Source organism: Lepisosteus oculatus, chromosome 18, assembly GCF_040954835.1.
Source record: "Lepisosteus oculatus isolate fLepOcu1 chromosome 18, fLepOcu1.hap2, whole genome shotgun sequence".
NCBI classification, from domain to species: domain Eukaryota; kingdom Metazoa; phylum Chordata; class Actinopteri; order Semionotiformes; family Lepisosteidae; genus Lepisosteus; species Lepisosteus oculatus.
This window is the reverse complement of record NC_090713.1, coordinates 16,296,404-16,440,582: the sequence shown is the minus strand read 5'-3', so window position 1 is coordinate 16,440,582 and position 144,179 is coordinate 16,296,404. Positions and strand designations below refer to the sequence as shown.

The window sequence follows — 144,179 nt, the reverse complement described above, 5'->3', positions numbered from 1 at the left end:
AAGGGGTTTTGGAGCGAGGGCAGTATTTCTTGCGTTGTACAGCTTTTCAGCTAAATATATTAAACACTTACGCCTGACATTAGAGGTGCTCGCCTGCGCTGTGACGTCACCGCATTTCCCTCTAAATAGCTACTAAATAGGCAGTGAAAACATTTGTCTGTCTTTTCGTGTGGGGAAGGGGGACTGTCTTTGATTGGAAGGTACGCCTATTCTACTCTGAGAATGCCCGTGGTCTTTTCACTGATAAACTTGTGTTAACAAAAACTACAGTATGCTTAAGAGTTGTCAAACTGGTTTTTATTTATTTTTCGGCACAGCCAGCCAGCTGTCAAGTGGTCATCACGCAGGCGGGCACCTCTAATGTCAGGTTTAAGCGTTAAATATATTTAGATCTTTGAATTAATATCGTTATTGATTTCTTTAGCATCACAACATTGTCCAATAATACTCTTCTTGTGTCTAATTTTTAATTAAGCAGGATTTGAGCTACAGACCATAAAAACCACGCTTTTTGACCATAAAAACCAAATGCATTTTAAAGACCACGACTTGTGAAAATGATCGAAGCCTCCACATAAAATGATCAGTGAGCTAATTCTCTTTTTTTAAAACCTCCGGTTTTTCATTGATGCGTAATTACACACTAACTGGAACCCGGGGGGACCGCTGTGTACACATGTTCACAACGCAAGAAATACTGCCCCCCCTACAAAAACCCTTTTTTTTTGCTTACAGTAGTACGTCTTGCATTAAGAAAGTTAGGTGTTAGCATAAACTTTTAGTAAGAGGCTCTGTTGAAATTTCTCTGTGAACTGAAGAGTTAAAGTGTAAAGTGTCTCCTCTTTTTAACGGAAAGAGACATGGTGCTTTAAACAAGAGAGTGTGGCGTTACTTTTTGTCAATGAAAAGTGTGTTTTTTTTTACTCCCTGGCGGAAACGGGCTTCTATAAGAATCAAGTAATAGGTTTATTCCATGCTGAAAAAAAGAAGAAAGAAAACACATTATACTATTGTTTGTACATGAATATAGTTATACCATTATTTCTTTAGATACGCGATTCCATATTATATTCCCTATTAATCAAATTCTAAAAGTATGCTTTTAAACGTACAGTGACATGGTCAGAAGGAGCAAGGAGCACGTAAAAACGTTTCCGAAATAACCACATGTAAGACTTTGATGCTTAAAATGTTTAGAGAGAAATGGAATACTGGTGTGTATTTTTTCTTTAAAATACCAAGACCAGCCATATACAGTACAGTTTACATACAGTCATATGTTTATGTTCCTAAATTAATATCTTTTATGAGCATGTGAAAGGCATGGTGAATTGGAGATTCTCAAGAATTACTTTGCATGATTGGAAACAAATACGTGATCGGATCAACGAAATGCTGTGGTGTTACTTTTTGTTAATGAAAAAATAAAGTCTTCATTTACAAAGACAGTCAATGAAAAAATAGTATTTTCGTTTACAAAGACGGTTACAAAGAATGTGGACCAGGGTAATACTTTGAGTTTACAGCTTGTCCAAGGTAATTCATTATTAATACTATTAGTAATATCTTCGGTAAAGACTTTGATGGCGACAGGTCAAACGCTGTACATGAGAGATTGAGCTTTATTAGCTCCACCTGGCGGAAATTCTGGATACTATTATTTTACTTGCGGTATTATGCGGGATTATATACGGTATTATACGGTAACCCGTGTTATACTGCGACAAGCGCACCGCGTAATAACGCGGTATCATCCCCTTGTTTTGAATGGCTGCATCTGTAGCTTCGGTTGTTATTGTTCACATGGTTGAATTAATAGAAAATGTAAATTAACAACACTGGAGTAAGATTTTATTGTTATTTGTAGATGTGTTTAGGAAAACAACATTCTCTTTATTCTCTTTTGAAGTAAATAAACAATTTAAACAAAAACAAGCAAGGTTATAACTATAACAGCACAAAATCAAAATGTGAAGCAATAAACAATCTCAATCAAAATTTGGCTAAGGAATCGATCACGTGACTGCATCCACTTTGTATGAGTCAGGAAACTGAACTTGAGTACAAAACAGCAGGTCAAGAGAGAGCGAGTCTGTATGAACCAGAATTCTGCCTCAGACTTTGTTTTTTACTTGGGATCCATCTGTTAATTTCACATGAATACCATATTTAATACAGTTGGACTCCACTGTTGATACAGTACCAGACATTAGTTCTGTTAAAATTACTATTATAATGTGTGATTCAATTATGTCAATTATGTTTGAGAAAACAAATCAACTTTATTATACCAAAAAAACACGGGGAGGCAGAGGTGCACATTTGTATTCCAATTGGGAGGGAAAAGCCAAAGAAAAGAACCCCCCCCCACCTGACAAACTAACAAAACTAACTGACTAAAAAAAAACAACTAGACAGGCTAGAACTTGAAAGGTGGTCGTGCCTAACAATGAGGCCGTATAAAAAAAAAGTGTTCCGCGTCCTACTCATATCTATACTAACTAACCAAACCAAAAGCAAAAAAGAAAAGCACAACACAATATGTTTTCCCCATCCCTAAAACACACCACTCAACCAACCTCATTCACCATCTCCGATCTCTCAGTATTCCCCCCTTTGCAGTCTCATTTTCCCCTTTTAAATGCTTCTGCCTCATTTGCTTAATACAATATCTTAATTGGCAGCACCCAAAGAAAAAGGACAAAATAATTAGGGAAAAAAATAACTCTCCAACTCAGGACCATAACAACCATTGATATAGATTCCAGGTTAGTTAGAAAACTAACCACGTTTCTCCATGATACTGTGACGTCACAGTGGTAGTGACCCCCACGAACAGGCGTGTCCACCACTCCAGACACACCCCTCACAGCCTGCTGGAGAACGTTTTCACATTTTTTGCAAGCCCTCTCCTTCAAGAGTTGTGATGTACTCGCCCCCTCATGGGGCACACACCCTCAGAGACCTCTGGGTCCTCAGCTCGTGGACTCTCAGGTCCCGAGTCTCCAGCTCACTCACTCCACTGTCCTCTGAGATCATAATGTAGGTCCCTCACTGAGCCAAGCCCTTCTGTCGCAGATTCCTGGACTCACTGAGCCTCACCTCTCACACGCCCTCCGGCTGGTCCCTTTCAGGGAGATGGCACCCTCTGCTCCTAGTCACCACAAGCAGCCTCCTACTCCTTCCCTGATCTGGAGCCTCCTGCTCCCACAGGCCAGTCAATGGTCCCCTCATGACCAGTCAGCGCTCAGACTTCCAGGTCCACCTCCAGCCTCTGACATCCACACTTGATGCCACCAGGCTGAGTCACACACACACACACACGTGTGTATTGCATACACCGTGGACACATAGCAGCTCTATTCATATTGAGTTTTATTCAATTTCTATTACATTTATTATCTATTATCATGTAACCTTATTTTCGTAACCTTAATTTTGTGATTCTTGTGATTTTTGTGAGCTTGCAGAAAAGACATTTCATTGCCAGCAACTACTGCTGCACGCTGTATTGTTGTGCATTTGATAAATAAACTTTGATTTGATTTGATTTTGATTTGATATCGTTCCTCCTGGTCCATGGTGCAAATACAGGCAGGACAGACAAGACACATAGTGCAAAGTGCAGATAGTGCAAATAACAGGGCAATACATAATACAATATAAACAATGTGTGTGGGGGGGGGTATATAGTAATATAGCAATAACTATTATAGCTTTTAATATTATTGAATAATAATTCTGGGTATGTGAACATTATCATTCCAGGCTCTGTATTCACAAATATTATGTCGATTTTTTAAATATTTTCCAATTTGTCTCGATGTTTGATCCAACCTAGTACACATATGGTAACAGTTCAGGTGGGTAGCTGCGTCAGCATGCGTAGGCTGCAAAGGAACAAGTAATAGGTTTATTCCATGCTGAAAAAAAGAAGAAAGAGATCACAACGTTTCGGCCGTGTAGCCTTCTTCAGGTGTCAACATATGGTATATATGGTACATATTTCTACATATGGTAACGTCTACAAGCATTTTCAACCAATCACGTACCGCGGTATCTTGCGTCATAGCCAATTACCTCCGGTACGTGTACGTGTACGTGTCTGTACGTGGCATGTTACATTGATTTGTAAGAATTGTCCTATCCGAGCCCAAAAGTATTACAATATGTATCTTTATAGCAGGTGGTGTACAGCTTTTTAGTATAGATTACACTTTTCTAAAATGTATTTAAAAAATAAAAACGATTACAATCTAATCTTTCCACGTTTGATCCCAAGATCCCAAGAAAAATACATCTAAACGGGGAGAAAGCTATGCTGAAAGTTTATTAAGATACTTAGAAGATAAAGATATCAATTTATGTTGCATTTGTCTGATTGTGAATAAAAAAACACAAATATTTAAACACGCGTTTGCGATTTAAATCAAAACGTGATTTCAATCAATATAAATGTTTATATTGTAACGCATTGGTGACTATTCATTGTTATTAAAATGACTTAAATTCGATCATGTTGTGATATTTAGAAATATAAAAGTCAATTAATTGTCCATAATATTGATATTCTATTTTTTCAAAGAAATGTCGCAGTACACGAATATAATCATATCGTTATTAATTTCTTTAGATACGCGATTCCATATTATATTAGCAGAAAAGCTTAAAACTACCACTTTTCTACACGCTATTTCACATGTTAGTTAAAGACTTCGATGCTTAAAATGTTTAGGGAGAAATGGAATACCGGTGTGTATTTTTTCTTTAAAGTACCGATTCCTGGAATCTGACTGGCTGACACCCTTCTGAAGTGGTTCCATAATATCTGGTATACGGAAAAGAAAGAGTTGATAAAAAAAGCCTGGATTCTCATGTATCTGATACAAGTATCTTTTAATACAGTGTTTGCTGTGCTCTTGAGGATCCTTGTGATATTTTGAGCTCTGGTTGAATGATAAGTGTCGCAGTTTAAATAATTTTCGTAGTTAGAAATTATGAAACGCTCTGTTAAAAGCAAGGGAGTTTTTATGTCCGTTGCAGTAAAAGAAAATGCCTGACAAAGTAGGGCTTAGGAACAAGTAATAGGTTTATTCCATGCTGAAAAAAAGAAGAAAGAGAACACAACGTTTCGGCCGTGGAGCCTTCTTCAGGTGTGAGAGAGACAGGGCAGTAGGCAAAGGTAAAGTAGCGGGAGAACAAAGGTTGGGAGGGAGGAGGAGTGAGAGGCGGGAGTAGGGGACAGAAAGAGAGGCCAATCAAGAGGTGTGAAGTCAGAATGGGTGCAAAGAGGTGTGAAATGAAACTTCCAATGAATGGAGAAAATTTAAAAGAACAGTAGTCTGTCGTTAAGAGAAGGGAGAATGTGTGATCCTAGCTGCAGAATAATTTTAGTTTCGGTGGTCTTTCTGATGTATGAGTTCGGAAAACCGTCTTTGAGAACACAGACGGAGAGATTAGAGTGGTCGTGGCCGTCAGAGGTGAAATGAGAAACAATGGACTTGGAGAGATCTTTAATCTTCACAGCCCTGACGTGTTCTCTGAAGCGGTCTCCGAGTCTCCTTCCTGTTTCTCCAATGTAGATGGCTGGGGATTTACTGCAAGAGATACAGTAAATAAGGTTGCTGGAGGTACAAGATGCTGTCTGGGTGATCCGGAATTGTCCTGAGGGGCCTTGAATGAGTGTGGTGGTGGCTGTGTACTTGCAGGTGATACAGCGAGTTCTGTTGCAAGGAAAAATGCCAGGTATGGATGGTTGTTTAGGGCGGTCAAGGGAGCTGTGAACAAGGAGGTTACGCAGATTAGGTGGTCGGCGATATGAGATGATAGGGCGATCAGAAAAGAGGGCCCCAATGGAGGGATCATCCTGTAGGATGGAAAAGTTGTGGTTAATGGTCCTGGGGATAGGAAGTGTGTTAGGGTGGTAAGGAAGCACCAAAGGAATGCGGTTGTTACGGCGGGAGTTCCTGATCGGGTTGATGGTCCGGGGGGTGTTTTTGGCTCGGGCAAGGGCCCTGTCAATCACACTGCTGGGGTATCCTCTGTTGATGAAAAATGAGTACATTTCGAGGGCTTGGTTCTCGAAGTCGATGTCGTCGCTGCATAATCGTCGTAACCTAAGGAACTGTGAAAAAGGAAGACAGTTTTTAGTGTGGTTGGGGTGAAATGAGCTGTACAGGAGGTAGCTGTGTGAATCCGTGGGTTTGTAATAAACTGAAGTGGACAGTCGGGGGTAGTTGATAGAGAAGTTGATGTCTAGAAATGGAAGAGTAGTGGAAGATATGTTAACCGTATATTTGAGGGACGGGTGGAAGTTGGTGAAATGGTGCAGGAAGAACTCAAGCTGATCGTTGGAGCATGTGGCGGCACCGACGCAGTCATCAATATATCATTTGTAGAGGTCAGGGACATAGCCAGTGTAGGAAGCGAAGAAGCATTCTTCTACCCAGCCGACAAAAATATTGGCATAGCTGGGTCCCATTCTGGTGCCCATGGCAACTCCACTGACCTGTTGGTAAAAAAGATTATTGAAAGAGAATGCTTTTAGTGTGAGGACCAATTCTGCAAGGCGTACCAGGGTGTGGGTGGGTGGATCAAGCACTGTGCGTTTGTCCAGCGTGTGCTTGAGGGCTGTAAGGCCGTCATTATGGGGAATGACGGTGTACAGAGATGTGATGTCCATGGTAAAAATGTAGCATTCGGTACCCTGAAATTGGAAATCATTAAAAAGTTGGAGCGCGTGGTTGGTGTCTTTGATGTATGAGGGAAGATCTTCAACCAGCGGTCTCATGAGGCTGTCGAGAAAGGCTGAGATGTAAGTAGTTGGACAGTTACATGCTGATACGATGGGGCGTCCAGGGGTGTCCGGTTTGTGGATTTTGGGGAGGAGGTAAAATTGAGATACCTGTGGATGTTCCATGATGAGCCGGTTTGCCTCATGGGGGAGCTCATTACTGCTGATAAGAAGAGAAATGGTGGATACCACTTCCTTTTGGTAGTCAGTGGTAGGGTCCTGTTGGAGAGGGAGGTAGGCAGAAGTGTCAGTTAGTTGTCTAGAGGCTTCAAAGATATATAGATCCTTACGCCACACCACAACAGCGCCTCCTTTGTCCGCTGGTTTGATGACGATATCATCCCTGTTGCGGAGAGACTGGAGCGCCTGATTTTCTCCTTGGGTGAGGTTAGACCTATGTTTACTGGGTATAGAGAGTGCCTTGGGAGCTTGATTAGTGCATTGGTTGATGAAATAATCAACTGGTGGAAAACGGCCAGAGGGGGGAGTCCAACAGCTCTGTTTGGGATTAATGTTGTTAATGACATCAATAACCGGGTTGTTATCAGCTGCCTGTGAAGAGGAATTGTCGGCAAAATGTGCTCTGAGACGAATCCTTTGGTAAAAGCGGTTAAGGTCGACAGTAGGGCTTAGACAGATTCCAAGTGCTTGTACAAATGTGCTAAAGAAATTATACTTTGAGTTTACAGCTTGTCCAAAGTCATTCATTATTAATACTATTAGTAATATCTTCGGTAAAAGCTTTGATGTATAAATATTTCTGATAAAGGTAGGTTGTGTACTTTTGTCCAACTGAGCAATCTTGCTTTCATAAAATATACCAACTTTTTATTGACTGATGATTAACATGCTGCAATACACAGTTTAAATTTAAAAGCTCAAATGCTGTACATGAGAGGTTAAGCTTTATTGGCTCCTCCTGGCGGTTTTACAAGGTGATGCCGGATACTTTCTGGCATGACGTCAAATGACGCGATTTACCCCGTGATACTGCGTGATACTGCGACACGCCCACCGGGATATACCGCTAAATACCCCACCCATTTTGAATGGCTGCATCTGTATGTCCTTGGAAAGATTGGACATGCTGACATAACACTGATGAAGGTGTACATACAGTATACACGTACACTACACTACGGACAGTATATGTACGTGGTGTAAGTGTATATGAAGAAGGACACGTCTTAATGTGCAAAGTTATTGGCAGGTGATGTTACAGGAATACCTGTAATTAAGAGGATTCAATCTAATAGACTCTAAGACTTATGGAGAACAGTAAACCCTAATGTTGAAGACTTGTCATGTGATTCTACATCATGTGGAAAGCTTTCTAGCAGTATGAGACACAACTGAGGCTCCAGCATCTGCTGCACACTAAAACATAAATTAATCTTAATCATAATTAATCAGGTTTTTTTTTACAACTTACAAGTCACCTCCAATATCTTCTAAAACAAACCGTGAGACCGAAACAGACGAAAGGTTTTCTTTCACCGTAGTACAGGATTTTTACTACAGATGCCGTTATCATAAATCGATAATAACAATGATCTCACACACCAAAATGCAACCTAAAAATCAAAAGCTGATGAAAACATATAAAATTAGACAATAATTAATAACAATTGATTACACTTATATCACTTTTCTGGACACTCCACTCAAAGCTCTTTACAGATAATGGGGATCCCCTTAACCACCACCAATATACAACCTCCATCTGGATGATGCACCAATACGCTCACAACACACTAGCTCTCAGTGAGGAGGAGAACAGGGTGATGAAGCCAATTCATAGATGGGGAGTATTAGGAGGCTATGATAGGTAAAGTCCAATGGGAAAATTGGCCAAGATGCCAGGGTAATAACCCTACTCTTTTCGAGAAACACCCTGGTATTTTAATGACCACAGACAGACCTTGGTTTTACATCTCATTCAAAGGATAGAGCCTGTTTAGAGTATAGTCTCCCCATCACTATACTGGGGCATTAGAATACATACACATTGTGGGGTAAGCGCACCCTACTGGCCCCACTAACACCACTTCCAACACAAACCTTAGTTTTTTCCAGGAGGTCTCTCATCCAGGTACTGGTCAGGCTCACACCCACTGAGCTTCAGTGAGGTGCCAGTTGTGATTTGCAGGGTTATATGGCTGCTGGCATATTCACTGGCATAATCACAGCCATAGATGTTATGTGCACTGAGAAACAGGCTACACGCCTGCTAAACCACTGGGTTAATGGAAACCAAAAGAGTACATTTGTTTGGCTCACCACTACAACCTAGTCTGAAAAAAGTCTGAAAAAAGCGGATCTAATTGGTTCAAATTGCTGTCATTCATTATTGACCATTTAGAGCCCTAGGAGACATCACTGCCTCTGTAACATGACTCAGGAAAGAAAAACAAAACCTCAGCAACCAGTTTGTTTACTTAGCAACGAGGGGTCATCATCTATTCTACCCCTGCTGATGAGCTGGCAGTGAAAAGCAATTAAAACTCCTCAAGCACTGCCCAGAGGATAAGTTCAAGTTCAAGTTCACGTTATTTGTCATCCCAGCCATATACAAGTATACAGTGGAAAGAAATATGGTGAAGAGTCTGCGTACAGGGAGGAGGTTGAAACCCTGGCAGCAACGTGCCAGGAGAACAACCTTTCTCTGAACATCAGTAAGACTAAGGCGATGATTGTGGACTATAGGAAACACCAGGGAGGAGATCACACACCAATCTATATCAATGGGACTGCAGTGGAGAGGGTAAGCAGTTTTAAGTTCCTGGGAGTTAACATTTCAGAGCACTTAACCTGGACCCGCCACACCAACACTGTGGTCAAAACAGCACGGCAGTGCCTATCCTTTCTCCGTAGGCTAAAGAGGTTTGGCATGCCGTCACATATCCAGACCAACTTCTACAGGTGGATTATTGAGAGCATTCTGACTGATTGCATCACTGCCTGGTATGGGAACTGCTCCGTCCGGGATAGCAAAGCACTGCAGAGGGTGGTGAAGTCAGCGCAGCTCATTACCGGCTGTGAGCTACCAAACATCCAGGAGATCTACTCAGCTAGATGTCTTAAGAAGGCCAGGTCCATTCTCAAGGACCACAGTCATCCCAGTCACAAACTGTTTTCTCTCCTACCGTCCAGTAAACGGTACCGAAGCATTCGGTCAAAGTCCAGCAGATTACGGAACAGCTTCTACCTCCAGGTAATAAGACTGCTAAACAGCCAACCTGCAGCTACTTTAGCAAATCACCCGTAATGGCTACATGGACACACAGTCTTCAGTTTTCACAGTTTTCATTGTATTCAGCAAACTGCACTTGGACATAATATATCGCATACACCATGGACACATAGCAGCTCTATTCATATTGAGTTTTATTCAATTTCTATTACATTATTATCTATTATCATGTAACATTTTTGTAACCTTAATTTTGTGATTTTTGTGATTCTTGTGAACTCGCAGAAAATACATTTCATTGCCAGCAACTACTGCTGCACGCTGTATTGTTGTGCATTTGATAAATAAACTTTGATTTGATTTGATTTTGATTTAATATCATTCCTCCTGGTCCACCGTGCAAATACAGGCAGGACAGACAAGACACTGACATAGACATTGTAGACAGGATACACATAGTGCAAAGTGCAAATAGTGCAAATTACAGGGCAGTACATCATACAATATACACTACACAACACACTGCGGGGGGGGGGGGTGATTATATAGTAATATAGCAATAACTATTATAGCTTTTAATATTATTGAATAATAATTCTGGGTATGTGAACATTATCATTCCAGGCCCTGTATTCACAAATATTATGTCGATTTTTGTATATTTTCCAATTTGTCTCGATGTTTTATCTAAGCTAGTACACATATGGTAACGTCTGCAAGTATTTTCAGCTGGCTGACAAGGCTACAACTTCAAAAACTGATTTTTTGAAAACCAGGAAAAAAAATGTTTTTTTTATTTTTTCCATCCTGCATATTTCTACCTGGTGAGAGGACACAGTAAGACATACAGTATAAGAAATCTAAGACTTCTACTGTATACCGTATAGTTCTACTGTATAATTACATTTTGTAATTGCAGAGTTATAATAAACTGTTTTAAAGGACATCATTCCAGGTGGAAAATGACTATTTGGCTGGAGGTCTTACTGTCATGACCGCCAGCCAGCAAAGACCAACTCTTAAGCGATCTAATCAGCATCAGCATCGGGTTATTATTAACAAGCTCCACCACACAAGTTAACCCACCTGCACACGCTCTACAGTGCGGCACGTCACGCTATTTATACCATCTTAACCTGCTTCCCGCTGCTCGGTATTGAGTCTACTCCTTGAGAGCTCTACCTGGCGTTTTTCTCGTACCTTGTTTATTCTGGATTCTGGACTCCCCTTCTGCCTTTTCGACTTTGGACCTTGCCTCTCGCCTCAGACTGTTTGCCACCTTTGTTCCCCCGGATTACGACTTACCTTATGCCTCTTGACCACGACCTTGCTTCTGGCTTCGGATTGTTTGCTCCAACGCTCTTCCTGGTTACTGAAACACCCTTTTCCTTTGGACCACGTACTCGCTTATCGTTTTGGATTGTTCGCCTGCCTTATCTACTACCCACGCCTGCTTCTGCACACGATCCTTGTATCTTGCCACCAGGGATTCCTAACACTTACTGGGCTAAACTAAATTGTATCTTTAAACACAAAAACCGAAATGAAAAAAACATAGATCCAGAAAAAGCAATTGACAGGGTATTACAGCCTTTTGTATTTTAAACTTGTAGGGAATTGGGTTTTCACAATGGTTTTATAGCTTGGCTACAAGCAATGTAAAAGCAACCAAATGCACAAGAACAGGCTGATGGTATTCTGTCAAACAGCTTTAAGTCATTCAGGGAAACAAAAGAAGGAGATGCTTGTCACCACTGATTTATGCTCTCGGAGAATAAGACAACTGTTAGGGATTCGGCCAATGAAACCGAAACCAAGTAATGAACCCACTTGCGGAAGCTGAAAAAATAACCCTGAAGGAGATCTATACTGCAAAACAAAACCAAGTCCAAAAGGGGAAGCCAGTAATCCTAAAGCAGGGAGAGAGTAGCCGAAGCCAAGCCGTAATCCAAAAGCTGTAGTTGAAGGAGAGAACCAAGAGTCCGAAAGCAAAAAGTAGCAGAGAGGAATAAGGAGTAGGGCAACAAAATAGCTCAAACTGAAAACCAATACTGAGTGAGGAGGTAGGGAAAAACTGTGCTTAAGTACAAGATGAGATGGAGGTGTGGTGGTGAATACGTGCTCTTATAGGTTGTCTAATTCAATGTGGGCTACGCCTTCTTCTGCCTCTTCCGTTGCCAGGAATCAGGGATCGTAACAACAACAGAAGGATACAGAGGGAGGTGATATAGCAGGAGAAACACACAATCAGGCTCTTTATATAGATGATATATTACATACAGCACATTCATCATCTTTTCCTGTTCTCACAGATGTAATCACAGACTATAGCAACGTTTCAGAATAGGGATTAATTCTGAAGTAATGTTATTGGGGAATCTATATCCCTGGAAGTCAAAAATAAATTTAATTTACAATAGGATTGGGATAAGATAAAATGTTGAGCAATTTAATTAATTCAAATGTAATTAAGAGGTGCTAGAAAATCAGCTCAAGCAAGACTTCAATAGATGGAAACTGCTGCCTCTCTCATTCTTGAGAAGGATGAACACAGCAAGAATGAAGGTACTTCCAGGATTTCTGTCTCGTTCCAGACCTTCCTTATGCCTCTCAATGACCATAACTAAAATGTCTATTTTATGTGGTTTAAAGTCAGGGTCCAATGCTATTGTGACCGTTGCAGTTCCACATGGGCTCATGCCCTCTGCTGCGCGTACCCAGGTCTCTGGCATAACACAACGGGCAACCAGCCGCATGAGCTAAAGGAGACCTCTCTCAGCCCAGGCGGCTGAGGTCCCTGCTACGCGTAGGGAGGGTGATGATGTCACCGTGTCCGAACTAGTTCCAATCCACTATTTTTATAAACCCCTCAAAATTACTATTTCTTTCTTGATTTTTTTTCACAATACAAATTCTTGTGATTACTATATTTAAATTGCAGAATTTATTTTCATAATGCTTTGCTTTGTTCTGCTGGAAGCAAGCAGGGCAGGCAGAAGAAAGTGAAACTAGAGACGTGATCAAAAAGGCAGGGGTTGAGCTGAGAAAAACTGATTAAAGCACCAGGGAGAGTCTGAAGAAGAGTCTTTAACATGCAGGCTTCAAAGCACAGGGATCAGTCCAAGACATGGTCAAACAGGCCAGGTCAAAGCACACAGAGAGAGGAGAAAACACTGGGGAAAGGTGAGAAGAAGAAAATGAAACTCTAAAATGAGAGATTAACAAAATTGGTCAATTGGCCATACAGTACCTAACTTATTTCCACAGCTACATCCTTTCAGAGGCACATAAAATATCAGAAAATATAGAAGGAATACAAGAGTAAGACGCAAGTGAGAAAAGGAGTTTGGCCTTTCCACAGCAATTGAAGAATCTAAAACCGCTCAAATCTGCATAAATCCACCAATTCACATTCATGGAGAGAATGTGAGTAAAAAATCAATATTCAATATTGGAAGAAACACCAATTACAAGCCAAATATGATAAATCTGGAAGCACATACTGTTGGAAGAATTGCAAGGAAAATCTGGCATATCGTAAACATTTTTTGGTATGAAAATAAATTGGGGAAAGATTCTGGTAGAAATATAAAAAATCCTCATTAGGAGTCCTTTTCCTTCAGGGACAAACACCAGATGAATGGCTTTCAGAGGCAGAAAGATACTTGTTTAGAACTGTCAGAACTGCAGCCATGAAATAAATCACTAGAAACTGGTTAAAGCTGGACAGAACGTGTGTTCAAATGAAGAAGGATTCTATGAATTAAATCTCATGAAGAATATTACCCACAGAATTATAAATCAACCACAACATATACATGTGTAAAAAAGATGGGCAAAATGGGAAAGACTGCATGTCGAGTCTCTCAATAATGAGATATTACTAAAGAGCAATAGTCACAAACAAGAACTTATATAAAATTGCCCCCCTTCTTTTTGTTCTGTACTTCATATATGTTTCTTTTCTAATGCATGTGAACAGGGAATATTGTGTGTCTCAGGATATCTAAATAAAACAAAAAAATACAAAGAAATCACCACTGTTCACTTACCACAGTGTTTTTAATTTACAGTTGGGATCCCTCAGAGCTGCAGACAACAGTTTCACTCCTGAGTCCCCCAGGTCATTGTCACTCAGATGCAGCTCTCTCAAATGGGTGTGTTGAGACTGAAGAACAGAGGCCAGATCTTCACAACATCTCTCTGTTAGTTCACATCTCACCATCCTGTAGACAAAAAGACAGGAGCACAGCTGAACATCTGCACAGCTAATCCACATCTTTCTTTCCAAGTCTTCACTACAACACTCAGCTCAGCAGTAATATACTATACGAATCCCACTAAAAAGAAAAAAGAAAACGATAATGAAACTAAACAAACAACATCCCTCCCAAAAATATACAATACTGCACACTTTTTACACATGACTCTCTACACAGACTCTCACATGTAACGATCTGTCAAAACACATCGACACCTTCAAACAAGAATCTCTTCAGTTTAACTGGAGGCACCATGGGTGACTGTTTTTTTTATTTAAAAAAATCAAAAATAAGAAACAACGACGTGTCCCTGCTAAACTTAGGAATTGCATGACTTTAAAAGCTATTAAAAATGGGTTTAGTTAAAAAACACTTTTTATGTGCACAAAAACGGGTGATTTTTCTTCCTCGTGATCAGCTTGAAAACTTACACTGTAAGTTACTTTTTAATTAAACGTTTAAAACATAATAAACACAAAGAAAAAAAACATTCTACTATCTTCTTGTGGTATGAAGCAGGTCAGTAGGTCTTTTTTTCCAATCAGAGTCTGAGAAAATATCTCCCCGTCCACTACGCTGCGTCAGAGAAGCGGTGGCACTGAGAGAGGGAGGAGGCGCGGAGCTCTGTAATACAGAATGAGCCGTCTGCAGCCTAGAGTGCTTAAGGCACAGATCGCGTCTGCCTTTATAATTTAGTTTTTAAAATTAAGCAACGTAAATCATTTCCTTTGACTTCTAAGTCCTTTATCATTAATTATCATTAAGGAGACCTACTTTCTCACCAATTATATTTATTTTTTAAACCATTGTTAAACAAAGCAGGAGCTTATTGTACTTCCTAATGACACTACATGTGGAAAGATGTAGTACCTGTCGGCCGTATGTGTTACAGTATGTTAAATCTGAGTATTGGAAAATAAGTAAAATACAAAATTAGTAAAGAAAAATGAGGGTAAAATATATTTTATAATATTTTGATAGCAACAATTAATAACAATCTTAACTGTTTACAACAAGTAAATGTATTAACTAAGGAATAGGGTGACACAGTGTTCAGTATGCTTTTTGTAAGTTTTTACAGCATACAATACAACAGTCGCACCTATTGTCTCAGTGGCTTTCAAAAGTAAATTTGAAATGCAAATCTGTGAACTAGAATGATACAGTAACTAAGCTATCCATCCATTTCTAATGGTGGCACAGTGGTTAGCATTGCTTTCCTGCAGTGCTGGGGCCCCAGATTCAATTCCTGGGGTACAGTGTGTGTGGAGTTTGCATGTTCTCTATGGTTTCATGTGGGTTTTCTACAGGTACCTACATACTGGTAGGGTTAATTGGCTTATGGGAATAATAATAATTGCTTACACTTATATAGTGCTTTTCTGGACACTCCACTCAAAGCACTTTACAGGTAATGGGGACTCCCCTCCACCACCACCAACGTGCAGCATCCACCTGCATGATGCGACGGCAGCCATAGTGCGCCAGAACGCTCACCACACATCAGCTCTCAGTGGGGAGGAGAGCAGAGTAATGTAGCCAATTCATAGAGGGGGATTATTAGGAGGCCATGATTGGTAAGGGCCAATTGGAAATTTGGCCAGGACACCGGGGTTACACCCCTACTCTTTTCGAGAAACGCCCTGGGATTTTTAATGACCACAGAGAGTCAGGACCTCGGTTTTACATCTCATCCGAAGGACGGCGCCTGTTTACAGTATAGTGTCCCCATCACTATACTGGGGCATTAGGACCCACATGGACCGCAGGGTGAGCGCCCCTACTGGCCCCACTAACACCACTTACAGCAGCAACCTTAGTTTTTCCCAGGAGGTCTCCCATCCAGGTACTGACCAGGCTTAGCTTTAGTGGGCTGCCAGTTGTGAGTTGCAGGGTGATATGGCTGCTGGCCATAATACTGGTGTGTGTTTGTGTCTGTTTTCTATGACTAGCATCATTATTTATTACCAAACTGTGAGATGTCTATTCATGAAATAGTAATTGATCCTTCTAGTCAGATAAGAGGAACTAGGGTTTTTACAGTGACCCCTCACCCACACCACCAATTCTTCAACAGAGTTCAGGAAATCAAATCTAAAATTCACAAGCTCAGGTCCTTCCAATAGGGAATTACTAAGGCTGTAAGAGGGGTGCAAAACACCAAAACGTCAGGTCAAACGAGTCGACGGGCTCTGCTGATGTGTATGTGGAGGGTAATCAGTAACCTACCGGGGTTATCGCCAGGTGGTTAACAGGAAGGACTGAAGTGGGACATGTATATAACTCACTTATCCAGCATCACAATATCACCACTTAAGCGCATTGTGAGAGGTGTTCATCCACTGAGTAACAGATCAGTGGATGCTGCTGTCTCCCTGGCTCTGCATACAGCCTTGGAACACCTGGACACTAAGAACTCGTATGTGAGAATGCTGTTTGTGGACTACAGTTCAGCATTCAATTCCATCATACCCAGTCAACTGGTGACAAAGCTCAGGGGATTAGGTCTGTGCAACTCTGTCTGCAACTGGCTGCTGGACTTTCTTATCGAGAGACCACAGGCGGTGCGGATAGGCAATAAAACATCAACACCACTCACCCTGAGCACTGGAACCCCACAAGGCTGCTGTCTGAGTCCAAGGTTGTACTCCCTATTTACTCACGACTGCACAGCAAGACACAGCAACAACCGCATCATTAAGTTTGCCGATGACACCACTATAATAGGACTGATCAGTGATGATGACGAGTTCACTTACTGTACAGGGATGAAGTTGTACAGCTGCTTAGGTGGTGTCATAGCAATAACCTGGACTTGAACATAAAGAAAACGAAAGAGCTAATAGTGGACTTTCGGAGACACAGGCCACACACTCACAGCCCACTCAGTATTGATGGAACGGAAGTGGAAACAGTCACCAGCTTTAGGTTTTTGGGAATTCACATCTCTAAAGATCTAACCTGGACTGCGAACACTGACTCTATCATGAAGAAGGCTCAGCAGCGCCTTTATTTCTTGAGGTGCCTCAAGCGATGGGGGATGCCAATACATGTGTTGGTGAACTTCTACCACTGCACTATCGAGAGCGTCCTCACCAACGGGATCACCGTGTGGTATGGCAACACCTCTTCGCGAGAAAGAAAGGCACTGCAGAGAATGGTCAATATGGCCCAGAAGATCATCGGCTGCGGTCTCACCGAGATTAAACAGCTCTATGAGGACCGCTGCCGTGGTAGAATTCTGGCCATCACAGAGGACAGTCACCACCCCGGGCATGAGCTCTTCACCCCACTGCCCTCAGGCAAGAGATATAAGAGCATACGGACACTTACCACTAGATTCTTCAATAGCTTCTATCCACAAGCAGTGAGACTGGCGAACACATTTAGCCATCCCCCTCGGACCACACCTACACCATCACCATCTACCTCATTGTAATTTATTTATTGTACGTCTCCAGTCATTGTTTACACGTCTGTATTGTTTACATTCAAACTGTCTGCATGTTTACTTGCACATTGTCTATTGTTTGTTTGTACATTGTCTTGATGCACTGTTTGCACTTTGTTTTGTTTTTTTTACACTTGTTTTACAATTGAGAGACTTTCTGTAAGTAAGAATTCCATTGTACCAGCACCGGTTACATATGGCAATAAAGTTCAAGTCAAGTCAAGTGTTGATTGGGTCTGTTAATTTAGCCTTCAACAAAAGTTACACTAAGATGCCATAAAGCTGACACTTGCTTTAGCAGCCCCAGTGACTTAATGCTACATAATAAAAGACAGGAACAACACCCACAAACAGAACAAAGCAGACCAATGTCTGCTGCATATCAAAAGACAGAGCAAGACAGAGTAGGACAAGAGACAAGAATTATTTACATATCAAAGAACAGGACAAGCACTCAGATTGTGAAACAAACTTTCTTCTGACTCTATATAAGAACTGAGAAACCCTTGCAGTTGCTCTTTTCTGAGGGGCAGACCCAGTGCGCGTTGTTGGACTTATTGAGTGCAATAAAACTGAATCTGCACAAGACTGTGTCCTGCTCCTCTTAAGGAAAATTTCCCACAACAGAGTCTCTCAGTAATAAGATATTAACAAAGAAGCGACAAACAAGAACTAGTATAAAATTGCGTAGCAGTTTTTTGTCTTTCTAGATGCCCCCCTTCTTTTTTGATCTGTACTTCCTATGTATTTCCTTTCTTATGCATGTGAAAAAGGGAATGTTGTGTGTCTCAGGATATCTAAATAAAACAATAAAAAACAAATAAATCACCAGTGTTCACTTACCCCAGTGTTGTTAATTTACAGTTGGGGTTCCTCAGAGCTGCAGACAGCAGTTTCACTCCTGAATCCCCCAGGTTATTGTCACTCAGATCGAGCTCTCTCAGACTGGAGTGTTGAGACTGAAGAGCAGAGGCCAGATCTTCACAACATCTCTCTGTTAGTCCACAATTCACCATCCTGTAGACAAAAAGACAGGAGCACAGCTCATCCACATATTTCTTTCCAAGTCTTCACTACAGCACCCAGCTCAGCAGTAATATACAACAACATGTCATTATCCATCTCAGAGTGTTCATGGATGAGGAGGATGAACATAATTGCTGCTTCAAAATTTGTGGTCCAGAAAGAAGAAGAAAGATGAGAAGAAACTGTCAGGAATGGAGACACTGAGAAATAGGGAGACAGACACACTGAGTTACAATGAAAAGGAAAACAGAATTGCTTCACATTTATTATTATATTTTATTATGATGTCATCTCCTTATAGTTATTTTTAAATAGTTATAGGGTTGTTGTTGTTTTTCTTCAAATGGTTTATTAATCCCAATGTAAACTACCAACACTGGAGTAAGTGAACTGGAGATGTTATTATTGTTGTTTGTAGATATGTTCAGAAAAACAACATTCACATTTGAAGAAAGAAAAACAAAAAGGGTTTTAAGCATAACAACACAAAATAAAAATAATAAACACTAATAATGTGAAGAAGTAAACAGCATACACACACACACAACCCCTATATACTATATGAATCCCACTAAAAAGAAAAAAGAAAATGATAATGAAACTAAACAAACCCCATCCCTCCTAAAATATACAACACTGCACACCTTTCACACATGAAAGACTCTACACATACAGTACAGAACTCTGACACGTAACATGGTCAAAACACACCAACACCTTCAAACAAGAATCTCTAGTTTAACTGGAGACACGATGGGCAACTGATTTTTTTTTATTAAAAAAAATAAAAAATAAGAAACAATGACGTGTCCCTGCTTAATTTAGGAATTTTCTGACTTTTAAAGCTAAAAAAAAATGGGTTTAGTTAAAAAAACACTTTTATGCGCTCATAAACGGTTATTTTTCTTCCTTGTGATCAGCTTGGAAACTGTAAACTGTAAGTTACTTTTTAATAAAATGTTTTAAACACTTGAATTCCATAAACACAAAGTAAAAAAAAACATATTCTACTATCTTCCTATGGTATGAAGCAGATCAGTGTTTTTTTTTTCCCCAATCAGAGGCTGGGAAACTATTTCCCAAGCCACTGCGCTGCGTCAGCGAAGCGGCGGCACTGAGAGAGGGAGGAGGCGCGGAGCTCTGTAATACAGAATGAGCCGTCTGCAGCCTGGAACGCTTATGGCACAGATCGCGTCTTCCTTTATAACTTAGTTTTAAAATTAAGCAACGTAAATCATTTCCTTTGACTTTTATGTCCTTTAATTATCATTAAAGATAGCTACTTTCTCACTAATTATATTTATTTTTTAAAGCATTGTTAAACAAAGCAGGAGCTTATTGTACTTCCTAATGACACTACATGTGGAAAGATTATAGATTTTAATCGCCTTTAGGTTTTTATCAATTTTTGCAACGTATCATCAAAACAAATACCACAAAACTATTCTTGATTGTATTTCTGAATATTATGTCTCACTTAGTTCAGCATTTGACACGTCATTGTTAGAATGTATGTTAAATCTGAGTATTGGAAAATAAGTAAAATACAAAATTAGTAAAGAAAAATTTGGGTAAAATATATTTTATAATATTTTGATAGCAACAATTAATAACAATCTTAACTGTTTACAACAATTAAATGTATTATCTAAGGAATAGGGTGACACAGTGTTCAGCATGCGTTTAGTAAGTTTTTACAACATACTGTACAATACAACAGTTGCACCTATTGTCTCAGTGGCTTTCAAAATTACTAGAAACTAGAAAGATACAGTAACTAAGCTATCCATCCATTTCTAATGGTGGCACAGTGGAAATCTGCAAATCTGCGAACTAGAAAAAAAACTAAGCTACCCATCCATTTCTAATGGTGGCACAGTGGTTAGCATTGCTATCCTGCAGTGCTGGGGCCCCAGGTTCAATTCCTGGGGTACAATATGTGTGGAGTTTGCATGTTCTCTCTGGGTTCATGTGGGTTTTCTCCAGGTACTCTACAGGTAATAAAATACTAGTAGGTTAATTGGCTTATGGGAATACTGGCCTTGGTGTGAGTGTGTTTGTCTGCCCTGTGATGTATTCTGGGTGTATTCTGCCTTGCGTCTGTTGCTTGCTGGGATAGGCTCCAGCTCCCCTGTACTGGATAAAGAGATTTGAAAATGGATGGAACTAAAGGAATTGTGTAACTATACACAGTGATTAAACCCACTATGAGATGGCAGGATCTCACTGAGGATAAAATGTTTTATTCTAACTTAACAAAAACAGCTTTTCCACTTCTCTGGCACATCAGTATCCATAACTAGTCTGTATTTAAACAAATTGCCTCTAAATATAAATATCTTCAAATGCTGGCTCTGGATCAGCATCAGCTACGTTTGCCCATTCCTAAAATGTACTGTACTGTATGTGCATCCAACACACAGTTGAATGCTAGCAATTTCACAAAATCTAAAATACAATCCTCATTTCAGTATCTATGTAAACATTCAACAGTGGATATTCAGTGAATCTGTAAACTTTATCATCTTCCTCTGCAGTCTGTAACATCCCCTGTCCATTTGTCAAAAGCATGCCTTTCCCTCTAAGGAAGTGTCCTTGTTATCACTGTATTCATCAACTTTCCCCAAATTATCTTTCTCCTACCTACATCTCTAGTCTTAACATGCTTCATGAGAACTTACTTTTAACCTGTGTCTGTTTATCTACTACATGGTACCAAACAATCTTTGTCTAATTTTACTGTACCTGCCCCTTTTTTGCAGCCTGCAGATAACTCTTTCAGTTATTCTAGATTAAACCTTTTCTACTACTTTGAGAAACTGAAAACCCCATTGTAATTTTCATCCCTGTCCCAACTCCTCTTCATTCTTCATTTCAACTATATTGTAACTACAGGAAGTTTCAGGTCCACATTCCAGCTTCTCTGTTGTTCATTTCTTTATTTTTCACTGTTCAAGGTTTCTCTTACTTTCTTAACTCTACCGCTAGTAGATCGTTTGTCTGTTTTCCTTTGCTTTTTTCAACCTTTCCATCCTTCTCCTTCAGTGTCTGCAACCTGGCATCTCTAACCATACCTTGAATATCCCTATACCTTGCATTCATTTTCAATATACCTGTATGTTGTTATTTTGCATATGTTGTTTTTTTTTGCAAAAGCTCTTCAGACATGCTGTTAGTAGCCTGCAAATAACTCCTATGCTTTGCACCCTGCAATAACTCAGCCTAACTTAAATCTTCAAAAACTGCTTGTATTAATTGGTTTAAATCACAAACATCATATTTAAATATTTAAAAAAAGGTGCATTGTGGAACATCACACTGATTCAGTTTCTTTTAAAGGGAACTAGAAAAACCAGAAGGGCTTCTTTTTCTAGAATTGATGACTGCACATTCCTGTTCACTGGGGTAATTAAATCCACACTGAGCAATCTCCAATATGTTCAGAATTTGACAGTCAGAATCCTGATCGGGTTGCATTACGCCTATCTTCAAGTCCTTGCACTGGGTTCCTATCAGGTTTTGAGTAAACTTCAAAATCCTCATCCTCATTCAGTACCTGTCTGGCTTATTATCTGTCTACTCCCCACCTTGCAACCTTCACTCGTCTGACTCTGGTCTTCTAGCTGTACTCAAGAACATCTACATTCTGTGGGTGACAGGGTGTTCTCTAGCTGCACCCCAGAGATCTGGATTTGTATCCCCAGTGATATCAGAGTCACCCACCCTGAGTGCATTGAAATCTAAACTCAAAACCTCTCTTTTTAGAAAGGCTGTTTTTTTTAGTGTCTGTATCTTCTTTATTTTCTAACTTCGGTAGCACTTCTAACTGCTTGTCTTTCTTATATGTATTTACTTTGTAATTTGTGGTCCTTATAACTGTTTTTACACCTGCTATATTGTTTTGAGATGCTTGGATATGTACCACATAAAATAAAGTTTATTATTATTGTTATAGAGAAACATGATCAGATTTTCCCTGGTTAAGAAAAAAAGATCTAAACTATACTGGTTTGTCACTCTTCTCACACCCTTTTTACTAAATGGCTTTGCATACTGATCTGAACAATCTAACTGTACATATTTTCTGTGCTTTCCCTATCCTGTTATATTTATAATTATAATCTTCTTCTTGAAATTAGTAATTTCTAAATACCTGTTTTCGCTGTTACCATCTTCCACCAACACAGTGACAAAATATACACTGAATTCATCCTGCTACCAACATTGAATAAAACATTTTAAGATTTCTATATTTATGTCTTTATTTAGTGGTTCCATTAGTGATAGGCGAAATTACTTTCTTGGAAAAATGTATTTTATGTGTTGCAAAAAAACCTGACTTGCTTTAACACAATACATTTACAAATCGTTTCCCCTCGCAATCTACCTGAATGCTCAACTATTTAAGAAGCCTTCCATGAAATCATGTTTGCTACAAATTCATATACTGTAATGCTTTCTGATAAAATTACTGCTTTTCATGTGTGTTAAATTTTCTGACTCTTTATCCCATCAAACCTTCATTCTCAACCTGCCAGAAATGCACCTGATTATTCAAGCCCCTCACTCTCTGCCAAATCTGCTTCAGGTTCAATGTACTTTGTAATACACAGCTTTCTGTGATTTTTTGGAAGCTCTTCTGCACTATGTCTGGTCATCTTTGTACAGATGGTTTTAGAGTGATAACAGGCAGACACAGAGTTGTAGTTGCACGAATTAGAGAAAGAGGTTGCTCTAGATATGAAGTGGATGCACTGCATCATCCACTGCAAGGTCTTGGCAGTCAAGAAAATGCCTAAAGGGATTTAAAATCTGTTAGACTCTGTTGTGAATTGTATGAAGACTCGACCAATGAATTCACATCTGCTTTGCTCGATTAAACAGGCTCACCCCTCTCACTGAAGTGGTAAGTGCTCAGTGCTATTTGTATTATATGTGTATGTGAGTGTGAGTGCACGTGCTCATGTTGGTCATTGATATTTTGTGTGGTTCCTATGAGAAGATGACTTGTAAGTGGTACATGGATGCTTAGGTTTGATCAGGGCTGGTACTTGGTCCAAAAAGTTTGAGAACCACTGACTTATTCTATATAAACACAAAGTAATTCCTCAAAGTAAAAAATGCTCTTTTTCTTGTTTGTTTTGGAGATCGATACTGATTTCTTGATTGATACTGATTTAAGATGTCAAAAAGCATTTATTTTCTATTTATATTTCCAGACAAATTGTGCATTTCCAACATAACCCTGTTTGTCGAGATTTTAACTTTATATTTAGGCTCAAATTTCAACAATAAATCTTACACTAATTACTAGCAATAAATAATTATGTTTTACTCCCCCTTACCACAAAGATATATTTGTATTGTAACTGGGATTCACTTTTTTTCTGTCTGTGTTTCTCCTTACTCTCTCTCACTCGCTGTGATTCGGACACGGGATGGCTAATGATGGCAACAAGTCAGGCAGCCAGAGAGAAGGTGGGTCATCTTCCTGCCTCCATAACTAAAAATCCAAATAGGAGTGGCGTAAGTGACTTACAGAGTCTTGTAACTGACAGTTTGAGGTACCATATCGTGTAAATTTCACTTTGTTGCTGATAGGTTAAGCTTTCCAAACTCAGGCCCAAAGTAATGTGACTGATTTTTTGCTCTGCTTTGTTGGTTAAACTCAAAGATCACAAGCACCACCATTTAGTTCGTAGTTCAGTTTGAATTTTAACTGTGCATACTGTCTTTGTAATTGGGTAGGGCTTTAAAGAGAGGAAGCACCAAAAACTTTTGGAGCCATCGTCTCCGCTTTAAAGGTACCCTCCTCATTTAAGAATTTTCACCTTGAAAGTTTGCCCAGCCGACTAGAAGAATTCTAGTGAGATCCTACTCTTCACCAACCCCTCAAACACTCTCCTCCTCTACAGTCTCTTAAACGACTAAAGAAGGTAGCAAAAAGAAGTGTAGCAAAAGCAAAGGAAAGAGCCTGGAAAGAATGGTATGAGAAACTTGAAACAAAAGAAGGAGAGGACCAAATCTACAAGATTGCTAAACATAGAGCGAGACAGAAAAAAGATATTATCCGGGTGGCGGTACTCAAGGATGGAGAAGGCAGAGTCTTGATTAAAGAAGAACAGATCAAGCAAAGATGGCTGGAGTACTTCAAAAATCTGTTAAATGTAGAAAATGAGAGGGAGAACCTAGTGGAGGCAGACGTAGTGTGTGGACCAATCCAAGAAATTTCAGTAAAGGAAGTGACAGAAGCTATCAAAGAGATGAAAGTGGGCAAAGCAACTGGACCATCAGGAATAGCAGCAGAACACTTTAAGAACCTCGATGAAGAGGGGATTCAGTGGCTGACTAAATTGCTAAATAATATTGCAAAGGAAGAGAGAATTCCAGAAGAATGGACAAAAAGCAGTATGGTTACCATCTACAAGGAGAGACCCAATGGAGTGTAAAAACTATAGAGGAATAAAACTTCTGGAACATGGATTGAAAATCCTGGAAAAAATTCTGGACAAGAGACTCAGGAAGATAATCAGGATCCACAACTCACAATTTGGATTCTCAGCGGGGAAAAGCACAACAGATGCCATTTTTGTGATGAGACAGTTACAGGAGAAGACACTAGAGAAAGGGAAAAATCTGTATGTGGCCTTTCTGGACTTGGAGAAGGCATATGACCGTGTGCCCAGAGAGGTGGTGTATTGGTGCTTGAGGAAGAAAGGAGTACCAGAAAGCATGGTGAAGTTAGTTCAAGCAACCTATAGAGATGCAACTACGAAGATGATAACACAACAGGGAGAGACAAAAGAGTTTGAAATCACAGTTGGAGTACACCAAGGATCAGCACTAAGTCCTTTCCTTTTCATAAACATTATTGACACACTGACAGAGGAGGTAAGAACAGAAGTGCCTTGGGAACATATCTTTGCTGATGATGTGGCACTGATGGCAGACTCAGAAGTAGAACTACAGGAGAAAGTGTTCAAATGGCAGAGGAGTCTGGAAAAGGGTGGACTGAAAATGAATGCAGAAAAATCTGAAATAATGGTAATGGAGAGAAGAGGAGATACTATGACCAATGTTGAGGAGACAAATGGAGGAAAACTGAAACAAGTTGATGACTTTAAATACCTTGGATCAAAGCTGGTAAAGGGAGGAGAAACACTGGATGCTGTAAAACAAAGAGTGAAAGCTGGATGGAACAAGTGGAGAGAAAAAACTGGAATAATCTGTGACAGGAAAATTCCCAGAAAGTTAAAGTGCAAAATGTACAAGACTGTGATTAGACCTGTACTACTATATGGAGCTGAATGCTTGGCAGTTGGAAAGAGGGAAGAGAACTTGATGAGAAGAACTGAAATGAGGATGTTGAGATGGATTCTGCAGATTTCAATGAAGGATAAGATCAGAAATGAAGAAATCCGTAGACGATGTAGGGTGGTGGATGTGGTTGAGAAGATGCGAGAGGCGAGGTTACGGTGGTATGGACATATCATGAGGAGGGACGTTGAGGAAGTAACAAAGAGGGTAATGGAATTTGAGGTGGAAGGTAACAGAGGAAGAGGCAGGCCTAGAAAGAGATGGATAGATTGGGTGAGAAAAGATATGGAGGTATGTGAAGTGATTGAGGAAGATGTGCTCGACAGAGACAAATGGAGAAGAGCAACCAAAGCAGCTGACCCCAGGACAGTCTGGGACTAAGGCTGTGAAAAAGAAGAAGAAGAAGAAGAAGACCAAGTCTCTTAAACCAAAAGAAAAAAAATCATTGGCGCACTTGTCTAAAGGAGAAATTATGAATTCCAAAAATCTAGTTATTTCACTAACTTTTTTTCAGATATTGAGTTCTGACTACAATAAATCAAGCAAGAATAATCTTTATCCTGTGCGCACTGTTCTCAGCTGTAAATCAATCAGGTTTACTCGCAGCCTCTGATGATCGAGAAACTTGCTGCCTCTTCACTGCGCTCTGCATATCCCGAGTTTTTTTGAGAATGAATGTGGATGGCTTGCATGATGTTCAACCTCTCCAGACGTTTTTCCAATCCCAATCCAGTCCGTTCTGTTTCTTTCTTTTCCCGATAATCTCTCCTCTTTTCCTCCAGTTCATTAAATGTAAACTCACCCCTATGAGCTCACTAGCCGATCTGTATACTCCGGATCTCTCCACAGTGCTGTCCTGATTCTCACTCTCCAGCGTTTTTTTCTCTCAGGACAGGTAGCCTCGGACCCCCTCCATTTCAATGAGCAGAGGACATGTTTATTTAACCCGGCTGAACTACAGTATAACTTGCATTTCATCTCAGTATATTTACATTAATATTATATTCACATACACTACTAAAACAACAACAAAAAAAAAGATTAACAGGGTGGGTTTTTGGGAGAGCGGAGTCCACCGGCTTACTGTCTGATATCTCTGAAGAAGACATCAATACGTGGGTGAAATATTAGTTTAAATATTTTAGAAATGACCGATAAAGCTCTGATGAGATAAGAACAAAAACTGAAGTTAGAGAGAGAAAAGTTATTAAGCTATTAATATTAAGCTTTTATTAAAGCTATTAAGCTTTCGGCACGGTTCTATGACGGACAATTTAGTCAACCGCGTAAACTTTTAATACGGGGCTCTCAATTAGAGACATCAGTGTTTCAGATGAGATAAAAAATGTTTTACGCACAGCATTTTACACACAGGGATGAAAGTTCAAAGGCTGTAATTGCTGGTGTCATAGACCCTCTAGTGGTGACCAGCGGTAGGGCATTCATTTTTATCCACTGTGTCACAGATAGAAATCTGTATAGGCTTTCCCAGACAAGCTCTATCCCCACACAAGTTTCCAGGGAGTGTCAGGGAGAGATGACAGCTGAGATTGGTGCACAGCCTGTACAGAGCTTTCCCCACAGCTGTGTACAGCTGTGTTCCTCTAAAGTATGAGACTATTTCAGGTCACAGCAGGCCAGAGGAAACAGGGAGCACATCAGGGGGATGACCCTTCATTAACAGCATCCCCTGAGATGTAGTCAGACAGAATCTGGCATGAATATCTGCCTGTACACCGCAGTGAATACAGTCCCAAATTAGCTCACATCCAGTCCACACAGTGCCAACAGCCCAGGTCCACCCCTGGGGGACACTGGCTCAGACCTGTCTGCTGGTGAAGAACAAGAAGTGATCCAGTTCTGTCTCCATTTTAGTATTGTGGCTGATGGGTTGTTAAGAGGGGAGACACAGTGGAGCAGTGATTAACATGGCTGTATCACAGTGCCAGGGCAGTGGTTCAATTCCAGACCTATGGAGCTGTCTACTTGGAGTCTGTACAGCATGTTCTCTCTGTGTTCACACAGGTTTCCACTGTCGACCCCTGATGGACTGACAACCAGTACAGGGTCCTGTGTTGGGCCCATTGCTTGCTAGGATAGGCTCTGCCTCACTCATGACCCTGAATTAGAAACTGTGGAGTCCAGGACAGACTGAGTGTCTCCTCCTCTCTCCACACACACAGACAGCTCCACTCCTCTAGCAGATTGAAGAGGAAAGGAGGCAGTGGGGACCAGTCAAACCCACAGGTGTCCAGTAGAAAGAGGACCAGGGAGAGTCTGAGGTCTCCTGCTTGTTTCAGCAGGACACAAGACTGGGCCATGAGCAGTTGATGACAACACTTAAAAGTCCTCTAGGGATTTTTTTACAGAGCCCTGACATCCTGCTCTCCCCCAGCCATGACCATGAAGTCATCAGTGTACTCTGAGTCCTGGATAGTAGGATCAGGGCAGCCCAGGATGGACAGCCCCTTGCTGACCCAGTGCAGCTGATATAAAAGAGGCTGAATGGCAAAGGAGTGGAGTATCTTCAAAAAGTAACAGAGTACATCAGGGTATTTTCACAACCAATCTCCAACAGTGATCGCTGGATTTCTTTATTTCTTATTTTTTGTTTTGTTGTCCTGGATATTTCCATCTGGTGAGAGGACACAGTAAGACATAAGAAATCTAAGGATTCTACTGTAAACTGTATACGTCTACTATATAATCACTTTTTTTTAATTCCAGACATAATATTAAATGTTTGAGAGGACATCATTCCAGGTGGAAATTTACTATTTGGCTGGAGGTCTTATCAGGCTACACTAAACTGTATCTTTAAAACACAAAAACTGAAAACTAAAATGAAAAATTCTGGGTCCACAAAAAGCATTTGACAAGATATTAAAGCCTTTTGTATTTAAAAGGCTTTATCCCTGGAAATAAAAATATAATTTACGATAGAATTAGGATCAGATAAAATGTTTATCAACTGCAATACCCAAAACCTAGAAAACATTAAAATGTAACTAAGGTGCTATAAAATCAGGTTAAGAAAGACTTCAATGGATGGAAACTGATGCCTCTGTCATTGTTGGGAAGGATGAAGACAGCAAGAATGAAGGTACTTCCATTAATTCTGTCTTGTTCCAGACCTTCCTTATGCCCCTCAATGACCATTACTAAAACATCTATTTTATGTGGTTAGTCAGGGTCCCATGGTATTTCTCTCAACCCCTCAAAATGACTATTCCTTTCTTTAGTTTTTTTCTGGATTTAAATTGCAGAATTTATTTATTTTCATTGTGCTTTGAGTTATATTAGGTGTAAAAAGCAAGTTAACTGTCCTACCAGAGCTAATAGAATACAAGGTCACTGCTACTGCACCTTGGCCTGTCACGGATGTCAGAAAGGACAAACAATGGAGAGGAAGGAGAGCAGAAAAAGACCCATATGCATAGCGACAGAACGGGGAAAAAGCCCGGACTCAGCAGTTCAGGAGTCGAATAGAAACCAAAGCCCTCAGGCAGCGGACGTGGGGCGACCTGGATGCTAGGCGCGTTTCAGGACATCCGAACGTCAAAGCTGAGAGAAGCAGAGTAAGAGACCCGGAAATATATAGCCCCAGGGAGAGAGATACACCGGAAGGAGCAAAGCACAGGAATCTAGGGACAGGACAGAGTGGGAGCGCCCTCTGGCTGCAGAGGGCGTGACAGGGCCCAGTCTATCGCACCTATTTTAAAGCACCGCTTCGAAATTCAGATCACGCAATCATTTTGCTTATCGCGGCTTATAAACAAAAATGAAAAAATATCAAATCAAAAGTTAAAACAGTGAAGGTCTGGTCTGCAGAAGCTATAGAAAGCCTGAGAAGGTGTTTTGAATGTAAAGATTGGAATGTATTTAACTCTGCTTGTGCCTCTTTGGATGAATACACTGATATTGTTACATCCTATGTAAGTTTCTGCGAAGAGGTATGCATTCCTACAAAAACTTTCAAGACATACTGTAACAAGAAACCGTGGTTCTAAAAAGAATTGCAAGACCTACAGTACGCCGTAAGAAGAACAAGGCTTTATTTAAGGGCGACAGACCTGAATATATCTATATGAACTGCGCTCTGCAGTGAGGAAAGCTAAGAGCAACTACAATAAAAAACTAGAGGAACAATTTTCTGACAATAACTCAAGAACAGTTTGGAGAAAAATTCAGGAAATGACCAACTACAAGGAATAAAACTCCGTCACCTTACTGGATGACGACCCCAGTTTTCTAGATAAAGTCAAACAGTTTTATGCTTGCTTTGAAAAACCTGATGTGAAGGCCTCCTCATTATCTTCATTTTCATCTACCCCTTTGCCTCCTCCTTTCTCCATCCCAACCAACAAAGTAAGAGCAATCTTATAAAACAAAATAAAAGGAAAGCCAGAGGCCCAGACAATTTATCAGCTGCAGCCCTTAGCTATTGTGCTGATCAACTGGCTCCTGTGTTTACCAACATTTATAATACTTCACTGCTTCAGCAGAGAGTTCCTCGCAGTTTTAAAATATCCACAATAATACCTGTTCCTATAATACCCCTTCAAAAATATCTCGCCTCAACGACTACAGACCAGTTGCTCTGACTTCAGTGGCTATGAAAGCCTTTGAGTGTCTCGTGCTTAAGCACCTCAAGCACTGTACATCTCCTCTGCTGGATCCTCACCAGTTTATCTACAGGGCCAACAGGTCTATACAAGCTGTTAGCCAGGCTCTCCGTTGTATACTTCAGCATTTGGAGAAGACAAATTCCTATGCCTATGCCCACATCCATTTTTGGGATTTCAGCTCAGCATTCGATACCATTAATCAAACAGTGGGTAAAATGGGTAGCATTTGAAAACCATTAACATCACTTTCAATAGACAATTATTTTTTAAAAAAATATTTATAAACAATAGGATTGAACCCTGGACAGGACGCCAGTCTATCAAAGGGCACACACTCACACGAGTGCCAGTTTTTCCAGAAGCCTATTAACCTGCCAGCACATTTGTGGACTGTGGGAGAAACCACACAAACATGGGGAGAATATACAAACTCCACACAGATAGCACCCCAGGTCTGGAATTGAACTCAGGGCCCCGGTGTGATATCTCCTGCAATGAGCCGAAGGAAGCAGTAACCTGGAGACTGAATCCAGGTGCAGGCTCTGCTGGACACAAGCAGGGCAGGCAGGAGAAAGTGAAACTAGAGACGCAATCGAAAAGGCAGGGGTTGAGCTGAGAGGAACTGATTAAAGCACCAGGCAGAGTCGTTTAACATGTAGGGTTCAGTGCACAGGGATCAGTGCAAGACGTGGTCAAACAGGCAAGGTTAAAGCACACAGAGAGAGGAGAAAACACTGGGGAAATTCAAAGCTGAGAAGAATTAAATGAGACTAAAATAAGAGGTTAACATATTGATAAAGTTTGCATACCTAACTCACTTCCTTTCAGATGTATATAGAATATTAGAAAGTACAGTAGGAATACAAGAGTTAAGAGTAAGATACAAATGAGAAATTTGGGTTGGCCCAGTCTTCAAAATCTTGAAGAAATATACAACAATCCTTATTTGGAGTCCTTTTTCTTCTGGGACAAACACCAGATGAGCTGCCTTCAGAGGCAGAAAGATACCTGTTTAGAACTGTCAGAACTGCAGCCATGAAATAAATCACTAGAAACTGGCCAAAACTGGACAGACCTTATGTTCAAATGAAGAAGGACTCTATGATTTAAATCTCATGGAGAATATTACCCACAGAATTTTAAACCAAAAACTACATATACAGCTGTGTGTAAAAAAGACGGGCAAAATAGGAAAGATTGCATATTGAATCTCTCAATAATGAGATATTAACAAATAACAATAGTCACAAAGAAGAACTTAAATAAAATTGCTTAGCAGTTTTTTGTCTTTGTATATGCCTGGCTTATTTTTTGTTTTGTAATTCCTAGGTGTGGATGCATGCGAAAAAGGCAATATTCTGTGTCTCAGCATACCTAAATAAAACAATAAAATAAAAAGAAATCACAAGTGTTCACTTACCCCAGTGTTGTTAATTTACAGTTGGGATTCCTCAGAGCTGCAGACAGCAGTTTCACTCCTGAATCCCCCAGGTTATTGTCACTCAGATCCAGCTCTCTCAGACTGGAGTGTTGAGACTGAAGAACAGAGGCCAGATCTCCACAACATCTCTCTGTTAGTTCACATCTCACCATCCTGTAGACAAAAAGACAGGAGCACAGCTGAACATCTGCACAGCTCATCCACATCTTTCTGTCCAAGTCTTCACTACAACACCCAGCTCAGCAGTAATATACAGCATAATGTAGTTATCCATCTCAGAGTGTCCATGGATGAGAATGATGATGACAACAGCTGCTTCACAATTTGGGTTCCAGAAGGAAGAAGAAAGATGAGAAGAAACTGTCAGGAAGGGAGACAGTGGGAAACAGGGAGACACATGGAGCTACAATGAAAAGGGAAACAGGAAGACTTTGACTTTTAAATATAATAAAAATTGCTGTACATGTATTATTACATCGTATAGTTATAACATTGGTTGTTGTTTTTTCTTCAAATGGTTTATTAATTAAATGTAAATTAGCAACACTAGAGTAAGTCAACTGGAGACTTTTTATTGTTATTTGTAGATATTGTGGTGTCGCCAGGGGAAAATAGGTGTAAAAGAGATCTAACTCACACCACACTGATCTTCTGTGTTCTTCGTCCATATGTCTCCCCAAATCCGTTCCGCAATCCGTTGCCAGTATCCTTAAACGATCCAAGTTCCCAAATCCGTATGTCCACACTACTCTGCGCCGTATCCAAGCCATAATCCGTAATCTTAGTCAAAACCTGTATCCAATAGTCCGTTATTCTTAAATTCGTTCAGGAACACTCCTAAATCTCTCCTTCTTTCTAAACGCTTTCACCTTATCGGCTTCCACACCGGCTAGCTGCTTCTGGGGCATTTATATTCCGTTTCCTGACGCAGCTCACCTGTGTCTCATTGTTTCGCCGCATAGATCTTTTCCAGCAGCAGGTCAGCTGGTTATCCTTGGTGGCCATCTTGCCTAGGTCTATATCTAGTATATCCAGCGTTTTGTTATGGAAATATCGTTTATAAATGACCCTTCTCCTGGTCCTCTTACATTCCCTCCCCCTGAGATCAGCCCCGTCCTCGGGCGATCTAGAAAAAAATAAACAGTGCATTCGGGAGAGGGCGTCTACATTCCCTTGTTTCCTTCCGGGTCTATATACCGTTTGGAATTGAAACCTTTGAAGACTAAGTCCCCATCGTGTAATTCAATCATTTTTATCCATATTTTGTAACATCCAGGTTAATGGTGAATGATCTGTGTACAATATAAACCGTCTTCCTAATAAATAATACCTCAAATAGTCCAGGGCCCATTAAATGGCTAGACATTCTTTCTCTATGGTAGAATAGTGTTTTTCAGCAGGATTTAACTTGCAACTAATATATAGAATAGGTAGCTCCTGTCCATCAATTTCTTCCGAGAGTATGGCTCCAATTCCAGTGTCAGAAGCATCAGTTTGTACCATGAAAGGTTTATTGAAATCCGGTCCCTGTAAGACGGGCTGAGAAGAGAGAGAGATGTTTTTAAGTCTTGAAAGGCCCTCTCTTCCAAGTCGGTCCATTTTATTTTTTCCGGAGAACTCGTCTTTGTTAAATCGTGCAAAGGTGCGGCAATGGAGGCAAACCCTGGAATGAAACGTTGATAATAACTCGCAAGTCCCAAAAATGTTCGGATTTGCTTCTTTGTAGCAGGTTTGGACCAGTTTTTAATTAACTGCACCTTCTTCTCTTGGGGCATGACCAATCCTCTCCCAATCGTATAACCAAGATAATTGGCTTCCCGAGCCCCCAGAAAACATTTATTTGGGTCCTGCTGCTCGCAAAGCTCCAGTCACTGCTTCCAGGTGTTGTAGATGTTGTTCCCATGTCATGCTATGGATCACAACGTCATCCAAGTAGGCAGCTGCAAAATCCCGATATAGTCTCAGTATTCTGTCCATTAGTCTTTGGAATGTTGCGGGAGCGCCATGCAAACCGAAGGGTAGGACCCTATACTGATATAGCCCCTTAGGGGTGGCAAAAGCAGTCTTCGCTTTGTCTTCCTCAGCCAGCGGCACTTGCCAATATCCCTTCGTAAGATCAAGGGTACTGATGTATCAGGCGTTGCGTAATCGGTCAATTAGTTCATCAATACGGGGCACGGGGTATGCATCAAACAGCGAGATCTCATTTAACCCTTTGAAATTGTTACAAAATCAAACAGTTCCATCCGGCTTGGGGATCAGAACTATCGTGCTCGCCCACTCGCTATGGGATTCTTCTATTATTCCCATTTCTAGCATCTTTTCCACCTCTTCTTTAATCAATTTCCTTTTAGCTCCAGGTACTCGATATGGGGGTAGTCTTACCTTCTTCCCTGGTTCCGTGGTAATCTTATATCATATAAGATGGGTTCGACCAGGTGTCTGGGAAAAAACATCTTTGTTTTGGGACAGTAATTCTTGTAGTTCCTGTTTCTGAGCCGGAGCCAGGTCTCCCATGGCTACAGCTCCCGTTTCTTCTTCCAACGGGTCAGGGGAGAAGTGGGTGAGCAGAACTTCAGTCCCATGCCATTTCTTCAATAAATTGATGTGGTAGATTTGATGCTGCTGTCTTCGGTCATGCTGCTTGACCTTATAGTTGACCGGTCCCATCTTTTCCACCACCTCATAAGGACCCTGCCAGGAGGCCAAGAATTTACATTCGGGGGTCGGAACTAATACCAGTACTTTATCACCTGGTTGAAATTCTCTCGCAATAGCTCCCCTATTATAAACTTGTTTCTGTTGGGCCTGTGCTTTTTCCAGGTTTTCTTTCACAATGGGAACAATAACGTTTATTCTTTCTCTCATTTGTTCCACATGTTCGATGATGGTCTGTAAAGGTGAGGGTTGGTGTTCCCAAGATTCCTTGACCACGTCTAATAGGCCCTGTGGTTTTTGAGAGTATAGCAATTCAAATGGAGAAAACCCGGTCAAGGCCTGTGGCACTTCTCGTACCGCGAACATGAGATCCCAATTTTTCCCATCCTTTTGCATAGTCTTCTTCAGCATGCTTTTCAGGGTCTTATTAAAATGTTCGACTAGCCCATCGGTTTGAGGGTGATAGACAGAGGTTCGAATCTGGTGTATTCCCAGTAGCTTACATAAGTCTCGCATGACTTTAGACATGAAAGGAGTTTCTTGATCAGTTAAGATCTCTTTAGGAATTCCGACCCGAGCAAACAGTTGTACTAACTCCCTAGCTATATTTTTGGCTGTGGCAGCTCTCAACGGAATGGCTTCGGGGTACCTTGTAGCATAGTCCACTATCACTAAAATATACTGGTGATCTTTGGTGGTTCGGATCAGGGGCCCCACCAAATCCATCCCAATCCGTTCAAAGGGGGTTTCAATAATTGAGAGGGGAATCAAAGGGTTTCTATAATAAGGTTGTGGAGCAGTTTTCTGACACTCTGGGCATTCTCGACAATACTTCTCAATGGCCTTATAGATCCCTGGTCAAAAGAACCTAGAGAGTAGTCTCTCTGACGTCTTCTTCACCCCCAGGTGTCCACCCAGGAGATGGCTATGGACCAAGTTAAGGAGCTTCATCTGGTAGGCCTGGGGAATCAGGAGTTGTTCCACTTCTTCCTGTCCCTTCTGCTGCACCTGATAGAGGAGATTATTTTTTATCATGAAATAGGGGTAACTCAATGTACTAGGATCAGTACACCACTTCCCATCGATTTTCCTAACATGTCCCCACGCATGCTTCAAATTTCCATCTTCTAATTGGGCCGTCCCAAACCTACCACGATGTTCGGGTGGCTCGAAGTCCGGAAAATCCAAATTTACGAATTCATCTCCAAATCCAGCTCCTCTTCTTGTGGGTCTGTCTCATCTGGAGCATCAGTAGGGGTGTCACCTCGGTCTTCTGGACAGGGAATTGGTCTTCACCTAGCTGTTTGCACAGTGTTCCAAATTTGGAGGAAGTGGGGACAGTCTCGTCCCAGTACCACAGGGTAAGGCAACTGCTCAACCACTCTGACAGTTGAACGGTAGCTCCCCTGTTCCGTAGAGATGCTAATTTCTACCGTCGGATAGACTTTGGTATCCCCTTGAATGGCAGTAATGGGTATCCCCTCTTTCCCCGGATCTCCAGTTCTCCAGGAAGTATTGTAGGGGTCACCAGGGTCACAGTACTGCCGGAGTCCAACAAGGCCTCGACAGGTTCTCTCCCTATCTCGATTTTCGTAAGATGGGGATCCTCGCAGGTTGGGACCCGTGCTGTAAGGTAGTTACACTTGGCTTCATCTCTGGGGTCTACCTGCATGGGTTCGGACAGGCCGGGGCAATGGCTGGCTAAGTGCCCTTCTTCCTGACAATTAAAACATCGTCGGGTTTCTTTCCATGGTCAGGGCCTGGAGTCTGATCTTTCCCGAAGGGGTTTCTTAAACTGTATAGGTCCTCGATAATCATTGTACTTAATCAGCCGATACTTTATTTCAGTTTCCAGACTCTTGGGGCTTCTTCTCTCCTCTTCTCGAAAGTCCCCCTTTTCCTCCCTAATCAAGGCCTCTGTGGCATGGTGTCTATCCACTAAGTCCACTGCCTGATCTAGTGTCTGGGGATCCCCATCACTCACTTTCCTTTTCAGATGAACAGGCAGACTCCTCACAAAGTGATCCAACACCACCCTTTCTACCACCTGTCCTGGGTTTAATTCTTCTGGCTGGAGCCATTTATTTGCCAGATGTACCAGGTCAAACATCTGAGACCTTGTAGGCTTGTCCATTTGGTATCTCCAATTGTGTAACCGGACAACTCGTATTGCCATGGTTACCCCTAGTCTTGCCAAAATCTCCTTTTTCAGAGTCTCATAATTCTCTGCATCTTCTTCTTTGAAATCATAATAGGCCTTTTGGGCTTCTCCAATTAAATAAGGCGCTGCTCTCCCGGCCCATTGCTCTTTGGGCCATGCATTTCGAGATGCAGTTCTTTCAAATGTGGTTAAATAAGCCTCCACATCATCAAGTTCTGTCATCTTTTGTAGCCCAATTTGTTCAGCCTGAACAGTGTCTCTCCCTGTTACTGGGGTCTGCTGGATTTCTTCCCCTAATCTGTGCAATTCTGCTCGTACTAATTTTTGCTCCTCTATAATTCGTTCGTTAGTTTTGCTTTGAATTTGATTTGCCTTCCGTTGCGCTTCTTGCTGTCCTTTTAATGCCTGTAATTGGGCGAGAGTGGCCTGGGACAATTGCTGTATTAATTGTTCCATGGTTTTTCTCCACACACGCAAAGCGAAACCCACACACACACAAAAAAACTTGCTTTCTCTCAAACCCGAGTGGGAGCTGCCCGCATCCTCCACCAATTGTGGTGTCGCCAGGGGAAAACAGGTGTAAAAGAGATCTAACTCACACCACACTGATTTCTCCCCAAATCCGTTCCGCAATCCGTTGCCAGTATCCTTAAACGATCCAAGTTCCCAAATCCGTATCTCCACACTACTCTGCGCTGTATCCAAGCCGTAATCCGTAGTCTTAGTCAAAACCTGTATCCAATAGTCCGTTATGCTTAAATTCCTTCCAGCACACTCTCAAATCTCTCCTTCCTCCGAAACGCTTTCACCTTATCGGCTTCCTCACCAGCTCACTGCTTCTGGGGCATTTATATTCCGTTTCCTGACACAGCTCACCTGTGTCTCATTGTTTCGCCGCATAGATCTTTTCCAGCAGCGGGTTAGCTGGTTATCCTTGGTGGCCATTTGCCTAGGTCTATATCTAGTATATCCAGCGTTTCGTTACGGAAATATCGGTTATAAATGACCCTTCCCCTGGTCCTCTTACAATATGTTGAGAAAAACAATTCCATTTGAAGAGAATAAACCATTTGAAGAAAAAAAAACAAGCAGATTTTTTATAACACATAAAATGATAAAAATAATGCATAATAATAATAATATCAAAAAATAACTAGCATACATACTACCCCTATATACTGTACTAAACCCCCTAAAAAGGAAAAGAAATACAAAATTATCATGAAACTAAACAAACCCCACCTCTCCCATAAATATACAACACGGCACACTTTTTCACATGAACGACTCTCTACACAGACTCTCACATGTAACATAGTCAAAACACACCGATACCTTCAAACAAGAATCTCTACAGTTTTACTAGAGGAATTCAAAAGAGATCCTGCTCTACATCAACCCCTCAAACACTCTCACCCTCTACAGACCCTCTACCTGAGACTGTGTTTATCCTGCTCTTGTAGAAGAGGAGTTGGGCCTGGCCCAGCAGAAAGTGCACTGGGTACAATTCTCTTCTTATTGACATAACTCACCCTGAACACAACAGCAGGGCTGCTGAAGGCCAGACTAAGGTTAGAGACATGGGAGTCAGACAGGAGCAGGTGAAAGTGTGCTTGTTTCTCAGCACAGAAGTGTAACCATAACCAGAGGTATAACATTAAATTCATACCGTATATAATACATGGGATGACCTAGGTTCTTAATGTGACCGATGTTGTGTCCCGCTTCAGTCAATTGCACAACAAAATTAAACTTTGAATTTGGCAGTGCCTCCACCGGAAACAGCCATCAATTTGTGACTATATTGGGCTTTTCAGAAATTTCAGTAATTCTACCAGTGATCACAAGATGACTTCACAAGGCTTGTGTGCCCAATGAACAAATATCCTCCTTACTTTCTGTAATTTAAAATTGAAAACACATACAGACCACGCTGCGTTGTGAAATTTCTCAAACACAACAACATATATAAATAACTGTAAGAGAAACTAAAAAAAAAAACAACGTTCATTATAAAGGAATGTACTGAGTCTCTTAAACCAAAAAAAACATTGGCATGCTGGTTAAGAGGCGATATGACACAGTATATTCCCAAAATGTAGTAATTTCACAAACTTTTTTTTAAAATGTGTTTTGTTAATAATAAAGTCAGTAAGAATATAGGTTTGTCCGCAATAAAATAGTAAAATAATCCTGACTAAAAAAAAAAATTAAACGGTCCGGTGATAATAATCTGTATCCTGTGTTCACTGTTCTCAGCTGTAAATCATCAGGTTCACTCGCAGCCTCCGGCAATCGAGAAACTTGCTGCCACTTCACTGCGCTCCGCAGATCCCGAGTGTTTTCTTTGAGAATGAATGTGGATGCCTTGCACATCATCTCCAGACGTTTTTCCAATCCCAATCCAGTCCTTTCTGTTCCTCTTTTCCCGATAATCTCTACTCTTTTCCTCCAACTCACCTCTCTGCACACACTAGCCGATCTGTATACTCCAGATCTCTCCACAGTGCTGTCCTGATACTCATTCTCCACCTTTTTTCTCTCAGGACATGTAGCCTCGGACCCCCTCCAGTTCAGTGAGTACAGTATATGTTTATTTAAACTGGTTGAATTACAATATATGGCGCAGTGCGGTGGCTCTGTGGTTAAGGATCTGTGCCTGTGGCTGGAAGGTTGCCAGTTTGTATCCCATGGCTGGCAGACAAATCCTACTGTTTAGCCCCTGAGCATTGCCCTTAACCCCAGCTGCTCCAGGGGTGCCCTATAAATGGCTGACCCTGCGCTCTAACCCCAATCTTTTCTCCCTAATAATAATAATTACTTAAATCTACATAGTGCTTTTCTGGACACTCCATTCAAAGCGCTTTACAGGTAATGTGGATCCCCTCCACCACCACCAATGTGCAGCCCCACCTGGATGATGCGACGGCAGCCATAGTGTGCCAGAACGCTTACCACATACCAGTTCTCAGTGGGGAGGAGAGCAGAGTAATGAAGCCAATTCATAGATGGGGTTTATTAGGAGGCCTTGATTGGTAAGGGTCAACAGGAAATTTGGCCAGGACACGGGGGTAACACCCCTACTCTTTTCGAGAAACACCCTGGGATTTTTAATGACCACAGAGAGTCAGGACCTCCGTTTTACATCTCATCCAAAGGACAGCACCTGTTTACTGTATAGTGTCCTTGTCACTATACTGGGGCATTAGGACACACATAGACTGCAGGGTGAGCGACCCCTGCTGGCCCCACTAACACCTCTTCCAGCAGCAACCTTAGTTTTTCCCAGGAGGTCTCTCATCCAGGTACTGACCAGGTTTACACCTTCTTAGCTTTAGTGGGCTGCCAGTTGTGAGACGATCAGAGTGATATGGCTGCTGGCACCCATGAGAGGGATTGTTGTATTCTCTGTCTCGCCGAGAGCTGGCTGACCCCCAATACACCTGACTCAGCCGTTCACCTTGACAGATTCTCCACCTATCACATGGATCGCTCTGGTTCGGCTGGTAGTGAATGTCTAATGATAACCAACTCTCGGCGTTCAGATGTGAACATTTTGAAGCGGTTTGCTCTCAGGAAGGCTGAAAGTATGGCTAAGGATACCAGTCATCCTGGTTTCTCACTTTTCTCCACCTTCCCTCTGGTACGTGTTATAGGAGCATAAAGGCAAGTATGTCCAGATTCAGAGACAGTTTCTTCCCACAAACTGTTAGATTACTGAACTCTACCCCTACCACTGGCTCACACCGATTTATTTTCTAAGATGTATGTTATTTAACTTGTTGTTGCTGCCGCTGTTCTGTGTTTGTTTTTGGTGTTAATGTGTTTGTAGTGGAGCATACATGTAATGGAAGTTAGAAGGCTGTAATTGCTGGTATTTTGGTAGCGCATTAATTTTTATCCGCTGTGTCACAGAGAAATCTGTACAGGTTTCCCAGGCAGGCTGTATCCCCACACAGGTTTCTAGTGAGTGTCAGGGAGAGATGACAGATGAGATCAATGCACAGCCTGTACAGAGCTTTCCCATCAGCTGTGGCTAGAGACCGTTCCTTTAAAGTACGAGACTATAGGAATGTTTGTATCTGTTTGACTTACATTTGGGAATCTTGATTACAGCATGTTTAAAGAGTAGCATTACTTCCTGTCGAACCCCAAACACTTAGTCTTCGCAAGAAATATAAGTGCTGTTGAACTTTGGAGCAAACACTCTCCACATGAGCAGCCCAGCACAGGTTATGTCTATGTGTACACCTAAGTACTCATATGAATCAATCTGAGTGATATGTTCATTGTGGATTACTACATCTGAGTGATCACCATCTGCTCTGGGATCAAAAACTATTTCTTTTGTTTTTTTAACATTCAGATTTAGGCTATTGTTGTCACACCATTGCACAAACCTATGGATTTCTGACCTACTGTATACAGATGAGCTGCTTCCTCTGTGCATTGAGCCAAGCACAGCTGTATCATCTGAGAATTTGAAGATGAAGTTGCTTTGACTACTCCTTGTACAATCATTTGTATAAAGTGTCACCGGAACTGGAGAGCTCATACAGACCTGAGGGGCACCTATGCTTATAGATCGTGACTCCGATAAAGTTTTGTTAACCCTGACATACTGTGTACGATTTGTTAAAAATTAATGGTACCATCTTATAATGTTATGGTTAACGGACATTTGCTTCAACTTGCTTATCAATAGATGGGGATGCGGCATATTAAATGCAGAGCTGAAGTACTCAAACAGCATCCGAGCATAGGAATTGGGGTCCCCTAGGTGTTTAAGAACCAAATGCATAATGCTGTTGATTCATCGGTGCCCCGCCGGTGTTTCTATGCAAACTGATATGGATCCAGTACAGTGTTCACTTCTGAGGACAACGTGGATACCATAATCCTCTCAAAGCATTTCATAACAACAGACGTCAGTGCTAACGGCCTGTAGTCATTATTATCTGAGGGACAGGGCTTTTTAGGTATTGGCACGATTATTGCTTTTTTCCACAGCGCTGGAACAGAGTGAGAGTCAGCAGACTTCTGAAAGACAGGGCACCATGCTGATGATAATTCCTCCACACAATTTGTTAAAAGACGGGTAGAGATGCCATCGGGGCCTGCTGCCTTTTTCGCACATATGTGCTTGAAACATTGTGTGGTCATTTGTGGAATTATTACAAGCCTACTATCACTACTTTCAGCTGTAATAGTATCTAATATCTAATATCACCTGCAACAGAGAAGTCCTGTGTCTCAAATCTCAGATAAGTCAGTTAGATCATTTGCTTTAGCCAGCTCATCCATTGTATGGAAGCTCTTCTTTGAAGAATTCATGTTTTTACTGTTTGCCACAGCCTCCTGGAGTTCACTGTTTCAAAGTCACTCTCCATTGTCTCCTTGTGTTCATTCTTTGCATTCCTGAGTTTTAGTTTAGGCTCCTTTTGCAGTAATTTCAGTTGCACTTGATCCTGGTTTATAAAAGTGAGTCTTCTGCAGTCGATGCAGTCTATCACATCCTTAGGTATATATGGTTTATTATTTGGGTTCACTGTTATGTTTTTCAAGAGGCACATCAGAGGGGTGACCCTACATTAACAGCATCCCCTGAGATGTAGCTCAGAGAGAAACTGACATGAATATCTGCCTGTACACCATGGGCAATACAGTCCCAATGTAGCTCACATCCAGTGCACACAGTGCCAGAAGCCCTGGTCCATGTCCATCAGGTGTTGTAACTGGGAGACACTGGCTAAGACAAGACCAGTCTGCTGGTGAAGAATAAGAAGTGGCCCTGTTCTATTTCCATTCTAGTATTGCAGCTGATGGGTTGTTTAAGAGGGGAGACACAGTGGAGCAGTGGTTAACATGGTTGTATCACAGTGTTGGGGCCCTGGTTCAATTCCAGACCTGGGGAGATATCTGTGTGAAGTTTGTATGTTCTCTCTGTGTTCTCACTTGTTTCCTCTGTTGAACCCCTGATGGACTGACAACCACTACAGGCTCCTGTGTTGGGCACATTGCTTGCTAGGATAGGATCTAGCTCACTCATGACCCTGAATTAGAAAGAGTGGAGTCCAGGACAGACTCTGTATCTCCTCCTCTCTACACACACAGAGAGAACCACTCCTCTAGCAGACTGAGGAGGAAAGGAGGCAGTGGGGACCGGTCAACCCCACAGGTGATCAGTAGAAATAGAGAGGACCAAGGTGAGTTTGAGGTCTTCTGCTCTACTCAGCAGGACACATGGCTGGGCCATGAGCAGGTGATGACAACAATTAAAATTCCTCTAGGGTTTTTCACAGAGCCCGACATCCTTCTCTCCCCCAGCCATGACCATGAAGTCATCAGTGTAATCTGAGTCCAGGATAGTAAGATCAGGGCAGCCTGGGATGGACAGCCCCTTGCTGACCCAGCGCAGCTGATATAGAAGAGACTCAATGGCAAAGGAATGGAGTATCTCCAAAAGTGAGAGTATATCAGTGTATTTTCACAACCAATCTCCAGCAGTGATCACTGGATTTAAAAGGTACTGTAAGGTCAAGAGATTTACTCATTTCATTATTTCTTGTTTTTTTGTCATGGATGTTTCTGTCTGGTGAGAGGACACAGTAAGGCATATAAGAAATCTAAGGATTCTACTGTATACTGTATACTATATAATTACTTTTTTAATTCCAGAGATATTATAAAATGTTTGAGAGGACATCATTCCAGTCAGAAACTGACTATTTGGCTGGAGGTATTATTAGGCTAGACTAAACTGTATGTTTAAACACAAAATGAAATGAAAAAGAATTCTGGGTTCAGAAAAAGCATTTGATAGAGTATTACAGCCTTTTGTATTTGAAACTTGTAGGGAATTGGGTTTTCATAATGGTTTTATTGATTGGCTACATGCAATGTAAAACCAACCAAATGCACAGGAACTGGCTCATGGTATTCTGTCAGAGAGCTTTAAGTCATACAGGGGAACAAAAGAAGGAGATGCTTGTCACCACTGATTTATACTCTCGGAGAATAAGACAACTGTTAGGGATTCGGCCAATGAAACCGAAACCAAGTAATGAACCCACTTCCGGAAGCTGAAAAAATAACCCTGAAGGAGATCTATACTGCAAAACAAAACCAAGTCCAAAAGGGGAAGCCAGTAATCCTAAAGCAGGGAGAGAGTAGCCGAAGCCAAGCCGTAATCCAAAAGCTGTAGTTGAAGGAGAGAACCAAGAGTCCGAAAGCAAAAAGTAGCAGAGAGGAATAAGGAGTAGGGCAACAAAATAGCTCAAACTGAAAACCAATACTGAGTGAGGAGGTAGGGAAAAACTGTGCTTAAGTACAAGATGAGATGGAGGTGTGGTGGTGAATACGTGCTCTTATAGGTTGTCTAATTCAATGTGGGCTACGCCTTCTTCTGCCTCTTCCGTTGCCAGGAATCAGGGATCGTAACAACAACAGAAGGATACAGAGGGAGGTGATATAGCAGGAGAACACACAATCAGGCTCTTTATAAAGATGATGTTAGTATATTATATGCAGCAGAAATTAAACATCTTTTCCTGTTCTCACAGATGTAATCACAGATTACAGCAATTTTTCAGAATAGGAATTAAACAAAGAAAATTCTGAAGCAATGTTATTGGAGAATCTATATCCCTGGAGATAAAAAATACATTTAATTTACGATAAGATTGGGATAAGATAAAATGTAGGGCAAATGCAGAAACCTAGAAAACATTAAAATGTAACTAAGTGGTGCTAGAAAATCAGGTTAAGCAAAACTTCAATAGATTGAAATTGATGCCTCTCTCATTCTTGGGAAGGATGAACACAGCAAGAATGAATGTACTTCCAGGATTTCTGTTTTGTTCAAGACCTTCCTTATTCCCCTCAATGACGATTACTAAAACGTTTGTCTATTTTATGTGGTTTAAAGTCAGGATCCCCTCAAAACGACTAATCCTCTATGTAGTTTCTTTCATAATACAAATTCTTTTCTATGGCATTACTGGATTTAAATCGCAGAATTTATTTATTTTCATAATGCTTTGAGTTATATTAGGTGTAAAACATAATGTTATAAGTGAGATGAATAGCTCTTCACCATTTTGCTGGGGAGCTGTCACTTAGGTAGTTGAAGCTTTAAGGTGAGCTGCACCGAAGTAAGACTGTAGATTTGGGAGTGTCTGAGTGGTGTAGGTTTTACCTGAGGTTTTCTTCCCTCTCAAATCTAGACTGAAGTTTGCCCTGAAATTTGACTTTATCTAACATTACAGGGATAGGTTTATACTGTCAGCTAATTTACAAAGAAGGCAGTGTAGCATTTGAAAACCATCAACATCACTTTCAATAAACAATTATCCAATTCAGGATCATAGTTACCCAGAGCCTGTGTTAGGAAGCACTGGACACAAGGCAGGATTGAACCCTGGACAGGATGCCAGTCTATCAAAGGGCACACACTCACACCAGTGCCAGCATTCCCAGAACCCTATTAACCTGCCAGCATGTTTATGGACTGTGGGAGAAAACTGGAACACCACAGAAACATGGGGAGAACATACAAACTCCACACAGATAGCACACCAGGCCTGGAATTGAACCCAGGGCCCCAGTGTCCTGCAATGAGCTGATGGAAGCAGTAACCTGGAGACTGAATCCAGGCGCAGGCTCTGCTGGAAGCAAGCAGGCCAGGCAGGAGAAAGTGAAACTAGAGATGTGATCGATAAGGCAGGGGTTGAGCTGAGAGGAACTGATTAAAGCACCAGGGAGAGTCTGAAGGAGAGTGGTTTAACATGCAGGTTTCAAAGCACAGGGATCAGTCCAAGACATGGTCAAACGGGCAAGGTCAAAGCACAGAGAGAGGAGAAAATGCTGGGGAAAGCTGAGAAGAAGAAAATGAGACACTGAGATGAGTGATTAACAAATTGATAAATATTGCATACTGAACTTTCTTCCAAAGCTACATCCTTTCAGATGTACAGTATGTACAATATCAGAAAACAGAGGAGGAATACTCAAGAGTTAAAAGTAAGATACAAATGAGAAAAGGTGGTTGGCACCTCCACAGCAATTGAAGAATCTAAAACAATTCAAATCTGCATAAATCCACCAATTCACATTCATGGAGAGAATGTGAGTAAAAAATTAATATTCAATATTGGAAGAAACATAAACTGCTGGAAGAATGGCTGGGAACACCTGGCATATCCTAATCATTTTTTGGTATGAAAATAAATTGGGGAAATATTCTGAAAAACAAATATAAAAAAATCCTTCTTAGGAGTCCTGTTTCTTCTGGGACAAACACCAGATGAGCTGCCTTCAGAGGCAGAAAGATACTTGTTTAGAACTCTCAGATCTGCAGCCATTAAATAAATCACTAGAAATTGGTTAAAGCTGGACAGACCTTCTGTTCAAATGAAGAAGGACTCTTTGAATGAAATCTCATGAAGAATATTACCCACAGAATTCTAAACCAAAAACAACATATATAAATATACGTGTGAGTAAAAAAGATGGGCAAAATAGGAAAGATTGCATATTGAATCTCTCAGTAATGAGATGTTAACAAATAACAATAGTCACAAACAAGAACTTGTATAAAATTGCATAGCAGGTTTTTGTCTTTGTATATGCCCGGCTTCTTTTATATTTTGTAATTTATTTTCCTAGGTGTGGATGCATGTGAAATAGTCAATATTCTGTGTCTCAGCATACCTAAATAAAACAATAAAATACAAAGAAATCACCAGTGTTCACTTACTCCAGTTTTGTTAATTTACAGTTGGGATTCCTCAGAGCTGCAGATAGCAGTTACACTCCGGAATCCCCCAGGATATTGCCACTCAGATCCAGCTCTCTCAGACTGGAGTGCTGAGACTGAAGAGCAGAGGCCAGATCTTCACAACATCTCTCTGTAAGTTTACAGTCCCTCATCCTGCAGACAAAAAGACAGGAGCACAGCTGATCATCTGCACAGCTCATCCACATCTTTCTTTCCAAGTCTTCACTACAACACCCAGCTCAGCAGTAATATACAACATCATGTCATTATCCATCTCAGAGTGTCCATGAAGGATGATGATGAAGATAACAGCTGCTTCAAATTTTGGGATCCAGAAGAAAGTGGGGAAAAAGAGTTGAAATTGTCAGGAAGGAGACATTAGGAAACAAGGAGATACACAAAGCGACTGGAAAAGGGAAACAGAAAAAGAGACTTTGACTTTTAACCATAATAAAAAATACTTTACATGTATTATTACATAATCTTATTATAGTTATAACATTGATTGTTGTTGTTGTTGTTGCTTATTCAAATGGTTTATTAATCCCAAATGTAAAAGACCAACACTGGAGTAAGTCAACTGGAGACTTTTTATTGTTAGTTGTAGAAAAACAATTCCATTTGAAGAAAATATGAAGAAAAAAAGTGTTTTTATAACACATAAAGTAATAAAAATAATGCATAATAATATGAAAACTAACTAGCATACACACAAGCCCTATATACTGTAGTAAGAAAGATAAAAATAGAAAATAATCATAAAACTAAACAAGCCCCACCCCTCCCACAAATATACAGTACAACACTGCACACTTTTTACACATGAAGGACTCTCTACACATACTCTCACATGTAACATAGTCAAAACACACTGATACCTTCAAACAAGAATCTCTACAGTTTCACTAGAGGAATTCAAGAGAGATCCTGCTCTTCACCAAGCCCTCGAACACTCTCCTCCTCTACAGACCCTCCACCTGAGACTGTGTTTATCCTGCTCCTGTAGAAGAGGAGTGGAAAGTGCACTGGGTACAATTCTCTTCTTATTGACATAACTCACCCTGGGCTGCTGAAGGCCAGACTAAGGTTAGAGAAGAGTCTCATCATGGGAGTCAGACAGGAGCAGGTGTTATAGCAGTGGAAGTGTGCCCATCTCACAGCACAGAAGTGTAACCATAACCAGAGGCATAACATTAAATTCATACAGAATATAATACATGAGATGAGCCAGGTTCTTGATGTAGTCGATGTGTTGGCCCACTTCAGTCAATTGTACAACAAATGGAACTTTTAATTTGGCAGTGTCTCCACCGGAAACTGCCATCAATTTGTGACTTTTCAGGAATTTCAACTGTAATTCCACCAGTGATCACAAGATGACTTCACAAGGCTTGTGTGCCCAGTATATTACAATGAGCAAATATCCTCCTTACTTTTAGTAATTTAAAATTGAAAAATACATACAGACATTGTGACATTTTTAAACACAACAACATATATGAATAACTATTAGAGAAACTAAAAAAACAACATTCACTATAAAGGAATATACTGAGTCTGTTAAACCAAAAAAAAATCGTTGGCATGCTGGTTAAGAGGCGAGATGATACAGTATATTCCCAAAATTTAGTAATTTCACAAACTTTTTTTTTAAATGTGTTTTGTTAAAATAAAATCAGTAAGAATACAGGTTTGTCCGCAATAAAATAGTAAAATAAATTGAGTCCTTACTAAAATAAACATCAAATGGTCCGATGAGAATAATCTGTATCCTGTGTCCACTGTTCTGAGCTGTAAATCATCAGGTTCACTCACAACCTCTGACGATCGAGAAACTTGCTGCCTCTTCACTGCGCTCCGCAGATCCTGAGTGTTTTCTTTGAGAATGAATGTGGATGCCTTGCACATCATCTCCAGATGTTTTTCCAATTTCAATCCAGTCCCTTCTGTTTCTCTCTTTTCCTGATAATCTCTCCTTTTTTCCTCCAGTTGTTAAAATAAAACTCACCCCCTCCAAGCTCACTAGCCGATCCGTACACTCCGGATCTCTCCACAGTGCTGTACTGATACTCGGTCACCAGCTTTTTTTTCCCCTCAGGACATAGCCTCGGACCCCCTCAAGTTCAATGAGCACAGGACATGTTTATTTAACCCAGTTGATTGCAATATTTGAGGCGGTGCAGTGGCTCTGTGCCTGTGGTTGGCAGACGAATCCTACTCTGTTTAGCCCCTGAGCAAGGCCCTTAACCCCAACTGCTCCAGGGGTGCCCTATAAATGGCTGACCCTGCTCTCTAACCCCAAGCTTCTCTCCTTGTCTGTGTGTCTCATGGAGAGCAAGCTGGGGTATGCGAAAAGACAAATACCTAATACAATAATTTTTTATGGCCAATAAAGTGATCTTATCTTAATATAACTTACATTTCACCTGAACATATTTACATTAATATTATATTCACAAACTGTACTTAAACAACAAAATATACATATTAAAACTACTGTACATAAATTCACACACAGCTACAAAAGGGACAGACAGATTTTGCTCGATCTAAAACCGACACAAACTACTTGACAACAATGGTAGCGCACAAGACTCCCCACTGTGGGTTGTAAGCTTTTTTAGTGAGATGGGACAATGTGTGGGTTTTTGGGAGTGTGGAGTCCACCGGCTTACTGTCTGATATCTCTGAAGGAGACAGTGCCAGTGTGGAACCAATACATGGGTGAAATATTCGTTTAAATATTTTCAGAGTGCGTGATATCGCTTTGTGGAGAGACAAACATAAATTGTTCTCTATCTAGGGAGAGAGAAAAGTTATGGAACTTTCGGCGCCGTTCTATGACGAATGATTTAGTCAGTCACATGAGCATTTAGTCTAGGCAGGCTTAATTAGATACATCCCTGGCTGGTATAATCAATCAACATGGCGCTGGAGAGTGGAGACGTGTTGCTCCTCGTCTTTATGTCTTCATCTGTTTCGTATTGTGGGCTTTTTGTATCCAGTGCATCTTTTCAGCAATTATTTATAACCGACAAGTGCTTGTGGACACTGGATCGAGAATCGCTGATTTAAACACAGATATTTCCTATATGGATCCAACTCAACTATCGGGTGCCTCTGCGTAAGGACCCTCCTCCTGACAGTAGCGTGATGCTAGCTACATTAAGCGACGCTAGCTTGGCAGCACCTTTCAAAATAAAAGCCCCTAAACCCTTCTTCAGGGAAAAAAATCATGGACCAGGTAAAGTCACATTTATAGCACAACAACAATTTGTACAGTATATCCTCAAAACTAGGTGGAATATGATAAAGTGACCCACAGGAAATAGGCAATTGCTGTTCTTCATTGTTTGCTTTCTTGCAATCTTTTTGGTGTTTTTATATCACTTCCTCCTTGCAAATTGATGTTTGTCTCATTCCTGACAAAAAAAAAAACGTGCCTCTCCAAAAGTAGTTCTAATCTATTCTACAGACCCACAGCTAATAGAAAATCACCATGGTTTTGTCATATAAGTGTCTTTGCCAATGTCGCTGGGGTTTATAAGACCACTTGCTGTTCCCAGACTGGGACCGTGCAGTGATGGACAGGGAGTGATCTTACTACATTTAATCATTTAATCTCTTAACTGTGCACGTTTTAATCCGCTTAGTATTGAATATTTATATGGAATTTTACCACTAAAGGGAAATTTTAGTAGCTGAGCATAAAAAGAATAGGAGCATAATGCATCTAAAGGTCATAAACTATATTAATTTAGGAACATAAACATATTATGTAAACTCTACAAAAATTACACACCAGTATTCCGTTTCTCCCTAAACATTTAAGCATCAAAGTCTTACATGTGGTTATTTCAGGAAAACGTTTTTACGTGCTCCTTGCTCCTTCTGACCATGTCACTGTACGTTTATACAGTATACAGTACTTTGTGAGAAAAGTTATGGTTTTAAGCTTTTCTGCAAATACGCTCAATATCGGAGTAAACAGAAGCATACTTTTAGAATTTGATTAATAGGGAATATAATATGGAATTGCGTATCTAAAGAAATTGATAATGGTATAACTATATTCATGTACTGTTGCACAAACAGTAGTATAAGACTTTCCATTGAGATATGCTTGTCATATGACTGCCTCAGTGACTGACTTGTAATCCTGAGGTTGAGTGTTCAAACCCAGCTGTTCCCATTAGTTTTCTTTTAACAAATAAACATCTCTTTGAAAAACAAAAATAGGTAATATTATTGGCATTATATTGATATTTTTTATATTTCTAAATATCACAACATGTTCGTACTGTATACACACAGCGGTAGGGTGCAAATTCACATGATCCTTATTAATAAAGGGTATTAAGATCCCTTTAGATCTCCCTTCAGATTTAAAAGGTTATTAATAATATCTTCGGTGTCGCATCTTCCCAGTTTAGCTGATCTTTTGCTGCCTACGCATGCTTACACAGCTCCCTGGGTAAAGTATCATACTTGATTGAGAAAGCTTTAGAGAGCTTAACATTTTTATTATAAACAAATTGTAAATACGACGTTTACATTGGCGTTATTAATTTTTCACTTGAGTGTATGGAGGAGTGTCAGCTGTCAATGAGAGCAGACTCCCCCTCTTAGGCTGGGCAAACGAGTTTTTTAATTTTTAAAAAATAAATAAAAAATAGATATAATGATATAAACATTTACTGCAATATAATACTGCTATGTTTCGGCTGTGAATCCTATGGAAGCCCGTTTCCGCCAGGGAGGAAAAAAAAAACGCGCTATGCTATCTCAGAATTCCGACTTAGTATCTCAGAATTGCGACTTAGTAACTCAGAATTCCGACTTAGTAAGTCAGAATTCCGACTTAGTATCTCAGAATTGCGACTTAGTAAGTCAGAATTCTGACTTAGTATCTTAGAATTCCGACTTAGTATCTCAGAATTGCGACTTAGTAAGTCAGAATTCCGACTTAGTATCTTAGAATTCCGACTTAGTATCTCAGAATTGCGACTTAGTAAGTCAGAATTCCGACTTAGTATCTCAGAATTGCGACTTAGCAACTCAGAATTCCGACTTAATATCTTAGAATTGCAATTCTGAGATACTAAGTCGGAATTCTGAGATAGCATAGCGCGTTTTTTTTTTCCTCCCTGGCGGAAACGGGCTTCCATAGAATCCTTCTTCACGTGTGAGGGTGAAACGCTTGGAGTTTGTAATGTAGGGCGCGCTGGACGGGTTAAACTTTAATACAGGAAAAATGTATTTACCAGAAGCTACAGTATACTGATTCTTATGGAGCAAAATAGCAATAGCAAAATAGCAATATTATGGACTTTATTGACTTTTTTATATTTCTAAATATCACAACATATTCAAATCTAAGGGATTTATTAATAACAATGAATAGTTTCAAACTATTACTGATATCATTATCATCAATATGTGAAAAAAGTGAAGCCTGTTTTTTTATGGTCTGTAGCCCAAATCCTGATTAATTAAAAATTAGACACAAGATGAGTATTATTGGACAATGTTGTGATGCTAAAGAAATCAATAATGATATTAATTCAAAGACCTAAATATATTTAACGCTTACGCCTGACATTAGAGGTGCTCGCCTGCGTCACCGTCTTTCCCTCTGAATAGCTAGCAGGGACCTGTGCCGTGTGGATCCCTTTAGAGCTCTCTTCAGATTTAAAAGGTTATTAATAATATCTTCAGTGTCGCAATAACATTGGAATTTTCTTCCAAGTGTAAAAAAAAGCGATACTCAACGTGTACAAGATCATTTATTATGAATAATGTCTTCTGTATCGCATTAGAATTGGAACGCTTTTCACAGCTGTAAATCCACCTATTTTCTAACCGCTTTATCCAGGACAGGTAACAGTTTCACAACTCACCCTTCCCTCTGGCTGTCTAACTTTCTTTTTAACCCTTCTGTGCTCGAATCGCAGTGGGTGAGAAAGAAACAAAGTGAAACTTAGAGCATACACATATGAAAATTCATATTCTTTACTCAACAGCTTTTTAAAAACAGCAGCCAATGATGTTCAAATCATGATGTCCATGATTTATTTACACAGAAGACTGACACAACTACTGTATATTCGGCTAGTGTGTATTGTCTGTTTAGGGTTCTGTAGCATTCCAGTTAATGTTGTGTTTGTACTTGCAAGAATAGCGATTACAAACATTAAAAAACATGCTATATACTGTCCAACTGAGCAATCTTGCTTTTATAAAATATACCGATAAATAAACATTTTTCATGTTTGATGTGTAAGATGCTGTAATACAGTTTAAAATGATTAAAAGTCTAAACCGTACCAGCTTGAATTCTTATCTGTATTAATTTAACTATCAAGTGGTATTAAATAAATACAGCCTTTTAGTATATTTATTTAAAAAATAAAAATGACTGCAATCTAATCTTTCCACATTTGATCCCAAGAGGAATCACAATACTCTCCTGCTTTGTTTACCGATGGTATGAAAAATAAATCTAAATGGAGAGAAAGCGATGCTGAAAGTTGATTAAGATACTTATTAAGACATAGATAATGATTTACGTTGCATTGTCAGATTGTGAATCAATAAAGGCATTTAATTAAATACACATTTATGTTTTAATTTAAGTTAAGCAGGAACACATAATTACATCTCATTTTTTACTTCTTTTTTTAAAATTAAAAAATTTGATTGCCCAGCCTAAGGGCGTTTATAATATTGTGGCATTATTATATTGGACTGACACAGTGACTCAGGCACTCGTTGAATGAAAAACGGCACTTTATTTTTCAGTACAGCTGGCACATCATGCGCCCGCGCGGCAGCAGAGAGAAAAACAAACAAACAAACAAACAAACAAACACACACACACACACACACACTTTTTCATTGACAAAAGTAACGCACACACTCTCTTGTTTAACACACACAGGCAGCTGAAGCACCACGTCTCTTCCCGTAAAAAGTCTTTGCCTCCATACTATGGCCACTGTAGTGCAGGCTCATGGATTTTTTTGTAATGTGAACTCAGCCCAATCACTTGGTGTATTAATATTATATTCTCATGTACGAGTAGAATAGGTTAATTGTCTTACAATGAAAGACAGGTTCCTTTTGCCCAAGACAGTCAGGAGACAGTAGAAACTTGCCACACCCAGACTGTTACAGTAACTCAATCAACCTTAATAGCCTTGCAAATGAGCTCACACTGTTGGATATATACTCGACGCTCCAGAGATGTCACATTTTACTGTATATGTCAAACCGGTTGCTTTTTATTGCAGATGTGCTCCCGCTGAGACTTTTTTTCCTCATAGCACCTTACACTTAGTTTAAACTACTGAGTGAAATAGGTTTAATACAGGTGGGTAGCCACGTACAGCATGCGTAGGCTGCAAAGGAACAAGTAATAGGTTTATTCCATGCTGAAAAAAGAAGAAAGACAACACAACGTTTCGGCCGTTTCAGGCTGTGCTGTTATGCTTCCTATGGTGATATACGGTTTTTTTTTGCACGAAGCCGTATTGAGCAGTATTTCTTGCGTTGTGAACGTGTGTACACAGCGGTTCCCCCGGGTTCCAGTTAGTGCGTAATTACTATCGCTATGAGTTTTCTTTTAACAAATAAACATTTCTTTGAAAAACTAAAATAGCAAATATTATGGGCAACATATTGACCTTTTTTATATTTCTAAATATCACAACATGTTCGAAGCTAAGTCATTTATTAATAACAACAAATAATTTCAAACTGCTACTGATATTATTACGGACAATAAATATTATCGACACTATATTTAATTTCTTTGTCTTTTTAAATATCTCAAAACATTCAAAGTTAAGTGATTACCATTTTCCAGGAATACTTGCGCTCGTTATCACAGTAAAAGAAAAACTCATACTTTTCAGAATTAAATTCTTATTTTGGAAACGTTTTTTCCAAACGCTCCTTTTGACCATATTGTTTATATACTTTGTGAGAAAAGTGATGTTTTAACCTTTTCTGCGAATACGCTCGCTATCGGAGTAAACAAAAGCATACTTTTAGAATTTGATTAATAGGGAATATAATATGGAATCGCGTATCTAAAGAGCATGCTTGCCAGCGCAGTGACGTCACCGCATTGAATAGCTACTAAATAGGCAGTGAAAACATTTGTCTGTCTTTCAGTGTGGAGAAGGGGGACTGTCTTTCATTGGAAGGTACGCCTATTCTACTCTGAGAATGCCTGTGGTCTTTTCACTGATAAACTTGTGTTAACAAAAACTACAGTATGCTTAAGAGTTGTTAAACCGGTTTTTATTTATTTTTGGACACAGCCAGCCGGCTGTCGAATGGTATTAAATGCAACATTTTTGTATAGATTACTTTTCTAAAATGTATTTAAAAATAAAAACGATTACAATTGGCACGCCTGCTTTTTCACTAAACCTCCTAGAGTTCCGAAAACACTTGCTGTGTGTACAAAGTACATTGTGACTGTTTTCACAGCCTTCACTATGTTGTTTTTAAGCCATTTTTTTTACCACGCTCGAATATTCTTCTGTCCATATCTTTGGAAGGGAAACACAGAAAGCCTTCAAACCAAATGCATTTTAAAGACCATGACTTGTGAAAATGTTCACAGCCTCCACATAAAACAGTAAAATCAGTGAGCTAATTCTCTTTTTTTAAACCTCTGGTTTTTCATTGATGCGTAATTACGCACTAACTGGAACCCGGGGGGACCGCTGTGTACACATGTTCACAACGCAAGAAATACTGCCCCCCCTCCAAAAACCCATTTTTTTTGCTTACAGTAGTACTTCTCGCGTTAAGAAAGTTAGGTGTTAGCATAAACTATTAGTAATCAATAATATTATTAATTATTACTTTTAATTATTTTAAGCTGTATTACAGCATCGTACACATGCTTAAAAGAGAACAGAGAAAATGCAATGTTTCGGCTATGAAGTCTTCTTTAGGTGTGAGGGTCAGCTCAAAATGAAACACTAAAATCTAATGTAGGCTCTGAACAGCTTCAACTATGATTTGGGCTTGATTGAGATCACTGCCTTTCATCTGAAATCCTGCTTGAATCCTGCTAAACTAAAAATTAGACACAAGAAGGGAAGAGGCTCTGGTGAAATTTCTCTGTGAACTGAAGAGTTAAAGTGTAAAGTGTCTCCTCCTTTTAACGGGAAAAGACGTGCTGCTTTAAACAACAGAGTGTGGCGTTACTTTTTGTCAATTCACGAGGAATGACAGCAGCAGAAAGCTTGGGAGAAATTAGAATCGTTTATTGGGATGTGGAGATTTGGCGTAACCTGCTTGGCTGAGGGCCAACCTCCCGGCCGTTGGACGGGGAGGATAGGACCCCCAAAAGAACCAAGCAGGACCCCCAGTCACCAGTGCAGAAAAACAAAAACGAAAAGATTATTGGACCAATTCAGCCGAGGAGAGAAAGTGCCTGCTTGAGGATACCAGGGTTAGTTTTAATGTATGCATAGTAAGCCTCGGAGGATCAACGGCTGAGTTGCTTGATGAGATACCCAGGTATGCCTTGGCGAGCGGCAGAGGATGTGGCCCCTGGTCTAAAGGAGTGCCCGGAGATTTGTTCAGGAGGGTATCACGATACGGCCCTTCACGTTAACGAATAGAGGGACAGTAGGCAAAGCTCCTGTAGAGGTGCGAAGATGTGCGTAATGGGATAGAGGCTCGTAAGGGCTAATGTAAGGAACAGAGCTTGAAATAATAGATGAGAGTGGCGGACCTGAGTTGGTTGGTTTTGCTTTTCTTGAGATAGAAGGTCAGTGTCTCGGAAGATAAGATGGAGATGTCAGATAAGCAGGGTTGAGAAGAAGGATCGAAGGATGTGGAAGCCGCGATAATTTCGGAGCACCTCAGGGAGATGAAGAAGGCTAACAAGAATAAAGATTCAAGAGTGCGGTCGACCCGGGGTGAGTGGTAACCCGACCTGAGAATGTAGATGCAGGATTCAAGGATGTCTGAGGTAAGTGGTATGCTTAGATTCGGAAGTGTTTTTTTCAAGCCGCTGAAAGCCTTTAAGAAGGAGAATAATTTGAGGGTGGATAAGGGATGGACAGATCGTGCTGGAAAGGAGTTTATGGAAGAAGTGGATGCCGCACAGGTATACTTTGGTGGTGGATGCTCGTACCTTGAGTGAGTTTCTACAATAGCAAACGAAGGATGATACGTTGAGAATGTTGAAAGAAGAGAATTTTATGTTTGCGGAGAGGTGGAAGGATTGGAAGTCCTCTCCAGGCAGTGCAGTAAGAATTGAGAGAGTTCGAGGGGCAATCCTTAAGAGGATAGTTTGCTGGGCCAGATGGAGATAGTGATGGAAAGGATGATTCAGAGGAACGTGAGTTCCGAATAGGGAGGTACTGTACACGGGTTCAGTCTTGCATCTGGTGCCAAGTTCCTGAATTTCTGACATTGAAAGCGAGAGAGTCCGCTATCTCGTTAAGGTGGCCTGGAATGTGAGCAGCTACGAGGATGAATTGATGTGTGAGAGAAATCCATTTAAGGCGGCACAGGAATTTCATAATAGATTGGGATGAAGACCTTCCTTTGTTGATTATATGAACTACTGCATAGATGGCCGAATGGATGAGGACGGATTTTTGTTTCCAATTGTGGCCCCAAAGAGAAGCAGCAACGACAATTGGAAATATTTCTAACAAGGCCGATGACTGGTTGGCAAGAGAGATTGGAGAGAATTCAGGAGGCCAAGGGGCCGCAAACCATTGGCCTTTTGTAATAGCTTCCGAAACCGACTGAGGGGGCTGCGTCTGTGAAAAGCTGGATATCCGCGGGGTCAGAGAGGAGGTCATCGTAGAAGAGAGATATGCCATTCCAGTTGGCCAAGAGAAGCTGCCAAAGCCTGAGCTCGGATTTACAGTCGGCTGAAAGGCTTACATGGAGGTAAAGAGAGGGCACAGAAGAGGCGAGGTCGAGAAGGTAGATCGTCCTTGAGGAATGATACGAATGGCGTAATTGAGGTGGCCGAGCGGAGAGAGAAGTTCCCCCTTTATGCAAAATTTGCCGGAAGAATAGATAGAGATGTACGTCTGGATCCTGACGATTTTGTCAGGAGGCAGGGAGGCGGTGAAATTGATGGAATTGAGGTTGATCCCGAGGAATTGGATTATATGAGAGGGGCCAGTTGTTTTGTCCGTGGCAAGAGGTACCCCTAGTTTCCTAAAAACGGAAATAAGTGTGGAGGAGGCTCTTGCAGGTGGGGTGCGAGGAAAGTCTATGGTAAGGAAATCGTCGAGAAGGTGGACGAGAAAAGGAACCTTATAGTTATTCAAGAGGATCCAGCAGAGAGCTTCAGCTAAGGTACTGAACATTTTTTGGGCTACTCCTACGTCTGAAGGTAAGGCGGACTGTGAAGAACTTGCTCCGCCAATGAACTCCGAAGAGGTGCCAGAAGTCTGGGTCGGGAGGCATAACTTTAACGGCACTGGAGATGTTGGCCTTAGCAAGCCAGGCACCCGGACGGACTGCTATACCAATGGGATTGATGTGGTATGCAGGGAATGGGGGAGAGTCAAGTGGGCCGATCGTGAAACCATTCTAGACTTCGGATGCTAGCAGGGAAGCAACAGACTGGGGATCGGTGGTGGCAGATTGCAAATTTTTGCAAAAGACAGACGAAGAAGGAAGTGTGCATGGGCCTGGTGAGAATCCGAAGGAAAGGCCGTCGAGTAAGATGTGGGTGGAAGAGGGTTTGGGGTGACGGAGCAGGTCGAAAGCAAAAGCGGGGATGTCGATTGGGGTAGCCTGAAAGACCAGTAGTCTTTTGGGAACGCTGAAGGTGGAGCGAGCATGGAAGGGCCGGCGGGGGCAGGCAGAGCAAGCATGAGCTTTGCCGCAGAAGCTGCAAATATGAAGGAAGCGACGAAGGGGAGAGGTACGTGTCGAGGAATTGAAGATGTTGGAAAATTGTTGGCCTCTGATCATCACGATGGGGTCGACCGCGAACGTCTTTGGACCTGGAAGGTTTGAAGAAGACCTGGCGGGAGAATAGATGCTGTGGGGGAGAAGGGGCGGAGTCAGGGTTGAGCTTGCGGATGGTATCTGGGCAAAGATTTGCTGAATGTGTCCAAGAGTAACAGAAGTCGCAGGAAAGAGCTCGGATGCCGGTGAAAGTGCGGCAGTAGAGCTCAATGTCGAGGGCTCCCCAGTAGGTGCGCTGGTTCCGTTGGAGTAGGCGGGCAGCGGCCTCGGCCAAGAACTGCTTATGGTAATCGTAGAACAGGGAGCCCTCGAAGAGGACAGATAGATCGGGGATGCTGTGCATGTAATCGTCGAGTTCCTGACAACGTTCGGGAAAGGCGGAGCACGTGATGTCGCAGAAAATGCTGCAAGCCAAGCAGAAGTCGGAAATTCGAAGGACCGAAGCAGAGTGAGGGTCAGAAGATTTCAGAGTAACGGAAATCGAGCCACAGTCGACTGTTTTAGAATCGGAGTTGTAAGGGAGGAAGAGAGAAGGTGAGCTAGATTGATGACCGCACCTCATAGAATTTGCTGCCGGAGTGAAAAGGGAATGGGAGGAGGACTAAACTTTAGTGTGTTAGGAGCTGGGAGAGGAACGGCTGTTCGTAGAGGAATGTCCTTAGTAAAGGGGAGATTGGAGTCCAGGGCCGAAGGCATGGGATGACGGATGCTGTGTTGGACACCAGGGAAGGGAGAAGATGAGGAAGGAGGAAGACCGGAAAGCAGATTGTGGTAGGAGGGGTTAGACGGATCTGGGGCCTGGAGCTCGGTGGCTTGGGATATGGAAGCCGAAGACTTTTGAGGAGGAATTGAAGCAGGGGCGAGGGCTGCGCGAAGGACTGAGGAGGCTGCCGAGTTGCCTTGGACGCCTGGGGGTGGGGGAGGGTAAGGGCCACCTGCTGGCTGAGCTGGGGGTCGTTTACTAGCTGGCCTTTGGGCTGTGGAGACGGCAGCAGGGGCCGAAAGAATAGAAACCGGGGCCGAAGGCACCAAGAAGGCGGAGCTTGAGCCATGTTGGACGCCGGAGGTAGAGACAGGAGAGAGTGCAGAAATTAGATTAAGCAGAGAAGGGGGTGGGGGAGGGACGTGAGCCTGGGGCCTTAGACTCACCAGCAGGAGGCTGGGTGGAAGAGGCTAGGTGCAGTTGTTCAGCAGAGGTATGGATTGCTTGGGGAAGAGACACAGACATATCAGGACAAGACAAGACAGAAGACGCGACAGGCAGAGGCGCGGGTGGCCTCAGGGTCCTCACGTTAGGATGAGTGGTGGCAGCGCGGGTGATGTCATCAGGGGGCGCCGGGGGAAGCTGTGGAGCTGATGTTTCCTTGTGTAGAGGGAGAACAGAGCTTTTTTTTTTTTTGGAAGCTTTTCTTTAAAAATGGAAGCCATATTTTCGAAGTATCCTCTGGAGGCCTGCTACGGTCCGGTTGGAAATCGCGAGAGATGATCCAGGAGAAGGGGGAGCCGATGTGCGTGAAGCGTGGCGGCAGGGACATCCTCGAGAGAAGTGGGGGGAGAAGCATTATTTGGAGACTTTGCCACGGAGGACGGGAAGGCTGGGTTTGTAATGAGAGAGGGACTACGACGGAGGGACGCAGTCTTCGGCGAGGAGCTGGATCTTGTGAGGACTGGTTGGGAGATGAGCGGCGCTGATGTGGCACGACGGCTGAAGGAGGTGATGAGACGGAGGTGAGGGGAGCGGGGGGGAAAGACTGGACGAGAGGGGTAGGAGAGTCTAGGTAGGAGAGCTGCAGAAAAAGTCTTCATCGGAGCGGTGGATTTGTAGATCCATGAGAAGGGAGCATGGATTCGAGCTAGACGAAAACAAACTATGCAGAAAACGAACGAGGAAGAGGAGAGGGTGACGTTTGATATATATGGAGACTGGTTGCTTACGTCAGGATTAGTGAGAATCGCAGCAGCTGTGTCGAATGAGCGAGGCTGCCTTCATTCCTCCCGAGCTTTCATTAAAAACTCTATTGAAAAAGTGTGTGTGTTTTTTTTTACTCCCTGGCGTAAATGGGCTTCCATAAGAATCAAGTAATAGATTTATTCCATGTTGAAAAAAAGAAGAAAGAAAACACATTCCATAAGAATCAGTATACTGTAGCTTCTGGGAAATACATTTTTCCTGTATTAAGGTTTAACCCGTCCAGAGCGCCCTACATTACAAACTCCAAGTGTTTCACCCTCACACATGAAGAAGGATTCACAGCCGAAACGTTGCAGTATCGTATTGCAGTAAATGTTTATATCATTATATCTATTTTTTTATTTATTTTTTAAAAATTAAAAAAAATCATTTGCCCAGCCTAAGAGCTGCTAATAAGCTGCTCTCATTGACAGCTGACACTCCTCCATACACTCAAGTGTAAAATTAATAACACCAATGTAAACGTCGTATTTACAGTTTTTCATAATAAAAATGTTAAGTTCTCTAAAGCTTTCTCAGTCAAGTATGATACTTTACCCAGGGAGCTGTGTAAGCATGTGTAGGCAGCAAAATATCAGCTAAACTGGGAAGATGCGACACCGAAGATATTATTAATAACCTTTTAAATCTGAAGGGAGATCTAAAGGGATCTTAATACCCTTTATTAATAGGGATCACGTGAATTTGCGCCCTACCGCTGTGTACATACAGTACGAACATGTTGTGATATTTAGAAATATAAAAAATATCAATATAATGCCAATAATATTATCTACCTAGTCATCAAAGAGATGTTTATTTGTTAAAAGAAAACTAATGGGAACAGCTGGATTGAACACTCAACCTCAGGATTACAAATCAGTCACTCAAACGATCACACCATTGAGGCAGTCATGTGACAAGTGTATCTCAATGAAGTCTTATACTACTGTTTGTGCAACAGTACATGAATATAGTTATACCGTTACTAATTTCTTTAGATACGCGATTCCATATTATATTCCTTATTAATCAAATTCTAAAAGTATGCTTCTGTTTACTCCGATATCGAGCGTATTCGCAAAAAAGCTAAAAACTATGACTTTTCTCACAAAGTACTGTATACTGTATAAACGTACAGTGACATGGTCAGAAGGAGCAAGGAGCACGTAAAAACGTTTCCGAAATAACCACATGTAAGACTTTGATGCTTTAAAGAAAACATACACACCAGTATTCCATTTCTCCCTAAACATTTTAAGCATTGAAGTCTTTAACTAACATGATACCGGAGTCAACAAGCATACTTTTAGAATTTGATTAAAAGGGAATATAATATGGAATCGCGTATCTAAAGCAATTAATAACGATATAATTATATTCATGTACCGCAACACAAGAATTGTACACGGTGTACGATGTCTGTTGATAATGTTTGTAGGGCTTTTTCAACAGTCCTAATGTGACCTTGCCGGTGGTGCTGTGGGTTAGGTTCCTGACTCCCACGTCGCACATTGCATGTTTGAATCCAGCTGGAGCCATGACTTTTTTTTTAACAAACATTTCTTTGAAAAAATAAAACGTTTCCCTGGGTCAGAGATTAAATAAAACTTCACTCGCACCAATCAAATTTATATTTCTAAATATCACAACATAATCGAATTTAAGTCATTTTAATAACAATGGATAGTCACCTATGCGTTACAATATAAACATTTATATTGATTTAAATCGTGTTTAAATTACCTTTATTTAAAACCCATAAATAAAGCTGATACTGTTTAGACTTTTAATTATTTAAAACTGTATTACAGCAGCACAATGCACAATGCAATGTAAATCGCTATCTTTGTCTTCTGCATAATAATGTTCACCTCTCTGTCCAGCAAATTAACAATAGTAATAATAATGAACTTTATTGTATATGGCGCCTTTAAAGGTGGCTCCTCAAAGCGCTTTACAGGATAAAAACAATAACAACAATACCGTTAGGCTGGGCAAACGATTTTTATTATTTTTTTTAAAGAAATACAAAATGAGATATAATGATGTGTTCCGGCTTAGACATTAACGAAGAGCATAACAAGGGGGCGGCGTAGCGGTCGGCTTTGGCTTTCCCATCTATACCGATGCACTGCACGTACAACCCCCCTCTCTGCGGGAGTGCTGGCTGTAACGAATTAAACTGGTTTCACAGGTATTTTCAAAGTAGAAGGGGGCGAGATTTCCAGCGAAAGACACCTCCCCCCCTCCAAAACCCAATAAGTACAGTACTTACTAGTTAAGAAAGCTAGCTCCTCAATGAAATCGCTTTAACATGCTAATGCGTTGGTGTAACAGTCCGGGCGTGGCAAGCTTCTAATGTCTCCCGACTACGGCGAAAGGAACCCTTCTTTCATTGGAAGACAATGAACATATTCTAGCCCTAAATGAATTAATAGCAAACATGGTTTACATAAAAAATGAAACCACTAAATAAAGACATAAATATAGAAATCTTAAGATTTTTAAAATACATGACTTTGCTAAAATTTACTTAAAAAAAACGATTACAAACGCCAGCGGAGAGAGAGAGTGCTTACTTTGTCAGCACCCAGACAAAAATACAATGCTTTTATTCAGTCTAAATCAAATGGTGAGAGTGAAGGGGGAGCGATAAAGTTGAAGATGAGGAAAAAGAAGTGAAAGAGGGGGAAGCTTAATTGACTAGAACAGGGGAGGGATGTTGGTTTTGCATAAGGGGCGGGGCTATGGAAATGAGGTCTATTTGGGAATGTGGAGTTACATGTTCTGGCTGTTTGTGAATTATCGTTGTTGAGTATGCAGTGTTAAGGTATTGATTTTGTGTAATGCTTCATGTTGAAAATTGAGATGGATTTTGTTTATGATAAAGAGGATAAACTGGGATGGGAGGATGATTTGGTTTTGCATAAGGGGCAGGATTATGATAACTGGAAGAATTTGAGAGAGTTTGCGGGCTGTTTTTGGTTTGTATTTCGAATAATTCGTACAAGATATTGAGATTTGTTGATAATTGGAAGGCAGTTTTGCTTTAATGGTTTGATATATTTCATTTTGTATTGTGGTTGTTATCTATGTTTTTGGTTGCTATTATGTTTGTATGGTTGTTTTTGTTGGTTGGTCGTTATTATGGTTATTATGTTTATAGTGTCATTTTTGATTATTGGATGTAATAATCAAAAGAGAGAGAGAGAGCGCCTTCTTTTTACTTTTGTAGCCAAAGGGCCTTGCAGATCAGATTCCCTTCCCCCTATGGAAAGACAGACACATGTTTTCACAGTTTAAAAGTCGCTATTCAGACGCAGGCGAGCAGCCCCTAGATAAAACATCAACTTTATTTAAACTCCAACGAAAGTATTAATGGTTTTTAATTACTGTACTCTTATGGAACATGCCACCAGCCATCTGCATTGAACGATTCAAAATAAAAACGATTACGATTGGCACTCCTGTAGCTTTTTCACGAAACCTCCTTTTTCACGAAACTTCCAACAGAGCTGTTCAACCGGTTTTTATTAGGCACCTCTTATGTCAGGCGTAAGTGATAAATATACAGTATTTAGCTGAAAACATTTCGTTACTCTAGGAGGTTTCGTGAAAAAGCACATTGTGCTGCTGTAAGAGTTTTAAAAAAAGTCTAAACAGTATCAGCTTATTTATGGGTTGTAATTTAAAAAAAAAGTCCAAAACCGCACTCAAAACGCAATTTAGCGCTTTCTGGCAAGAGGAGACCCCCAAATTAATAATGTAACATGCTAAATGTTTGTGCAAGAACATAGTTACTGTATACTGTTATTTCTTTAGATACGCGATTCCATGTTATTTTTTAATCCCTGGCGGGACCGGGAGTCCATAAGAATTGAGTAATAGGTTTCATTGTGCTTTGACAGATCGTCTTTAAATCAATTGTTGATTTAAAGGTTGACAGTAAATGTTTATATTGTAACGCATACTGTACAGCCTCTATTTCTCTATAAAAATGTAAAAGATCATTTCGCAGCCTAAGAGGGGGGCTAATGCACTACAATAGATTAGTATACTGTAGAGGAAAACAGTACAGGCATCGTTGATATGAGGACTTTTGAAACCAAATTTCCCAAATTTAATATGTGCTTTTCTATATTTATTATCAATTGATTGTCCATAATATTGCTATTCTAAGCAAGGAGCGCTTCACCCTGCCTGCTTGGAAGAGTTGGCTTATTCCTTCCCTGCCTCACCGAGGGCAGACCCTGCCAGGCCCTCGTTCAACCATCACCCTGCTGCGGCCTGGTGTCCTGCCGTGCACCGAGGCAGCCGGACCCCCCGGGCGCTCACCGTGCACTTTGGGGCTGTGAGGGTGAAACACCCCTTCTACCTTGCCCCAGTCCATGAGGACTGTATCCTGGGATTGGACTGGTTGCAGCAGGTGGGTGGTTGCCTTGACTTGGGCGTGAGGGACGGGGTGCTGCGCCGGGGATGGCGGGTACCCTCCAGCGGCGAGGTCAGGTGGCAGTTTGTGGTGTTGCGGTCGCTCTGTGGGACAGTTCTCCAAGTGGTACACGGCCAGCCAGAGGCCGCCAAGCAGTGACCTCGCCGCTGGAGGGCACCTGCCACCCCTGGCGCAGCATCCCGTCCCTCACCTCCAAGGCCTCCCACAGTGCACAGAGTGCCTTACAGACTCCGGGTAGGGGCAAGCTTATCTCACCATACTGGGAGTCAGCTCTGGCAGGCTTGCCCCGACACCTGCGGCTCCGGCAGGCCCAGGCGACGCCCGCCGCTGCCACCTCCGCTTCCCGCTCCAGTCATCCCACACACTCCGGACACCTCCCACCCCGCCCACCGCGAAACTGATTCGTTCCCCCTGCCCCACCAACTCTCGCCGGCCCAAGTCAAGGCAACCACCCACCTGCTGCAACCAGTCCAACCCCAGGATACAGTCCTCACGGACTGGGCAAGGTACTGTAGAAAGGATGTTTCACCCTCGCAGCCCCAAAGTGCATGGTGAGTGCCCTGGGGGTCCGGCTGCCTTGGTGCCCGGCAGGATACCAGGCCGCAGCAGGATGATGGTCGAACCGGTGTCGACGAGGGCCTGGCAGGGTCTGCCCTCGATGAGGCAGGGAAGAAATAAGCCCCGGCTGTGGCCAACCCTTCCCACGGCAGCAAGTGTGGTGAAGCGCTCCTTCTGGCTTTCCGGAGTGGGGGTAGTGTCGCTCAAGGGCGGCCTTCCACTCTTTGGGCCACCCCGCTCCCGTTTCCCAACAGCCTCCGGAGTCCCCGGGGCTCCAGCGCCCGGTACTCCCGTGCGATGTGTCCCCTCTCCCCACAGCGGTGGCAGATGACCACCCGTCGTCGCTCCCCCAGCATCGCTGCGCTGGGCGTCTTCTCCTCCCCATCTGATTCCCCGTGCGCCCCTCCGTTGGTGCCCACCGGTCTCCTCGAATACGGCATCAGCCTGCTCAGCCAGAGCCAGGGCCTGCTCCAAGAGGACCGGGGCGGCCAGCATCACTGCACCGCAGTTGGCGCCAGGGCCCAGAGGAATGCCTGGAGCGCTATCTCCCGGTGGGCCTCCTCCGGGAGAGTAGGGTAACCCTGGCGGGCTAAGTAGGCCACGTCTGCGGCTGTTACCTGGATACCTCTTCTTTAGAACTCACTCTTCCCCCTGCCTGTCTGGCTTCCTTTAATCCTTCTGTGCCCGGATTGCAGCGGGTAAGATATTTTTCCAAGAAAAAAAGAGAAATTTCACCAGAGCCCCTTCTCGTGTCTAATTTTTAGTTTGGAAGGATTCAAGTAGGATTTTGGATGAAAGGCAGCGACCTTAATCAAGCCCAAATCATAATTGAACCCATTCAGAGCCTACATTACATTTAAGCGTTTCATTCTGAGCAGAAGACCCTCACACCTGAAAAAGGCTTGCGTTTTCTCCTCTTTTAAGCATGTGTACAATGCTGTAATACAATTTAAAATAATTAAAAGTTTAAACAGTATCAACTAAACTCCATTAATATAAGTAGCGAGTGGTATTAAATAAATACAGCTTTTTAGTATAGATTACACTTTTCTAAAATGTATTAAAAAATAAAAACGATCACTAATCTAATCTTTCCACGTTTGATCCCAAAATCCCAAGAAAAATAAATCTAAACGGGGAGAAAGCTATGCTGAAAGTTTATTAATATACTTAGAAGAAAAGATAACAATTTATGTTGCATTTGTCTGATTGTGAATCAAAAAATACATTTAATTAACTGCTCTCAGTGACAGCTGACAATCCTCCATACACTTAGTAATGCCAATGTAAACGTCATATTTACAATTTGTTGATAATAGAAATGTTAAGTTCTCTAAAGCTTTGTGAGGCAGCAAAAGGCAGCAAAAGATTCGAACACCCTATATTGTAATGAGCTGCTGAGCTGAGAATGGGTTATGTTCCTGCTGTCAGAGGGGGTGGAAAGTGCCCACGGTCATTTAATTAGTATTACAATTTGCACTGATTCCCTTGCGAAGATACGGACATAAGAATATTCATGCGTGGTGTAAGCACTTAAAATTAATATGGTTAATAAGAGTAAACTGTAACATGCTTTAACAAGATCGGCTAAACCGGGATCTATCGCTTACGCCTGAAATTGGAGTTGCAGTGAATAGCGACTAATAAGTCTGTCTTTCTGTGGGGGGAAGGGAATCTGATCTGATCTGCAAACCTCCAACAGAGCTGTTCAACCGGTTTTTGTCAGGCACCTCAAGTGTCAGGTGTAAGCGATAAATAAATTTAGCTGAAAAGCTGTACAACGCAAGACATTTCGTTACTCTAGGTTTCGTGAAAAAGCACATTGTGCTGCTGTAATACAGTTTAAAATAATTAAAAGTCTAAACAGTATCAGCTTATGTATGGGTTGTAATTTAAAAAAAGTCAAAATCCACACTCAAAATGCAATTTAGCACTTTCTGGCAAGAGGAGACACCCAAATTAATAATGTAACATGTTACTGTTTGTGCATGGATATAGTTATACTGCTATTTCCTTAGACACGTGATTCCATGTTTTACTTTGAATCCCCGGCGGAACCAGGCATCCATAAGAATCAAGTACTGTAATAGGTTTGTTCAATGCTGAAAAAAAAGAAGAAAGAAAACACATTCCATAAGAATCAGCGCCTTTATATAGCGCATTTAAAGGTGGCTTCTCAAAACGCTTTACAGGATAAAAACAACAACAACAACAACAACAACAACAACAACAACAACAACAATATTGTGTTTCATTGCACTTTGACAGATCGTCTTTAAATCAACTGTTGATTTAAAGTTTGACAGTAAATGTTTATATTGTAACGCATACAGCCTCCATTTCTTAAAAAAAATGTAGCCAAAGAGGGGGGGTCTGCTCTCACAATCCTCCATATATTCAACTGAAAAATTAATAACGCCAATGTAAACGTCGTATTTACAATTTGTTGATAATAAAAATGTAACGTTCTCTAAAGCTTTGTGATAGTTTACCCAGTTTACCCATTGTTATTAAAAATGACTTGGATTTGAACATGTTGTGATATTTAGAAATATAAAAGTCAATTAATTGTCCATTTCTATATTTATGTCTTTATTTAGTGGTTTCATTAGTGACAAAGGCTAAACTTTCTTAGAAAAATGTCTTTGCTGTCTTGCTGATAGGTTAAGCTTTCGAAACTCAGCCCCAAAGTCATTTGACTGATTTTTCGCCCTGTTTCGTTGGTTAAACGCAATGATCACAAGCACCACCATGGTAACTGGGATGTGTAGTTTTTAATTCAGCTTGAATCATAACTGTACATACTGTCTTCATATTTGGCCAGGGCTTTAAAGAGAGGGCGCACCAAAAATATTCGGTGCCGTCGTCTCCCCTTTAAGGGTACCCCCGTGCTGGAAGAATTTGACCTCGGAACGTTTGCCCAGTGTACATATAGGCACATCCCCGAAATTTTGACTTCACTGTGTAATGAAGAAATTTTAAAGACTACTTAGCGTGGATAAAAAGCTTGGATTCCCATGGATAGTATCTTATACAGTACACATATCTTTTTCTATTGTCTTTGTTGATCTCTTGAGGATCCTTGTGATACTTTGAGCTCTCGTTGAATGATAAAAGTGTCGCAGTTTAAATAATTTTCGTTGTTAGAAATTATGAAACGCTCTGTTAAAAGCAAGGGAGTTTTTATATCTGTTATAGTAAAAGAAAATGCCTGACGAACTAGGGATTGAACAGTTTTTCAGTGCTTGTACAATCAATGGAAATGTTCAAATAAATGTGCTAAAGAAATAAACAAAAAAGTTATTCCTTTATCATATTGGCTAGCTAATGTCCCATCCTTGTTAGTTAGATCAACGGAATGCTGTGGTGGGTGTTACTTTTTGTCGATGAAAAAATAAAGTCGTTACAAATAGTGTGGACCAGCGTAATACTTTGAGTTTTACTGGTGGAGCTCATCCAGCTGTGTCTGGATATCTTGGTCAAATATTTGGCTAGTGTGTATTGTCTGTTTGGGGTTCTGTAGCATTCCACATGGCTGGGCAGCTTGTTCCCCCCTCCCGCTGTTTAGAGAGAAATTGAGTATTGGTGTGTATTTTTTCTTTAAAATACCAATAACAGCAACAATTACTTTTTGACAATGAAAAACTGTGTGTGTGTCTCTCTCTCTTCGCTGGCATTTGTAATCGTTTTTATTTTTATATACATTTTAGCAAAGTCATGTACCATAAAAGTATGGTAATTAAAAACCATTAATACTTTCGCTGGAGTTTAAAGTCGATGTTTTCTCTTTTTGGCTAGACTTGACTATTTAGCCATGAGATAAACAATACTTTGTCATTAAACAACCTTATCGCAACCTTATCGCATTTATGAGCTATCTTATTTCTTATTTCTGAACATTATTACGCAGAAGACAAAGGTAGCAATTAACGTTGCATTGTGCATTGTGCTGCTGTAATACGCTTTGACAGAAACCAAATTATATCGTTATTAATTTCTTTAGATACGCGATTCCACATTATGTTCCCTATTAATCAAATTCTAAAAGTATGCTTGTTGACTACGGTATCGAGCATATTCGCAGAAAAGCTTAAAACTACCACTTTTTATACATATGTTATTTCACTTTAGTTAAAGACTGCGATGCTTAAAATGTTTAGGGAGAAATGGAATACTGGTGTGTATTTTTTCTTTAAAGTACCGAGACCAGCCATATACAGTTTACATACTGTATGTTTATGTTCCAAAACTAATATCGTTTATGGATTTCACACACGTTATGGTAAAATTCCATATAAATATTCAATACTTAAACAGGCATTAAATATACATATACTTAATAAATAAAGACATTAAATATACATATACATACTGTATACAGTACAGTATACATGTTCCTAAATTAATATCTTCTATGAGCATGTGAAAGGCATGGTGAATTGGAGATTCTCAAAAATAACTGTACTTTGCCTGATTGGAAACAAATGTGTGATGGGATCAACGGAATGCTGTGGTGTTACTTTTACAAAGGTGAATGAAAAAAAAGAATGTGGACCAGGGCAATACTTTGAGTTTACAGCTTGTCCAAGGTCATTCATTATACTGTAAATACTATTAGTAATATCTACGGTAAAGACATTGATGGCGACAGCTCAAACATGAGAGGTTGAGCTTTATTAGCTCCACCTTGCGGAAATTCAGGATACAATTATTTTATTTGCGGTATCATGCGGTTTCATGCAGCGCTATGCGAGAATATATGGTATTAATACCGTAGCTTGCGGTATACTGCGTCAAGCGCACCGGAAAATAATGCGGTATCGCCCGCTTGTTTTGAATGGCTGCATCTGTAATTAATTTCTAAATGGTGGCCAACACTTGAAACAGAATCCATGATTCTAATATCTACTGCATTTTTGGATACTTTGTCTGTACACTTCTCTGTGTTATTTTTTTTAATTTCTAGAACTACACAGATCCAGTGTGAAAAATGTACATTCACAAGAATTAGTACATTTTCAAACTTCCAGTTTTTTTAGAGTTTGGAAGATGCGGTAACAAATCACATTCTGGAACAATATAATTTCTTAAACACTGACTAGCGAAAACTGAGTGCAGTACTAAATTTGTTTGGTTCTCCATTTTCTTCTGCATCAATGATTCTGTCACTGAGCCAAATGTCTTGACCCTTAAGTATATTTATGTAATGCGAACTTATCCCGGCTACAGGCTGTGCAATTGTTACTGCTCCTTCTAAATTCCTGTATTTTTTCACATCACTGCATTCTCGGTTACATGTGTGTTTTTGCATTGTAGTGTTACAATCATGCAGATTTTCAGATGAAATTAAATTATATGACAATTGTCTGACAAGTCACTTTGATTTCCTGGATCATTGTAAAGCTGTAGATTGTGTCATGATTTTCATTGGAGAACCAAGTGCCATTCCCGTTTCTCCTAAACATTAAAAAGGGAAGTTTTTCAAATGAAGCAGAATACATGAAATTTTGTATATTTGCTTTTTGTCAATAGAGGAGATGGTGGGACATTCATCTACTAGACAGAGAGGATTGTAACCTATGATAATCAAAGTGGTAGGTAGATGTGCAATGTATGGGCAGTGTTCCAAACTAGGAGTTTTACATGTTAAACGTAATAATTTTTTATTTTGGGAAAACATTCTCTGTGATTCCTTGATGTTATCTTCCTGTAGGTGTTCAACTGTTAATGTAGAAATGTTCTGGTACTTGTTTTGTGAAATCTGAATTCCCTGGCAATTTTAGCAGCTGGACGTATTCATGGTCTGAACCGTGAAATAGTGATGTTCCAAAATTTTGGATGAAAATTGTTTCGTGACAAATTTTCTAATGGTTGTTTCTATGTCAATTTTAGCTACTTCGGCATTCACAGGTATTTTGGAAAACTGAATAGCTTTAGATCCCAGAAGGACCTTGAAAGTCTTATGTATTGTTAGAGGTACAACTGTGTTTCTTTGTCAGTGATTGCAAGCTATTCAAAGACTCTTTCAGTGCTGCTGTACTATGCAGTAGAGTCAATATGTAACTGTTCAATGGCTCCAGGTTTTTTTGTGTTTCTAGAGTATTGGCATTCTCAACTGTGAGTACATGGTTTGACCAACCTATGTCTCTGTCTGATGCCTCCTTTATTTCTAGAGAACAAACACAATATTAGTTTAGTCTATGCTATGTGTTGGCTGTGTTTTGATGTTTTGATCATTTGCTTTAATTCTAAATTTCTGTCCAATGCACAAAAGTACTGCCCAATAATGTACACCTCTGCTTAAAGACTTTCCTTCATGGCATAATGTTGATTTAATAGTACATTGCACTTTACCAACACCATCCAATTCCAATTGCAGTTCGCTGTGAAATGTTCTCTTGGAATCTGAATCACAATAGTTTGTGGACAAGAGCTAAATCGTCGCTTCCAGACCCCTATTTGCTTACACTTTGAGCAATTCTGTGTGTATGTTTTCTAGGAAAGACTTGTGTGTGAGGGTCGATAAACTCATGAAAAACTCAGCCATCTGTGCAACCAAAACATGACTGACTTCACTTATTTCGGTATGCAAGAAACTACAGTTCTAGCAAAAGTCTACATGGGAAGTAATAAAGGAACTGTTTACTTGGCCACAAACAACCAAGGACATAAGGGGTATTATTAAATCGGCTGGTTCAATTTCTCTTTTGAAATCTATTGAAGATATCTATTTGCATATCTCATCTAACACTGGCTTTGAAAAGTAGCTGCTAGGATTGTTGATGGCAGGTTTAGAATAAAATTTAGAATAAAAACCTTTAGAATAAAATTCCATATTTATTTTGGTCTGTATTGCATTCATATTAGCAACACACTACATGACAGAATTTAACTAGTACTTGTTTAGGGCATTTTTTTACCTGTTTTTGAGAATTTAGTGATAAGTGGCTTGTGGTGATCATTTGGATGACCATCAATTTTGAATTTATCATTTAGACTAAAAATGTTTGATTGTCTTGATAGGGGGTTTTAGGAATGAATGCCTGAGATGTTGTGGAATTTTCTTTTCCTGTTCCATTCCTCCTCTTCCACAAGGGCACGAGACTTACTTATTCTAGACAAATTCAGTCTTATCTTATCACAAAAGTCCCTTTCATGTGCTTTGTAAAGAGTTCCTAACCTTTCCACACATTAATTTTGAACTTTACCTCAGAAATAGATGTAGTCTGTTCATTTTTTGGTATTACTGAAATCTGCCCATTAGTATGTCTGTCCATATTGGGATTGATGACATAATTTTTTTCTTCCCAAAAAAGTTTTGAACCAAAATAGGCATTGGGCCCTTTGTTCTCCTGTCTGTTTATATCTGCCATTGCGTTAATGTACTTTTTTTTTAAATTGTGAAGAAATTGAGATTTCAAGTTCTCTATGCATCCAAAATCAACATCTGAGTCCTCAGCACCTATAACAGTGGGGACACTGCTAGTGTTCAGTTGTGACACTCGACTTCAGAGATTGGAAATAGAGTATTTCATCAGAAAAAGCCGAGGTGAAGTTTTTCAGAAGCACAATACAAACAAAATCACACTTTTCCCTTTCTCAGGAACTGCCTTTGCTGCCTTAGTGCAGCATCTCAAGGGAAGATACTTCAGGAAGTATACATGGGAACATGTGTTTGCAGCAAAAATCATTGAGATGAACCAATATTGTGTTTAAGGACCACAGTTTTAACAACTGTATTAGACGATGTTCTAGGAACCCCTGTATCTGAAAATGCATGGCTATATGGTCATAACTCGTGCAAAATTTTGGGGAAAATGTGCCCTTTTCTCAGTGCATTTGTGTCTGTGTGTCCTGTGATGGACTGGGGTTCCGAAAAGTGTTCTGACCAGTGTATCCTGCCTTGTACCCATTGCTTAGTGGTTCCCAATCCTGGTGTGGAACACACTCAGACCACCACAGCTACAGCTCTATCAAGGTCAAAGGCTGGGCCTGTACATCGTCAATGGAAGGACCAAAGCTGACTTTTTAGAAAGGTTTGGTTACAGCTCAGCGCTGGACAGCAGTGTGTTCAGCTATGGTCAGCTGGACCCCTCTGCTATAAGCATCTTCACTGTCAGACCACAAACTCCTCTCTCTGACCACAGTCACATCATACTGTACTTCATAACGTACTTCAAGAGAGCAAACCTGCACAAAGACACACTTGACACAGCCCAGCAAGTCATATTACCTTAACCTGTGATACAGATGGGCTACAAACATTCAGCAATAGGCTGAGAATGAAGAGCACGTTCAGCAATAGGCTGATCCAACCACGGTGCAACAGGGAGTGCTACAGAAGGTCATTTGTGCCTTATGCCATAAGACTGTACAACTCATCCATTGTGTGTCTGGGCAGGGGCAGCATTGACATTGACCTGTTTTTGGACTAAACATTAAACTCTCTGCTTACATCTGTTTTTTCCTGTTAACAACTGTTTTTGTGCAATATATGCTATTGATTTGTGCAATATATTTTTATATTTATAATGCGCAATACAACTTACTGTTCTGTTTTTTGTATATTCTGTACTGTGAGCAACTTTTTTTAGTGCACTTTTCACTGACAGTATTGTATGTATTGTATTATTGTAATATATCATTTCACTGTGCTGTGTTGACTGTGCTAAGCTGCTGTTGCACTGCAATTTCCCTCACGGGATCAATAAAGTATCTATCTATCAAACAACCTGGATGAATACCAAAGTGCACTAAATGACCAGGAAATTAAGAAAATATAAACTACAGATGCAGCCATTCAAAATGCGCGGGCGATACCGCATTATTTTCCGGTACGCTGTACGCAGTCTACCGCGAGTTACTGGTAAATACCGCGAGTTACCGGTAAATACCGCTAGCAAAATAATAGTATCCGGAATTTCCGCAAGGTGGAGCTAATAAAGCTCAACCTCTCATGTTTGAGCTGTAGCCATCAAAGTCTTTAACGAAGATATTACTAATAGTATTAATAATAAATGACATTGGACAAGCTGTAAACTCAAAGTATTGCCCTGGTCCACATTCTTTTTTTCATTGACCGTCTTTGTAAAAGTAACACCACAGCATTTCGCAATCACGCATTTTTTTCCAATCATGCAAAGTACAGTAATTTTTGAGAATCGATTCACCATGCCTTTCACATGCTCATAAAAGAGATTAATTTAGGAACATAAATATATTACCGTATGCAAACTGTACTGTATACAGTATGTATATGTATATTTAATGTCTTACCTGTGCCCGTTTAAGTATTGAATATGTATATGGTATTTTACCACTGAAGGGAAATCTTAGTGCCTGAGCATAAAAAGAATAGGAGCATACTGTAACGCGTGTGAAGGACATAAACGATATTAATTTTGGAACATAAACATACAGTATATGGCTGGTCTCGGTACTTTAAAGAAAACATACACGAAACATGGTTTCATTATGACCAGAATCGGTCTTGAGATATTTTTAACTTGATTTACAGTATTTGAGAGGTATGTCTTGACACCGATACTATGTAAATACTGCTCACGTACTGTATATGTTTCTAGGTTTATATTATGCATTTCATACGGTCAAATTACTTTTGAGCAACTGATAAGAAGCGCGAAGCGGTATGCCCAGGGTGTTCTAGTTTTCGTTTTGTTTTAATGCAGTGCAGTGGATTGATTAGAGATATCAAGTACATACTGTACAAGTCATTTGTAGTTCGTCTTGTAAAAATGTTACGAGTACATCATCTGTCAACAATTACACAGGTTCTGTTTCCATATTGCGGATTTTGGTTACATAATATTATTTTCTAATTTCACGTTGTGAATATATGATTTGGGCAAACAGAGCCGCAAAGAAGTACATTATGGGTTGTTGTTTTATTTTTGCAGTTTTATCTAGAACAAGCGATGCTTAAACCTTTGTCTGATTCTTGTGAAACTATCCACACGACAGTTTCAGTACCTAGGAGTTGACTTCAGTGATGTCACTGATTGGATGTTTCTAAAAATCCATCCTCTGTAAAACGTCTTCTCTAGTTGTCCTGCATATGTATTCGCTAATGAAGCTGTGTGTTCTGAGCCTGGATCTCTACATTTCTGTATGAACCAGCTTAGAGGGCTAAAGACAGCTTGTGTTTAAATTGAGTGTAAGGTAATTTATGCTTCTAAAGTCATGGTCAGCATTAATTATTGTACTGTGCTGTAAACTTGTTCTGTGCCTAGTTACATTATTTTATAGCTTTATCAAATCTGTACATTGTCTGTCGATAATGTTTCTGTAGTGCTTTTTCAGCCCTCAGCATGTGACTGCGCTGGTGGCGCTGTGTGTTAGTTTCCTGACTCCCATGTCACACGGTCTGTGATTGAATCCCATGGAACTATGACTTTATTTTTTAACAAACATTTCTTTGAAAAAATGAAACGTTTCCCTTGGTCAGAGATTAAATAAAACCTCACTCGCACCAAACAAATTTATATTTCTAAATATCACAACATGATCGAATTTAAGTCTTTTTAATAAGAATGAATAGTCACCTATGCGTTACAAAATAAACATTTATATTGATTTGAATCGCGTTTTGATTTAAATCGTAAACACGTGTTTAAATATATGTGTTTAAAGGCGATATACTGTATAAAAGCGCTGATTCTTATGGAATGTGTTCCGCCGGGGATTCAAATTTTTTTTTTATCGCGTATCTAAGGAAAATTGCAGTATAACTTTGTTCATGCACAAACAGTGGCATGTTGCATTATAATTTGGGTGTCTCCTCTTGCCAGAAAGCTCTAAATTGCATTTTGAGTGCGGTTTTTGACTTTTTCTAAATTGCAACCCATAAATAAAGCTGATACAGTTTAGACTTACTGTATTCTAAACTGTGTTACAACAGCACATTGGACAATGCAACGTAAATTGCAAAAATGCACTTGGAATCTGTCCAAGCCCTACTACGAAAATTATTTAAACTGCGATACTTATCATTCATCTTTAAATAAACTTTATTTTATATAGCGTTTTAAGCGAATAGGTAATTAGATTGCTCATAAACCTAATCGCTTTTTCTACATAAACACAGCGTGATTGCTCTCTGAAAATGCTTTTCCTTTATATTTAGGCTCAGATTTCAACTATAGATCGTATTATTATAAACTTTCTTGGAAAAATGTCTTTTATGTAAAACCATGTTTGCTATTAATTCATTTAGGGCTAAAATACGTTCATTGTCTTCCAATCGATTCGATACATTGGAAGTTTGCCATGCCCGGACTGTTACACCAACGCATTAGCATGTTAAAGCGATTTCATTGAGGAGCCTAGCTACTAGGTAACACTGTACTTCCTACTTTGAAAATACCTGTGAAACTGGTTTAATTCGTCACAGCCAGCACTCCGGCAGAGAGGGGGGTTGTACTCGTTAATGTCCGATGACATACAAGTGGAAAGATTACAGATTTTAATCGTCTTTTTTCTGAACCAGGGAAAATCTGATCATGTTTCTCTATAACAATAATAAAAAACTTTATTTTACATATCACCTTTAAAAGTGGCATCTCAAAACAATACAGTAGATGTAAACCACAGATTACAAGGTAAATACCCAGACAAACGCAAACGCGTTTTTAATAAAATGCTTTCATTCATTCAACAGAGAGAGAGCGTAAAACCTGGGTGTAACAGCTGTTCCTTTTTCTGATCACTCGCTCTCTGAGATACATGAGAATCCAGGCGTTTTTATCAACACTTTCTTTTCCGTATACCAGATCTTATGGAACCACTTCAGAAGGATGTCAGCCAGTCAGATTCCTGGAATCGGTACTTTAAAGGAAAAATACACACCGGTATTCCATTTCTCCCTTAACATTTTAAGCATCGAAGTATTTAACTAACGTGAAATAGCGTGTGAAAAAGTGGTAGTTTTAAGCTTTTCTGCTAATATAATATGGAATCGCGTATCTAAAGAATTTAATAACGATATGATTATATTCGTGTACTGCGACAGGGCTGTGTAGGGCTGTTTCGCCTCTCTCTTTATGTAGGCTGGGCAAACGATTTTTAAATTTAAAAAAAATAAATAAATAATGAGATATAATGATGTGTTCCTGCTTAACTTAGACATTGCACGACTTTAAAACATATAAAAACAGGTTTCGAGAGTTAAAAACCACTTTTTATGCGCGAAAAATGGGTGATTTTTCTTCCTCGTGATCAGCTCAGAATCTTTGTGTACGCTGTAAGGTTTTTACTTCTTAATTAAACGTTTAAAATACACGAATTTCATAAAGACAACACACGTTTCGAAGAGAAAAAATCCCATTCTTTTCTCTTCCTGGTGTGTGAAACTGATCAGCAGGTCTTTTTTTCCCAATCAGAGGCTCTGAAAATAGCGTACCGCCCACTGCGCTCGGTCAGAGAGGGGCGCGGCACCGAGAGAGGGAGGAGGCGCGGAGCGCAGCAGTACAGAACGAACGTTCTGCTGCCTGGAGCGCTTATGGCAGCGATCGCGTCTGCATTTATAACTTAGTTTTTAAAATTAATCAAGCAATATGAACCATCTCTTTTTACTTTTAAGTCACTTAATTATCATTAAGCACAGCTTTCTCACCACTTAGACTACTTTTTGATACCATCCTTAGACAAAGCAGAAACTTCTTGTTCTGTCTAATGACATTACAAGTGGGTATATTACAGATTTTAATCGTCTTTAATTTTGTTACGTCATACATTTTAGAAACGTTTCATCCATACAAACACCACAAAACTATTCTCGATTGTATTTCTGAATGGTATGTTACACTTAGTTCACTGTTTTAAATACATCTAATTAAGAAAGTTAGGTGTTAGCATAAACTATTAGCAATCAATATTAAATTTATATTAAATAATTTGTTGCACTTTCCCCCGCATCTTGTAAAAATATATTTTCATTGTTCAAATATACATTAAATCTGACTATCATATAATAAGTTAAATACAAAACTAAAGAAAAAATAGGGTTAAATATAATTCAAAATATTTTGCTAACAATGTTAACTGTTTATAAATAATAAATTGTATTAACTAAAGAGTAGGATGGCACAGTTGTTAGTATGCTTTTTGTTTTGTTTCTTTTTCATAAATACAACAGTAGTACCTGTTGTCTCAGTGGCTTTCAAAATTAAATTTTGCATGCAAACCTGTGAACTAGAAAGATAACTAAGATATCCATCCATTTATAATGGTGGCAAAGTGGTTCAATGCTAGCAACTACACAAAATCTAAAATACAATCCTCATTTCAGTATCTATGTAAACATACAGTCTGTTAACTTCATCATCTTCATCAAAAGTATGCCTAACCCCATTAGGAAGTGTTCTTGTTATCAGTGTATTCCTCAGCTATCCCAAAATTATCTTCTTACCAACATCTCTAGTTTTTTATCCTGCAATAACTCAGCCAACACTTAAATCTCGAAAAGCTGCTTGTGTTCATTTCTTTAAATCACAAATATCATGTGTAAATACTGTCCATGTAATAATCTGCATTGTGGAATAATAGTTTATTTTAAAGGGAACTAGATAAACACAGAACTAGAGAAATCAAGAAAGGCTTTTTTTTCTAGAATTAATAAATGCACATCCTGTTCACTGGGGAAATTAAATCCACACTGAGCAATCTTCAATATGTTCAGAATATGACAGCGAGAATCCTATCAGGGATGCATTACACCTGTTTTCAAGTCCTTGCATTGGTTACCTATCAGGTTTCGAGTCAACTTCAAAATCCTCATCCTCATTCAGTACCTACAGTATATGGCTTATTATCTGTCTACTCCCCACCTTTGTCCGTCTGACTCTGGTCTTCTAGCTGTCCTCAAGAACATCTACATTCTGTGGGTGACAGGGTCTTCTCTAGCTGCACCCCAGAGCTCTCAATTTGTATTCCCAGTGATATCAGTCACGTACCATGAGTGCATTTAAATCTAACCTCAGAACCTTTCTTTTCAGAAGACTTAGTGTCTGTATCTGCTTCATTTTCTAATTTTGGTAGCACCTCTAACTGCTTGTCTTTCTTATATGTATTTACTTTGTAATCTGTGGTCCTTTTATCTGTTTTTATATCTACTGTATTGCTTTGAGATGCCACTTTTAAAGGTGATATATAAAATAAAGTTTTTTATTATTGTTATAGAGAAACATGATCAGTTTTCCCTGGTCCAGATAAAAAGATCTAAAGCATACTAGTTTGTCACTCTTCTCATTCCCTTTGCTAAATAACTTTTCATACTAATCTGATCAATCTAACTACCTGTTTTCTGTGCTTTCTCTATCCTGCTAGATTTGCAATTATTCTGAACATTTTCTTCTTGAAATAACTCATTTCTAAATACCTTTTTTCACTGTTAACATCTTGCAGCAAAGCTGCGACAAAATATACACTTAGCACAGTTCATCCTGCTACCAACATTGAATAACAAAATCTTAAGATTTCTATATTTAGTGGTTTCATTAGTGACAAAGGCTGAACTTTCTTGGAAAAATGTATTTTATGTGTTGCAGAAAAAACTGACTTGCTTTAACAAAGTATGTTTACAAATCCTTTCACCTGGCAATCTACCTGAATGCCCAACTATCTGAGAAGCCCTCCATGAAACCATGGTTGCTATTAATTCATTTAGGGCTTATTGACAGAATTGCTGTTTTTTATGCATGCTAATTTTCTGATTCCTCACTCTGTTTCATGTTTATAGATAAGACTTTATTGATCGTGAAGGGAAATTGATGTACATGATGAACATGTTTGCATGTTCTTTTGTAACATACACCTTTTTGTGATTTTTTTTGTATATCTAAGCAAGTGTTCCTGCATCCCTCTTCTGCACTTTAGTCATGGCTTTTTTTCTGTTTGCTTATTTCAAAGCAACACCTGCTCCATTTCTAAAACTTTTTACTCATGTGCATTTTTGTATTTTTTACACCTCTAGCACTTTAACATCCTGAATTTTCATTTGCCTTAATTTGTAGAATGAACTTGAGTTTTAGCCTAAAGAAGTTTTCATTATCTTTTGTTTCTTGTCCTACAACTGTTATTATTGATCACTATGACTTCATTCAGCCTTTCCTGAACGTCTATGACAGGCAGAGAGAGTGCTGTTTCTGGTGCGATCTTTTGCAGCTGACATTTCACTGTTTTAAACGAACAAGAAATTAGATTGCTCATAGATCACTTATCCTATATAAACACAGCGTAATTGCCCTCCGAAAATCCTCTTTTTCTTGTTCGTTTTAGAGACCTTGATCGAAACTGATTTTAGATGTCAGAAAGGATTTCTTTTCTCTGTATTTCCTACATTGCTTTGTCGAGATTTTAACTTTATATCTAACTTTATATCTAGGCTCAGATTTCAACTATAAATCGTACAGTAATTAATAGCAGTAAATACTGATGTTTTGCGCCCTCTTACCACAAGAATATATATGTTTTGTAGCTGGGATGAACTTTATTTCATACGCGTAGCTACTGCGATTCGGACACGGACGGTTAAACATGGCGGCAAATCAGACACCCAGAGAGGGGGGGGGGGGCCTCTTCTCCCCTCCATAACTAAAATGCCAAATAGGAGTGGCTTAAGCGACATACACAGTCGTGTAACTGACAGTTTGAGGTAGCCTATCGTGTAAATTTCGCTTTGTTGCTGATAGGTTAAGCTTTCGAAACTCTGCCCCAAAGTCATGTGACTGATTTTTCGCCCTGTTTCGTTGGTTAAACGCAATGATCAAAAGCACCACCATGGTAACTGGGATGTGTAGTTTTTAATTCCGTTTGAATTATAACTGTACGTACTGTCTTCGTATTTGGCCAGGGCTTTAAAGAGAGGGCGCGCCAAAAATTTTCGGTGCCGTCGTCTCCGCTTTAAAGGTACCCCCGTCGCGGAACAATTCGATCTCGGGACGTTTGCCCAGCGTAATTTATGCGACTGTACCAGGAAGAGGATTTCTTTCTATTCGAAACGTGTATTTTAAAAGTTTAAGAAGTAAAAACCTTACAGCGTACACAGATTTCTAAACTGATCAGGATCGTTATCTTTGTCTTATGCATATGAATGTTCACCGCTCTGTCCAGCAAATTAATAATAAACTTTATTTTATATAGCGTTTTAAACGATTAAGTAATTAGATTGCTCAGAAACCTAATCACTTGCTTTTTCTTTTTATTTAGGCTCAGATTTCAACTATAGATCGTATTATTAATAACCATAATAACAACCAACCAACAAAAACAACCATATAAACATAATACCAACCAAAAACATAGATAACAACCACAATACAAAATCAAATATATCAAACCATTATACTCTCGCAAATTCCTCCAATTATCATAATCCCGCCCTTTATGCAAAACCAAACCCTCCTCCCATCCCAGTTTATCCTCTTTATCATAAACAAAATCCACCTCAATTTTCAACATAGAGCATTAAACAAAATCAATACCTCAACACTCCATACTCAACAACGATAATTCACAAACAGCCAGAACATGTAACTCCACATTCCCAAACAGACCTAATTTCCATAGCCCCGTCCCTTATGCAAAACCAACATCCCTCTCCTGTTCTCTCTCTCCCCTGGCGTTTGTAATCGTTTTTATTTTCAAATAAATTTTAGCAAAGTCATGTATTTTAAAAATCTTAAGATTTTTATATTTTTGTCTTTATTTAGTGGTTTCATTAGTGACAAAGGCTAAACTTTCTTGGAAAAATGTCTTTTATGTAAACCATGTTTGCTATTAATTCATTCAGGGCTAAAATATGTTCATTGTCTTCAAATGAAAGAAGGGTTCCTTTTGCCGTGGTCGGGCTGAAATTAGAAGCTTGCCACGCCCAGACTGTTACACCAACGTATTAGCATGTTAAAGCGATTTAATTGAGGAGCCTAGCCTCTCTTAACTAGCACTGTACTTACTGGGTTTTTGAGGGGGGGGGGAGGTGTCTTTCGCTGTGAAACCAGTTCAGAAAAAAGACGATTAAATTTAATAAACGATTAAGGGTATTTACCTTGTAATCTGTGGTTTACAACTACTGTATTGTTTTGAGATGCCACTTTTAAAGGTGATATGTAAAATAAAGTTTTTTATTATTGTTATAGAGAAACATGATCAGATTTTCCCTGGTTCAGAAAAAAGACGATTAAAATCTGTAATCTTTGCACTTGTACAGTATGTCATCGGAAAATACAATCAGTTTCTGCATTGTGTAAGGATGGTGTCAAAAAGTAATCTAAGTGGTGAGAAAGCTGTGCTCCTCAAAGCGCTTTACAGGATAAAAACAATAACAACAATAGTGGCTGGGCAAACAATTTTTTTTATAGAAATACAAAATGAGATACTGTATAATGATGTGCATGAACAAAGTTATACTGCTATTTTCCTTAGATACGCGATTAAAAAAAATTTTTGAATCCCCAGCGGAACACATTCCATAAGAATCAGCGCTTTTATATATCGCCTTTAAACACATATATTTAAACACGCGTTTACGATTTAAATCAAAACGCGATTCAAATCAATATAAATGTTTATTTTGTAACGCATAGGTGACTATTCATTGTTATTAAAAAGACTTAAATCCGATCATGTTGTGATATTTAGAAATATAAATTTGTTTGTTGCAAGTGAGGTTTTATTTAAACTCTGACCAAGGGAAATGTTTCATTGTTTCTAAGAAATGTTTGTTAAAAAAAAAACTCATAGTTCCAGTGGTATTTGATCACAGACCGTGTGACATGTAAGTCAAGAACCTAACCCACAGCGCCACCGGCGTGGTCACATGGAGAGTGCTGAAAAAGCACTACAGAAACATTATCGACAGACAATGTACAGCGTGTACTATTCTTGTGTTGCGGTACATGAATATAATTATATCGTTATTAATTTCGTTAGATACGCGATTCCATATTATATTCCCTTTTAATCAAATTCTAAAAGTATGCTTGTTGACTCCGGTATCTCTTTAGTTAAAGACTTCGATGCTTAAAATGTTTAGGGAGAAATGGAATACTGGTGTGTATTTTTTCTTTAAAGTACCAAGACCAGCCATATACTGTATGTTTATGTTCCAAAATTAATATCGTTTATGGCCTTCACACGCGTTACAGTATGCTCCTATTCTTTTTATGCTCAGCTACTAAGATTTCCCTTCAGTGGTAAAATTCAATATCTACAACGGGCACAGCAAAGACGTTTACTGTAAGTCTTTCTATGACAGACCAACGGACCACGAGTGCCCCTGTCGGTCAACCAATCACGTACCGCGGTACCGTGCGTCATCTTGCGTCACAATGCGCAACGCCGTAGCCAATTACCTCCGGTACGTGTCTGTAACGGGCACTTTGAATGGCTGCATCTGTACATTCCTAAACCCTGTACCAAAGCAATAAAACTGGCATATATTTGGCTTTAAGGGATTTAAAGCACATATTTGATACACTAGACTTTTCAGACTGCAGAAATACACTATGAGAACCAAAAACACAACTACACAATGCAAATCTATGCCTCAGATGCTTTGGGATGGTGAAACACTACAAACACGAATTGGGCATCCAAAATTGATCAGTTGGAAAACCCATTTTGAAAAATTCTAACATTACATCCCAAATACAGCACATAGAAGAAAAACTAATCACACTTGAAATGGGTATTAAAAACAAGTTAAACCCTTCAGACACTCTGATCACAGAACAAGGCCTGGTAGACAAACTCCAGGCCCTCAGATCATGACAGGTCAGTGGCCAAGATGGAGTCGACAAAGAGATGCTGAGGTACAACAACTCAGAATTTCAGCAGGTCCTGCTCAAACCCTTCAACCTTGTACTGAGAGCTTGTACTTTTCCCTGAGGTCTGTAGGCAAGGATTGATCACCCACATCTACACATTTGGAGACAGACTTGAACCTTAATATTACCAGGGCACCTGTATGAACATTAACATGGGGAAGATATTCTGCAGTATCATGGAAGCCCAAATAATGACCTCCTTTAATAAGCGTCCTCAGTAACAGTCTAACAGTGTAACAGACTGCCACACACATGATAACATTTATACCCTGCAAACACTTATAAACAAACATGTCCTCCAAAAAACAAAATTAAAATATCAATCTGCTTTAATAATTAAAAAATAGATTCAATTTGGCACTGCAGGTTACTCTCCACCTTTACAGCTGGAACCTCAGCTTTCATCATTCACTCTGATGTCCTCCGCTACACCAGGGTGCCTTTCGTACTAAGCTTCCACCTCAGCTGTTTCCAGAAGATGATAATAATAATAATAATTCCTTACACTTATATAGCGCTTTTTATATAGCAACGGCAGCCATAGTGCAGCAGTACACTCCCCACACTGCAGCTCTCAGTGGGGAGGAGAGCAGAGTGATGAACCCAGTTCAGAGATCGGGGTTATTAGGAGGCCATGATTGGTAAAGACCAATGGGAAATTTGGCCAGGACACTGGGGTTACACCCCTACTCATTTGAGAAATGCCCTGGGATTTTTTATGACCACAGAGAATCAGGACCTTGGTTTTACCTCTCATCTGAAATACAGTGCCTTTTTACAGTATAGTGTCCCCAGCACTATACTGGGGCATTAGGACCCACACAGACTTCTGGGTGAGCACCCCCTACTGGTTTCTTACAACAGTAGCCTTAGCTTTCCCGGGAGATCTCCCATCGAGGTACTGGCCAGGCTCAATCTTGCTGAGCTTCAGTGGGTTGCCAGTTGTGAGTTGCAGGGTGATATAGCTGCTGGCATGAGAGTGTGAGTTGAACAGTGGTGCTGGGATCTGTTGCTGTGGCAAAGATCTGACAGGAACATGAAAACACTGTTCAGGAACTGTGAATCCTGCCTCTGGTAAAAACACACCACCTCCTCTCCAGCTGGACATCTGTGAATCCAGCTACCCCATCAGCCTTTCCTCAAGGTGGCCTATGATCTGCACACAAAATGGCCAGAAGTGGCCTCCACTAGATTGGTCACTATTGAAGCGGTCACTGACTTCCTGGATTCCCTCCCTTCCATTTCTGTCATCTCACAAACGGTGCATACACAGTACAGTAGATGACCCGTTCCACCCCTACCATAAACTCTTTGCCCTCCTACCATCTGGGAAAAGAGATCACAGTGTACGGGCTAGCACCACCAGACTCTGTAACAGCTTCTTCCTGCAGGCTGTCAGGCTCCTCGACACCCTGGAATCCACTTGCACCCACTCCAATTCCAGAAGCAGGGTTTAAATCCCCCCCAACACAGTGTGTTGTGTATATTGTATTATGTATTTGTCTTCTAATTTGCACTATCTGCACTTTGCACTATATGTATCCTGTCTAAAATGTCTATGTCAGTGTCTTGTCTGTATTTGCACTGGGGACCAGGAGGAATGATATTTCGTTCCACTGTATAATTGTATATGGCTGGAATGACAAATGAACTTGAACTTACAGTATTTCCCAGTCATTCTTTTGGGGGATTTTAACTTGAGGAAGGTTCTCCCCTAGCTATAAAAGCTGCAACTAGAAAAATAAAATACTGCTACTGCTCTATCTCTTGCATATCTCTAGGCATACAGAGCATCAGTCTGCACCCTGCTCTGCCAGTCAGGTCATAATATAATGTATCTTTCTTGTCCAAAGATACAAACAGAGATTTTAAGAATGTAAACTAGCCATAAAAACAGTAATCAGCTGAGACTGAGTAAGTGCTAAGGGATTGTTTTGATACCTCAGACTGGAGAATGTTTAAGGAGGCCTGGTGTGATCTTAATAAGCTCACTGATAGTGGATTACATTCCTTGCAAATCAGTCAGTGTGTACAACAATAATCAGCCCTGGTTCAACAAGGAAATTAAAACCTTGTGGGAAAACAAGTGTAGTGCTTTCAAAGAAGGAGATGATGCCAACTTCAAGTCGAGTAAATATGAATTCCAAACACATAGTAAAGAGGGCCAAAGGTAAATACATGAACAAATAAGAAAATAAACGAATCAATGACAGCCGAGGCATCTAGCAAGGCTTCCAACTGATCATCGACTACAAGGCAAAAATCCTTCTTCTGTTCATGATCCTTTTCTTAAAGTCAAACTGAATAAATTCTACTACAGGTTCAACACACTAAACAACCTGCAGCGGACTGCTCTAGACAGCCAGTGCAGCCCCTCCAGCCACCCTTTATCGTTCAGGAGCATGATGTAAGAAGATATTTCTGCATGCAGAATATCAGGAACGGATCTGGGTGTAACGATCAGTTCTTTCCAGACCCTATGCGGACGACACAATCCGGGTTAGTGAGGAAACACTGGGGAGAAAAGCCATGCAGAAATCGGGAATGAATACGGGCGGGTGGTGTATCCAAAGTGCGCAGGTGTCCAGGGGGTGGGGAGTCTGGGGCAAACAATCCAAGGATGAGACGAACAGAAAATCCAAAAGACAGGGCAAAAGTCCAAAAGACAGGCGATCCATACGAGACAGATGGGTTAAAAACAGGAACCGGGTCAGAACCGGCGGGGGGAACGGAAACAGGAACGGAAACTTAAAAACATGACGGAGCGAGACGAATATAGGTCCCGGGCTCGCACGATATGGAAATCAGATGGAGAGCTCCTAACTGAGTGGGTGTCTGGCTTTTAAGGGGGACGGGAAGGAGGCTGGAACAAGGGTGCACAAAATTAGATCCAAAGTGAAAGACCCGGAGTGCCCTTAAGGAGGAGGGACTACAATCTTGACACTGGACCTGACCTTGTATCAAGAGCTATACCAAAATCTCATGCCACTCAGCTTGCTCCTATGTTTACAGGTATTTTCAATTGATCCCTTAAACAGGCTAGGGTACCACACTGCTTTAAGATGGTTACTAGTACCAGTACCTAAGGAATTCACTGTGAGCTGCCTCAATGACTACAGATCAGTATTCTTGATGTCTATTATTATGAAAGTTTTTGAATGACTTTTAGCCGTCTTCCTGTCTAACATGCACATGGACCCCAGGCTAGTTAGCCTATAGAGCAAACAGGTCAGTGGAGGATGCAGTCTCCCTGGGGCTCCATGACATATTTCAACATCTAGAAGCAGCCAGATCCTCTTTATTGACTGCAGTTCTGCTTTTAACATGATCACCCTCAAGCTTTTAGATAAGTTAGCATATGGTGGTATTGATCAGACTCTATGCTACTGACTACTGGATTTCCTTTCTGACAGGAAGCAGCTGGTAAAGCTGAAGGATATCCTCTCTAAGCCTCTCACTCTGAGCACCTCGGTGTTATGTCTCATCACCTATGCTTTACTCTCTGAACACAAATTACTATTTCATATTCTGGTTCAGTCAATATGGTCATATATGCTGATGATACTACTCTCATAGGGCTCATCACAAACAATGGTGAGTCAGTATACAGGAATGACATAGCTCAAATACTTAAACAGTAAAACCTCAACCTCGAACTAAATGTGAGAAAAACAAAAGATCTTGTGGTAGACTTTAGGCAAAGCAAAGGAGCACTCACACCACTATTCATCAATGTTTAGGCTGTAGAAATGGTGGACAAATTTAAGTTCCTTGGCACTATCACCTCCAGCACTCTAAAATGGGAGGTCAACACACCCATTATGATCAAGAAAGCTCACCTGTTACTCCTGAGATAGTTCCGGACTTTTGGAGTGTCACAGGAAGCAATAACCCTCTGTAACAGAGATCTGGCATCAAGAGTGTTTTGGACTTCTGCATCACAGTGCAGTATGGCAACACTTCTGCCCTGGACAAGAAGCAGGTAGAGAGAGTAGTGTATATCACTTCCAAAACTATAGGATGTCACCTTCCCTCTGTGGACTCACTCTGAAATCCAAAGCTTTGAAGATTCCCGCTGACCCTTCACACACTGCCCAACTTCTATCTACTTCTCTCCGCTCTGGTAAGTAGATTAGGTCTATTAAGACAAGGACTACTAGATTCTGTAACAGCACCTATCTGGAGGCTGTGAGATGCATAAACTCTGCACTTCAACTGTTTGCTATTTTTGTGCGGCTCCATTATTTATTGTTATTTATTTTATTACTGGTGTCTGTTTAGGATGTTTTGTGAAAATAGTGAGTGGATGCATTCTGTTATTGGATTTATGTTATATATTTGTATTACATTCTTTAATTGTATGAACTCACTGAATCAATTGCCATACAACTAGTTAAGGACATTAAGCATTGAACTTGAATTCAGCCATGCTCCTCCACATCCTGTTCCACTACAGGGCCATACAGCTCGCCACGACTGGCAGCTCACCAGCCACTTTCATGCTCGTACACAAACTTCTACTTTCACAAGACAGACTCCAGGCATATCCAGCTCAGACATCTATGGAATTCCTCTATGCAGGTCACAGAGCAACTGGGTCCAGCTACCTTTCGCCTCTCTGATGCAAGGTGGCATTGCCTACATGACCTGGCACTAGTGTCAGCCCCCGCTACGAAGTGTAGATCTGAACCGGTCTTATTTGTTAGTGCTCCATTTGTGACACTTTGTGCCACTGAAGGTAGCTAAATTGAAAGGGTTCAATTCCTGGTGGGCCATTTTTGAGGAGTTTGCATGTTCTCCCCATGTTCACATGGGTTTCCCCTGGGTGCTCCCATCTCCTTCAACAGTTCAAAGACATACTGATAGGTTAATAGGCTTCTGGGAAAATACAGATGCAGCCATTCAAAATGCACGGGCGATACCGCATTATTTTCCGGTACGCTGTACGCAGTCTACCGCAAGTTACCGGTAAATACCGCAAGTTACTGGTAAATACCGCTAGCAAAATAATAGTATCCGGAATTTCCGCAAGGTGGAGCTAATAAAGCTCAACCTCTCATGTTTGAGCTGTAGCCATCAAAGTCTTTAACGAAGATATTACTAATAGTATTAATAATAAATGACATTGGACAAGCTGTAAACTCAAAGTATTGCCCTGGTCCACATTCTTTTTTTCATTGACCGTCTTTGTAAAAGTAACACCACAGCATTTCGCAATCACGCATTTTTTTCCAATCATGCAAAGTACAGTAATTTTTGAGAATCGATTCACCATGCCTTACACATGCTCATGAAAGAAATTGATTTAGGAACATAAACATATTACCGTATGCAAACTGTACTGTATACAGTATGTATATGTATATTTAATGTCTTAACTGTGCCTTTTTAAGTATTGAATATTTATATGGAATTTTACCACTGAAGGGAAATCTTAGTGCCTGAGCATAAAAAGAATAGGAGCATACTATAACGCGTGTGTAGGCCATAAACGATATTAATTTTGGAACATAAACATACAGTATATGGCTGGTCTCGGTACTTTAAAGAAAACATACACGAAACATGGTTTCATTATGACAAGAATCGGTCTTGAGATATTTTTAACTTGATTTACAGTATTTGAGAGGTATGTCTTGACACCGATACTACGTAAGTACTGCTCACGTACTGTATATGTTTCTAGGTTTATATTATGCATTTCATACGGTCAAATTACTTTTGAGCAACTGATAAGAAGCGCGAAACGGTATGCCCAGGGCGTTTTAGTTTCGTTTTGTGCGGGGACTGCTTTAACTATATCGCCGTGGATTGATTAGAGATATCAAGTACATACAAGTCATTTTTTAAATGTTGTAGTTTGTCTTGTAAAAATGTTACGAGAACATCATCTGTCAACAATTACACAGGTTCTGTTTCCATATTGCGGATTTTGGTTACGTAATATTATTTTCTAATTTCATGTTGTGAATATATGATTTGGGCAAACAGAGCCACAAAGAAGTACATTATGGGTTGTTGGTTTTTTTTTGCAGTTTTATCTAGAACAAGCGATGCTTAAACCTTTGTCTGATTCTTGTGAAACTATCCACACGACAGTTACCTACAGTAGGAGTTGACTTCAGTGATGTCACTGATGGGATGTTTCTAAAAATCCATCCTCTGTAAAATGTCTTCTCTAGTTGTCCTGCATATGTATTCGCTAATGAAGCTGTGTGTTCTGAGCCTGGATCTCTACATTTCTGTATGAACCAGCTTAGAGGGCTAAAGGCAGCTTGTGTTTAAATTGAGTGTAAGGTAATTTATGCTTCTAAAGTCATGGTCAGCATTAATTATTGTACTGTGCTGTAAACTTGTTCTGTGCCTAGTCACATTATTTTATAGCGTTTTTATAGCGTTATCAAATCTGGTGGCGCTGTGTGTTAGTTTCCTGACTCCCATGTCACACGGTCTGTGATTTAATCCCATGGAACTACTGTATGACTTTATTTTTTAACAAACATTTCTTTGAAAAAATGAAACGTTTCCCTTGGTCAGAGATTAAATAAAACCTCACTCGCACCAAACAAATTTATATTTCTAAATATCACAACATGATCGAATTTAAGTCTTTTTAATAAGAATGAATAGTCACCTATGCGTTACAAAATAAACATTTATATTGATTTGAATCGCGTTTTGATTTAAATCGTAAACGCGTGTTTAAATATATGTGTTTAAAGGCGATATACTGTATAAAAGTGCTGATTCTTATGGAGTGTGTTCTGCCGGGGATTCAAAAAATTTATTTTTTTTAATCGCGTATCTAAGGAAAATTGCAGTATAACTTTGTTTATGCACAAACAGTGGCATGTTACATTATAATTTGGGTGTCTGACCTTGCCAGAAAGCTCTAAATTGCATTTTGAGTGCAGTTTTTGACTTTTTCTAAATTGCAACCCATAAATAAAGCTGATAAAGCTTAGACTAACTGTATTCTAAACTGTATTACAACGTAAATTGCAAAAATGCACTTGGAATCTGTCCAAGCCCTCCTACGAAAATTATTTAAACTGCGACACTGATCATTCATCTCTAAATAAACTTTATTTTATATAGCGTTTTAGGCGAATAGGTAATTAGATTGCTCATAAACCTAATCGCTTTTTCTACATAAACACAGCGTGATTGCTCTCTGAAAATGCTTTTCCTTTATATTTAGACTCAGATTTCAACTATAGATCGCATTATTATAAACTTTCTTGGAAAAATGTATTTTATGTAAACCATGTTTGCTATTAATTCATTTAGGGCTAAAATACGTTCATTGTCTTCCAATCGAGTCGAGTTGACATTAGAAGCTTGCCACTCCCGGACTGTTACACCAACGCATTAGCATGTTAAAGCGACTTAATTGAGGTGCCCAGCTACCAGTTAACACTGTACTTCCTACTTTAAAAATACTTGTGAAACCGGTTTAATTCGTCACAGCCAGCACTCCTGCAGAGAGGGGGTTGTACTCGTAAAGTAGAAGCAGGCAAGATTTCCAGCGAAAGACACCTCCCCCCCCCCTCAAAAACCCAGTAAGCAGTAATGCTTTAAGTTGAAAATCGAGGTGGATTTTGAGGATGATAAAGAGGATAAACTGGGATGGGAGGAGGGTTTGGTTTTGCATAAGGGGCGGGATTATGATAATTGGAGGAATTTGCGAGAGTATAATGGTTTGATATATTTGATTTTGTATTGTGGTGGTTATCTATGTTTTTGTTTGGTATTATGTTTATATGGTTGTTTTTGTTGGTTGGTTGTTATTATGGTTATTAATAATACGATCTATAGTTGAAATCTGAGCCTAAATAAAATGAAAAAGCAAGTGATTAGGTTTATGAGCAATCTAATTACTTATTCGTTTAAAACGCTATATAAAATAAAGTTTATTATTAATTTGCTGGACAGAGCGGTGAACATTCATATGCATAAGACAAAGATAACGATCCTGATCAGTTTAGAAATCTGTGTACGCTGTAAGGTTTTTACTTCTTAAACTTTTAAAATACACGTTTCGAATAGAAAGAAATCCTCTTCCTGGTACAGTCGCATGAAGAGAGAGGCGAAACAGCCCTACACAGCCCTGTCGCAGTACACAAATATAATCATATCGTTATTAAATTCTTAAGATACGCGATTCCATATTATATTAGCAGAAAAGCTTAAACTACCACTTTTTCACACGCTATTTCACGTTAGTTTAATTTAATTTATTTATATATTATATATTTATATCTCTGACCAAGGGAAACGTCTCATTTTTTCAAAGAAATGTTTGTTCACAACGGCGACTGTCAGAAGATAGGACACAGCGGCTCAGGCACCCCCTGAATGGAAAAGGGGCACTTTAATGTTCTGTATGGCTAATACTAAAGCCAATACTAATATTCAATACTTTAATATCCATTTCTGTATGTTTAACAATAGTGGGTACTGGCCTAATTCGTCCCTGCTCCGGTTGTTAGGTGTTAATGTGTTGTTAAGTGTGAATTTGTACCATAACTGGTCTTGTCCAGACTGACTGTCGGCGCCCAGGTCTGACAGTGCTGCTCCAGCAGTGCCAGGTTCTGGCGCAGCCTCTGTTCTGTGGGCGACAGCGGGACCAGGTCGTCTGCACAGAGCAGGAACTCGATTTCCATAATTAATGCAGATCAGTAAATCAAGGGACAAAACAATTATTGCGCCCGGGTCCTCAATGGGCTTTGACGTCCTAATGCGTTGGTTTAACAGTCCGGGTGTGGCAAGCCTCTAATGTCTCCCGACTTTGAAAACCAAGTAATAACTTAACTATATGTGCAAACGTTTCATATGTTGCTGTTGTGGATGCCTGTGGAGTGTATCTTATTTGCCGCGCGCCCTCCCCCCTTCTTTCCCTCAATTCAATTCAATTCAAGGTGTTTTATTAGCATGGCAGATGGGTTCAATCAGTGTTGGGTATTTACTTTGCTTTGAGATTCCACTTTTAAAGGTGATATATAAATTTTTGACTAAAATAAATTGATATCTTTGTCTTCTAAGCTCTCTGTGTACAGTGGAGCCTCCTGTCCAGCCAGCACATGTCCACAGACATTCACAACAGCGACATATCATAAAACATTTGCACATATAGTGTGCAAAAATGCACTTTATTTACTAAAAATAAGACAGAGATACTGTATCAATTTATGTTGCATTAGCCTGATTATGATTAAAAAAACACATATAATTAAACACGCGTTTGCGATTTAAATCAAAACACGATTTAAATCAATATAAATGTTTATATTGTATCGCATACTGTCCAGCCTCCATTTCTCTATAAAAATTTACTCTATTACACACACACACAATAGAAGCAGGAAGCAGAAGCAGGGATCGTTGTCAGAAGGGAAGAAGGTGACTATTCATTGTTATCAAAAATGACTTAGAATCGATCATGTTGTGATATTTTGAAATATAAAAGTCAATTGATTGTCCATAATATCGCTATTCTATTTTTTCGAAGAAATGTTTGTTAAAAGAAAAGTCCAGCACCAGCTGGATTTGAACACACAACCCGTGAGTTGGTAAGTGGGCACGTAGACCAGTAGGCTACAGGGGAAGTCGCATGAAGGGGGAGGGAGGCGAAACAGCCCTACACAGCCCTGTCGCAGTACACGAATATAATCATATCGTTATTAAATTCTTTAGATACGCGATTCCATATTATATTAGCAGAAAAGCTTAAAACTACCAGTTTTTCACACGCTATTTCACATGTTAGTTAAATACTTCGATGCTTAAAATGTTTAGGGAGAAATGGAATACCGGTGTGTATTTTTCCTTTAAAGTACCAAGACCAGCCATATACAGTACTGTATGTTTATGTTCCAAAATTAATATCGTTTATGGCCTTCACACGCATTACAGTATGCTCCTATTCTTTTTATGCTCAGCTTCTAAGATTTCCCTTCAGTGGTAAAATTCAATATCTACAACGGGCACAGCAAAGACGTTTACTGTAAGTCTTTCTACGACAGACCAACGGACCATGAGTGCCCCTGTCGGTCAACCAATCACGTACTGCGGTGCCGCGCGTTATCTTGCGTCACACTGCGCGACGCCACCTGCGGTACGTGTCTGTAACGCGCACTTTGAATGGCTGCATCTGTAGGTCCTGGTGTGTATGTGTGCATGTCTGTGTCTGTGTGTGCCCTGCAATGGACTGACATCTCATCCAGGTTGGATCCTGCTTTGTGCCAGTTTCTTGCCAGGATAAGCTCTGGCTCCCCCACAACCCTGTACTGGATAAAGCAATTAGAAAATGGATGGATAATTTTACAAATGTTTCAATTCAAATACTATATAGAAGACACTCTCTAAATGTTGTTTATTTAACAAAAATAGTTTCAAGTATTATTTGTCTGTATATATGATGTGGTAGTGTTTCCAGTGCTATTCAACTTAGGGCATACAGTGATCACACAAAAAACATAATCCAATTTCCTGGTCTTCTTCCACATTTATGTATTTGCTTTGCATAAAATAGAAAGTACAACAATGGTCTTTTAATGAAGGAAGCTGCGTATTGTAACTGTTTTATATACATCAATCAAAAGACAAGTTAAAACTTTAGATGTTCTTGAATTGCCTATTCAAAAAGGACACAGTGAAAAACTGATTACATCTTCAGTTTAAAAAAATACTAACACAGCTACCAAGTATTATGACATGACAGTTAAAGCAATTTTTTTAGAAAATGCAATTGTTAATGTTTGCTTTTTAAGTCTGAAACGGAAACTCTTGTGGTTATAGTATGGTATTGGAGAAGATTTAATTTTACGGTTCACACAGATGCAAAAAAATAACTGGTATTCAAATGCAAAATATCCAGCAATGACCAGACAGACAGAAAATTACAAATATTGTTATCCTCTCATCCAGTAATTCAGTGCCTGAACTGCCCAGAATGTGTTGCTACCACTCAGGATTGCCGTACACAGTCGTGTACTTACCGAAAAATAAGGCACTACCTTGGGGATGAAAGCAGCTAGAAAGCTACTTTCAATAGCACAAACACAGCACTATGTAGACATTATTATAGGAAGAGTTTAAGATTTTCATTAAAAATATGTATTATACACAATGGCTTTAAAAAAAGTGTATTTCACTATTTCTATAAATAACAGCAGTGGGTTGCACCTTTCTCATGCTCCCCCTCCTCCTCTTCCATATAATTCCTGCAGGAAAAGCACATTTCCTACAGATTGTATAGATGCAAACTGATGCATCTCAAGAGTATTCAAAGTGGATAGAACTGCAGCTGGGACACTCTATTCAAAGGACTTTACAGATATTGGGGACACTTCTCCACCACCACAACCACATGGTAATGCAAAGGCAGCCAAAGTGCACCAGTATACTCACTGCACACCACCTATCAGTGGGGAGGAGAACACAGTGACGAAGCCAGTTCATAGATGAGTTCCTGGAGCTACTGTAGACACTTAACCAAATATAATTTGATCTTCCTTTATGAAATCAATCTGAAAATACAGACGACTTTTGCCAATTTACTAAAGCTATCTGGTTGAGTAGAACCACTTTGAGAAACAGACTCCTGTTCATGCTGCTACAGTGAAAAGCACTGCTCTTCAGTTTAAACTGTGTAAATCTGCAAATGTATATAAATGATAAAGAACATGATGGTCAGGTAAAGTATAACTCATACTGCAACATGACCTGTCTCATTGAAATTCTCATGATATCAAATCCCTCTTTTTTCATGTTTCATCTGTCACACCCCTCCTCCACATTTCCCTCTTCTCACTCTGCAGGGGTCCCAGCCTCCTCATCATCAAAGTGGAGAAGAAGGGGGTGGAGGAAGACTGTTGTAAATTATCAAGATATCAAGAAACGTTTGTCATTTTTGTCTTAATTCCTCTCTCTTATTTTAAATTTTAATTATAAAATATATTATGCATAATGGCTTTAATGATTAGTATTTAAAAAAAACATGCGAACTTCAATTGTGAATTCTGTTTAAGGGCATCTTTAAATTCTCTGACTATCTCTGAACATCTGGTAGAACTGTTTTTTACTCACAGTATTCACATTTTGCTAACTCATTCACATTATTCATTTATTAGTATACTATTTTAAAATTTATAATAAATAAATTAAAATAATAAGTCAATATAGTACACATTATCGTATTTTACTATTGAAGAAAGAGTCTTTCTTTGATAGTAAAATGCTGCATTGAACTGAATGCTGAGTACTGAATTGAACCCGAGAGCTTCTGTCTCACAGGTGAAAATTCTACCACTAAACCTAAACATCACTAAGTTCACAAGCCTTTCATTTTCCATTACAACAATAATAACAGCAAAATGTATTTAAAACAAGCATAACAAAACATTTCCAAAATAACCACAGGTGACTGAGTTAAACAATTCCATACCAATGTATATGAAAAATGTAGAATACACAATCACTACCAGCTACAGTATATTAATATTTAAAATAATAAATTAATATTGTTAATGATGTTAAGAAACCTATTATTTTCAGCTACCAAAATTTCCCCTTAGTTACATGACTGGATATTAATATTCTATATTAAGTGCATTTAAAGAAATAAGACAACAGATTAAATAAAGCTTATGTTTTCTCTAATGTCTAATGCACTACAAGTGCCACCTATCGATCTTCTTTGGCCAGTGATCTTTCTGTGGGTGGTGTACCGCAGTGTGGTATAGGGGCTTCATCTGCACAGTCCTTGCCTGCTTCAGGCTGTAGCAAGTCTGACTTGTGCAATTTCTACGGACACAAACTAGTCAGAGACAAGATGAAGTTTTCAGAAGGAATGCAATTCCTACCTTCAGCTGTCATTCATTCTTAAATCATTTTACTGGATGATTTAAACCTTCAAGATTCCAGCTCACAAAGCTGACTGTATTAATTTGATTAATTGCAATTCAGTATGAGGTATATTATAAAACACACTAGCCAATGAGGGAGAGTGATATAGTGGAATGAACAATATCTAAATAATTAAAAAACTAGACCATAAAATAAACAGAAAAAAAGTTAGAAAGAAAACAAAATCCCTTCAGCCTCCCCCAGCCCAACCCAACCCCTTTCCAAAACAGCTGCCCTGGAAATGAGTAGCACATGGAGGTCTCGAAACTGGCATGAACCCTGGCTGCCCGCAACACAAATTCCCTGACTTTATACAGGTGAAAGCACATGATGACAGAGCGAGGCCCTGGACTGTGCACATGGGAGCGGGGGCTCAAGTACATCTTTGCCCAGCAGCTCCAAAAAAAAGAAAACTCAGAGAAGAAATAGTAACATGATGCATTACGTCTGCAGCTGGAGTGTCTGAAGGATGAATTGTAAGCATTTCACTTGGCAAACGGCCTTTAGCTTTATATTTAGACATTGCACAATAGAATCAATAACAAATAATTAAAAAAGTAAAAAAAAGTTAATTGTGGGATTTAATGTTGAAAAATAAAAAGTGTGCTAGAGTATAAGATGAATATATCTACTTCACTGAGTACCAGCCAGAAGTTCCGTCACAGGAACAGGGACAGTTTGGACCTTGTATGTGAAGTAAATATGATGTACTTACCCAAGGGTTTTTGTTATCTTTGCTACAGGTAGCAATCTCCGTACACACTCCTCTGATGTAACATATTCTCCCATGTCGAAGACATCAATCTCTTTCTCGGACAACAGTGAGAAATAGGCAAGTGCTGAACACTGGGAAGGTGAGAGTCTTTTTCCTGAATGTTTTATTTTATCCAGAGACAAATTGAACTCGGCCATTAAAGACTTGTCCTTCAGTTCACTCAGACAGTGGAAAAGGTTGATGCATCTTTCAGGAGAGGACGTTTCTCTAATGAGTTTCTTGATGTGTTCTGTTGTTTTCTGGATGTCACTGGGGTAATTTTGCGTGTGTGACAGGAATCCCTTCAAAAGCTCCCGGTTGTTCTTCATTCCCATTCCCAAAAGGAATCGGACAAACAGGTCAAGGTGACCAGTCCTGCTCTGGATGGCCCTTCCCAGGACAACTTCATTTAAGTGAAACAGTGTGGAAACTGGTGGGTTTCCTTTCTCCAGTGGGTTAATATTGCTGTTTTGATGGGAACCTAGAACATACAGAGCTGCAAAATACTCCTGGACTGTCAGGTGTAAAAAGGAGTACACCTTTTCCTGAAATAAGACTGAATCTTGTTTGAATATTTCCTTGAACAACCCTGAGTGAAGTGAACAGTTGTTAAGATCAATGTTGTACTTTTTCAGATCTTTGTCATTGAACACAATGATGTTTTTCTCCAGACTTTCAAATGCCAGCTTTCCCAGCTTCAGAATTGCTTCGTGATGTGACTTGAGGACATTTTCTTTCTCTTCTTTCTCTTCGTTTGCTGTCAGTAAGACAAGCAGAAAGTTTGTATAGAAATCTGTCAGAGTTCTTGGACTCTCCCCACTTTTCTCTTCCAATGTGTGCTCCAGAATAGTAACTACAATCCAGCAGAAAACAGGGACATGACACATCATGTAAAGACTCCTCTGTGTCTTTAAATGTGAAATAATTCTGTCTGCTAGAGCTCTTTTCTTACACTTCTTTCTGATGTACTCTTCCTTCTGCTGGTCTTCAAACCCCTGGACCTCTGTCACCCTGCTGATGAGCTCTGGGGGGATCAGACCTGCTGAAGCCGTTCTGGAAGTGATCCAGATGGAGGCGTCAACAGGAAAGTTACCATTGATGAGGTTTATTATCAATATGTCCACTGAAGTTGTTTTTTTCACATCAGACCAGATCTGGTTTCTTCTAAAGTTTAAAGGATGTCTGCTTCCATCCAGACCATCAAAGATGAACAGGACTTTACAACAGTCTAAAATATTAGCAGATGATTTAATTTCTGGGCAGAAACACTGAACAAGTTCCTGTAAACTCATTTCTGATTTGATCAAATTCAATTTACAGAATGGAAGAAAAAAAATAAAATCGAAATCCTGGTTATCTTTTCCAGTAGCCCAGTTGAGAATGAATTTTTGCACAGAGAATGTTTTCCCGATGCCAGCGACTCCCTTCATCAGTACAGTCCTGATGGGTCTTGTCTGTCCTGGCAGTGGCTTGAAAATATCGCTGCACTTGATGGAGCGGATCTCTGATTTTGTGATTTTGGAGACGGTCTCTACCTGCATGACCTCATGTCCATGGTTCACCTCAACACAGCTGCCCTCAGTTATCCACACATGTGTAAAGACATCATTGAGGAGGGTCTGCTCTCCTGGCTTAGCAATTCCCTCAGACACAACTTCAAACTTCCTCTTTAGAGCTTCCTTGTGTTTGTCTTTCAGTGTCTGCAGCCACCCTGAAACAGACAGAACACATGATAGTAAAGACACAGTCTGAGGCTGCAGGAGAAACCCTGGCAGTGTATTGATAGATCTCTTATAGGGGCACCAGCTGTTGAGGTTTAAATTTGCAAGAATAAGACACAATCAGAACAGATGGACACAGATAATGTCCAGTCACAGACACAGTCCATCAGAGCTCCAGGCAGCAACTCCTCATTTTTAATGTCCCTCTGATAGTCATGTTCTGTTTTCTCACAGCCTTACAGACTCACCCTGTCATAAGGAGAGCTTCCACACAGGGGATATTTCCATTCCTAAGAATGAAGACTACTTCTGCCCTATTCTAGATATTGGAAAGCTGAGCTGAAATTAATTCATGATGTTGACAGACCATTGCGGCAAAAGCCAAATGAGTCACAATATTTACTGGAATACACTATTCTTAAAAAAAATATTTAAAATATTTATTCACTGTATTGATGTGATAATTGAATTTATCAGATCAATTAGAAATTGGTACAGTAAAAGCAATATTTGCACATGGATTAAAAGTACATAATAAATAATTTATTAATACAACAACAGAATGTGCACAGTAAACACAGTACAAGAGTACATATACAGTGTCTATAGAACTCCCTTTAAAAATTGTCAGCTTTTGTTGCCTTATAGTTTGGACCTGACATCCTACCTTCAAGATCCAAGTGAAAAATATTCTACAACATTTTTAGCAAACAAATAGTAGATAAGAGTCCACCCACTTGTAGCAGTGATTCTTAATTAGCTCACATGTACCCAATTACCTTCAGAATCACATGTATTTGATTGATAAAAATAAAGTAACAGTACAGTAACACACAGGAGAAATATAATCAACTTTAATGAAATTCAAGAAACAAGGGCGGGTGAACACAGTAAATCCTTGGTTTAACAGACTAATGGGGGAAGGGGTCCATTATTGTTGAATCTCTGTTAAATCGCAGTGACTTTTTTCAACCCCAAACACACAATTATATATAGATAATACTAAAATATTTGTTTTCTGTATCTTTTGACTTATTTTTTTAAGAATTACAATCATCACTATGAAAATTGTCTTATGTCATAAATATACTGTACTGTATAAGATTCACTGAAACATATGAAACCCATCAAGCATGTGACCCAGCCCTATAGTGCACCACTGATATTCCTGAATTTTATTTTTTAAAACTATTTTAACCTTATTTTAATATTTGTGAATTCCCTCATTATTGTAGGGAAAGGAAAGGATTTTCTGATTTTACAAACAAAATACCCGTTTAACAGATTTTGTGTGTTTAATCCACAGTGTGTTATGAGAAGCATGTCAAACTGAGGGTTTACTGTACCTGCAAACAGGACATACCCTGGGCACAGGTGAACTAGGGGACTGCCTGGAGACCTGAGATCACCAGGGGACCCCTCAATGTGCAGGGCGACATATTGTTTCATTATACATATTTAAATGTGAGTAAATAATTCCCTTTAATGGCTCTTTCTGTTGCTGCTGTGCTAGACTAGGCTGTTACATTAATGTTTGTTAGTTAAATTATAATATTATGAGTTGTGAATGGAAGTGTAGTGGTATGTTTCACTGTTGATGTAGTAAATGTCTCATCTTCAAGTTCAAGTTTATTGTCATTATACTCATACACAGGTATATGGTATAATGAAATGCTATTTAGCTTGCTCTCAGATGGTAAGTAGTACAAAAGACAAGAATACAATTGTGTAAGAAAAGAAAGACAGAGGCAATGTGCAAAACAACAACAGATAGTGTGCAAAACAACAGCATGTAACAGGTAATGTGCAAAACAACAACAGATGTGCCAAATCATACCACTGCCATACCACAGTAGCAGCAATGCTTATTAATAAGACAGAATTAGGTGTTGCTGTGCTTTCCTAAATGAGGCCCCATCTCTCTCATCCTCATCTCTGTGGTGAGATTCTTGGGAGCATCTGGATTGCAGTCCTAGATGTCAGAGGTCATTGTTACTCATCACTCACCTTGAACAACCAATCAGGAACCTGCAGGGCGTGGTAACTCCACGTGGGTCGGAAATGCCCGCTTAACTTTAGACCAATCACCATCTGTCTTGGTTCTGGTTTAAAAGACACTGCACAGCTGAGAATTTAGCTTCTCCAGCCATTTTCACACCCTTAGACAATCATATGATGGACAGTGTTGTCTGTATAGGGACTGAAATCTTGTTTCAGCAAAGTGTCCGGGGAATGCCCTATGTAAATCGCTGGCTGCCAACATGGACGCTTCACTTGATCACCGAAGTATATGTTTGGACTCTTCTCGACAACCTGAATAAGTTTTAATTCAGCAGCAGCACTATACCGGAAGCAAACAGAGTTTCTTCCCCCTAAAGAGTGTCCTGCTCGGACCTGCGGTTGCCCTCTGTGCATAGAGACGTTCTACTAGTCAGCCGGACTACTAGTAGGTACCTGAGAGAGACTGTCGGGCGCATCACCACAGCAGAAATCTCTCCTCCTAATTCTTCCGACTCCGAGTTGCACCCCAACTGGTTGGCCACGAGCCAAAGGACGCCGGGACAACGCCTATTGAACGCCGCAGTGATTGTACGCAGCTGCTAGCTGGTCATTGGTGTCTGTTTTGAGAAATACGAATCCATATCTGGATAAGTAAACACAATGTTCTTCATTGCATCTCGAGAATTCAATTGTTACCTCAACACAAGTTGAAATGAACTTAATTCATGAGCAATGTATTTACTTTTGAATATCTAATGTAGAAGTGGTATTAATGAAACTGATTAACGATAGTATAGCCGAATGGTATACTGAAGCATATTCTTTGTATCTTTGTGTTTTGCATCTCTTCGTGATTATATACCTTGCACTTTGATAACCCTCACAGTAAGAGCTACCATCTGTATCCAGGCAGACTGTTACTGTATATGTTTTATATGCACAATTCATGTATTCATGAATGTATTTCATGTATTGAATCCATGTGTGTGCGTCGTTGATCAATTGATTTTCTAATAGCCATAACAAATCACCTTGTGATTACTGCTACAATTAATAAATTGTCCCAGTATATTCACAAAACTCCTACACCACACTTTAATGCAACCTGTCAGTATGCTTTCTGTAGTACATCTGTAAAAGTTTGTGAGGACCTGGGGAGATATCTTAGCCTTCTTCAACCATCTTAGGAAGTAAAGGTGCTGTTGCGCTTTCTTAATCAGACAAGTGGCGTTGAGAGACCATGTGAGGTTCTTGGTGATACTGTATGGATGCCAAGGAATTTGAAGTTACTGACCCTTTCCACTTCAGTCCCGTTGATGGCAATGGAGATTGCGTCATCTGTGGATTTGTTGGGCCGGTAGGCGAATTCGTACGGGTCCAGTGTGTCTGGTATCCTTAATGTGCCCCATTACCAGCCTCTTGAAGCACTTGATAACAGGAGTTAGCGTCACCAGGTGGTAGTCATTAAGGCATGTCACTGTGGTTTTCTTCGGTATTGCGATGATGGTGGTTGTCTTGAAGCAGGTGGGGATTATTGCTTGGGCCGGGGACATGTTGAAAATGTCTGTGAATACACCTGCCAGTTGATTAGCGCAGGCTCCGAGGATGCGACTAGGAATGCTATCAGGTCCTGCAGCCTTGTGTGTGTTCACTTTTAGCAGAGATCTCCCCACCTCATCTGCAGATAGCGAGAGCACCCGGTCAGCTGCGGAGGGTGCAGCTCTGTTGACAGGTTCTGTTTTTGCTGGCTTCAAACCGAGCATAGAAGGTGTTGAGCTCATAAGGCAGGGAGGCATCATGGGCAGGTGCACAGATGTTCTTCCTTTTGAAGACTGTGAGGGCCTGTATATCTTACCACATGCGCTGTGGTTAATTAGTGCTGAAGTGATCCTTGAAATCCTGTTTAAGTGTGTTTTTTGCATGTTTAATACCATTTTTTAGATTTATCCTGGCTGACTTTAGTTCTGATTTAATGCCCATTTTGAATGCTGCATCATTTGCTTTGATTAAGATGCGAAGATTCTTCACCAAGATGACAATGTCAGTGAGATTTCAGCTGCTGCTGCACTAAATGCAGTTTGTTTAATTTTGGAAAGTAGTAAATATTGTGATGATCAATTTTATTTTTCATCTAACATGTAATGAAACATTACTAGTGACCTTTTACTTGCGTTGCAAACTATGTTGTAATGGTTTAAAATTAATATCACATAGTTGAAACTGGCAAAAGCACATCATCCTCTGAAAGGACATGCCTACTGTGTGCTGAGAAAAGGAAGCATAGAAAAGAAGAGCAGGACAAGCAATCTCAAAGCAAATCAAGACAATAATGTTTGTATTTCATTTAGTTTTGTGTCTGTTTTATCTAACTGGCGAACAGTAGATAAGCCACATTTTCTAGCTGGAAACATAGACTACCTGAGGTGTTTTCCTAAAAGTAACTGATTCACGTTTCATGTTATTATTTTCAATGTTAAAATATGTTATCTTTATAAAATGCATGTGTCTTGTTCTTGTTTGTAAGTTATTTATTATGTGTTCTCTGAAGCTGGTTAATTAAAGTTTTCTAGCTTAATAGTTAATTTATTTAACTGTTCTAAGTAGTAAAATCAGTTGGGTTGGAAGCTCATAATAGTAGTGTACTGTATGTGCAAATCGTGATCTGGAGGGGCCCATTTCCAAGGTTTTGTTTGGGGCCCCCAGAAAGCTAGGGACAGCCCTGCTCACAAATATCACTATCAACCATTTTAAATTAAACAAAACAGATGAATCTGAAGGATTTCACATTTAAAAGGAGAAATTATTTGAATTATATGGCGATGTGAAAACTGATACCTCTAGTGAGCTAGTGACCCCTCTAGTGGTGAAACTGGGTAAAACGCTTTGGAGTTTAATATTTTGAGAACAAAAGAACTAATCATTAATTTTAGGAAAAATGCAGCCCCAGTTCATCCCACTGTAATTGATGTTGATTACTAAATTTATTTGGGATCGATCATAGACAAAAACCTAATACTCCAAGACACATGCTGCAGTATGTTGAAAGGTACCTCCAACATCTTTGCAGTTGTTGGGGTTGTACAGTATTACAACACAGGTTTAGTCTGAGGATTTTCAATTTAGTCTTTCAAATAAATTTTGAAAGACAAGCAGCTGCTATGTTATTGTAGGTGATTTTACAATACATTGTATAAGCATTCTATTTATTTGTGGAATAATTTGTCTTGCATATTGTTGAGTCACATTGTTAGGCTGTATACTATCTACAGCAGTGTTCTGGTGCTACGAGGAAAAAAAAATCATACATCGTCTCACAATCAGGATTTTTTATCTTCTAATTAGGACATCATAAACTCTTATAGTTTGTAGGATTCTGAATACCACCCTTGTACAGGGCAGGCTTCATTAAGGCTTTATAAGTAGCATAAACTACTTATGGCAAGAGGTTACTTTCTTAAAGTTACTTTCACATAACTGTACAAACACAGTTGCTACAGTTTCTGCTGTAACAATTACGTAAAATAGTAGTAGGACTAAATATAGATTATGTTAATGTGTACATAAATCTTGAAAAAAAAACTGTATTCACAAAAGGCAGAATAAACTAATTAATAGTTCAAAATAAACTAATTTTTACATATCCAACAGAGTAATTTTTCTTTATTTATTTAGTAATTTTGAAAGGTTGAGGTGGTTCCAAAAGTCTGCAGCCCACTGAAGAAGAGTAAGAAGAAGATGGGAGGAAATTCAGATGGGGAACCAGTTGCAACAACAAAAGGGAGCAGAACTGGACCCGAGTGTGCACTGGGCTCAGAGGAAAGGAGCTCAACTTAATGAGGGTTTCTAAAGGTATGATGACCGGAGGGAAAGCAACAGAGCAGGATCTGGTTCAAGAAACCCAGCTGAAGCAGCAGTGGAGTTTACATGATCAGGGACTCAGAGCTCCACGAGGACACATGTGCTCCAGCAGCTGGGACCAGTTAACTAAGGTTCAGCAGCTGGCTGTCAGAGTGCGGTTCTTACAGGAGCAGCTGCAGCAGGTAGTTTAATCTGCAGTAGCTCTGCAGGACTTTGTGCAGTCAGAAAATATACCTCTGAACAGCCATTAGTCTTTCACAGCTAACATAAGGAAACTGTTTAAAAACAGTGGTTCAGATATTTTTCAGAGGTTTTCTATGTCTCAGTAACAGGGCAACTGGATCTGGAGTGTCAAGTATACAAACAGGACACTAGAGGGCATATAAATACTCTAGGGGAGTACTGTATGTGTTTTCAATCAGCAGGAGTTTATTAGGGGATTGGAGTCACCTGTGTGAAGCCAGGTTTTCCTATGTGAGCATTCAGGGAGTGAACGGTCCCTATCGGCTCAGGGGAGTCAGACTTCCCCACTGACAGACATGACAATGAAAAGACAAGTCTCATGCTGAGACCTAGGGCTAGTGTTCAGGTCCTTACTTTTAGGTTTGGCATTAAGACTCAGGCTCTTGCAATGAGACCTAGTGAAAAGTTAAACTCCAGAAGGAGCCCAGTACCAGCTGCAGCCCTGGAGGAGACTGAGAAAGGCTACTGACAGCCTGTTCTGAAGGTGAGAGAGAACAGGGCTGTCTGAGGGAAATGTCTGCTCAGGTTTGAGTAAGACAGTCAGTCGAATTTCAGGGGAAACTTTGTGGAGAAACATTTGGTATTAGTACAAACTTAAAAGCTCCAGAATTAGGAGTGAGCTATATGAGAGAAGGAAACTCCTAGAGATTTGTGTTATTTGCTTATTTGAGAGGAGAAGTTGGTTTTCATGAAAGTCGCAGCCCCAGTGTTTCCGTGTCGGCCTGTCAGTAAAAAGAAGAGAGTGTGGGCAGACCGGCCAAAATGGACATGACAAAGTTGAGGCCTTATTCCACTGCTGCTTATTCTTGAAGTAAAACAAGGTTATGAAAGGCGTACAGTTACAGATGAATTAGAGTTAAAGAAGTTAAATACAATGATATAGGTCCAGACGCAGAAAAAAGATCCAGTCACATCAGGAGGTAATGTGTTCAAGTTCCTAACATTTAGCTACCATCAAAGGGGAATCTGTCAGAAACTTCTAAGGTTTTTAATGAAAGTTTAAATTGATTTAAATTGACCACATTATCTCTTCAGCACAGTCTTCAGCAGGTGACAATTTAAAGATCCAAAACATACTGCATTGGGAGCCTCTGAAAGAAGTAGACTGTTTTAGTCCTGAAAAAATCAGACAATAAGTGGACCTGATGCAGGAACACCCTCTTCCTGTGTTACATAAGTCTCAACTTTATCCTCTGTACATCATCTTGTGTTTTTGTGCTGAAAATTGAGAGTAACCTCTAATGTCAGGGAAAAACCTAAGTGATTTTATTTTATTATTTACTATGTATTTTATTTTGCATTACTGAACAGTAATGTGTAGTGTAGGGTAATGAAATGTATAGTTCCGTATTTTGTTAGGGCTAATCAGATCATACCATCTCTATTCTAACAAAGCATCACCTCAGACAAGCAAATTCCACCAGGAATTTTAAAATAGATCTTAAAACCCTTCTTTTCCAGCAAGCCTATCAACTTCCAGTACTATATACTAATTTGCTACAGTATCTTTTTCCTTTTTAGTTACTGTAATATTAAGTTCCTTGACTTCTTTTTTAGCTTTTCTTTTACGTAAAGCACATTGAGATTCATTGAAATGGAATCTGTTATATACATTAATTATATTATTATTCTTAAAGATTTATTTGGAGGTCATATTCTCTTTGGTGCAGAAGGAAGGTCTGTCTCTCTTGCTGGTCTGTGTAGGTATGGAAGCCCGTTTCCACCAGGGAGTAAAAAAAAAACACGCTATGGTATCTCAGAATTGCGACTTAGTATCTCAGAATTCCGACATAGTAACTCAGAATTCCGACTAGGGTCAGCCATTTAATACGGCGTGGGAGTGCTGGCTGGCTGGTTGTGCTGACAAGAAATAAAGCGCTGATTTTCACTCCATAAAGTCTGAGTCTCTGTGTCCGTCCTCGACGAACCCAAATTCACTACATTATTAATAATATATTCTGTCGCATTAACATTGGGATGTTCCTTTTTTACAAGTTTAAAAGGAGGCGATACACAAGTGTCTACTTAATAAAGACATAAACTTAGAAATCTTAAGATTTTTTTGTAAACTGTATGTTTACATAGATACTGAAATGAGGATTGTATTTTAGATTGTGTGTTATGTATGATATGATTCCCTCTGGCACTCCAAAACATACTGGTAGGTTAATTGGTTTATGGGAAAACTGGCCCTGGTGTGTGTGTGTTTGTGTCAGTTTGCCTGTCCTGTGATGGACAGGCACTATGTCCGGGGTGTATTCTGCCTTTCAGTATCTATGTAAACATACAGTCTGTTAACTTCATCATCTCTGCGGTCTCTCCTGTCATTTTGTCAAAAGTATGCTTAACCCCATTAGGAAGTGTTTTTGTTATCAGTGTATTCCTTTCCCAAAATTATATTTTTCCTACCTGTATCTTTAGTCTTACATCCTAAGATAGTTCAGCCAAACCAAATCACAAATATCATATGTAAATATTGGCCATGTAGTACTGTGCATTTGGAATAATAGTTTGTTTTAAAGGGAGCTAGAGAAATCAAGAAAGGCTTTTTTTCTAGAATTAATAAATCCACATCCAGTTCACTGGGGTAATTAACAATCTCACTGAACAATCTGAACACTGAACAATCTCCAATATGTTCAGAATTGGACAGCCAGAATCCTGATCAGGATGCATTACGCCTGTCTTCAAGTTCTTGCACTGGCTTCCTATCAGGTTTTGAGTTTCTAGTCAACTTCAAAATCCTCAATCCGTCTGACTCTGGTCTTCTAGCTGTCCTTGAGAACATCTTCATTCTGTGGGTAGCAGGACCTTCTCTAGCTGCACCCCAGAGCTCTGAATTTGTACCCCCAGTGATATCAGAGTCACCCACCCTGAGTGCATTTAAATCTAACCTCAAATCCTCTCTTTTCAGAAGACATACTGTAGTGTCTGTATCTCCTTCATTTTCTAATTTTGGTAGCACTTCTAACTGCTTGTCTTTCTTACAATTTATGTGTTTACTTTGTAATCTGTGGTCCTTATAACTGTTTTTACACCTACTGTATTGCTTTGAGATGCCACTTTTAAAGGTGCTATATAAAATAAAGTTTTTTATAATTGTTATAGAGAAACATAATCAGATTTTCCCTGGTTCAGAAAAAAAACTAAAGTATACTAAATATACTAAAGTATCACTCTTCTCACACCCTATTTGCTAAATGGCTTTTTATACTAATCTGATCAATCTAACTGCCTATTTTCTGTGCTTTCTCTATCCTGCTAGATTCATAATTATTCTGAAAATATTTTTCTTGAAATGACTCATTTCTGAATTCCTGTTTTCACTGTTAACATCTTGCAGAAACTCTGTGACAAAATATACACTTAGCTCAACCGGACAGTTCATCCTGCTACCAACACTGAACACAAAAATCTTTAGATTTCTAAGTTTAGATCTTTATTAAGTGGTTTCATTAGTGACAAAGGCTAAACTTTCTTGGAAAAATGTATTTTATGTGTTACAAAAAACTGACTTGCCTAAACAAAATATATTTACAAATCCTTTCACCTGCTCCATTTCTAAAACTTTTTGCTCATGTGCTTTTTTGTATTTTTTACACCTCTAGCACTTTAACATACTTAATTTTAATTTGCCTTAATTAAAAAAAAAATCTTTGGCCCAGCCTAAGAGTGGGGTCTGGCGTCTTTAACTGTCCCCTGCCCCCGCTGCGATTAGAATATACACAAAGTAGATGATCAGGTGTTTTGCAGACGTAAGCATATTACGTAATTCAGGTTTTATGATCTCACACCTGGGATTCAATTAATTAAAAAAATGTTTTTTTGTAAAAACTGCACCAGGTATAAGATCTTGTTTACATTAAAGTTATATCACTGGGCAGTGGTGGACAGTGCACTATTTTGTCAGTAACGTAACCTGTTAATCTGCTTGATTAACAACTGTAGAAAACATTATTTTATTTCTGTACGGAATTCATGTTAAGTTTACAAAATTAAAGTGTTTCAATTGTTTAAGTAAGAAGTAATGTAGTCTGCAAAAGAACAATTAATAGGTTTATTCCATGCTGAAAAGAGAAGAGAGAAAACGCAACGTTTCGGGTGTGAAGACCAAAAGCTTTGCGCTGTGAATCTCTTTTTCTAATAAAACTTTTGTCAGTATGTCCGGAAGGGGGACTGTCTATCACTGGAGGGCTCGCCTATTCTACTTTGAAAATAAAGAGAGGGGGGAGGAAAAAAGTTGGAAAACCGTTTTTTTACAAACAATTTATCCAGTGGGGGCAACTTAACAGACGCCTCAAGCCTCTGAAAAACGAAAATATTATGGACACTATACTGACATTTTTAGAATTTGATTAATAGGGAATATAATATGGAATCGTGTATCTAAAGAAATTAGTAACAATATAGTTATATTAACATACTGTAGCTTAAATCCTGCTAAACTAAAAATTAGACACAAGAAGAGTATTATTGGACAATGTTGTGAGTTGTGAGGCTGGTGAGTTAAAGAGGGGACACTTGTGTATCGCCTCCTTTTAAACTTGTAAAAAAGGAATATTCCAATGTTAATGCGACACAGAAGATATTATTAATAATGTAACGAATTCGGGTTCAGCGAGGACGGACACAGAGACTCAGACTTTGTGGAGTGAAAAACGGCGCTTTATTTATTTTCGGCACAACCAGCCAGCCAGCACTCCCGCACGCCAGCCGAGAGAGAGAAGTACAGGCTCAGTGACCATAGCCTGGCCATAGAAACTGGGCGGCACAGGCAGACCTGGCTGCCCAGAGAGGACAGGCTGTGCTCCCACTGCCAGCGGGGAGAAATAGAGACAGAGGTGCACTTCCTACTGCACTATGACAGATACTCTGAGATTAAAGAAACATTCTTCCCTAAAATCAGAAATTTAATCCCAGAGTTCCCACAAATATTTTATGATATGTCTTTGATGTCTTTGTTGGAAATTTCTGTAATATGTCTGTATTTTTTTTATTTTTGTTTTGTTTTGTGTTAATTTTATTATTTTTTCTTGCTTTGGCAACACTGATTGTATCCATCAGTCATCCTAATAAAGCACCTTGAATTGAGAGGGGGCACCAGAGAGAGAGCGAGCAAGCGAGAGAGAGAGAAAAGAGAGAGAGCAACACACAGGGGTGTGAAACCAGGGAACTATTTACACAAAAATGGACAATCTCCCCAGACTGTACGCCCATTTCACAGTGGGTCAGCTGCACTGGTCAGCGGCTTTCCTAATTCCCGCCCTGACCACTACCACTCCCGTCCTGCCCCTCACAGCGTACCCCAGCCAGGCTCTCTTCTGCCACAGTGCCGGGCGAATGCGCTACATTAATGTAGGGCTTTCGGGCTCACATGGACTTGCGCCCTACACCCTGCTGTACCGCTGTGTACATACAGTATGAACATGTTGTGATATTTAAAAATATTAAATAATGTCAATATAGTGTCCATAATATTTGCTATTTTAGTTTTTCAAAGAAATGTTTATTTGTTAAAAGAAAACTCATGGTGATACCTGGATTTGAACACCCAGCCTCAGCCTTATAAGTCAATCACTTAAGCCATCACATGACAGATGCAGTGACATAGCAAGCAGTGAAACAGCCGTACACATATCCATAGAAAGTCTTAGACTACTGTTTTTGCTAGTACATGAATATAATTATATCGTTATTTATTTCTTTAGATACACGATTCCATATTATATTCCCTATTAATCAAATTCTAAAAGTATGCTTTTGTTTACTCCGATTACAAGCGTATTAGCAGAAAAGGCTAAAACGATCAATTTTCACAAAGTATATAAATGTACAGTAATATGGTCAGAAGGAGCATGTAAAAACGTTTCCGAAACAACCACATGTAAATCTTCGATGCTTAAAATGTTTAGGGAGAAATGGAATACTGGTGTGTATTTTTTCTTTAAACTACCAATACCAGCAATAAACAGTACAGTTTACATAATTTGTTCATAAATTAATATCGTTTTTGACCTTCAGATGCATTATGTTCTGCTTCTTTTTATGCTTAGCTACTAAAATTTCATATAAATTTCAATATATTAATTCCATATAAATATTCAATACTAAGCGGATTAAGATGTGCACAGTAAAGAGATTAAATGATTTAATCTTTTCACTACCAACCAATGCACCATGAGTGCCCCTGTCGGTCATTTTCGCCAACCAATCACGTACCGTGGTAAGCCACGGTGGCTTGTGGTTAGTTCCCTGCGGTATGGGTTTGTACGGCATAGCTTGAATGGCTGCATCTGTACTGTATGTCCCAGTCAGAGCTCAGGAACAGGAATCCACAGGGAGGCCAGGCTAACAGGGAAATGCTCTCCAGACAGATTGGACATACTGTAGGATGCCTGGCTCCCCAAGAAGAAAAAAAAGGTTCCGTTGGGAGGCAGTAAATAAGCAGGGGAAAGAAAAGTTCTCAAACAGCCTGAGAGAAAATGGTGAGGAAGAGAAAAGAGCCCTGAATCAGGTAAGGAAGACTCCTCAAGAAAGGGCAGAAAGGCAGAAGGAAAGAGGACAAAGAAAAGTGCTAAAGAGAAAAAAAATTGCTAGGGCAGGGAAAAAAACAGGATGAGGTTGCACGGGGAGAGTCCTAGGGTCCTGGATGACATAAGCTACCTCATGGAAGCAGGTGGGAACCGTAGGGGAGAGAGGCCAGTGGGAAGGAGTCCTGGGTTCAAGGCAGAGCTAAGGAGCTGCCGTGCAGTCAGGAACCGGATTGCAGTGCACAGAAAATCCTGGAGGATTGTTGGAATGGAGTCAGAACAGGCTGATTCAGCGGTTAAAGGAGAGGATGGTCAGTTTCCAGCCTGGGGATCTCAACCCTGGCGAATCAGTCTGTCGACAGGAACTGGGCAGCCTCAGCAACGGCGAGGAATCCTGTGCCAAGCTCCCAGGAAAAAAGGAGGATGCTTGGTCTTGGAACAGAATCCTGATGCTGAGCTCCAAGGGTGATTCGACTTCAAAGCGTGAACCAAAGACAGGGGTGCAGACAGGTTTAGGAATCCAGGGCAGGACGAGCACCCAGAGAAGCTGCTGAGGCATCTGCCCAGGGAACCGGAGAATAGGAGTGTAGACAGGATGGGTGAAATGAATACAAATGAAGCTGAGAACTAAAAGCACTAGTGCACCGAAGGGGAGTGAAGAGGGTGAAATGAACAATGACAAAGCACTGTTAAAGTGACGCCTCAACATTAAATAGGGAAAGAGAAATTGAGTAATGAATTGTTAATTACTAATTAATACAGATCAGTGAAGGAAAGTCTGGCTTGTGCAGCTGGTCCTGGAAAACTGGGAGCCCTCATGAGAATGTAAGTTTCCCAGGGCAACTGATAGCTGAGAGCCAGACAGTTGGGCTTTCTGTGTCTCTCTCTCAGCAGTGGGGTTCTCCTGAGTCTCCTACCATATAACCCCCTTTCATTGAGTTTGGCAATGGATGGTGCGAGTTGAAACTATTGTACCTTGTGTCTGAAGGTCAGCTTGAATCTGTGTGGCAGTTGATCGAGGTGCTTTCTCCTCCATTCAAACAATCCTACGCTGCAATCTTTGATCAAGTTTTCTCTTGTGGCCATGTCCAGGGAGGTTGGCTACAGTGCCATGGGCCTTAAACGTCTTGATAACACTATGTAAGGTGGAACAGGATCAAGGTCTTTGGAAATGGACTTGTAGCCCTGACATTGTCCATGCTTGGCTACAATCTTGTGTCTGATCTCCTCAGACAATTCTCTGGTTTCCTTTTCTCCATGCTCAATATTGTACACACAGTGACACAAAATAGGAGAATGAGTCCTTTTCTCTATTCAGACTGGTTGAATTAGTATTTTTTATACTGGTTCATTTCAAAAGTAAAGGAAAATCACCAGTTTGAAGCCAAATTATTTCTAAGTACTTTTGGAAGGTGCCAGTAATATTATCCGGGCCATTTTAGGATTTCCTGTGGAATAAGCTGAGATTTAGTAAATAGTAAAGCTGACTTTTTGTTTGTTTGTTCCACTGCAAACCAAGGAAGTACATACAGTATGCGGATTCTAAAAGATTTTTTAACAGTTGTCTGGAAGAAATTTTGCATTATTTGAAAAATGTGCACGGGTGCCAATATTTTGGGTCACAACTGTATATCTGATGACATCCAGGCGATCACCAACAGTGATTTTGTGTTTTAGAAGGTAGCACACAAATCATTTCATTGGTTTGCTCACTGGCTCAGCTTTTCACTCTCTAGCTAACCTGGCAATCTGACTTTTCCCACAATGTGACTGCAAGCAGTCTGAGTCAGGATTTCTTTGAATACTTCAGGCTGAGAGAGTGCAACAGTAAAAATAGAGAAGAAATCTTGTTTTTTAGAAGACAGTTGTTATGCTTTGTTTTGGGCTCTTTTGTCAGACACATTTGATATAGTAGTTCAGGATAGTAAATGTAATTTAGTTGTTGTTGAGAATATGAATGTGATTTAACCACTGATGATACAGTATATAAATGATACTGATATGAGATTTATATAACCTATGAGGTAGACAATAACAAAAGTTGATATATTTTAATTGACTGAATGATCAAATTCATATTACAGCAGATTGATTCAAAAATATATTATTTAACTCTTGTTGGTTATGCATGTTTTAGTGGTGTATCAATAAAGTATATACTGCATATTTCGAATCCATGTGTCAGACTTTAAATTATTATGCTTAATTGATTCCTACAGTTACAGTCGTCAAAGCACACTCATTCACACACACTGACCTACTCTGTCCTTCTCCTGAGAGACGCTCTCATACACTAACCTGTTTGGTCAGTCTCCTGAAATCCTCCTGTGTAGAAATTCTCAAGTTCATCTGTAAGGTCACTCACTCTTCCCATATCCTGAGCATGAAGAGCAGAGAAAGGTGTGAGACTTCAGGAAGAGGCAGAATTGGCAGAATGTAAAGAAATCAAGAGATCTAAAGTTTTCATAGAAAGAGAACATCCATAGTGATAATAGATCCACAGTGAGACCACCCCTCAGTGTTTCTGTACTGATATACTGAGTTCTGGTCACTAATGTTTTACACTGTACAGTACATGTGAAATAAAATAGCACACAGACACTCAACTCCCCTCATTGATGAGTGTGTATCAATTCAGTCACACTGGTCACTACAGATCTCTGTCTGTGAGTTCAGGGAAGAGATGACACAGCACAGAGTCACTCAGCCCTTTCACAGTTTCACTGTGAATCAGCTGGTGAAAAGAGTATCAATATTAGCAAGACCTGATCTTATATAGCAGATGAGTGACTGAAGCCTCTTACCTTTGTCAGTCCCTGTTCTGATTTAAAAATGATGTCATGGCCCCTGTGTTCCTGTGCTGAACACAGACTGCAAATGAGAGTCTGGTCAGTACTACAGAGCAGCTCCAGAGCTTTGTGGTGCTGTTGGCACAGTTTGGGCTCCTGGTCTCCACTGATGTCCACCAGTCTGTGTCTCCGCAGGGCTGGGACTGTGTAGTGCCATCGGATGTGTATCTCACAGTAGGAGACAGTGCAGGTCAAACAGTATTTCACAGCTTTGAGCTTTGTCTCGGAGCAGAAATCACAAGGCGCATCTCCAGGCCCAGCAAAGCTGTGAGGAAAAGAAAATCCTGTCAGAGATCTTCACAGTGTATGTTTAAATACACTGTATGTTTAAATATGTATTTAAATACATATAAAAAGAGTTACAAATGTTATGCCAGCTCCCTCTAAAAATGCTCTTTGCACAAACAAATTACTGTATAGGCCCAGTAATTCAGGAGAGGAGACAACACCTATAAAGAGTTCAAGACAGGAAGGGGGGGGACAGCTCAGGACGAGAGACACACAACCACACATGGAGATGAGGACATGAGCACAAACTAAACTGCAATTTAAAGTAAATTGTCCTAGTCATGCAAACAGATTATTATTCTATTGCTGTTATATGTTTTCTTTAATAACAATGTGTGTTTTTCAAAATACACAAAATGTGATACAGTCTGTTCTCTCAGGAATATATATATATAGTTTTGTCTCTGAAATTATAGGTTTACATCTATCAAAAAATTATAGGTTTACTTATAAAAAAATAACATTTACATTTAAATTTCAAATTGCATTTTGGATATAGTTGTTTTCTGTAAAACAACAAAACCAGTTTATTTAATTTGGAAATCAATCAAGTCCAAGTATTTTGTATTATTTAGGTCCATATACAGTGTGTCAACAGGATTCAGGTGGAAATTCACATATAGAGCTGGTGAAGTGAACCTGCACAACTACAGTGTCTGACAGCCTTCTTGTAACAGCTGCCTCCAGTTAATGACAGCTCATGGCAGTTCATGACCAGGAGCTTCCAGACATCACTGCCCTGCTCATTGCAATTATCTCGTCTCCATATGACTTGGAATGCCAGGAATGGAACACCATAGCCCTCACGCATCTGGACTAAATGAGATCTGGATCCATCTGCCTGGAGCCAATACAATTTGAGGTCTCATTCTGCTGTAGACTTCATTTAGCTGCTCAGATGTTGAGATATTTCAAGTGGATAATATTCTTCCACCTACTGTACACTGATTTGACTTGGCCAGAGCTCTGTATGCTATGTCCTAATTGGCCATTAAGGTAACAGTAGTCACATGCCTAAAGGACTCACTATCTAGAGACTAATGAGGGGCTGGATTATGTAATCCAATAATTATGGATTACAATTATGCAATAATCCAATAATACAATAAGAGTGTGATGGACACATCCCTAGTGGATGCTGTGCACTAGATCCCCTCCTAGTGTGGAGCTCCTCTTCCACACTCTAATGGTTGATTTTCTGAAGGGTCGGTTTTCATGGATACACAGCTGGGAGCTGGTTCTATATCTATCAAGGGCACAGACATATTTTGAGAAATACAGGCCCTTTATTCTGCTGCTCATCACTATTGTATTCAATTACAGCTCTATGTTCCTCAACCTTTCTGTGTCTCTGATCATGTCTGCAGTAGATATATACTCTTTTCATTACACACTCATCAATTACACACTAACCATACACACTCAATCCATTAGTAAAAAAAAAAATACTAGCTGTAGAACTTAGTTGTTTTTATTATCAGCAGTTTTCAGCTGTCAGGTATTTATTTTTCTTAAACTTTCACAGAACAAAGAAAATACAAAAGGGAGAGGAGATCCAGTTCACACAATGAGACAACAGTGATCTCACCTGGGGTCAGGAGTGAAGGTTCCTTCATTGAACGTTGTTGGTTCATTCATTGACCAGTCACTCTTCATAGACACACAGCTGGGCACTGGCGATCCTGGTCTGTCCAGCTTGACCCTGTGAACAGCACAAACACAAACTGCTAACCTTGTACTGACAGAAGCTGAGGCACTAACAGTAATGAGAAAACGTTACTGACAAGGAACTCATGAAAAGTAGAGAAAGGGAGTGAAACAAGAAACAAGTAAAGGTTTATTCTAAGCTGAAAAGAGAAGGAAATAAACACAACATATTGGCTGTGGAGACTTCTTTGGGTGAAGAAGGCTCCCAGCTGAAACAATATGTTTGGTAGTTAGTAGCTAATTGATATAAAGCTCTCAGACTGTGTTGTTCTTGAAAGATACCAGGGTTATCAGTAACACCCACATGCCTGGGTTGTGTGTTTCACCCTTCAACAACCCTTTGTGTAAAGAAGGTCCCCCTGTCCTCAGTTTGAAATGCCCTTTCCTGTAGTTTCAAATCATGTCTCTCCCTTTGTGTATCACTGTTGATAGTGATTCAGGTCACTGGGCTGAGTGTGTCATTATCTTTAGGATTTTATCATCTTGAATAGGACTGCTCTTAGCCACTCTTACAAGATTAGAAACATTCAGTTGTCAGATATGCCTTTGACCCCAGAGTTGTATCTGGTTCCTCTTCTCTAGACTAATTGCAGAGACGTAATCTGTTTGTAACCACAGTGACCAAATTCAAACAAATTGCACACAATTTTAAAAGAGACCTCACTGGTGCTTTATACAGTTTTAACAGAACACCCTTCAAGAAATGTATTGCTTTTAACTACTGTAAATAACCTAACATTCTATGTGCCTGTTTTATTGCTTTCCCACATTGTCTGGAATAAAGTATTGTATACTATGCAATGCAGGTATCAGGTATTTACCTACACCTACCAGTGTCTGTCTACTAATACAAGTCACCCTGTTGACTCTGAACCCACTTGACTACAGGACTCTCTGGTCAGGTTCCATTGTGAGGATGAGGGACTGGACATAGTAAACTAATAATTACAATAACAGTGTTATGTAAACACCCATATTAACAATAATATTTACAGCTGCTTACTCCGTCATCATCATCAGGTTTTAATTGATCCTCTGTGAATACAACTGAAAGGGAATTCAGCACAATAAAACAAGATTCACATTATTGTGTAAGTTGACTAAGTGTTATAGTGGAGCCTGTCACACATGATGTGAAGACTACTTCAAGGGCACAGACATGTTCTGAGAAATCCAGGTCCTTTATTCTGCTGTTCATCACTCCTGTACTTAATTATAGCTCTCTGTGCCTCACCCTGTGTGCGTGCGTCTCTTATCATAACTACCATGCATACATTCTCTTTAAGCCATTAGTAAGGAGAAATTACTAGTTGTATTATTTTTTTTATTTATTTTTAGCAGTTTTCAGCTGTCAGGATTTTATTCTTCTCAAACTTTTCAAAGAACAAAGAAAAGAATAACGTGAGAGATGGTCCAGTTCACAACAAACTAATCTCTTGGCCAACTAACAGACACAATCAATGGACAACAGTGACCTCACCTGGGATCAGTGGCCAAGGCTCCACCTCTGGGTACTGATGACCCAGATCTGTCCATCTTGATCCTGTGAATAGCACAAACACAAACTGCTAACCTTGAACTCAGAGACATGTACAGATGCAGCCATTCAAAATGGGTGAGGTATTTCACGGCATACCCCGGTGGGCGTGTCGCGGTATCACGCGGTATCACACAGTTAACGTGGTGTCACGTGGTTAACTATCCGGCGTCGCCTTGTAAAACCGCCAGGGGGAGCTTAACCTCTCATGTACAGCATTTGAGCCTTTAATTTTGAACTGTGTATTACAGCATGTTAACCATCAGTCATTAAAATGTTGGTATATTTTATGAAAGCAAGATTGCTCAGTTGGACAAAAGTACACAACCTACCTTTATCAGAAATATTTATGCATCAAAGCCTTTACTGAAGATATTACTAATAGTATTAATAATGCATGACTTTGGACAAGCTGTATACTCAAAGTATAATTTCTTTAGCACATTTGTACAAGCACTTGGAATCTGTCAAAGCCATACTTTGTCAGGCATTTTGTTTTACTTCAACGGGCATAAAAACTTCCTTGCTTTTAACAGAGCGTTTCATAATTTCTAACTACGAAAATGATTTATAATGCGACACTTATCATTCAACTAGAGCTTAAAATATCACAAGGATCCTCAAGAGCACAGCAAAGAGTGTATTAAAAGACACTTGTATTTATCAACGCTTTCTTTTCCATATACCACATTTTATGGAACCACTTCAGAGGGGTGTCAGCCAGTCAGATTCCAGGAATCGACACTTTAAAGGAAAAATACACACCGGTATTCCATTTCTCCCTAACGATTTTAAGCATCGAAGTATTTAACTAGCATGTGAAATAGCGTGTGAAAAAGTGGTAGATTTAAGCTTTTCTGCTAATATAATATGGAATTGCGTATCTAAAGAATTTAATAACGGTATTCGTGTGCTGCGACAGGGCTGTGTAGGGCTGTTTCGCCTGCCTGTTCATGCGAGCTGTCTTGTAGCATACTGGTCTACGTGTGTAACTACCAACTGGCAGGTTGTGTGTTCGAATCCAGCTGGTGCTGGACTTTTCATTTAACAAACATTTCTTCAAAAAAATAGAATGGCGATATTATGGACAATCAATTGACTTTTATATTTCAAAATATCGCAACATGATCGATTCTAAGTCATTTTTGACAACGGTCCTTGCTTCTGCTTCCTGCTTCTATTGTGTGTGTGTGTGCAACAGAGTAAATTTTTATAGAGAAATGGAGGCTGGACAGTATGCGTTACAATATAAGTGTTCTGATTTAAATCGCAAACGCCTGTCTAATTATATGTGTTTTTTAATCATAATCAGGCTAATGCAACATAAATTGATACAGTATCTTTGTCTTCTAAGTATCTTAATAAACTTTCAGCATAGCTTTCTTCCCGTCAAGATTTATATTTCTTGGGATTTTGGGATCAAACGTGGAAGGATTAGATTGTAATCGTTTTTATTTGTCAAATACGTGATTGTATTTCTGAATGTTATGTGACACCTACAGTAGTTCACTGCTTTAAATACATCGAATTAAGAAAGTTATGTGTAGCACTTTAGATCTTTTTCCTGAACCAGGGAAAATCTGATCATGTTTCTCTATAACAATAATAAAAAATTTTATTTTACATATCGCCTTTAAAAGTGGCATCTCAAAGCAATACAGTAGATCGAAAAACAGTTAAAAGGGACCAAATTAAATACCAGACAATCGCAAACGCATTTCAATAAAATTATTTTATTCATTCAGCAGTTTGTGAGAGGGACATCCAGCAGAGAGAGACACACACACCGGTTTTCATTGACAAAATTGTTTTTTTTCCAATTCCTCTTGTCTAACAGGAATGTTTTGTTTGTGGACAGACTGTTAGACAAGAGGAAAAGACCGCCTCCTCCTACGAAGCTTTAATCGCGTATCTAAGGAAAATTGCAGTATACCTTTGTTCATGCACATCATCATACAGTACAGTATCTCAATTTGTATTTCGATAAAAAAAATCGTTTGCCCAGCCACTACTGTTGTTATTGTTTTTATCCTGTAAAGCGTTTCCTTTTTTTGCGTTTTCCATTTCCTTTTTCTGATCACTCGCTTTCTGGATACTTATGGGTACGCAGGCATTCACGACAGCAACATACGAAATGTTTGCACGTACTGTATAGTTAAGTTATTACTTGGTTTTCAAAGTGCAATGAAATACAATATTGTTGTTGCTGCTGTTCTGGTTGTTTTTATCCCGTAAAGCGTTTTGAGAACCCACCTTTAAAGGCGATATATACTGTTAAACCGCTGATTCTTATGGAATGTGTTCCGCAGGAGATTCAAATTTGTATTTATTTATTTTTTAATCGCGTATCTAAGGAAATCTCAGTATAACTTTGTTCATGAACAAACAGTGGCATGTTACATTATCATTAGTTTTTTTAACAAGGCTCGCCAGCTAATGTGAATCGAAACCTGTCTTGCTAGTTTTTAAAGTCGTGCATGTGTAAACTGTACTAGAGGGCATGCAAGTTACTCTGCCCCTTTCAGCTGCAGGGAGTCCCTCTGCTGCAACACACAGCAGACAGAACGGGAGACTATTGCCTTTCATATCTGACACCAGTGAAGTAAAAGGGGTGTCTAAAGGGGTGATTTCAGACCACATTTTAGTTACTTTATTTTGTTTACTTTTAACATTTCTGTAATTTACAGTAGATGTCACAATAGAAGCCCGAAGCCTATTATACTCAGTCTAGCCTTGGATCCTCTGAGTCCCATGACTCAGTCTTGTCTGCTTTCCTAGAATAAAACCAGTTAAGTCTTGTGTACTATGCAATTTATATTTTCCGATTCCATGCATTCCCTTAATGTTTAGAGTTTACTATATTCTCCAGACTCAAATACATAAGTACTAATAGCTCTGTCCCTTTAGGAGACTCTTTGCAGTACTGTGTCCCACTACCCCCATGAATTCTTTAGGTTGGGTCTAATATTTTCCAGTAATATACAGAATGGGATACAAAATGCTGTCAGGCAGGTAACAGAAAAGAGAAAAATATAAATATTTCCATTTTACAGACGTTCACACATTTATAACATTTTGGCTCAATAAAAAGCTAACCCAATAATTAAATGTGATAAAGTATAGTTTGGATGTTTATACATTCATGTTAATCGTATTCTTGATTTATTTCAATAAGTGTTCATGTTTCACTTGCTAACTTAGAGCATATTGTGCAATGAAGAATAAAATAGCTGCATGACAAGTGACTTCCTTCTCTCAGTGGAAATTAAAAGGTAGCCTGATAAATTATAAGACAGTAAGAAAGGTTCCAATCAGGAGGAGACAATTCTTTCCATTTTTTTTGTTTGATTGCTGGTAGCAAACTGATCTGAGGATCTACTCCAGCTCTTTCTCTTTTTATCATACAGTAAATTTTATTTTCTTGCTTTCTAAAACACAATATAACAAAAAATAACCTCACAAACTCAAAGAAAAAATCCTTGCTCCCCCCCCTCCCCTTGGCAGTACTTCCTCCCATGCTTTTAACTAAGGGCATCTAAAATACTGTCAAACAGCTACAATGGTATCTCTGTACAAGGCTTTGACTGTGTCAATCACAGCACCTACCGTTCCCTTACCAGCAACAACATGGATTCTAACACTCAGACATTAAAAAAAGTCAGGCCAAGAGAGAAAATACCGAGCTTTACAACATGCGGTACCAGTAACATTTTACCCACAGAAGACTCACCAACCAGATGTGTTTCAGTTTCTGTGATAAGCCTAGATTAATCATATCCTCTCCTCTAGTAGGAGCACCAAGTGTAAACATGTAACGTCCCTATTAAAAATAATGGCAAAACAGAAGTTCACTCTTTCTAGAACATACCTTCCTATGGACACTCCTAAAATGTATAAAATAGTGTCCACAGCATCTCATAATAGAGGCAAATGGGGAACTACAAACTAATTTCATACAATGCCATCCATGAGGGGTTAAATACACTCTGAGGGAAATTAATTTCTGGATAATTCAACGGCTGTGATTTCTGGAATATGTATTATCCCAAATATTTTCGAAAGAAATTGAATCATTTCAATGAATCTGTGCCATTCAAGTACCTGCTCCAGACAGTAACCACTGCTAAGGGTTTATATGAAGCTTGCATTAAAAGACTTTAAAAAAATGTCATGTTCCCATAAAAAAGTCATGCCTTGGAGTATAGACCCCCAAAGGAATGCCATAGACTCAAACTGCAAAATAAACACATACAGAAAGAAAGTATTTGTATTGTAATTGCAAATCCTGGTATGAGTGATTGGTATGACTTTCCTCATTACAAATCTCTTATTAGAATTTAAATTTCTCTGTAACTCCATGTCAGAACAGAGAAAATGTAACTGCCTTAAGGAGTTTACGATTATGAAAAATAGAAGGATAAGCATGATACGTATGTCTTCTGTCATTTTCTAAGTCATGTTACTGAGCACCAAATCTTATTGAGAATATGAATCCATTTAAGGTTTATACCATTAAAGTAAAGGTTTATTTCATGCTGAAAATGTTTGTACCAGACTTTTTTGAGGCCTGTTTAATTGTGTCTGAAGTCTGATGTTGTAAATTTTATTGTTAAAAAGATCCATGAAAATGTCACTACTAAAGTTAGCTGGTACTGTTGGTATTGTAAGTGGCAAGTAGAGCTCATATTTTAGATTTTGTGTAGTTGCTAGCGTTGAACTGTGTGTTGGATGCAAATGAATTGAAGGAATGGGCAAACATAGCTGATGCGGATCCACAGAGCCAGCATATTAAGATGTTTATAATTAGAGGCAATTTGTTTAAATAACTAGGTATGGATACTGATGTGCAAGAGAGGTGGAAAGGCTGTTTCCTTAAGCCAGCACTATAAAATGTTTTATTCTCAGTGAGATGCTGCCATTTCATAGTGGATTTCTAACATTGTGTATAGTTCCATCCACACAGTGCCTTTACTTCCATCCATTTCTAATCTCTTTATCCAGTACAGAGGATTTGGAGCCTATCCCAGGAAGCGATGGACACAAGGCAGAATACACCCTGGACATAGCGCCAGTCCATCACAGGACAGACAGACACAAACACACACACACCAGGGCCAGTTTAAATCTAACCTCAGAACCTTTCTTTTCAGAAGACTTAGTGTCTGTATCTGCTTCATTTTCTAATTTTGGTAGCACCTCTAACTGCTTGTCTTTCTTATATGCATTTACTTTGTAATCTGTGGTCCTTTTATCTGTTTTTACATCTACTGTATTGCTTTGAGATGCCACCTTTAATGGTGATATATCAAATAAAGTTTTTTATTATTGTTATAGGGAAACATGATCAGATTTTCCCTGGTTCAGAAAAAAAGATCTAAAGTATACTAGTTTGTCACTCTTCTCATTCCCTTTGCTAAATGACTTTTCATACTAATCTGATCAATCTAACTGCCAGTTTTCTGTGCTTTCTCTATCCTGCTAGATTTGCAATTATTCTGAAAATTTTAATCTTGAAATAACTCATTTCTAAATACCCTTTTCACTGTTAACATCTTGCAGCAACTCTGCGACAAAATATACACTCTGACAGTTCATCCTGCTACCAACATTAAATAAAACAAATCTTAAGATTTCTATATTTATGTCTTTATTTAGTGGTTTCATTAGTGACAAAGGCTAAACTTTCTTGGAAAAATGTCTTTTATGTGTTGCGGAAAAAACAGACTTGCTTTAACAAAATATGTTTACAAATCCTTTCACCTGGCATTTTCGTAGTTAGAAATTATGGAACGCTCTGTTAAAAGCAAGGGAGTTTTTATGTCCGTTGCAGTTCTTTTGCAACATGAATATAATTATATCGTTATTAATTTCTTGAGATACGCGATTCCATATTATATTCCCTTTTAATCAAATTCTAAAAGTATGCTTGTTGACTCCGGTATCGCGTTAGTTAAAGACTTCGATGCTTAAAATGTTTAGGGAGAAATGGAATACTGGTGTGTATGTTTTCTTTAAAGTACCGAGACCAGCCATATACTGTATGTTTAAGTTCCAAAATTAATATCGTTTATGGACTTCACACGGGTTGCAGTATGCTCCTATTCTTTTTATGCTCAGGCACTAAGATCTCCCTTCTGCTTTGTGTAAGGATGGTATCAAAAGCAATCTTAAGTGGTGAGAAAGCTGTGCTCAATGTATTTAAGGGACTTAAAAGTAAAAGGAGATGCTTCATATTGCTTGACTAATTTTAAAAACTAAGTTATAAATGCAGACGCTCCCTCGGTGCGCTGCTCTGGTGCGCTGGCTCTTACACAGTGCCTGTCTGCCATAAGCGTTACAATATACATACCCAACACTGCTTGTACCCATCTGTCATGCAAATAAAACCACTTGAATTGAATTGAATTGAGGGGAGAGGGGGGGAATACTAAAGCCAATACTGGCTCAATACCCTCAATGGGCTTTGACGTGCTAATGCGTTGGTTTAACAGTCCGGGTGTGGCAGGCTTCCAATGTCAACTCGACTCGATTGAAAGACAATGAACATATTTTAGCCCTAAATGAATTAATAGCAAACATGGTTTACATGAAATACATTTTTCCAAGAAAGTTTATAATAATACGATCTATAGTTGAAATCTGAGCCTACTTTAAAAATAAAGGAAAAGCATTTTCAGAGAGCAATCACGCTGTGTTTATGTAGAAAAAGCGATTAGGTTTATGAGCAATCTAATTACCTATTAGCTTAAAACGCTATATAAAATAAAGTTAATTTAGAGATGAATGATCAGTGTCGCAGTTTAAATAATTTTTGTAGGAGGGCTTGGACAGATTCCAAGTGCATTTTTGCAATTTACGTTGCATTGTCCAATGTTCTGTTGTAATACAGGCTAGAATACAGTTACAGTAGTCAAAGCTTTATCAGCCTATTTAAAATAATTTTTTTGAGTCCCCGGCGGGACACACTCCATAGGAATCAGCGCTTTAATACAGTATATCGCCTTTAAACACATATATTTAAACACGCATTTACGATTTAAATCAAAACGCGATTCAAATCAATATAAATGTATATTTTGTAACGCATAGGTGACTATTCATTGTTATTAAAAAGACTTAAATTCGATCATGTCGTGATATTTAGAAATATAAATTTGTTTGGTGCGAGTGAGGTTTTATTTAATCTCTGACCAAGGGAAACGTTTCATTTTTTCAAAGAAATGTTTGTTAAAAAATAAAGTCATAGTTCCATGGGATTCAATCACAGACCATGTGACATGGGAGTCAGGAAACTAACACACAGCGCCACTGGATTTAATAACTCAATAAAAACGCTATAAAATAATGTGACTAGGCACAGAAAAAGTTTACAGCACAGTACAATAATAAATGCTGACCATGACTTTAGAAGCATAAATTACCTTACACTCAATTTAAACACAAGCTGTCTTTCTGTATGAACCTCTAAGCTGGTTCATACAGAAAATGTAGAAATGCATTAGCCTGATTATGATTAAAAAACACATAATTAAACACGCGTTTGCGATTTAAATCAGAACACGATTTAAATCAATATAAATGTTTATATTGTAAAGCATACTGTCCAGCCTCCATTTCTCTATAAAAATTTACTCTGTTGCACACACACACAAAATAGAAGCAGGAACCGCTGTCAGAAGGGAAGATATGTTCAAAATATCGCAAATATCGATCATGTTGCGATATTTTGAAATATAAAAGTCAATTGATTGTCCATAATATCGCTATTCTATTTTTTCGAAGAAATGTTTGTTAAAAGAAAAGTTCAGCACCAGCTGGATTTGAACACACAACCTGCCAGTTGGTAGTCACGCACCTAGACCAGTAGGCTACAAGACAACTCGCATGAACAGGGGGGCGAAACAGCCCTACACAGCCCTGTCGCAGCACACAAATACCGTTATTAAATTCTTTAGATACGCGATTCCATATTATATTCCCTTTTAATCAAATTCTAAAAGTATGCTTGTTGACTCCGGTATCACGTTAGTTAAAGACTTCGAAGCTTAAAATGTTTAGGGAGAAATGGAATACTGGTGTGTATTTTTTTCTTTAAAGTACCAAGACCAGCTATATACTGTATGTTTATGTTCCAAAATTAATATCGTTTATGGCCTTCACACGCGTTACAGTATGCTCCTATTCTTTTTATGCTCAGCTACTAAGATTTCCCTTCAGTGGTAAAATTCAATATCTACAACGGGCACAGTAAAGACGTTTACAGTAAGTCTTTCTATGACAGACCAACGGACCACGAGTGCCCCTGTCGGTCAACCAATCACGCACCGCGGTACCCCGCGTCATCTTACGTCATGATACGCGACACCGCAGCCAATTACCTGCGGTACTTGTCTGTACCGCTCACTTTGAATGGCTGCATATGTAATAAGTACAGTAATAAGAAACGTTACCGACAAGGAGCTTATGAAAAACAGAGAGAGGGAGTGAAGCAGTGAGCTAGAGAACAGGATGTGCTTGCCTGGGATCTGGAGATGTGATGTCTTTAAGTGGAAAACAGAATATAGAAACTGGAATGATTAGCCTTTTGTAAAATTAATAGCTTTTTGACACAATAAGGAGTACATAACCAGTTGTTTCTCTTTTTTAATTTAGGGAATTCCTGGCAAGACAGTGGATTCTGTCTCTAATAATCCTACAATCCCTTCTGCGGGATTCATAAATCTGTCTCTGTTGAACTGCCTGTCTCAAGGCTGTGAATTCTGGTTTGGATTCTAAAACTGTCCTTCCATGAAATTTCCTTCTCCCCAACTGGACAATAGGCTGAAGTACAGTGACCATTTGTATCCATAGACCCTCTTGTTCAGTGTTCTAGTGTCGCTGATGTTCAGGAGTGGCTGTGCAGGTATTAGAGTTGTTCTCCCACTTCACCTCCTGCCCTCACAGCCCCTTTCCCTCTTCATGGCCTGAAGGAAAGAGCCTGCAGGGGGCAGCACACAGTCCCAGTGTGTGAACATGAGCCTGAACGCCAGGGAGTTTCTGCTAATTTCCAGACTGGAGCAGCTAGAGAGACTGGAGTCACTTTTCTACTGGCGAGTCAGAGCTGCTCAGCTGAAGTCACATATTGATCATGTAGATTCTGATGTTGTACGTATAAGGTATAAATCAGAGTATATTGTTACACCTTTAGTAATATCTTTCACCTGGATCTTTTCATCTCTTACTTCTCCGGTCCTTCACATGTTCAGATCAAAAATTCTATTAAATTACTAACTAAATCCTTCTATGGTCCACTTTAAATCATGAATCTTGTAAAATCAACATGAAGGCAACACAACCAGAATGTTAAAATTTGAAAGGCAGCAGGTTAAAGTAATATTCTAGGTTCAGATAGCTAAACTTCACTCATTAAATGGAGTTTACAGTATATAACGAAAGTTCGGTAGGGATGACAACAACCACACTCAATCGTTCCCAGCTGTCAGTAATTAGCAATCACTCCCTTCATCCTTCCTCCACCAAACGCTATAAATACTAACACAATATCTCTCCCTCGCATGCGACTTTTGCATGTTTGGGTGCGTCTTTCACATTGCACAAGTCTCAGCAGACACACATCAAATTGAGACTGCTGAGTGTTAAAGTGTGAAATTTTGACACCTGTACCTGCAGCACAGATACTCTTAAAAAATTACTTGGACTGTTTCCTGTCACTCAAAGAACTTTCTTTCCATCATGCCTGGACAATCTAGTTTCACCCTTGAAATTGCCTACCGTGAGCAGCTCCAGTTTAATGATCATTTCCAGGGTCTACACACTAACCTGGGAGACACATGGAGTTGTCTTCTGCAGATAAAAACTGAAGCATCTAGTTTTGTGTAAAATAATCTGCCAAATACACAAATGTAATAATAAAACTCTTACATTTAGAATTGCATTTTTGTCAATTTCTTGTAGTACAGGTGTTGTTCTAAGTGTATTGGCTAAACCACAATGGGGACATTTACAATACATCATGTTCAAGTTTATTTGTCATTCCAGCCATATACAAGTATACAGAGGAGCAAGATACCGTTCTCCAGGTCTACGGTGCGAATACAGACTAGAAGCTGACAAGACAATGCGACAATGTTGACAATGTTGACATAGACATTTCTAACAGAGGACAGGGTACATAAAGTGCAATGTGCATTGTGCAATTTACATGTAAAATCTAATTTCTTTAAAAATATACTGACTTCCTGTTTTTTGGAGAATCTGTGGTGGGTTGGGACTGCTCATAAAAAGGAGAAAAAAACAGTTAAAGAACACAGGAACAGAAATTTCCTCTCAGCTCCTACAGAATAGCTAGTAACAAATTCTGAGACAAACAGCTTGTTTTTGAACTGTAATCCTAAAATGCACAGAAATAAAATGTTGATTAAATCATCAGCATCAAAACAGTTGCATCAAATATGATCTAGCTACTAGTACCCTCCAGTCTAAAACTGGTTGTAAGATGTTCACATTTTGTATAATAATAATGATTTAACTCAAACTCCATCATTAACCTTGCGGACGATACAATAGTCATCGGCCTGAACACAGATGGTGAAGAGTCTGCGTAGAGGGAGGAGGTTGAAACTCTGGCAGCATGGTGCCAGGAGAAAAACCTCTCTCTGAACATCAGTTAGACTAAGGAGATGATTGTGGACTATAGGAAACACCAGGGAGGAGATCACACACCTATCTATATCAATGGGACTGCAGTGGAGAGGGTCAGCAGTTTTAAGTTCCTGGGAATTAACATCTCAGAGGACTTAACCTAGACCCACCACACCAACACCGTGGTCAAAACAGCACAGCAGCGCCTATTCTTTCTCCGTAGGCTAAAGATGTTTGGCATGCCATCACATATCCAGGCCAACTTCTACAGGTGCATTATTGAGAGCATCCTGACTGGTTGCATCACTGCTTGGTATGGGAACTGCTCTGCCCATGATCGCAAAGTACTGCAGAGGGTGAAGTCAGCGCATCTCATTACCGGCTGTGAGATGGAAAATATCCAGGATATCTACTCAGCTAGATGTCTTAAGAAGGCCAGGTCTATTCTCAAGGACCCCAGTCATCCCAGTCACAAACTGTTTTCTCTCCTACTGTCTGGTAAATGGTACCAAAGCATTCGGTCAAAGTCCAACAAATTACGGAACAGCTTCTACCTCCAGGCAATAAGACTGCTAAATAGCCAACCTGCAGCTCCTTTAGCAAATCACCCGTAATGGCTACATGGACACACAGTTTTCATTGTATTCAGCATACTGCACTACTTGTATATATTGCATACACCATGGACACATAGCAGCTCTATTCATATTGAGTTTTATTCAATTTCTATTACGTTATTATCTATTATTATGTAACCTTAATTTTGTGATTTTTGTGATTCTTGTGATTTTTGTGAGCTCGCAGAAAAGACATTTCATTGCCAGCAACTACTGCTGCACGCTGTATTGTTGTGCATTTGATAAATAAACTTTGTTTTTATTTGATTTGAATGACTTTGTTGTGTACTGTAAGTTGCATTGTAGTATTGTAATGTTGTAAATAATTGCATCTAGATGAAGGCAGTGTGCAAGAATGCCACTAATAATTTAATTGATGCACAACATGGATGTCTGCGAATATTACTTCACAGAAATCTTTAATGTGTGTGGCACATCATGACTTTTTCTGTTCACGTATTCAGCTCATGCATGATTAAAAGCTACATGCTGTGAAGGAGACATTTCCCATTCTATTTAAACAGACCCTTTAAAAATAAAAAAAACTTTTAAATTATTTGAGAAATGTAATATTAATTAATGTCACTCGCAAAGTCCAAAAGTATTGCAAATGTTTGTCTCTTGTCTTCGTCTCTTCATGTCAGATCCAGCAATCAAACTACAGTATATTATTACAGCTATAGGTGACAAGAAGCTAGATAGTCCAGATCCTGTGATTAAATCATTCATAAAATTCACCTTGGTTCACCTCAGTTAATCCAGTTCAAGATCAGATTCTGTTTTCAATTTCTGGACTTGTGATATTTAATTGAAACTTAATGGATTAATTAATTTTCAATTAAACATCAAATTGGTTTCCACTGAGCTGTTCAGTTACAATTACTGGGTTCAGATTCATGTACAGGTTTTCTTAAGGGAATATGCATGTGATTAATACAGAAAACAACAGCAGTAGTATAAATTAGAAGTATAACAGCTGTAATGTTCAGTAGCATTCAGACAGCAGCACTGTGCAAAAGCCCAGCAGAGGCAGTATTGTGAGTTCAGTGCAGCAACAGTGGGGTGTGAGTAGGGGATGGTTAATTAAGAGCTGGAATTTAGGAGTCTAATGGCTGTGGCAAAGACTTCTTTTAATACTGCAAATACTTCCATTTTACAATAAAATCCAACACAATTAAATCAACAATAATGTTCCACTGTGCAATTACAATAAACATGTCCAAGAATATATAGAGAAATATCTAGAAGCCTTCAACAGGTTACTGTTTCCCTGGGGTATAAAAGGAGGCAACACACAGAAAACACTCAGCTGCATTATCACAGTGAAGAGCAGAGAGCTCCTTCAACACTGCAGGGAGATGGTAGTTAACCCCACAAGGCTGCCTATAAAAATATCTACTTGTGACAGTTCACAACCTAAATACCTGTGGATCATGTAGCCTCAGCACATTAAAACTTGCAATTGTAGAATAATTACAGCACAAGAAGTATTTATTGAAGCAAAACTTTCCTCTGGAGCCTCTTCAAATCCCAACACCAACCTCCATCTTGAAGCCCCTGGATATAACAAAACCACTTCATCAGACTGGTGTGTGACAGTGTGAACTCTACCCTCCAGCAAGTGGAAAGAACAGCTCCTCAGTGTAGCTCCCTCTGTTGTCGACTGGAGGCTACAAGTCCCTACTCTCTTCTACAGGGAGCTGCTGTCCCCTGGAGAGCAGGCTGTGTGAGAAATTCCTCCTCCTGGGTTGAGATCGTGAGGAGAGCAGGGTTCTAATGATAATGCTCTCCCCACAGTCCCCAGCAGAGGGAGATATTGTACAGAGTCAGATGTAATCTCTCCCTGGCCCTCGCCTACTGTTGTCTCATGTTGGTCAATGTCTCTTTCAAATTCAGTCAGGGATCAGACAGAAAGCTCCTCTCTCATCTTTCAAAACCCTGTGATTAATGAATAATGCAAAACAGAGAAAAACGATCCATCCATTTTCAAGTCCTACCTCTGCTCACGGCTCACATCACATTGTTCGGTCTGACACAGGATTTATATGCAGGAGAAGAAAGTCATTTGCATACCAGAGCCACACTGCTTTAATTAACAACTACAAAAAATGCTCTTCTCCATTTTCTACAGACACAGGAGACAATTTGCATAGAAGAGACACTTTGCATTGGCAGCACATGCTTCAGTGCTCTGGGAGTGTTTATAGCCCTGTCAGTTTACACTTCATGACTGAGAGCTGCCCTTCATGGCAACAGAGCCCACAGCAACAATGACCTTCATTACTATCTTCATATGGACACGCCTCATATACACTCAGGGTAAGATATTATTTAATAGTTTTTTGAGGGAAATAAAAATTAAGTACTGTATAATGCATTGTACCTTGTGAAAATATAATGCTGGTAATGAAAACAAAAAAAATATATATATATTTTTAATTATTTTCAGAATCCAGTGGACAGGTTACTGTGGCTCAGACTCCATCAGTGAGATCAGTTCTCTCTGGACAGACAGTCTCTGTGAGCTGTAAGACCAGTCCTGCAGTGTATAATAACAACTACCTAGCCTGGTACCAACAGAAAGCTGGAGAAGCTCCTAAACTCCTGATCTATTATGCAACTACCCGTCAGACTGGGATCCCAGAGCGTTTCAGTTGCAGAGGATCTGGGACTGTCTTCACTCTGACCATCACAGGAGTCCAGACTGAAGATGCAGCAGATTATTACTGTCAGAGTTTACACAACATCAACAGTTACTGGCCACGCACACAGTGTTACACAGCCGTACAAAAACCTCCCTCAGCAGGACTACACAGCAACTGCAGTGCTGCAGCTGGGACCTACTGAGATGAAGACAGATTAAACAGAACACAATTTACTGTATGAAGCAAAAGCTGAACTTAACTGATGATATAAGTTAAGATATAACTTTATTTTCTATCCAAAAGGGTGGAAATTTGTCTTTGGCATCACCATACAAAACTAAAAAAATCCAATACCCAACACAAAATCAATGTACATTACATCATAACAATGGTCCTATGCATGCAAAAATATGTATTGTATACAGTACACACATCTTGCTCTGCCCATACTACACTACTGGGCACGAACCAAGGTCTCTGGTGTAACACAACAGGGAATCAGCCGAATGAGCTAAAGGAGACTTCCCTCAAACTAAGCCCGCCAAGGTCCCTGCTATGCGTAGGGAGGGCAATGACGTCACCATGCTGAAACCAGCTACGCTACCATTACACATATTCCTATAGCTCCATACAGGAAACTGTGTTTAATATACCGACTCCTCAAGGAAACACAAAATTCTTGTAGACATTTGTCTTGGCCACGGGCTTTCTAAACCACCTCCCTGCAGGCAGCTGTTGTAAATGGGAATGAAGAGGTTGGGATGGGTCATCAAAGATAAGCTGAGCTTTCTTATCAACTGCAATGGAATACAGCCATAACACATCGGCTGTAATACTATATTTCAGATATCGGTTGTGCTTTGCTTGTTTCCCCTGTCTTTGATTCAGACAGTTTCTATCTTGTCTGGATTCTCTCCTGTGCTACAGACCTTCTCATTTCACCTGACTATACTCCTTTTACGCATACACATTGACTCTTATCCAACAAAGCCTGTTTGCATGACCACAGTATGGCCACAGGACTGTTTCTCTGGTTGCTGAATGTTTCCAACCTGCTTGAAGTCTACTGCCCGTTTGCCTATCTGCCTTCCTGCTCATTCATCTGCCTGCCTGCATTCATCACCGGCCCAGACCACTGTGCTCCTTTCAGGTCAGATATTACACAGGTTACAGGTCTGTACTGGATTTGCGCTGAGGGATAGTGTAATCGTGTCCATTATGCTTGACAAAATTAGTTAATGATCCACATTTGTCAATCCGTCTCAATCCATCACTTCTCTATTGATTCAAGTCTGGGCTTTGACTGGGACTGGAACACTCAAGGACATTCATTCTCTTCTTGTCAGACCTCTTCAGTGTGGTTTTGGCCTTGTGCTTCAAGTCACTATTCAAAAAGAAGAGTGAATTTTCTGCACATTGTTTAGATTAATGAGTCAAACATGTTTTCCTGTAGGATTTGCCAGTACTTTGCTTCATTCATTATGTCACATGTACTGTATCACCAGCCTTGGGCCCAACAGTGTCTGCTGGGCTAAACTCCAGGTTATTAAAGGTGTAAAAATCTGCAGAGTTATGAAAGAGAAATGAAGATTCAAGACCAAATAACACGAGGGCAGGGAAAATAACACTGGATTTGTTCCTGTCTGAGCTTGGGAAAACCTCAGTAAAACAGAGACAATTTGGGGTTAATCTGCAAAATGCCTTCTATTCATGATACCTCAAGGAGGATCTGTTACTGCTGTATACAGTATATGCTTTATGAATTGATGTGTTTTATGCAAATGCTTAACTGGTCACTCAGGAAAGACAAATTCATTTCATTGGATATTGTGGTAAACATTCATGGGTGTCATGGGTCTTTAATAACCAGCAGCTCAAGAATTTGTCTGAATACCTATAACAGGGTTGTGGTGCTGGAATAATTCTGGTCCTGCGTCGACAGCGGTCTCAGATCCATATCAACTTGAGTGAGAGCCAGAGGACCAGCTCAGGGATCTTTCGTTTAATTAATTCAATTAAACTTTATTGTCATTATACATAGACAGGTGCATAGTATAGTGAAAAGTGTTTCTCATTAGTCACTCAGGTGCAGTATATAAATAGAATATAAACAGAAGATAAGACAATAGACAGTAACACAATAACAATAACAGTAACACTGAAGCTCACATTCTGCAATTATCGCCCCCACCTCACCACAAATACAGCTCTCCTTCCTCCACTGCGAATTCTCCAAGCAGCCCCTGCCTCATATGTAAACATTCCCACATCTTGCATTCTTGTCTTATTCGTGTTTCTGTCCAATTTAGCGCTTATGTCTCGTGTCCTCGTCTTGTCGTGTCTTGATCCTCTGGTGTTCCGTTTATAAAAATAACAAAATACATTCCAGGCTGCCGCGCAACTGCATTTCTCCCAGGCTCAGACAGAACTGCTCAAGGAGTTAGGTTTTAATCCTGAAAGCGTGCAATTTCAAAACCCGTGTCTCATTTTCCCTGTCCCTGGCTTTCAATTTATCCCCGGATATATTCTCTTGTCTCTGCTGCTACCTCGGCCCTGGGTCTGTCCGGCGTCCTACCTCTGGCCCAGTCAGTAGCTGTCACATGTCTCGCATTCCCATCTCGTTTCTGTTTCTATCCCTGTCCTATTCAGCTCTGCCACTACTAGCATCACCTCTTTAATGTTAATACAGGTAGGTCCTATGTCTCATGCGTCCGTCTCGACTTCGTGCATTTTTTTTTCCTCGCCCTTTCTGCTACCGGTACCACCTCATCGACAGGTAAGTTCTTCATCTCATGTTCCCATTTCATCTGTGTCCTTTACCCCCCATGTCCAATCTGTACCTGCCTCGTTCGCTTCCCCATCCCCGGTTTCCAGTTCGGGCTCCAAGTTCATTACTCTTGTCAGCAATCGCCTTATGCCTTGTGTACCTGTCTCGTCGCCTCTTTATCCCTCTTCCCCAGTAGCTCCCTCCCGTCCTCCGTTGCTACCAAAGCCACCCCTCTCGACATCCATACAGGTAAGTCCCTCGCGTCATTCCCCTGTCTTATTCGTATTTTTATTCCAGGCTTCTAATCCGGCCCCAGGCCCATTTATCTTCCTCTCATCCTCCACGACTGCCACTGCTGCCTCTCGGCCCCGGGTTCGCCCAGCTTACTACCTCTGGCTACTCAACAATCGCCCCTTGACTCAAGTCCCTATCCCCCGACATCCAATTCAGCACCAGGATCATCTCTCCCACTATGCACTGCTACGTCTCGGATCCAGTACTGCTCTCACTTCACGTAATATCCACACACGTAAATTCCACGAGCTACAGTACTACAGCCGGAGTCTAAAACTATCCAAAAATGCCTAGCTTCCCGGAGGGGGGGCATCCATTGGGCCGGGACCCCCAGAGGTTTATTTTCTCCCAACGAGAGTTTTTTTTTTCCTCTCCACAGTGCCCACATAGATCTGTCATAAGGCCACCAATGCTCCAGTTCCAGAGTCCATAAGAGTCCCAGCACTTAGCTCCTTACACTTAATTTATCGTCAGATAGCAAAGGGGTTACTTGCCAAAAGGTTTACATGCCTCCACATTTCCTTCGAGCCAGCCACTCCGTCTGTCCAGGAAACCTCATCAAAGTTAATAGCTATAAAAGGCCAAGTCGCTACTGTTTACCCCCATCTCTTCTCCTGATCACCATGCGAATCAAGTGCAATCAACTTGGAGTCTCCAATTTCCATTGCTACTTTTGGGGGACACAATCGCAATCAAGGGCCTGTATCCTTTCAGATAACATCACCACCACTAACCTAATCCAATAATAGCAGTGATTTCTTTCTCATCTACAAAGAGCCCACATGGTTTCTCATCATTTAGACCCTGTGTTTGTTTGAATTCCCTTCTGTCAACACCTCAACGCGTACCTATAATAAGCGACTCACCAAGGCCAACAGAAGCCGACTTCCCTACAGTTAACTTATACAGGACGCAGACAAGCACTCTGACTGCCCTACTGCTGCAACAATCCATGCCTCACAGACCAGACTTTCTCACCTTCTTCAGGCTCTTCCAAATTCTGCATTGGTGGTTTGGGGTCCCACCTGGTTCTTTTTGGGGGTCCTGGCCTCCTTGTCCTACGGCCAGGAGGTTGGCCCTCAGCCAAGCGGGTTAAGCCAAATATCAGCTCCATAATAATTTATTACGCTTTGATCTTGGGTGTTGTCATTCCTAGTGAAATGGAGTTTATGTAACGAACATTTGGGAGGCATGACAACAACCACGCTCAATCATTCCCAGCCGTCGGTGATTAGCAATCACTCCCTTCATCCTTCCTCCACCAAACACTATAAATACCTCTCAATTTCAGGGACCAGTGCTCCATCTTCAACCTCAGGCTCCTCGGAGAGACTCATTTAAGAAACTGTTCCCCTCCCGAGGATCAGCAGAGGGTCTCAAGGACATGAATTTGATACGAGCACAACCTGCCAACACACAACAGAAAGTGAGAAACTCTCACATCTCACATCACAACACTAACACACTCTCAAACACTGTACTGCAAATCAACAACACTGACACACTCTAACACACTGTACTGCACTATAATAACGCTGAGACACTCTCACACACTACTGCACATATACGACACTGACACACTCTCACACACTTTACTGCACATTAACAACACTGACACACTCACACACACTGTAATGCTCATTAACAACATCTGTAACAGTATAGTGTCACAAACGTAGTCTTGCCTTTACTAATAGAATAGTATAAACTTGGCAGAGTTTAAAACTGAATTAATTTAAATGTTACCCATGAGAAGAATACATATTACCAGACTAATGTATTTGTTGACATATATCAAATTAAATATGACATATCCCTGTTCATATTACCAACTGTGATGCCACAATGAGTGCATAAATCTGTCTTACAATGTTGCATTATTGACACTATTCTGTTTATTGTTTAAAAATAAGCACTTGAAATTTCACAAGATTCCTAACTGTATGAAAAGGAAAGCAAGGTGATGTTCGCACATGGGCTGAGAACAGGAAACAGCCTGTGACTGGGTGGATGCAGGCAGTGCTGTTCCACAGGGACCCGTGTGCAGCCTGTCTGTGTCTTTCTACACCTGTATCCCTGAGCTGTTCTGAAGGCTCCTTAGTCTCCAGGATTGAATCTTTTCTTTATATTCACTGCCTGACTGAGGAACCTTACAGAGACAAAGGTGGATTTATTTCTTAAATTGTGTGAATGACTATTATAAAGGCACATAAAGGCTGCACAACTATTAGTGCAGCTTGTTTTGGAGCATTTGTGCACTCAGTTGAATTTATGTTTTTTTTTAAACTTCTGCATTCATGAATGTCATTTTTTTTATCTTATTAATTACTTTTTTTTTACTTTGTTTGGAGTATTTTCCATACATAATAATACTACATAGTATTTTGACACAAGAGATTTAAAACAACAAATTGCAAAAACGTCAAGGTACTTATAGAATGAACTGAATAAAAGCACAATGCAATCTTATCCACTACAGTCAGCACTTCTGTTCCCTTTCATTTTAAATCTGAACACACTGTAGCGAATGCAAAATCAGAAGCATTTAAAAAAAAAATCCAGAGCACAATCCTATGGACACGAAGCTTGGCTGCATTGGCAGCTCAGGATTTGCGCCGGACTGGAGTGTAGCGTTGCTGATGACGTCGTTGGGAGACGCGGAAATCTACTGGGAGCACAGGATACGTTAGGTATATCTTTGATGAGTAATGAGTAATATTCCTAGATTTACGTCCTGAGCGAAAGCTGTTTTAACGTAGTTTGCCGTGATTGTGCTACTGTCCAGGTGATAATGGGAGAAAAGGTTTCGAAGGGGAGATTTGCAAACGTGGTGGCGAATGTGCATTTGCCGAGAGCAGCCCATTTATTATAAAACAGGAGAAGTAACTGGATGTTCAAACGTTAGCTGTTTGGAAACGATGGGTTGACAAAGGTGGGTCTTGGTCTTGGGAAAGCCCAGATGAAGCTGGCAGATGTTGAAAAGCGATGAAGAGTCAGATCAATGGCTAGCTGGTACTCAGCTGGTTCCTAGCTGAGATCAAACTGTGCATTGGAGCAGCAAACGGGAATATTAATTGTATGGTGTAGGCAGCGTCGTAGTACTGTCTATGCAAGGATGCACATGAGGGGGGAGAGGACAGCGAGACAGCAAGACAGCAGACTCATGCAACAGACATGCACAAGAGAGAGATGGGGAATTCGTAGGTATTTATAGCATTGGGAGAGGAATAGATGTCAGAAGCAATTGATCATTACTGATGGCTGAGTCTGATTGAACGTGGTTGTTGTCATCCTTCCTGAACCTTCGTTATTAAAACAATCGTTATTAAGACAACAAAGCAAAGGCCTCACATAACAGAATCTACAGCCCAGTGACCCAGTGTCATCAAATACTGCACATCGCAATCTTCACAAAGCTGATACTTATGGTATGGCTGCCTTTCAGAATCCTTTTGTAACCAAGAAAAATGCACAGAAACACATAATTTGATGTCATGAGCACAAAATCTTCACTTCTGAGCAGTGAACAAAATAATAAGATCTGACAAATCCTATGTTGCTGTTATTCCTATAACTGGAATGAAAAAATATACGTCTGATTTATTCACTGGCATATGAAAGACTCTGCTTCCAAGAAGTGGATGAAAACTGTCTTATAATGTTACATTACTGTTATTCTGTGAGTGATAATATAATGAAACTTCAACACAACTGCTAACTGTATGAAGAGGAATGCAAGGTGATGTCTGCACATGGTCTGAGAACAGGAAACGGGAACAATGTCATGGGAACAGTGACGAAAATCAGACCAGCATACATTATGATAAACAAGGGAAACAGCATCAGGAAGGAGGAACAGTGGTCACAACTCACAGCTCACTGACAGGGCTAGATGGACACGTAACAGGATCACTACTAAAAACAACAAAACAACAGCCTCAAGAATTACCACAGCACTGAATCTACAGCTCTGTGACACAGCCTCAAAAATACTGCACATCATGAGCTTCACAAAGCTGGTATATAAGGTCGGGACACCATGCAGAAATACCTTGCAACCCAGGCCAGTGTGAAGAATTTTTACAGATGTTTGTGTACATAATGATTATTATTACTTCATAATATTTTGACCAAGAAGCATTAAAACAACAAACTTTAGAAACTTCAATGCTGTCCATACTTTTACAAGGCACTAAGAAAATGCTCTCTAAGTATAAAAACACTGACGCAATCTTATCCACCACAATCAGCGCTTCCGCTCTCCACCATTTTAAACTTGAATGTGCTGTGAACCATCTCAGCAGCTCCTTGTGTCTTCACTCTTGCACACAGCTGCAGACAAGGATCAGTTTCAGAATGTACCCCTGGACAACCCTGTACCAGTACATAAGAGAGGTGAAACACTGCTCACTTTGATACATTTTGATACATAGTCTCACCCAGGGTGATGTGAAGTCTCCCCTGAAGTCCTTCTGCTCTTAAATCTGTGACACAGCCTCAAAAATACTGCACATCATGAGCTTCACAAAGCTGGTATATAAGGTCGGGACACCATGCAGAAATACCTTGCAACCCAGGCCAGTGTGAAGAATTTTTACAGATGTTTGTGTACATAATGATTATTATTACTTCATAATATTTTGACCAAGAAGCATTAAAACAACAAACTTTAGAAACTTCAATGCTGTCCATACTTTTACAGGGCACTAAGAAAATGCTCTCTAAGTATAAAAACACTGACGCAATCTTATCCACCACAATCAGCGCTTCCGCTCTCCACCATTTTAAACTTGAATGTGCTGTGAACCATCTCAGCAGCTCCTTGTGTCTTCACTCTTGCACACAGCTGCAGACAAGGATCAGTTTCAGAATGTACCCCTGGACAACCCTGTACCAGTACATAAGAGAGGTGAAACACTGCTCACTTTGATACATTTTGATACATAGACTCACCCAGGGTGATGTGAAGTCTCCCCTGAAGTCCTTCTGCTCTTAAAATCTTCCCTAAACTGTTTTCAGGCTCTCAGACTCTACAGCCAGTGGTCTGAAGTCTGAATTCTGGTAAAACCTCTTGCTCTCTCCCCCAGCCACCTTCCACAATTATCACACTACAGTGTGTTTTTAATGAAGGAGTAAGTTTATTCCCTCTCTACTTGTACCCGACTGCATCTGCCCTACTTCGCTCAAAATGGCGACGAAACAGAAATATACTTTCTGTTTCGCTAACATAATGTATGTTTTTAATCAGGAAGCACTGAAGGAAAGAAGGGCTGGTAAAGACAGGCTCAGTTGTGAAGGACAGTTGCTGAAGGACTTCCTGTTAAGTGGTTTTGAGCGTACTTGTTCCACTTTAATGTATAAGACAACACTGACGATACAGTTACGTCGTGTCAGACAGATGAAAGCTTGTACTGCACCTGCTAATGTACAGGAAAAACCTACTGACAACAGCACCTGTAATTTGAGAATTTATGACACCTACAAATAATTTACACATTTCATACTAATTTCAATATTATTTACTAGTATGTTTTTGCTGTAAAAGCAGTCTAGAAATCAACACTTACAACAAAATATGAGTTTCTCAAGCAACATGAGTAATCTAACAGATTTTGAATGGGATGAAACAGTTGGTGCCTGAATCACAGAAGCATCTGTCACAGAAGAGGCAAAATGATTTAATGTGTCAGGGGAACAGTGATGAAAATCATACCAGAATACAGTACACCAAACAACGGAAAACAACATCAGGAAGGAGGAACAGTCAAAGCTCATCGACAGGGCTAGACGGACACTTAACAGGATAGCGGCTAAAAACTACAAACAACAGCCTCCAGAATTACCACAGCACTGAAGCTACAGTACCCAGTCTCAACAAATACTGTACATCTTGAGCTTTGCAAAGCTGATATTTATGGTCAGGACACCCTGCAGAAACCCCTTGTAACCAAGGCCAGCGCAAAGCAAAACATACTGTAGCTTGTTGTAATTAACTAAAAACCTGCACTTCTGAGCAGTGGAAGAAGAAATAATTGTTTTTTATTCTTATTCCTGCAATTGGACTGTACTGCATATTAAATAAACTGACACACTAAGACCATATTGTATATTAAGAACCCTGACACACTGTACTGCACAATAACAACACTGACACACTCTCAGACACTGTAGTGCACATTAACAACACTGACACACCCTCACACACTTTACTGCACATTAACACCACTGACACACTCTCACACACTGTACTGCACAATAACAACACTGACATACTCTCACACACTGTACTGCACATCAGCAACACTGACACACTCTCACACACTGTACTGCACATTAACAACACTTGTAACCTTTCATTACTGTTTCACAGACTGTTACGCAGAGATCTTTTTGAGGAAACTATCTTGTCGTTACTGATGAAATATTATTCACTTAATTATTAAAAACCCTCTGAGAACCTGACTGTTTCAAACTGAATTAAGTTTAATGTTACCCATGAAAAAATAGTTAAACACCAGAGTGATATATTTACAGAAAATAAACTGTGACTCCACTAGGTGGGCAGGAAATGTTTTTCTAGTGGTGCATTCCTATTAATATTCTGATTCTATTATAATAATATCATTGAATAATATTTGATATGAAATGTGTAGAATCAGTTTTTGAGATTTATTTACTTCAAAATACAAACATTTTTGTTAGGTGTTTCCTTTGTTTTGTCAACCTTATTACTATCCTGATTTATGACCATTCTAATCATAGTAAAAAAAGACATTTGAAATTCCAGCAACATTCTCGACTTTATGAAGAGGAATCCAGGGTGATGTCTGCACATGGGCTGGGAACAGATAGCCTCTGTGTGTAAGCAGTGATGATCCAGAGGGATTTGTTTCAGGCCTGTCTGTGTCTTTCTACAGCTGTTTCCCTGAGCTGGTCTCAAAGCTCTATAGTCTTCTATTCTTTATATTCACTGCCTGACAGAGAAACCTTACCTAGACAAAAATGTTCCACAGAGAGTACTACATGTAGACAACATTGAAACACTTTTGCCGATTGTAATATATGTCAACAACACATACAATTTATCAATAACGGCATAACGGCACACCACACATCCCAGCTATAGACTTTATGATCTGCTACCATCTGGAAAACAGTACCGGAGCATTTGGGCCCAGACTACCAGACTCAAAGACAGTTTTTACCCCCGCAATATCAAACTATTAAACTCCCAGCCTCTCTCACTCTCACCTCACCTCTCACCTATGATCTGAACCTCACAGTGCCTTCTTTCTTTCTTAACAAAACCCCAAACACACATTGAAAATCTACCTCTACCATACATGTCAAAAGCTCACTCTCCATAATTTCTATCCCTTTATTTCATTCTGTTGATGCATGATTTTGCACATAACCTGTTACCTTTTTGTTGTTTTGCACATTGCCTGTTGTTGTTTTTGCACATTGCCTGTTGTTGTTTTTTGCACATTGCCTGTTGTCTCTGTCTTTCTTTTGTTATACAATTGTACAATTATACAATTTTTCTTTGTACTACTTATTGTCCAAGAGCTAGCTAAATAGCATTTCGTTATACCATATACCTGAATATGAGTATAATGACAATAAACTTGAACTTTGATTACATTAATTAATATAAATATATATATGCTAGTGATAGCTAAAAATGAAAAATAACTGATATCCAGGGCACTATCAATTCATTCATGACCATTAACCAGCAATTTTGAGAAGACACAGCACACAGTTGGCAATAACAGCTGTGATACTGTATCTCCTATCTGTGCTAGTTGCACCCACTCTCAGTCACTGGGTAAGGGATGTAATGTACTTTTTCTACTTTGGTTTAGATAGGTTTTCCCTCAGTTACTGGACTCCAAAATTATATTCTGCCCTGGCTGCCCTTCTTGATTTACTTTAAGAGCTGGCAGTTTGACAAAGAGGTGTGAAAGACTTTGAAGACTGCGGCTTCCCTCTTCTGTCTATTCACACACCTTTTTCTCTTCTCATCTGGCTTTGGATTTCTCTTTCACACCTCTGGTTTCTTTTTTTCTTCTTCTTGGATGTATACAGTGGGTACTAAGTCTATGACTGTTTAAATATGTTATTTTATGTTACCATTCTTCTTACTAAGCACCCATCACTAAGAAGTGGTTGTAGTTTTTAGTTGAACTTGTGGCACTAAACAAATGAGCTAAGAACTACAATTCTCACTGTCATAAATATTCAGTCATCAGTCGTCATTATTCGAGTTTTCTGTATAGCTGCATTGATTTCTAAAGTGTGATCAGATCCTCATCTAAGTCTCAGAACAA

General features: G+C 39.9%; 1 protein-coding gene and 1 pseudogene across 1 annotated transcript; both read right to left on the bottom strand.

Moving 5' to 3' along the window:
• Window positions 1–57,070: 57,070 nt before the first annotated feature.
• On the bottom strand, window positions 57,071–59,243 carry LOC138224001 (uncharacterized; annotated as a pseudogene).
• A 6,367-nt stretch (window positions 59,244–65,610) lies between these two features.
• LOC107076227 (NACHT, LRR and PYD domains-containing protein 3-like) lies at window positions 65,611–140,790 on the bottom strand. The gene is made up of 8 exons (XM_069180188.1): window positions 140,286–140,790; window positions 137,125–137,252; window positions 118,826–118,888; window positions 117,227–117,340; window positions 115,306–115,615; window positions 114,800–114,878; window positions 98,110–99,859; window positions 65,611–66,232 (listed from the first exon to the last, which is right to left on the bottom strand). The coding sequence occupies exons 2-8, from the start codon at window positions 137,181–137,183 to the stop codon at window positions 65,611–65,613; spliced, it is 2,997 nt and encodes a 998-aa protein (XP_069036289.1). The 5' UTR covers window positions 137,184–137,252; window positions 140,286–140,790.
• Between the last annotated feature and the right edge of the window lie 3,389 nt (window positions 140,791–144,179).

Bases quoted from the DNA above. Each gene is read 5' to 3' on its own strand.
- LOC107076227 (XM_069180188.1), bottom strand. From the start codon at position 137,183: ATGAGTCTCTCCGAGGAGCCTGAGGTTGAAGATGGAGCACTGGTCCCT. The intron at 117,341-118,825 runs GTGAGGTCACTG...TGCTGTTCACAG, and splicing joins GCCTTGGCCACTGATCCCAG to GGTCAAGCTGGACAGACCAG. The intron at 115,616-117,226 runs GTGAGATCACTG...TTTTCCTCACAG, and splicing joins ACCTTCACTCCTGACCCCAG to CTTTGCTGGGCCTGGAGATG.